At 50.2% G+C, this 133106-nt stretch overlaps 5 protein-coding genes and 3 long non-coding RNA genes across 34 annotated transcripts; 5 read left to right on the plus strand and 3 right to left on the minus strand.

Moving 5' to 3' along the window:
* The first annotated feature begins 2639 nt into the window (after positions 1-2639).
* Positions 2640-30748, plus strand: LOC140639683 (uncharacterized). 2 transcript variants are annotated; one of them, XR_012036310.1, is made up of 5 exons: positions 2640-3085; positions 4525-4687; positions 28146-28254; positions 28860-29910; positions 30018-30748. It is a non-coding gene; the product is annotated as an uncharacterized lncRNA (long non-coding RNA). The 2 variants fall into 2 exon arrangements; XR_012036311.1 differs by lacking the exon at positions 28146-28254.
* ZFHX2 (zinc finger homeobox 2) lies at positions 11205-44152 on the minus strand. Of its 6 annotated transcripts, XM_072837938.1 has the most exons (11): positions 40175-40515; positions 22916-25005; positions 22430-22742; positions 22225-22288; positions 21466-21706; positions 20078-20152; positions 19613-19671; positions 17812-18012; positions 17288-17414; positions 13643-17119; positions 11205-13385 (listed from the first exon to the last, which is right to left on the minus strand). In XM_072837938.1, exons 2-11 carry the CDS (start codon positions 24954-24956, stop codon positions 12406-12408), a joined length of 7578 nt encoding a protein of 2525 aa, XP_072694039.1. In that variant the 5' UTR covers positions 24957-25005; positions 40175-40515; the 3' UTR covers positions 11205-12405. The 6 variants fall into 6 exon arrangements, with proteins under 6 accessions (XP_072694039.1, XP_072694036.1, XP_072694034.1 ...); XM_072837935.1 differs by lacking the exon at positions 40175-40515 and adding an exon at positions 43460-44152 and having other exon boundaries at positions 22225-22742; XM_072837933.1 differs by lacking the exon at positions 40175-40515 and adding an exon at positions 42070-42970 and having other exon boundaries at positions 22225-22742.
* Positions 40763-42726, plus strand: LOC140639684 (uncharacterized). Its single transcript, XR_012036312.1, has 3 exons — positions 40763-40899; positions 41694-41816; positions 41954-42726. It is a non-coding gene; the product is annotated as an uncharacterized lncRNA (long non-coding RNA).
* THTPA (thiamine triphosphatase) lies at positions 42893-47893 on the plus strand. Of its 6 annotated transcripts, none has more exons than XM_072837950.1 (3): positions 42893-43028; positions 43679-44230; positions 45216-47893. In XM_072837950.1, exons 2-3 carry the CDS (start codon positions 43684-43686, stop codon positions 45359-45361), a joined length of 693 nt encoding a protein of 230 aa, XP_072694051.1. In that variant the 5' UTR covers positions 42893-43028; positions 43679-43683; the 3' UTR covers positions 45362-47893. The 6 variants fall into 6 exon arrangements, with proteins under 6 accessions (XP_072694051.1, XP_072694054.1, XP_072694053.1 ...); XM_072837953.1 differs by having other exon boundaries at positions 42919-43369; positions 43679-44149; XM_072837952.1 differs by having other exon boundaries at positions 42921-43277; positions 43679-44149.
* AP1G2 (adaptor related protein complex 1 subunit gamma 2) lies at positions 46052-54064 on the minus strand. 7 transcript variants are annotated; one of them, XM_072837940.1, is made up of 22 exons: positions 53913-54050; positions 53421-53625; positions 52871-52995; positions 52591-52732; positions 52173-52269; positions 51910-51986; positions 51695-51790; positions 51199-51279; positions 50825-50923; positions 50614-50669; positions 50328-50441; positions 50035-50175; positions 49896-49950; positions 49690-49812; positions 48872-48961; positions 48656-48783; positions 48328-48417; positions 47854-47971; positions 47624-47771; positions 46745-46908; positions 46451-46549; positions 46052-46349 (listed from the first exon to the last, which is right to left on the minus strand). In XM_072837940.1, the coding sequence occupies exons 1-22, from the start codon at positions 53921-53923 to the stop codon at positions 46248-46250; spliced, it is 2361 nt and encodes a 786-aa protein (XP_072694041.1). In that variant the 5' UTR covers positions 53924-54050; the 3' UTR covers positions 46052-46247. The 7 variants fall into 7 exon arrangements, with proteins under 7 accessions (XP_072694041.1, XP_072694040.1, XP_072694045.1 ...); XM_072837939.1 differs by having other exon boundaries at positions 48313-48417; XM_072837944.1 differs by lacking the exon at positions 51910-51986 and having other exon boundaries at positions 48313-48417; positions 53913-54064.
* Positions 54065-54378: 314 nt separating this feature from the next.
* Positions 54379-64720, minus strand: JPH4 (junctophilin 4). Of its 2 annotated transcripts, XM_072837946.1 has the most exons (6): positions 63761-64430; positions 62668-63217; positions 61189-61960; positions 57812-57930; positions 56966-57498; positions 54379-56062 (listed from the first exon to the last, which is right to left on the minus strand). In XM_072837946.1, the coding sequence occupies exons 2-6, from the start codon at positions 63044-63046 to the stop codon at positions 55979-55981; spliced, it is 1887 nt and encodes a 628-aa protein (XP_072694047.1). In that variant the 5' UTR covers positions 63047-63217; positions 63761-64430; the 3' UTR covers positions 54379-55978. The 2 variants fall into 2 exon arrangements, 1 of the variants encoding a protein (XP_072694047.1); XR_012036309.1 differs by lacking the exon at positions 54379-56062 and having other exon boundaries at positions 57361-57498; positions 61145-61960; positions 63761-64720.
* A 6387-nt stretch (positions 64721-71107) lies between these two features.
* DHRS2 (dehydrogenase/reductase 2) lies at positions 71108-108062 on the plus strand. Of its 9 annotated transcripts, XM_072837958.1 has the most exons (13): positions 81049-81117; positions 96739-96893; positions 97954-98063; positions 98496-98637; positions 98765-98963; positions 99284-99463; positions 99636-99813; positions 100325-100426; positions 103487-103557; positions 104839-104890; positions 105635-105769; positions 106035-106090; positions 106540-108062. In XM_072837958.1, the coding sequence occupies exons 6-13, from the start codon at positions 99324-99326 to the stop codon at positions 106649-106651; spliced, it is 846 nt and encodes a 281-aa protein (XP_072694059.1). In that variant the 5' UTR covers positions 81049-81117; positions 96739-96893; positions 97954-98063; positions 98496-98637; positions 98765-98963; positions 99284-99323; the 3' UTR covers positions 106652-108062. The 9 variants fall into 9 exon arrangements, 8 of the variants coding, with proteins under 8 accessions (XP_072694061.1, XP_072694057.1, XP_072694056.1 ...); XM_072837956.1 differs by lacking the exons at positions 81049-81117; positions 97954-98063; positions 98496-98637; positions 98765-98963 and adding exons at positions 71110-71815; positions 73138-73197 and having other exon boundaries at positions 96747-96893; XM_072837955.1 differs by lacking the exons at positions 81049-81117; positions 97954-98063; positions 98496-98637; positions 98765-98963 and adding an exon at positions 73633-73771.
* Positions 108063-116414: 8352 nt separating this feature from the next.
* LOC140639340 (uncharacterized) lies at positions 116415-122176 on the plus strand. The gene is made up of 3 exons (XR_012036081.1): positions 116415-116560; positions 121389-121532; positions 122065-122176. It is a non-coding gene; the product is annotated as an uncharacterized lncRNA (long non-coding RNA).
* Positions 122177-133106: the final 10930 nt, after the last annotated feature.

Here is a 133106-nt window from a genome sequence, read left to right on the forward strand (position 1 = left end):
CCCGGGATCGAATCCCACATCGGGCTCCCGGTGCATGGAGCCTGCTTCTCCCTCTGCCTGTGTCTCTGCCTCTCTCTCTTTCTCTCTGTGTGACTATCATAAATAAATAAAAAATAAATAAATAAATAAATAAATAAATAAATAAATAAATAAATGGGGTGGTGAGTTATGTTGTGAAGAGAGTAGTCATTCTTGTGAAGTTATCAGGGGTTACACAGGGGGAACGTGGGTATTAAGTGGGTCTGGCTCACACAATAGGACCCAGAAAGCAAAAACAATTCAGTAATGTTCTTCAACTTTGAAATAAGCTAAACTTCACCTTTCTCCATTGTTTCTAGTTCCCCAAATGGCCTTGTAAGAAAAGTGGGGTTCACAGTGTGGTGGAAAGATAGATGTTCAGAAGCTCAGAGAGATTGTGGGTCCTGGCAGGTCTCTGAAGCTGGCTCCAGAGCCTCCTCAGAAGTGAGTCAGGTGTCCCTCCAGCTTGAAGACAGCCTATCCTCTTGAGGACTCTGATGGAGAGGTTAAGGGACCTCAGGGACTCCAGACGCCAGTGAGGACAGGCAAAAGGAAGATTACTAGGAATACAGCAAGAGATGTCCCTGGAGACATTTTTGGTTTCTTGACCAAAATGAGATTAAGATCTTGAGGGGGTAGAAGCTTTGGTTTGAAACCAATTGTATATTGTGTAGGGCAGGAATGGGGGCACCCTAGAAGACAAGTTCTGGATCTAGGGTATCAGAAACACTTGGAGCTTTTGTAAAACATGAACTCCTGCTCCCATGCCCACTTCCACAGGAAGACAGAATAGACTCTCCAGAGGCAGGGAAAGGCTGCAGGATTTCAAAAGTGGAGGTCAAGACAGAGGACAGCGGTGGAAAAGAGCAGGCCCAGGCCTTAGTCCACAGAGGGAAGGGGTCTGTGTAAAGCTCTTTAAGAGCATAGGTAACTGATAAATCCCATGTCAGCCTGGTCCCAGACTTTAAGTCCTCGCCTATTCTAGGGGTCAGGAAATCCCGGTCCTGATGTCAGTGCTATCATGTAGTGGCTCTGTGACCTTGGTCAAATCACTTCACCTTTCTGAGTCTCAGTTGCTTCTACTGTAAAATCAAGGAATGGTTGCTAAGCTCTCTCTCCAGCTCTGAAATTATAGGTCTGTGGTTCTAAAGATTGTTATGGCTGGTTATTCCATTCAGAAGACCAGAGCCTGGGTGCTAGTCCTTTGTTTGTGGACTGTTAGGATTCAGCTGACCTGGGGCCAGCTAGCCTTTCTGCCAGCTTCCAGGCCAGAACCACACCTGATCACTTAAGAGAGTTTCCCCAAAGTGGAACACTGCTTCTGTGTGAATAAAATTAATGAAATTAGAAAATATAAAAATGAGGGTTCCATGGCCCAATGAGTTTGAGTATCTGTGGCTTAAACACATTCAACATTTTCTTTTTTTCACAGAACTTCTCAGAACCTTCACACATCCGTATGCATTTTGAATCTCTCAGAGGGAGAATAAACAGAATTTCACAAAAAAATCGGATCATGGGATCCATTTTTCTAAGGAGCAGCCCATCAGATTAGTGTTTCATAGAACACCCACAAAAAGAAGTTTCCCTATACTGGCTCTCTCTTTCTCTAAAACTAGTAACAATTGCCAGTTAAGTGGCCCTTACTCACTTTTTCCCAAAGTCTTGACTTTCAAGGTGGGTAGGAGTGTTTCCATTCTTCTACTCTGGAATCCTGAAGGCAGATGATCTTTTGTCACAGTCTCCCTAGCGTAGCCTTGCAGGCAGTGCCAATGATTTTTGTTAATTGCTATTGAATTCCCATTGAATTGACACCCCTCACAGTTCCCCATATGAGTCCCCCATGCCTCCCTGCAGCAGATGCTCACAGATTGCCCCTTCACCTTGATAGAGAGGTGGAGAAAGACAAGTCAACACGGGCTTCGGGCTTCTCTGAGCCCAGAGCTTCCTCTCGGGGACCTGGTCTAAGGATCACTGTGGCTGGATTGACAGATAACAGCTGTTGACTCTGGTTTGGGGTTAATTTTCTATAAGATATAGGAAAAAAGCTGCTGGAATCCCCCACCTAAGGAGTACATACTTCGTGGGATGGAAGGTAAGCTTGGGGATGTGGAATTGGCCATCTTATTTGGGCATTAAAGGCTGGGTTGCACTCCCTTGGACTCTGTTTTTACACCCCATTTTCCACACTCATGTCTTATCACTCTGCCCTCTTTATCCTTCATCCTTCTTTTGGGGTCTTTCCATCTCCTTCCTGCTCTTCTAAGCAGACAGGCTCTCCTTCCTCTTCCCCCATCCCAATCTCCCAGTCCCCTCTTCACACCCCCGCTGCCCTCCCAGCCTGGCAGCCTGCCCTGTAGGAATGTTAATTAGCATTCACGATTTAATTAATTCAGTAGCTAATTAATGATGGGGGGGTGGAGAGCTGGGGTGCAGAGGAGCGGGGGGGGGGGGCTGGAGGTGGCAAGGAGAAAGAGTGGAGGCTGCAGAAGGCATTGCAGATGGCTGTGTGGTGGCTGGCACCGTGCCCACCGCTATGGATGCAGACACGCGCACGCACACGTACACACACGCCAAAAAAAAGGAAAGGGTGATTGAGGAATAAAATCAAAAGCAGGGAGAGAAGGGCACAAGGGCCCTGGGAACTGGGGGTGGGGAAGGCTCTAGATCTATTTGAATCTGCTCCGGAAGTGGAAGAGGAGGAAAAAAAAGAAACCACTACAGGCAGCAGAGAGAAGAGAGCTCTCCGGATACCCCACTCCACCCCCACCCCACCCCAGCCACCCCTCCTCCTTGGCATGGGATTCATGGGCACCAGCTGAGGACAGGGTCCCCTCCCACTGCTTGCCATAAATATTGGCACTGAGGACCCAGACTTAGAAGGACAGGACATTCCCAAAGAAAATTGTGGGGTTTTTTTAAGTTGCTTTTTAAAATATATATGTATATATATATATATATATATTTAAAACATTGCACCCATTTTGGTATGAGGGCGAAGGCGAGTGAAAGAAGGTGACCGAGCCAGGAGGAGAGAGCACAGATGGCTTGGTGGTGGTATGGTGTGGTGAGTTGTGGGAAGGAGGAGAGGGGGTCTGGCAGAGGTTGGGGGTGGGCAGAATGAGGACCCTGTTTTCTTTTTGGTTTGCTGTGGATGAAGGAGAGAGAGAGAAAGAGAGGGAAAGGGGGTGGGGAGAGAAGCGAGACAGATGGCAGAGTGGAGAGGCGGCAGCCAGTGCCGGCACTGCCCAGCCTGGGCGGACCCAGCTCCCCCCACCCCCCCCACCCCCGCCTGCCAGCTTTCCAAATGCCACCCTTCCCCCATCCTCCCCTCTCCCCATCCCCCTAGCTTGGCACTGATCTCCGAGAGAGAGGGAGGGAGGCTGGGCAAAGAGCATCTGTTCCTTCCATTCTCCCAGTTCTATCGGCTGCCAACCTAAGGCCATCGTCTGCCTCCATCATCCCTCCACCCGCCTGCCCGCCCGCCTACCCACCCAATCCCAAACGGGTGCTGGATCAGGTGCCGAATCTGGCTGCCTCCTCGGGTAGACCCGTCACTATGCATTGCTGTGTGTCTGCCACCGCTGCCTGGCACTCATGGGGCCGTGTGTGTGTGTGTGTGGTGTGTGTGTGTGTGTGTGTGTGTGTGTGTGCGTGTACATGTACGCATAAGCGCATGCTGTATGTGAGCCTCCTGGGCATGGGTGGGGGTTGGCACTGCGGTTGCCAATCTAGTGTCCAACCAGAAGGACAGAGGGATAGAGTGGAAGAAGGAGGGGAGAGGTTTGGGGCCTGGGAGGGCAGAACAGGGCGCATGAGTTGCTTCATGCTGCCTGCTTACAGGCATTGGCACTGCAGCTGCCACCCTTGTGCCCGCGGAGATGGGAGGAGGCGATTGGGGAGGGGGGGTGGCAGTAGGAGTCCTAGTGCTCTGACAGGAAGGATTGCTACCCGGGGGCCATTGGCATCACACCCGTCAGGCTGGTGCCCTGAGCTGGGGCAGTGGGAGCAGGGGCCCCAGGAGGCAGAGAGGAGGGACAGGGGTATGTCAATGATTCCTTGTCCCTCTGGAGCTTAGCTCTGAGAAACGGTTGGACTATGAGATAGTTAGCCTTCTTCCAGTCTGGGAAAGTAAAGTGGTGGAAAGACTGGCCAGGGAAGTGCCAAGAAATTGTCTAAGAGCCAGGAGAAGGGATTGTGCCACTGCTCCCTGGGGAGAGCTCCTCAGGGCTGTCAGTCTGGCCCTTTGTGAAAAGCAAGGGGTGCCGGTGTGAGGCATGGATGCTGGCACTCCCTAAAGAGCCTGGCACAGGATGTGGCATTGTGTGGAATGGAGGAGGGTGGTAGTGCCTCTTGCCAATCTGGTTGAGAAGATTTCTGTGCCAGGGGTGAGAAGGACAGTAAGGTGTGTGTGTGTGTGTGTGTGTGTGTGTGTGTGTGTATGAGAGTGAGTTGTTTGAGAGGATAGACTTTTTCTGCCAGGACCTCCTTCCTGTTCCCTCTTAGACTGGAGAGTGGAACAACAGACGGAGAGAGGCGTGAGGACACAAAGGAGGAAGCGCGGCCATTGCCAAGACCCCAAGGAAGAAGGATGGAGAGCGCTGGCAGTCCTGTCTGGCCCCCGGCCAGTTTCCTGCTGAAGATGGCCAAATCCTCTTGCCTGGTCTGTGTATGTCACTGGGCCAGTGTGGTGGGGGTGGGGGTGGGGCTTGCTTGCTAAGCTGGGATCTGGAATGGGAAGGGCACTTTTCTATGGATCCCATTTGGACTTTCCACTCTAACAAGTGAGGTATCTGATTTTCTCCCTGGTGCCTTCCTCTCCTCCCTCCCTCTCCCCTCCACCCCTCTTTCATCTCTCTATCACCATCTGGGTCCTACTGCTTGGCACCCAACCAACTAGATGCTGCCACGCTTGGCAGTGCTGCACTGGCACGTGAACAGTGTCTCAGATCCTGGCACTGCGGCAAACCCAAAGCCGCCAAACATGCTCACGACCGCCACTTGGCGGCAGAGAGAGGGGGGGTGGTGCACATGGGCATGCCCGGCATCAGGCAGAGCTCTGTGCTGGGGAGTGGCATGAGAAGGAACCCCCAACAGCCTGCTGCATCGGTACTCTCCAGCCAACCCCAACTAGACACCCACCTCCCTCCTACCTCACTGTCCCCAAGAAAGGGATTTAGCTGCTACCATACTCAGTGCTTGAGCAGCTATCTCAAGGGAAGCTGGAACACAGAGGGACAAGGGCACAGGCAAGAAGCCAAGTCTGGGGCTCCAGGCCAGTGGTCTATAACACCTCCCTGGACAGTGAGGACAGAAAAAATACCAGCAGGGTGAATGAGAGCTGTAGAGAGGCCAGCCAGCTATGTTGTCACAAAACTGGTGTCAGAAGAGATTGGAAGAGAAATAGGAAGGAGGGACCCTCAGGCCTTGCTTTTGGGTATGGGGTGGTTTGTGCCTGTATGTATTTCATCTGCCTTGTGATTGGCTGAGCTATGGTTGAGATGAATCAGTTCTTTCTCCCTTGTTAAAAGGCCCATATTCAATAATAGTCCTAGAAAAATGAAGAGGTTGCTCTAGGCCTAGAGAGGTAGGCAGATACAAGAAAGATAAAGTCTTGTCCTTCCAAAAATACTATTTGGGGAGATTCAGTGTTTAGAAATTTCTCAGTGGTACCCCAGTTAGGTAGAATTTGGATAAATGTCCATGTCTTTGAAATCCATCCCTGGAAGGGAAACCACAGATCAGCAATGAGCCCTCATAAAGAGGAAGGCTTCTAGCAGGAGCGTCCCCAGCATCTGTGGTGACACAGACAACCCCTGTGACTCCAGAAGCAATGCCTCAAAACTGGGCCTTGGGCCTTCATCTGGAAGAACTTCTAGTAGGTTGGGCTTTCCTTGCTTTCTAGGTAGCTAGAAGCTGTGGATTAGTAACTAGGAAGAGATTCAGGTAGATTTGGCTGGGTGATGTTGAGGGAGGCTGGATGGCTCTGATGGAAGATAGGACCTGCCCAGAGGAAAGCCGAGCCATTGCCATGCTGGACTGAGCTGCTTAGGGTTGGGGCAGTTCTGGTTTCAGCCTTTATGGAAGTGGATGCCAGCTTCAGAAGAAGGGAGATGATCCCCACAGCAGAGGAAAAAGCAGGGAGACACTCAGTGAGATGGGTGAGTGGACAATGTTTCTTTTCTTCTGTTCAAGAATAGCCAACTTAAGCAGAAGACACAGTCAGATTTCCCAGATGTTGGAGGTGGGAGTGACAGCAGGGTAATCTGAGGTGATGCTAGGCCCTGGTGGTACCCCCTGGTGTAACAGGGTTGAGCCCTGGGTGCTGGAGAGTTAGGGGAAGGTCACAGATGTATAGGGGCTGAGTAGCCCAAATCGGGTTCTTCAACTCCAGAGAGCATGGAATCACTTCAGGAGTTTCTCATTCAGCTAATTGAAAGTGTGGTTCAGAAGTATGCATTTAAAAAAAAAAAGGAAGAAGAAGAAGAAGTGTGCATTTTTAGCCATCACTCAGGTGACTACAATGCAGGTAGACAGAACTTTGAGAAAATGTTCTAAGAGTCAGCTATAGGAGAGTTAACCTAGTCTAGATTTCTCAAGGCCTTTTCTATCTTCTTCCCCAACTACATGCATGTCTTTATGCTGCCATGCCTGTGATATGTGTGTTGTGGGACGTGTGTAAATGTGTTTTGAGTGGGAACAGCAGGAGGAATAGGACAGATTGTGAGGTCAAATCAGGCAGATTTATCTGGTTAGAACCATGCTTCTCATTGGCAGTAGTTATCACAGGAGAGTCCCTTGGGGAACACTTCTAAACTCTGATGGTTGGCTGCCCTATGTTTCTGAAACCACCCCTGAGACCCACTAGGTTAGGAGCATGGCCAGGAGATGGCTCTCTCTGGTCCAGTAAGATGTGTGTAAATTCTATGGCTCAGTACAGGATGAGTCCTAATTCTACTTCTTGGAAACAGGTCTGGGTCCTGGGTAGTGGAAGGAGAGGTCAGCAGAATACAGGGCATAGCCTACTGCAGATACCCAGCAAGATGCAAATGATGCTGCCGTTTGAGCACTTGGTGGGAATGAGCACAGTGTGTGCCGTTCAAATCCAGTTTAAAAGACATGGTACAATGTTGGATGTCGGGGCAGGATTGTCGATGTGGGGCATGGTAAGCTCCTACTAATTACCTGTTTCAGCCATTGTTTGTGTAAAAGCGTGTGTGGTGGTTGGGTAGGATTAAGAGTCAACCTCAGGGGGCTCCTGGCAGGCTCAGTGGTGGAGCATCCAACTTTTGAACTTGGGGTCATGAGTTTGAGCCCACGTTGAGTGTAGAGATTACTTAAAAAAAAAAAATGTCAGTCCCAGGTCACCTTCCCCCATCACCTTCCTTCTGGTTCACTTATAATCAGCCTGCTTCCCTGCTATATTCTAGCCAGACACCTCTCTATGGCTGAGAGCTGCAGGAAGCACCAGGCTCAAACTACTGACAGGAAATCATGGCCTTTACCCCTTGTTTATCCTTTGTATAGAAGGTCGTCTGGGTTGTCTGTATGATGGAGAATAACAGGGCCAGTCCTCACCCAATTTTATGTTCTCTCATAAAGTGTAGTCTCGCCCTGGCAGCTTTCCCTAGGGATTGCTTCCCATCTCTCCCCAGACTTGGTAAGCCATGGTCTAGATCTTCTATGAATGTTCTCTGTCTGGCTTTTCTTTCCTCTGCCCTTTTCACAGTGTTTCCAAGCTATACTCCTACAGACTGGGTCTGTAGCCCTTCTTGTTGTGGCAAGGGACTTCTTGGCATTCGAGCGTTTCTTCCTTAGTCCTCCAGGACATCCTCAGGGCTTGCAAGTTTCTCACTAGGTGCTTCCAGCTGGTGGTTAGAGCTTCCCATAGCAACCTAGAGAGAAAACAGCTCTTCCTCGGTGCCTACCCATCCTATAACAGAGTCTCAGCCCAGTTTATTTGTGCTTCTTGAAGTTTTCCCTACAGTTTCCTTCTGGTTTTTATTTTTATTTTTATTTTTTAGATTTTATTTACTCACGCGAGACACACACACACACACAGAGACAGAGAGAGACAGAGAGAGAGAGAGAGAGAGAGAGAGAGAGAGAGAGAGGGGCAGAGACACAGGCAGAGGGAGGAGCAGGCTCCATGCAGGGAGCCCGATGTGGGACTAGATCCCGGGTCTCCAGGATCATGCCCTGTGCCAAAGGCAGGCACTAAACCACTGAGCCACCCAGGGATCCCCTGGTTTCTCTTTTACCTCTCCTGCTGATAGTGTCACAATGCAGAGGAATGTAAGGTCCTTCCCCCATGGATTACAACATTAGGTCACCCTTCCTGACTGTGGTTACATTTCCCCTGTTTATCAGTTCTCCCCTACTATTGTATGTGGAGAAAATGAGGATGTTCTGGAGGCTGGTGGTACTTATGGGAAGTGTAGGTGACGGGACTGGGGGCCTGTCCCTTGTACTTCTGTGCAGACGGGACCCATCCTTGCTGGCATGTGTGTATCCCTATAGCTCACTCTGGGTGCTTCTGCTGCAGTTTCTGACACTGTGCATGCTTGTTTCATTGGTACAGTTATATTCACAGAACTCTGTGTTTCAGGTGTGAGTTTCTGTACAGAGATGAATGATTGGATGAGGAAATGTGCCTTAACACAACCAAGCTGCTGGAGGTTTGGGGAATTGATGATCTGATCTATAAGCCCTATGACTGGCTTAGGGACAGATAGAAGGAATTAAGCAGATGGGTGCTATTGGGCCTGGAATAGTTGGCTTTCTTGGTTCTTGGACATGCTTCTGCAAATTACACTCCCGAGACTAGAGGGTTGAGAGAAAAGGGTTTCTTTTGCTGGCCCTACTACAGACTCTACCCCATTCGGCTGCTGCAGCTTCAGATTTTCTCATATTCTTCCAGAAGACTGAGTTTTGTTCCTAGTTGAGAATGGGGTACCTGGAGCCATCCCCACACGGATTCTGGTTTGGAGCAAAAACAGCCAAACTCACCTCCACCTCCTGTCCCTTGGTACTGATCCTAGCAGTCAGTAGGCTAGACCAGAATTTGGGTGCCTTAGGGCATGTCAGAAACCCTAGGTCTTTACCCCAGGCTGTGGAAGACCAATCCTAGGGGCCATGGATACAAACTCACTTTAGGGTTGAGGTGGGGCCTGTACTACAAGATCGGTGTTGATGTGCCAGGCATTGAAGTTGGGTCTACTACTCCCCAGGGAAAGCAACACAGTTTATCCAGGGGGACCTGGTGTTCACCTCTAGTTAGCATTCTGCATAGAGGCTGATGACCTGGCCCTCCTTCCCACAGAACGTCCCACTGCACATCTCTGAAGCGGGAGCGTTGCTGCTGGGGACCTCTGGTCTGAAATGGGGTTAAGGAGGAAGACTTCCAGCCACTGGAAACATGGAATGGCAAACCTAACTTCACAATCAGCCAGACTCTTGTCTTTCAAATTACAGGGCTCCTATAATGACAGTGGCTTAGAGGCAGCTCCTGTCTCCATTTACGCAGTGTCTCTAGACCAGGGTGTCCTGCTGTAGGGGAATATGCTGGAGGGCAAGAGGAGGAGGAGGGATTTCTAACTATATTAACTCCAGGTAAAAATGTTCACAGTTCAAACTAAAGCCAACCTGTCCTGGTTGTGAACTCCTAAAAATGCACACCACCACACCTCTAATCATCCCATACCAGGTGTATGCCACGGTTTTCTTTAAAATGTTTCCTCTTCTTCTCCTCTCTTCTTTTCTAATTTTGTTTTCAACTTTTATATACAAAGTCACATTCCCTGAAAGCAGAGTGAAACGCTTCTTTCCCCTGACACATGCTGCTAAGAAAAATAGTTTTATACACAGAATTTCAATAGGAAAAGGATAGGAAAGGAGGGACACAGGAGATGCTGAGAGGCGGGAAGGGGGCAGCCAGAGCAAGACCGTGGTAGGGCCTGCATTTATAACAGGGTCACTGGAATGATTAATCTCACCCCACCTCAGTTTGCTCGAGTTGGGACTTGTAATTTTAGAAATGGATTGGATTGGAAGTGAGAATCACAGGACATGTGGGCACTAGGGACTTGGCCCCCTCTCCCCTCCCAGCTATTCGGCACATAAGCCACTGCTTTGGTATGAACTTGTTCACAGGGCAGAGTGACAGGCCAGGAAGTAGAAATCCCAAGGCTGACTGAACTTGTGTGCGTAAATTAAATGGATGCTGGTAGTGCAAGAAGCCCAAAGGGAGAAAGTTTACAGGGAGAATACCTCGAGGGGAGGTCCTGGGCCAGGGCAGTAGCAGGAACTATCTGGAGGACTGGAAGTTTTTGCAGGCTTTTCTTTGCTGAAATAAAACACCTGCTTTTCCACCGTGTACCACTTTAGCTGGACTCGGGTTAGCAGTTAATGCCTGATGCTGGCAGAAACAATGAGGTTAGAGGTGGGGGGACTCTCTTTTAGCTCATCCTTCTTGTTGGTTTCCCTTGGTGATAGCACCCTGTCAGAGATTCACCTTGTGCTTTGTGCTTCCATCATTGCCTTGCCTGCCCACCCCCTCAGCTGTCCTCAGCTCCAGAGTTCTGTGGGCCTCCTGGAAAGCCTGACTCCTTTTGGCAGTCCCCACAGCAGCTGCTGCTGGCCAGTGGGAAGAAGGGTGAGGGCAGAGGATGAGGAGGAAGAACACAGGTGGGGAACAAGGGTCCCGCAAAGGCAAGGATTTCAAGTGACAAAAAAATGTGAAGGGGCCCCTAGACACAGAAATAGAAGTAGGGGTTTGTGAAAGAAGCAAATGAGAGGACACAGCGGCTAGCTGCACTAAAGGGAAGCATCGCCAAGGTCCAGAAACCACACTGTACTGTCCACCCCTTTCTTCCTGGGACCACCAACATATTGGACAACACTGACTTTTCTAACTAGCGGCTGGGAACAAAGGGGTGTTCTGGTAAGTACTCAACTCAGGGGGCAAAGGGAGGTCTCTCCCCAGTCCCCAGGCTCTTCTCCCCATTACTAGCCTCTGACACTGGGCATGGCCAGGGCCAGACTTCATAGCTTTCTGTGTTGAGCATCACTGTACCCTTGCAAGGACTTAAAGCCATTTGGTCTTCCAAAGACTAGTGATTTAAAGAAACCCTTAATGCAGGGGTGGGGGGGGGGGGACACAAACAGGAAAGCAAAAACAAAAACACTTGTTTGATGGGAGAGTTTGCAGTTTTTTTTTCTGTATTTTCCAAGTTTATGTTTTACTTTAGTTCATTCCTCTGTCTCCATCTCTCTCCCATGCACATGTGCGCACGTACTTTCTCTCTCTCTCTCTCTCTCTCTCTCGCTTGTTTTTTTTCTCTTTTTCTTTTTCTTTTTTTTTTTTTTTTTTGGTTGTGTGTGTGTGTTTCAGTTTTTTTTAAGAACTTTGGATTTGCCGCTGGTGGGCAGCGCCGGTCCCAGAGGCTGGACCCTCCACATGGCAGGGCTGGGACAAGGGGCAGGCCCACGGCTGCTGAGAGGATCTCTGTGTTTAAAGCCTTTGAGAATAAGTTACTGCAGTTCCCAGGGTGCAGGGTGGGGGTTGGCAGAGGGGTTCCTGGCGGCGGCTTCCCCTAGAGTCCAGGCCGCAGGGGCTCATCAGGCGAGGAGAGGGTTAGGAGGGAGGAGTGTGGGGAGAGTGGGCTGTGAGCACTTCTCCCACCTGCCAACCTCCAGTTTGGTTAGTTTTGTGGGCTCCCTGCCCATCCCAGGCTCCAACCTTGGAAGCCAACTGGGTATTTGGAAAGTTTGGGAGCTGTGTGGTGCTCTAGACAAGGGGGTAGGGAGAGAAGGAGGAATAGCAAAGTTTGTTTTCCTTCCCCCTTCTTTGTCTTGGGTTTTCTTTTTCCTTTCTTTTCTTTCTTTCTTTCTTTTTCTTTTCTTTCTTTTTTTTTTTTTTTTTTTTTTTTTTTGTGTTTCCTCAGTCAGTGGAACAGCATGGGATAACATATACTTATGTGTTTGCAGGGGTTGACCATGTCGGGGGGTGACTGGGAATCCAGTGGGGATAAGGTTGTAGGAAGATGGACTCGAGGATAGATCTCATGTGTGGTGGGCAGGGCAGAGATGAGTGGACCATCAACATGACAAGATGGGTGTGTGTCTGTAAAGACGTAGGGCAAGGAGCCGCAGAGAATCAGTGTGTGTCTAGGGGCTGGGGTGGCGGGGTAAGGAAGGTGCAGGGAGGAGGCAGGACTCTGCTGGAGGTGGGGTATGTGAAGCCCACTGAGGGTGGGAGTTGAAAGATTCCTGTGAGGTGGGCGGAGCCGAGGTTGGGGTGAGGGATCTGAGCTCCCACCAAACACCCCTTGGGGTAAGGGAGGGAGCCCTGAGGCCCTCCTCTCTCCCCCATCTTGGTTTATCTGTTTATAAAGCTAGAAGTGTAGAGGTAGTAGTAGTTTTTGGGTTGGAGTCCGTGTGAGGTAATCTTGCTTCCTCTTTGGCAAAAGCCACAGCAGCCGTGGCAGCAGTGGTGGCATTGGTGACGGTGATGGGTGGGCCCCCTGGGGGTGGGGCCGCCTTGCGCCTGTGAGCCGAGGAGCGCAGGTGAGAGGCCAGGGCTTCATGCCCACTCAGCAGCACCTCACATGCCAGGCAATGGTAGGTGCAGATGGGCACCCGCAGTGGAGGAGGCACAGAACCTCCAGAGCCCCGCCCAAAGAAGCAAAAGGATCTCTGGTGAGCAGTGGCTGGGGCCTCCCCATCAAATGCCATCTTGCACTGGCGGCACAAATAGCGGTGGGTCACATCCACGGTGGAGATGCCAGTACTGCCTGACAGCAGCTCGTCAGCCTCCCCGGGCTCCCCCTCCCCTGGAGCAGCCAGTTCAGGAGGCTTTGGAGGCGCTGTGGCTGTGGGCTCATGGGGCTGGGGGGGTGGCTGGAGGAGGGCGTTGGGGAGCAGTCCGATGAGGGTCTGAGGTATCACAGGGTTCATGGGAAATAGCCCCTTCTTCATGCCATAGAGCTGCTGGAAGTAGGCCCCCTGCAACTGGGGGCCAAAGACAGCTGGTGGTGTGGCTCCCCCTGCAGGGGGCAATGGGAAGGGCAGGAATTGGCCCCCCAAGAGGGCTGGGACGGTAGCCTTCAGTGCTTTGAGGTTCTTGAGGGCATCAGTGGAGGAGTTGGTGGGGGCTGCGACTGGCTTGCGCTCACCGGAGACCTTGTCCCCAGAGGGCTCAGTAGGGGGACCTGGGGCAGGATCAATGGTGCCTGCTGTGGAGGTGTTAGTTTGCTCGGGCACAGGTCTCTGAGGTAAGGGGCAGCCTGGGCCAGCAGTCTGGACCACTGTAGAAGCAGGCAGAACTGATGTGGTGAGGCCGAGGAGGCCAGAGGAGGCTGCAGGGCCTAGGAAGATGGAAGGAGTGATGAAGGATTAGCTACCTCCTGGCCTGTCATCATTCCTGCTATAGGCCACATCCAGCCACACCCTCACCCACTCCCACCACCTAGATGCCATGCACCCTTCCCTCCCTTCTCTCCCCAGAGACTGGAACTAAGGAAGGCCATAGGAGGCTGGAGGTGGGAAGAGTCAAGGAGGAAAAAGAGGGGCACATCATTAGAGATGCTCTCTGAAGCCCAACCCCTCCCAACTTCCCACTCACCTGAACTGAAAGGAGCTAAGCTGCCCAGCGGGGCCTGGGCCAGAGCTGGGCCAGACAAGAGGACCGGGGCCAGGCGAGGCAGGGCCGGGGCAGCCCCGAGGGGCATAGAGGCAGATGTGGTGGCAGGTGGGGCCTTGGGAGCCGGGGGTGCCTCAGGTGCTGGGGCCAAGTCATAGCACTTGCTTTCACTCTTCAGCTGTGCTCGGACTGCCTCTTTGAGTTTGGCCAGGTGCTGGCGTGAAAAGAGGTGGCCTCGGCAGGAGACATAGAAATCATACTTGACATCACAGTAGGGACAGTCGGTGCGCTGGGCTCCCAAGGGGCCCTCACTGCCGCCCCCAGCCCCACCAACTGCTGCCCCCTGCAGTTTGGCCTTCTTTTCCTTGGCACGAGCATTCTGGAACCAGACTTGGATGACTCTCTTGGGCAGCCCAATCTCCTCCCCCAGCACCTCACATTCCTGCATCGTCGGGGTACGGTAGGCTTCATAGCAGGCTTTCATGATCTTCAACTGCAGGCTGCTCATCTGGGTCCGATAGCGCCGCTGCCCCATTCCGTCTGGAACCCCGGCCCCACTTCCCATTCCTCCACTGCTTCCTCCAGCCCCAGGGGACTCTGGTTCGGCCAGACTGGAAGCAGATGAATCGCTGAGATCTCCTGCAGATGGACTGCAAGCCTCGCTCTCTGGAGATGCTTTAGATGGTTCTTCTGCACCCTCTTCCTCACTGGGTGGAGGGGGAGGTGGGAGAGGTAGAGGTGGCTCTGGTGTTGGGGCAGTGGCCTCTTTCCCAGGTGGTAGAAAAGGCAGGGGACCAGCAGCAGGGGTGACAGGGGGGTAGGGAAAAGCAGGTGCTTCTCGCTTTGGGGCCTCCCTTCCAGTCCCATCATCTACCTTGCCCAACAAGAGGTTGAACTTGGGGAAGGCTGCAGGGGCAGATGTGATTGGGGGCTTGACTGCTGGATTGGGCACCACTGCCCCAGGGGTGCTTCGAAATTGGCCTTTCCTTTCCCGGGCCCTGGTGTTCTGGAACCAGACCTGCACCACTCGCTTTTTGAGGCCCACCTCCTCAGAGATGCAGTCGAGCATCTTGCGTGTCGGGTTGGAGTCTTGCATGTACCAACGGTACAGGATCTCCAGCTGCTCTGGCAAGATGGTGGTGCGCAAGCGCTTGTCCTTGGGGGGCTCCCCCTCCCCTCCACCCCCTGCTTCACTGCCTGTGGGGGACAGGCTGCCCTCCTCCTGCTTCCGTTTGAGTGGCGGCCCTGGCACTGGCAGAGTGCCTGCCACCAGGGGGCTTCGCTCTCCAAACACCAGCAAGGGCAGATCTAGGAGGTGAGGGGCAGTGCTGGGTTGCACAGATGGCAGGAAGTGTAGCCTCCGGTGACTGGCCAGGAGGTCTTGGTTAGGGAAAGACATGGCACACTGGTCACAAGTGTGGACTGGGGAAGGCGAGGGAGGGGCCCTCCCTTCAGGGTCTTTGCCTCCTGGCTTTGTTGCCTCTGCTTGGCTCAACTCTTCCCTGTCTGGGGGTCCTGGTGATGGACCCTCAGGCCCTGTCAGGGGTTCCAGGCTCTGTTCCTCCTCTGCATCCTCCTCCTCTACCTCTTCCTCCTCTTCCCCTCGCTCTGCCTCTTCCTCCTCCTCTTCAGGGGGCCGGTCATCATAGCATTTCTTGAGGTGCCGTACCAACTCGAAAACACAGGAGAATGTGGCATGGCAGCGCCTGCAGCCAGAGGCTCCCCCGTTGCCACCTCCGGTTGGCACAGGCCCACCCTCAATGGCATTTTTACGTGCTTTCTGGCGGGCATTCTGGAACCATACCACCACCACACGGCTGGCCAGGCCCAAGAGACTTGCGAGCCGCTCCACCTCTCCATCCTTGGGGTAGGCACTGGTCTCAAAGAAAGACTGCAGGGCTTGGGTCTGGAACTCTGTGAACTTGGTTCTGGAGAACCTGCGGCCTGCAGGCACTAGGGGAGGCAGATTCCCTCTGGAACTTTCTTCCTCCTCTGGGGGCCAGCGTCCTGCTCGGCTTCGCTCCTCAGAGGGACGGGTACTCCCGGTCTCAGGCTCTGGGACCAGGAAGGGAGGGCCCAGCTGGGGAGCTGGTGAATCCAGGGACCCATCAGGAGGTTTGGGGGGTTCTGCAGGGGGTGGGTATAGACTATCATAGCTCTTTCGAAACTGAGCAGCATAACGGCTCAGGGCCTCAAAGGGCAGAAATCGGCGGTGGACGTGCTCTTCATGTGTCTTGAGGATAAGCATATTGGAGAAGAGTTTCCCACAGGCCCCACAGGCCAGCTTGTCCCCACCCCCCAGGGCCTCTGGTGGGGGTGGGGTTGGAGGAGGGGGTACAGCCTGCTTTCCTTCGTTGTACTGGATCACCAGTTCAAAGCCAAAGTTTTCTAGAAGGGCTTTGGCAGCAGTGCGGGCTGCTTCGTTGGGCATTGAGTTGGGGGGGGAGGTGGGCCCTGTCTCATTCCCCTCCTCTGCCATGGGGGGCCGCTCCCATTCCTGCTCAGCCAGCTCAGTCTTGGGGGGTGGGGGAGGGGGAGGAGGCGTGGCAGCTGGCAGGGACAGCAGGGGTGCAGGCCCAGCCAGTGCCAGCTTAGGCCCCACCTTGAGGTCATGGAGGTAGAAGGGCAGGAGCAGCTGTTGCTGCTGGAGCTTAAGCAGTGATTCGGGCACCAGAGGGAAGGGGGGCAAGACTGGTGGGGTGAAGAGAGGGGCTGGGAATCGGTGCAGGTCCAAGGGGGGTGGAGGTGGTGACAGGAAGGGCAACCCAGATATGAAGCCACCAGGGTCAGGGCCCTTCTTCTCAGTGCCCACCTCCCCCTCAGTCTCGCCTTCTTTGGGCTCTTCTTGGCCACGCTCTGGCCCCTCGGCCTTGGTGTCAGTCTTGGTCCCCCGAGAGCGAGTCTGGTGCAGAACTGAACGCATGTGGATCTCCAGGGTGGAACTCTGGTTGTAGGACACTCGGCAGACCGTGCACTTAAAGGGCTTGTCTGTGGCAGCGGCGGCAGGAGGTGCAGCACCTGCCTCTCCTCGGGCAGGGCCGGACGGGTCAATGGCAGCCTTCTTCATCTTGTGCAGGTGGGAGACAGAGTTGTAATGGACCAGGAGGATATTCTTCTGCGTGAAGGACTCCTTACACACGGTGCATTTATAGGGCCGGGCAGGGTCAAGAAACTTGTCCAGGGCAAAGTTGGTGGTCTTCCGATAGGTCAGAGGGTGGCGAGAATCAGCTGGGGCTGGCTCCACAGGCCGGGGCTCTCCAACACCCCCCTCTTCCTCCTCAGCCACGGCAGGTGGAGGGGCCATTTCTTCTGCTGAGGCCTCAGGCCGAGGGGCTGGAGATGAGGCTGGAGATGGGGATTGATCAGGGCTTCCCAGGAGCTTATCTGTGGTCTCGGCTGACAGTGGGGGAGGCTCAGGAAGAGGATCAGGACTGGCTTCTGGGGTCAGGTGAGGGCCTTCTGAAGGAGAGACAAGGGTGCCCTGAGAAGGGAACTTTGAAGTCAGACCCCACCCACTCAATATCTAGGGCACTCAATCCTTGCCTCAGGTGTCTTCAGATCCTCCCACTCTGTGGAGCCCAAATGCCCTTTCCTGTCACTTGGCAGGTTTGCTGTCCCTCTTCTTACCTGTTCCCTGTTCTCTGCTGGACACAGGCTCTGGCTCAGGAGCAGGGGGCTCTGGGGCATCCCCCAGTGGGCACAGAGTGGGCCCAGGCAGCACTTTGGTCGTAAAGGTCATCTCTACCGTTGTGGCCTGTAAGGGAAGAAAGTCCTGTGACGTCCCTGCACTGCCCATGCCCAGCCCATTTCCAGGGCTCCAACCTCCTCCTGGACACCCCGTCCCCCAATTCTGCTTTTCTCGAGATGAGAGGGCCCCGGCTGTTGCTGAACAGCTCTTGTTAGGACCTTGTATAAATGCAGGAGATGCTCAGCTCCCTCTCTGGCAAGCAGAGGCAGCCAGGCAAGATCTGCTAAGGCTCCCCCCAACTCTAAAACCCCTTCAAACCTGGGAAGTGTGGTTTCCTCACCACTACCCTCCCTGTTTCCCCGCCCCCCCAAACACATACACACCTGGACACCTTCCCTCTTCTTCCCCTCCTACCTGACCCAAACGTGCCTCCTGGCTGGGTCCTCAGCCAACCATTACTCACCACAAGCAGCAGCTTCTCCACACACTCAGGCACCACGTTGTGAAGGTGGCTAAGGTGGAAGTGCAGGGCAGGCCGGCCCACCAGCTGCTCCTGGCACAGCGGACACCTGTACTTGGGCTGCACTGCATGCTGGGAGAATGCATGAGCCCTCACCTGGTCGGGCTCTGGGCTCAGGAAGCTGCAGTATGGACAGCAGAACACCTGGGGGTACATGAGTGGTGGAGGAAGTGTCAGGGCGGGGGGGACCCACCATCACCCAGCCCTGTGTTCTTGAACATATCACCACCCCCCACTCCCAATTTAGGGGGAGTGAGCCTCAAATGAAGGCATCAAGGCATCAGCATGGATCTAGCCAGAGGCAAGAAGCTGGCTCCTTCCTCATTTCCCTTAGTTTGGGGGCAAAGACCAGGGCTATACTTCCCTGTGCCTTCCTTCCTTCTGTGTCAGCCCTCTCCCTCCATTCTGGCCTCTGGCTTTCCTGTCTCTGCCTGGCTCACTTCTCCAGCTAACAGTATGGCCCCGTACCTACCTCCCCCCATTGAGTTTTCTTACCCACCCCCACTCTGTGAAATGGCTCCCCCAGCCCTCTGCACATCTGGATCCAGAGGCTCCATCCCTGCCCATTCTGCCTCTCTGATGTCTCTAACCTGAGGGTGTCCTAAAGAGGGGCCCTCCCTACCTGTCTGCTCAGAAGCCAGCTCATTCTCCCAGAGGTTTAGCAGCTTCCACTTTCTTTTCCTTGTCCCCTTCTTAATTTAAACAAACACCACAGCTCCCCCAGCAGCCCAGGAAAATTCTGGCCTGGCTCTGCCCAAGCAATCCTGCCCATACCTCCAGAGACGTGGGGCCAAGGGAAGGCCCTGTCTTCCAGCCTGCAGCTGGGCTCCCTGGCTCCCTTCCTCTCCTGCATCTGGTGCCCCTGGTCCAGGCCCCGTGTATTGGGGAGAGAATGGCCAGAAAGGAAAGGCATCCAGATGCTTACTTTAATGCTCTTACCCCAGGAGCAGACATCTGGACTTGATCTGCAGGAGGGAGCAGGAGTGAAGAGGGCCTGGCCAGCACTACTGTCTGTGGGAATGCAGTAATAGTACACACCAAGGTCCCATTTGGAGAGCTGTGAGAGGCAGCAGGGTGCCTCCAGACCCAGGCTGGGAGTTTACTCAGAATCAGCATTTTCAGGCCACAGAGCTAAACCATCCAGGAGGTGTCTGGACCAGGCAGAGGCCTGAGGCCGGGAGACTCAGAGAGCTACAGGGTTTGCTATCTGGGACAGTCATCTGGGCTGGGGCCTCTACCCTCAGGAAGGAGGAGCCTGATGCTTCCCTGCAAGAGATGAGAGATCTCCTTCTGTAGATGGCCATCCATGTCTAGTTGTCTTTCTGCTCCTGACAGGAACAGAGAGCTGGGCTAGCAGCTAGTCTTGTGGTTTGGGCTTTGTCTCTTCATTCCTTCATCTGTGTCTTTCCTCCTCCACCTGCTTTCAGCCTTTCCTACCTCCATATATCGTCCGTCTTGCCCTGTCCCTCGTCTGGCCCTCCCCTGTCTTCTCCCTCTGTGCTCCAGCCCTGGAGCCGGCTCCACATCCTGTGTGGTGCTGAACACATAACTGGCCCTAGGTGGCCTTTCTCAATGTGGTGTTCTGAGATAAGTCACAAGCCTGACAAAATTAGGTCTACCTTTAGTCCGAAATCTGTGTGCAAAGCTCTACCGATTAGAACTTTAGGCTTTAGAATGTGAACAGATCTCAGCAACACCAGACCCCACCACCACCCCAGCTTTCCCCAGTTATCCCAGTTCTGACCGTGGTCTGGCTGGCACTGTCTCCTGGCAGGCCAGGCTTGTTCTCTGCCTCTTCAGAAGCTGAAAGGAGAGAAGATTAAAGAGACTCTGACAGCCCTCCCTTGTACTTTGCAGACCCCTAGCCCTTAAGATGACCTGATTTGTAGCAGAGAGCTTCCAGGGTCGGGGTTGGGCTCTGAGGAAAGGGGAAAAGGCGGGAAAGGACAAAGCTGTACTCAGTACAGGGAGAGGAGGCCCAGCAGAGCTGACCCCAGGTTAGCAGGATGGCCAGATGTGAGCCTTCCGTGGCTTCCCCTCCTATCCCTCTGGTGAGCCCTTTCTTGCTGCAGTTTGGCTCCCTGCGCCCAGGAGGCCTTGCTGGCTGTCTGGATTATTGCTGCATCCCATGTGCATCTCAGAATGTATGAGGATGGGGCAGGGACAGGGAGCAAGGATGGAGAGAAAATGGACTAGAAGAGCAACTCACCCAATTGTTCTGTTTTGTTCTGAGCATCTTTTTCAGGGGTGGGCAGTTCAGCTAAGTGGGTGACAGGAACCTTCCCTGTTTAGGATGGAGGGAGAGTCAGCTTAAAAGAGTGAAGCATCAGGAAAGGGAGGACAGAGGGCAGAGGAAGCAGGACAAGAAGCCAGGAGGAGAAGATGGATGGATGAGCCAATAGGCTGGAGAGGACAAAAAGCTGCCAAAAATAAATAGAGGCTGATGGAGAAATGATAGGGCTTGAACTGGGCAGGCCAAAGAGGTCATCTTTGTGAGCCCAGCCCCCCATCATTTCAAGATGAGGAAACAAGTGTGGCTGTAGGGAGCAGAGACGGGGCCAACTCAGCTCCCCCTCTTGACTGGTCCTGGAAGCAGGGAGCCCAGAAACATAAAGGGAGGGGCACTGAAGAAGAAAGGTGAGGTGGAAGGGAAGCAGGTGTGGTGGGCAGGAGGTGGCAGGTCTAGCTGGAAGAGGAGATTACCACTCAAGTAAGAATTGACAGATGTGTAGGAATTTATTTTCGGTGGCAGCCTAATTAAAGTGTTAAAGTTCCTTAACTCCATTCAGCCCTGCGCCAGGATCATTAGCTATTGATCTGGGCCCCTCCGGCACTTAACTCCAGCCAGCATATTGGCAATTCAATTAGCACCAGTCAATGCTGCCTGTTCCTGGTTCCTGCTGCCCGCGCCCTCACCCTTGCCCACCGCCGGCCCCTACTAAGCCCGGATGCCCGTGCCCACCTCTGACAGCCCCTTCCAGGCTCTTCTCCTGCACCCTCTGGATCAATGGCGCCTGGCTGGCTGTTCCCGGTCTCTGCTGGTACGATGGTACAACCTCAGCTGCCTAAGGGGGACCCTAAGCCCAGCCTTTGGGCTGAAGACCTCCTAGGAGACAGGAAGAGGCTGGGGAGCTCGTCAAAGGCTTCCTCTCTTTACTGCCTTTGGGCCAGGCCCACAGCTTCCATCTCCTTCCCACACGCCCTGGCCCAGCAAGAAGTGGATTCCATTCTTCTGTTTTTCTATTTCTTCTCTTTCCTGACCCGCTCCTGCCATCCCTAACACCTAGTGTTGCTGGGACGGTGGTCACCATTCAGAATCACTGGGTGATTCCTCCTCACCTCCCTTCCTGTCCTCTGCTCGCCCCCCAGCAAAGCTCCTGCCCTTCTCTGCCTCCTCCCTCCAAAAGCCTCTTGCTTCCCCTTTCACTGGGCAGCCCTGCTGTTCCCCAAGTCCAGTTTTATCACCCTTCACAGCTGGCTCCTTTCCACTTGCACTCGACTGCCCACAGACCTGTTTCTCCTCACCGGTATCACCTTCTCACCAGCCCCAGCTCCCGCACCTGCTGCCCGCCCCTCGCCCCATCCCCTCTTCCTCACCGGGAGTCCGGAGCTGCCCATGGCTGAAGCTCAGGATGCTCTGCAGAGCCGAGAGCCCTTCCTCGGCTGCGGGGCCACTCTGCAGCAGCTGCAGACGCCGCTGGGCCTGGGCGTCGCGGTGGGCCGGTGCGCGCAGGTGCTGCAGCACAGCCAGGCGGGAGGGCGTCTCCCACGCACACAGCAGGCAGCGGAACAGCCCCAGCTGGGCCCCGGCCGCAGCCCCCTCCATCTCCAGCAGAAACTGGAAGTGTGGGAAGAGGCTGCTCAGGCCAGAAGGGACAGACCCCTCTAGATCTCAGGGGCCCCTTCTGCCCCCCCAAGGGAGCCTGACCAGCAGTACCCCCTCCCTACCCATCTCTTTTCCCTCCTCTGGCCACCTGAGTATTACTTTTTCTCTCCCATCTCCTTCTTTTCCTCCTACCAATTTTGGATTTGTCCCTAGTAGGTGAATGGAATCTGGTTCCATCCTCTTCAACACGTGACAAGGTGGCCTGAGCAGACACCACACTCCCCCCCCGACACCATTCAGTCCCAAACACCAGAAAAGCTGAATAAAGTCCTGGATCCACTCTTGTCTGTCTCCAAAAAGTTGATTATCCTGGTACATATGTGCCATTTTATCCAGTCCTGCCACCCTGGGTCTCCCCATCGCTCTCCCACTCGCTGTCTCGGTCCATGCCCATGCCCTTCTCTTCTCTTTGCCCAGGGACCCTGTGCTGTGCCCCCTCAAGTGCTAGGCTCTCCCTGCCCCACTCTCACCTTATAGATCTGGCTATTTTCTTCGTGGGCTGCACCCCGGGCATGCAGCTGCATCTTCTCCTTGCTGTTGGACTCAAAGTCACAGATGTTGCAGCGCAGGTGCAGTGGGGGGACAGAGCCGTAAGGAGCCCCATCTCCCAGGGGCACCGGGGAGGGAGAGCCCATGGCCCCACCCCCCTCCCTCAGGTGGGCTGCCAGCTGGTACTTTTGAGCATGTTTGTCAGTCTTGAGGTGAAGCTGAAAGTTGGCCTTGAGCTGGGTGCCATAGCAGCAGAGCTTGCAACGATGGGTGTCACCAGCCACCTCCTTCCATTCGGCCTCCGGGAGGCTTCGGCCCATGCTGCAGTGGTAGAGCAGCAGCTCCAGGTTGTCTGTGCTGAAGGCCTGGCACACTAGGCAGCGGAACACCTTCAGGGATGGGCTGTCATCTGGAGGCGGTGAGGTGGGTAGGCTGTCGGACAAGGAGCCCAGGAGCTGACTCTGAGGCAGGTGGGTGTCCGGGGAGAGGCTGCCAGGGGCTGGGGGACAGAGACAGATTAGTGGCCCAAGGGAGGGAAGGGGCAGGGGGGCAAATGAGGATAGTACTGAGGGAGCTGGGGTTACCAAGCTGGCCCTTGGGAAGCAGCAGGGACTCCAGTTTGGCCAGGGGGCAGGGAGGAGGGGAAACAGGTACAGAGCCCAGGCTGCTTACCGGGTGGGGGAAACTTGCGAGCAGGTGCTCCGAGGTGGTGGAAGCCGTTGAGGAGCAGCTGGGCATCCAGGGGCTTGTCTGGCCTTAGCCCGGGGCCAGGCAAGGGAGCCTGAGGCTGCCCTAGGGCCTGCGGCCCAAAGTACTGGAAGAGTTCAGGGGGTGGGGTGGCGGCAGCTCCTGCTTGGGGAGGGGGGCCTGGCCCCACCAGCCCAGGTGGCAGGCCCAGCGGCAGCCCCTGGTGCAGCATGAGGACGTTCTGCATGTGCTTCTCAGAGGTCATGTGGATGCGCAGGTTGCGGGAGATGTTGGTCTCATAGCTGCACACCTTGCACTGCCAGGACGATTTGGTTTTAGGCTCCTTGTCCCCGGCAGAGGGTGGGAGTGGTGCCTCTGGGGGACTACCCTGGCCTCCTGGGCCCGCCTGGAAGCCCTGTAGGTTGGCCAGGTGCTTGTCTGACTGCATGTGGATGCTGAGGTTGCCCTTGGTGGTGGTGGAGTAGTTGCAAACGTCGCAGCGGTAGGGCTTGTAACCGCAGTTGTAGCTCTCCCCCCGGGCCAGGCGTGGGTGGGCGCCCCCTGCACTGCAGTAGCTGCAGTGGCTGTTGCTCTCCGGGTGCTTTTCCCGCATGTGCACATCCAGGGTCTGCTGGTACTTGTAGTGCCAGTTGCACTTGGGACACTTGAGTGTCTTGCAGGAGTTGCGAGAGTGTAACAGAGACATGTGGCTGGACAGACTGAGGCTCTGGAAGGCTGCAGGGGCTGGGGTATAGTCTTCAGCTAGGCGGTAGGCCTGCGGTGGGTCGCTGGGGTCTTCCGGGGAGCCAACTGCAGCAGGGAGAGTGCTGCCCTCCTTGGAGGCAGGTGAGCTTTGGTTGAGTGGGGGACAGAGCCCTCCATCCTCTTCTTGCCCCTCGGGGAACCAATCTGGCCCTGCCTCACCTGCTGCCATTGGCGATTCTTTGGCTTCGGTTGGGCTGGGGTCCCAGGTGGTGGGGGTTGTGGGCGGGGAGGGTGGGCTAAGGGCCATGACTTCTTCTGTAGGCAGGACAAGAGTCTGGGCTTCTGACTCCAGGGGCCCATCCTCAGGCTGGGCTACATTTGCCTCTGTGTTCACTGTGTTGCCATTGTTGAGGGGGATTTCTAAAAGGGGCTGAGCAGGTGGTTTTGGTTCCAGAAAGCTTAAGAGGGCCAAGCAGCCCTCATCTCCTGCCTGGAGCACAGCTGGGTTATCGGGCAGGCCCAGGTGTTGAACAGGGGCTAGCTTCACCCCATGAGACTGTGTGTGACCCACAAAAGCCTGGGGCCTGCTGAAACCCAGGCGGCATAGGAGGCAGAGCCAGAAGAGTGCCCCGTGGTCTCCTCCCCTGCTCCCCATAGGGCCATCTTTGGGATCTCCGGGCGGGTTTGGAGCCAGCTGGTAACTCCAGAAGGCTCCATCCCTTCCCTCACAGGTGGCCGGAGATGGCGCTGAGGTATCATGGGACAGAATTTGGTCAGAAGTGCTAAAGCCTTGGATTGGGTCAAAGCCATGTTGGATGTGAAGGGCAGTGAGGAGTGCAGGGGGTGGGTGGGCAAGGACGGGCAAGCCGGGCTCTTCCTTGATTCCCACCTTGCCCCAGGGGAAGCCCTTTGGTAACAGCAGTTCACTGCCACCTGACAGGGACAGCTTGGCCACTAGGTAGGCCTCACCATCAGCTGTGAAGAACAAATGGTTGCTTAGGTCCACGGGAGGGAGCCCTCCTCCTTTTTCCTGCTCCTTGTCCTCTTGTACTCCTAGGTCCTTTGGTGAGAAGCCACCACAGCCAGGCTCTTCTCGGGGCTCCCCAATCTCCTTTGGTGGGACGAGGCCACAGCCTGACTCCAGGGCCTGTCCCCCTGGCTCTGAGGGCCTCATGCTCTCAGAGGTGGAGGGGGCAGCAGGGGGATCTTTGGTGACAGGATCAGCGGGGGTGCTGGGGAAGGTGTCCAGAGGCGGGGAGGGGGCATCGTGCCCAGGGGGAGTGGCAGTGCCAATGGTCGAGGATGAGTTAAGGGAAGCCATGGCAGACGGAGGAGTGCCGGGGGTTCATTTCAGCGTGACAGCCGGTACCCTGTGGGGGAAATGTGGAGAAAGCGGGGCTGTGAGGTTGCAGGAGAGACACCCAGCCAGGCAGTTGACTCTCCAGATACTCCGGCCCCACTCGTTTCTTCCCTGAGCACCAGACTCAGGTACCTGTTTGCCAACTTGAAGCTTCACTTTAGTGCTAACGGTCATCAAAATTAACACGTCCAAAATCAGAACTCTCAATTTCTCCCCTGAACTTGTTCCTCCCCTCTTTCCTATCTCAAAAACTGGTACCGCCATTAGGCTAAAAACCTAAGAGTTTCATCTTGCCCCCACCCATACGCAACTGGACAGCAATCTCTCAGATACCTGTCCTGTCCCTCCATGAGCCAGCATGGTCCAAGCCACTGACCTCCCCAAACCAGTGCGACAACTCTAGGTGACCTCTGCTTCCACCACTGCCCCTATAGCCCAGTCTCCTATTCAGCAGCCAGAATGAGCTTCCATTTAATTCTCAATTATGAGAAATGCCAGACCTATATAAAAGTAGACCAAATACTATAAGGAAACCCCTTTGTACCTATCGCTCAGCTTCAACAGCCACCACCACAGGCTGGCCTTGTTCCATCTATATCTTTACCCACTTTCCCTTTTCCTATATTGTTTTAAAGCACATTTCAGGGAGCGCCCAGGTGGCTCAGTAGGTTAAGTGTCTGCCTTTGGTTCAGGTCATGATCCCAGGGTCCTCCTGGGATCCTCCTGCTCAGCCGGGAGCCTGGTCCTCCCTCTCCTGCTCTCTATAGCTATCTGTCTCTCACAAATAAATAAATACAATCTTTTAAAAAATAAACCATATTACAAGTATCATAAAGAAGCATCTTTTAAAATATAAATTGCACTACATTCTGCTTAGAACCCATGCATAGTTTCTCACTGCACTGTGAATAAGATCCAAACTCATCCCTAATCTACAAAAGGATCTAACCCATCTGTCACCTGCCTACTTCTGACACAGCTTAATACCCTCCACCCTGCCTGGCTGGCTCCCTCCAGCCCATGGCTGTCTTTCTGTTCCTCAAACACACCAAGTTCATTCCCACCTTAGGGCCTTGTCTAAGCTGAACAGCTTACTCTATCTAACAGTAAGCCTCTTCCCTAAACCTCTGCATAGTGGCTCCTTCTCATTCAGGTCTCTGCTTAAATATCACCTCTCCCACAGGCCTTCCCTTCCTACTGAGGCTGACTTGCCCTGGGGGTTGTTACTTTCTTCAGAGATTTAGCACTACACCAGGTATTTCCTCATTTACTTATTTCTCCCTTCTAGAGGGTAAGTTCCAGGGGAGCAGGAACTTTGCTTTATTACCCTATCATTAGCACCAAGAAAGATGCCTGCCACATAGTCAATACATTATCTGTTGAATGAACTCTAGGAAAGACCCTCAGATTTTCCACTCGCTGAAGGAGTAATCAAGGTCTTCTAGCCAGAGAGGCAACAGTGAATTTCCACTGGTCTGCAGGCACTGTGCTGCTCTCACAGTGCCCTCCAGATCATCCATCTCTGGTCACAGCATGTGGAATAGGTGGGGGCTTCCCTGGCCAGCTGGAAGACAACAGCTTCTATGTGATTAGTCTCCTTCTCCCCAAAGAGATAAAAAAGAAAAAAAAAAAAAGTAATAGTAATAATATTATTAAAAGCTAGTCAGATACATATACCATGGTCCTGGCACAGTGCTAAATGTTTTCATTAATAATCTCATTTAACCTAACAACAACCTTATTTTACAGACGAGGCAGCCAAAGATAGGTTGAGTGAGCTGCTGACAGGTCCAAGGAGGTGAAACTGCAGAAAGATTGGTGGGACATAGGGACCTGGGCTCCTCCATCTACTTGGGTCGTCTTTCAGACCCAGTACAGACCAAATGAGCCACCAAAGGTCTAACAGTAAGGATTCCCCTGCTCCCTCTAGCTGACTAGAAGCACCGGGCCTCCCCCGCTGCTCCCAACCTTTTTACCTTGATTATTGCACCTCCCCGCCCTGCCCTCACCCAACTCACCAATTTCCCAGACTTCACCATCCCATACTTCTCCCAATGTCCCAAGTGGCCTGCATCCTCCCCAGTTCTTAATATCAGCCAATCTGTCATGTTTAAACCTTCAGCCCTCAGCCCAGTGCTTCCGGGAAGGGATAGGGCCACCTCTAACCCTCACTTTCAGATTCTTCCGTTAGGAATGGGTCTTCAGTCTGGCCCCACCTAGTGCCCACTTCCCCCCCTCCTCCTGGGGGGGCTAGCCAGGCGTGAAGTCGGAGCCATTAAGGAGCTCCTCGAGGGGCTGGATCAGCATGCTAATGAAATGCAAATCAGCACCTGGGCGAGAGGTGGGGGTCTGGGGTGGGGGGCGGTGGGAGAGGTAGTTGGAGAATCAAGAGGGAAGTAAAGGAATTATGATGGAGGGATTATCCTAGATAACCAGAAAGCAGAAGCCGGACACTGTCTGAGGATGGTGTGCCTCCTACGAATCCCTGGGGGTAGGGAACAGGCGCGCTGGCGCACGAGGGTCTGACAGTCCACTGTTATCTCCACGGTGAGGGCCCGCCATCCTTTCACTGCCCTACCTGGTGGGAAGAACTGAGGCTGGGCCAGAGGGGCTTCTCCCGGCCATGTAGGGCTGACCTGGGTGGTGCTCTGTTCCCCTGAGGCCACTGCGCCCACATCACATCAATCAACTACTTCCTCCTGGCTCCTGACTCACAACTCCAGATCAAACTTAACAGGAGGTGCTAGGAAGACCTAAGCCCCAAATCCTCTCTCGAAAGCTTTTACTTCCCAGGCCTGGAAAAAGCCCCTGCTGATTGCTAGCTGGAAACCAAAGGAGTTCAGCTTTGGGCTAGCTTGTGGGTGAGACCCAGACAGCCGAGGGGAGGTTGGCAGCTGTTTAAAATTGCAAATCTCCTCCCCACCTCCCCCTCCTCCTCTACAGGAAAGAATTTCAATTGCAAATTTGTCTCTGCCTCAGTGCACCCCCTCCCTACTCACGGCCCCCACTCCACGCTTCTCCCCTCCTATTTATTACAAACCTTTAACCACAGCAATTAGTTTTTCACCTCCCCCCCCCTCATTCTTTTCTTCCTTCCTTCTCTGGGTCGGTGTCCCTCTCCTTGCCCTTCCTATCTGGAACTGTTTGCAGCTCTTGCTGGAGATGATGCAGAACCAGATGACAGACCAAAAAGTCACCCTCCACCTACCATCCCGAGGCTAAGAGTCCTGTTCACCCTGATGCGACTGCCATTCCTCCTGTACGTCCAGGCTTTCCGTAAGGGCGTCTCCTCTCCCTTGGGGCACATCCTAGATGTGGGGAAGGGGACAAGGCGACCCTCAAGGGCCCTGGCATTCCGCCTCTGGGGAAGAGAGGGAGGGGGGGACGAGTGGGGGACAGTCACAGAAAAGGTGGCAGCAAGAGCTGGGGCCCAGGAGGAGAGGGGTTAGGGGAGACAGCAGGCAGTGGCGCTGGTGTGATTAGAGCGGAGATTGATGTGAAGGGGCGCCACAGACGGCAGAGAGAGTCAATAAAACGAGAGGATCACATTAGAGGCGACAGAGAGAGCTTTAAATTACAAGGCTGCTGCCACCGAGGGGGATGGGAGGAGGCAGGCCTGGAGCCAAGGGAGGGTGGAGAGTTCTGAGGGTGTAGTCATCCCCGGAGATGAATTTTCCAGCTCCAAAATGGCCCTCAGTCTCCAGAGCTCCCCTGCTGCCCCTTCATTCCCTTTTCCTCCCTAATGCTTCCTTTCCTCACAGGGGGAGGAGAGGAAGGGGAAGAGAAAGGGGAGAGAAAGCAAAGGATAAATAGAAGAGTTGCTTTTTTTTTTTTTTTTTCCTATTGCCCTCTTCCTCCTTCCAGGGCCGCGTGCCTCGTTACTGCTCAGGATGAGAAGGGAAGGCTGAAGTGCTACTTTCAAAGCTCAGCCAGGGAGGAGTTGCCCCACAAACGTCATCACTGAACGGCAAATATTCTTCCACGGGAGGGGGGCAGAAAGACTCCGTAAATAGCCGGCCAAGAACTCCTTCCGGATGTGCGCTCTCGTTTGGGTGAGGGGAGCAAACACACCGACAGTACTTAGAGCAGGAAGAGGCCAGGGAGCCAGGAGGCTCCAAGACAAGACAGCGGGACCGAGAGCCACCGAGAAAGATGTTCTGGGATGGACCAAAGGGCTTGGATGTGAAGTTATGCACATCGGGAAAGGTGGGCTCTGAGACCCCGCAAGACCGAGAACACAGTGAGACCTGGGACCAGAGAAGTACAGGAGCCAAAGGAGCAAGGGCAAAGAAAGGACCAGAGGAAAGAGGCCCGAGGGGGAGAGACTCTGCCCCTCACCGGGTAGGAATTAGGGCATGGGTTCAGGTTGGCCTGTGGGAGCCCGGGCAGACCAGGACCACTCTTGGGCAGCGCCCCCTCCCGGCCCCAGCCCGCGGCGAGAGGAGAAACACTACTGCTCCCTAGTGGTCACAGGAGGAACACCATCGAGGAGAAGAAAGGCCGGGCGCGGGTAGGGGTGGGATGACAGGCCGCCTTTCTCTTCCCGGGCTCCCTTCCTCGTACCAAAAAGCAAAACCCCACTCCCTTCTTTTCTCCAAACCTAAGGACGAGGCAAAGACTTTCCCAGGAAAGTCGGCCAGAGGGCATCAGCACAATCGCCTAAAACTTACATGCAATGATTTCCACATCAGAGCCCTCCAAACACTGTTGCCCTAAACTTTTCCAAATGTTGTATCTAACCTCTTTCCCTTATTAAAGTCAAATTTTAGGGTCTTTCCTCTCCCTGAAACTCCTGCTTACAACACTGCTGCTCTCTTCCACACTCTGCCCTGGCCTCTCTCCCCTTTTTGTCTCAACCTGTTGCCTTCAAGAGGCCATGGAAGAGAGGGTCTTGAAGAGGAAAAGGAAAGATGGAGTGAGTGCCCTGGCCGGGGGGTGGGGGGTGGGGGGTGGGGGTGGGGAACGGGACTGTTTGGTATAAACAGCAAATAAACTCTAACTTGATGAACTTGATTTTTTCAGGCAGTGGAAGAACATGGGCTTTGGGTTCATGCAGACCCAGGTTCGGTGCTGGTTCCCCCACTCCCCAGCTGTGCAACCTCAGTAAGTTACCTGCCGGTTTCCTCATCTGGAAAAATGGGGAGAATGATCCCTTCCTTCCTGTGGCCAGGGATGGTCAGCCAGGTTAGTTCTTTCCCTGATCTCTTGGCTAGCTCCACCCAGAACGGAGCAAGGTATTTGCAGAATATGAACCCTTCTTGATCAGGGTTCATCCTAATTTCTGCCTTTTCAAAAATTGAGGGCAGAGTCTTTTGTGGACAGGATTTAAAACTAAGTCTGCCCAGCAGCAGAGTTCATTTCTCACTCAGCCCTCTGGATTGCTAGGCCTAGAGACACCCCACCATCCCAGAGCAGAGAATGGAAGACTTGCCTAGGCCCCCACATGGCCTGGCTACAGAAGCAGCTAATGCTTGGATCAAAACGATATGGCCTCTCCCTGCATTTAAAAGTATCGTTTTCTCGTTCTCTAAGTCTTAACCTTCTTGTTTAAAAAGAAAACAAGGTACATCTGGGTGGCTTAGTGATTGAGCGTCTACCTTCAGCACAGGGCATGATCCTGGGTCCGGGGATCAAGTCCTGCATCAGGCTCCCTGTGAGGAGCCTGCTTCTCCCTCTGTCTATGTCTCTGCGTCTCTCATGAATAAATTAATAAAATCTTAAAAAAAAACTTCTAAAAAAAAAAAGAAAACAAAGTACTATTCCTCCATTTTATTTATTTTCAAATAAATATTTTAAAAATAATAAAAAATATTTTTCATATTTCAAGTTTTTATGTAAATTCTAGGGAGTAACATATAGTGTAATATCAGTTTTAGGAATACCTATTCCTGGGATCCCTGGGTGGCTCAGTGGTTTAGCACCTACCTCTGGCCCAAGGTATGATCCTGCGGTCCCAGAATCAAGTCCCACATCAGGCTCCCTGCATGGAGCCTGCTTCTCCCTCTGCCTCTCTCTCTCTCTTTCTCTGTGTCTCTCATGAATAAATAAATAAAATCTAAAAAAAAAAAGGGGGGGGGGAATACCTATTTCTCTATTTTAATCCTACCTACCTCACCTAGACTTCTCCATCTCTCCCTACCCCAAATCTTTGGGAGTGTTAACTCTGCTGCAATACACATTTTGTCCAAAAGACAGGGAATGGGACACTTGGGCAGGAGAAGGAGTGTCACAGGGGGTGAAGAGACAGCTAAGGCAGAGAGGAGCAGGGAGGAAGAGAGAAGGTAAGGGGGGGAAGAGGTAGGTAGTTGGGGGAAGGGGCTGGATCTTGATCCACACATGTGATTACTGAATCTCACTGAAGCCTCCAGCTTTGACATCAGATTGGGCAGGTGGCTTGTGCCCACTGGGAGGGATGGAGCCACAGGGGACTGTGTCTTACACCCTGCAAGATGCTTAAGGTGGGCATAAGGGAACTGACTGAGGTGTGACAAGAAAGGAGAAGATGGGGGTAGGCTGGGAGCAGACAGGGGTCAAAGGGAAATGGTGGACTAAACCCACAGCTAGCTAGTTGAACACCCATCCACATTTGCATGGCTTGTTGAGTGGACTGCAGGCTGCCTGCTGCTAGAGGGGTGGATGTCCCAGAGAGGAGTGAACCTTCTTGCCCATGCGTCTCCCTTAATGACACCTCAGGTGTTAGAACAGCAGTGTGGAGCTGTGGGATACTGTAGGTACACCTGGGAGACTCAGACTCAGACAAATCCACAAAGCCAGCTCTAAACCCTTCTATATGAGGGGCAGGGAGTGGTGCCCTTCAGTTCAGATACAAGATCCTATCAGATCCTGGCAGGGGGTAACTCTGGAGAAGACTGCTGATCTCCCTGCACTTGGAAGGAATCACAACAATTATTTCCAATTATTTGGAAGAATACCACTGTAAGTGACTGTGTATATAAAAAAAAACCCTTCTGATTCTCTGAATCTACACGAACCCTTGTGATGGTAATGACTTCATTTAAATGGTGTTACAAGAGCTAATAATAATATCTTTAAATGTTTACCATGTGCCAGCACTGCATCACCTAATTCTCCAATCTGATGAAACAGATACAGCCATTCATTCCCATTTGACAAACATGGAAACGGACTTGGATGGGGTAAGGAATTTTTCAGGTCTCAAACTTGGAAAGAAATAGAGTCCAGAGCAGACTCAGCCAGCCTGACCCCAGCACTCCACTTTTGGGTTCTTGGGTTAATTTGTAAGCTTCTGAACTCTGGTTGAGCATTTTGAACGAGGTCTTTGAGTTTTTTGTGTGTTACTCTGCCCTTATGTATGTCTTGCCTTGAGCATTAGATTTGAGCTGTCAGGCTCCTTTCAGCTTGAAGGTATTGGTCAGATGGCTGCTCTCAGTTTTTTTAGTAGAAGATGAGCCAGAACAAGACCACTGCTTTGTACAACTCCAGGGGGCGCTGTTCTCACTGCAGTCAATGAGGGGTCCTGGCCACTGCTTTTGTGTTTGTGTTGGGGGGGTTAGACATATGAAAAAGTTGAGTTGGGGATATCTGTATTCATTTGTGATAATGTCTTTTAAAGCTGGAAGTCTATACATATGCATTCATAATAACATATGAACTTCAAGACAAGCAGTATGGTATTATTTAAGAATGTGGCCTTTAGGGGATCCCTGGGTGGCTCAGCTGTTTAGCCCCTGCCTCCAGCCCAGGTCTTGATCCTGGAGTCCTGGGATCGAGTCCAGCATCAGGCTCCTTGCATGGAGCCTGCTTCTCCCTCTGCCTGTGTCTCTGCCTCTCTCTATGTACCTTATGAATAAATAAAACCTTAAAAAAAAATGCGGCCTTTAGAGTCAGACAGACTTGGCATCAAATTTTAGTTCTCAGGACACCTGGGTGGCTCAGTGGTTGAGCCTCTGCCTTTGGCTCAGGTAGTGATCCTGGGGTCCTGGGATCAGGTTCCACATCAACCTGCTTCTCCTTCTACCTATGTCTCTGCCTTTCTGTGTATCTCTCATGAATAAATAAAATCTTAAAAAAATTTTTTTTTAGTTCGTTCTAGTCTGTATTATGTAAATGACTCTGGGTGAGTTGCTTAAAAACTGTTTCTTCATATGCAGAATGAGGAATAGTTCCTCATGGAGTTGTGTTCATTGAGATGATCATTATCCAGACCAGCACTTTTTGTGATCAATAAGTGGAAACGATAATTATTCATTCACGTGCCTTATTTCCTGAGTTGGGGGTGTATCTGACTGTGTGTGTGTGTGTGTGTGTGTGTGTGTGTGTGTGAGAGAGAGAGAGAGAGAGAGAGAGGGCCTGGTTTTAGTGCTGCCTGTCCCAGCACCTCTTCGGGGTTAGTGAAGGTGCTGGCTCTCAAGCCTCCGGCTGGGTCTCTAAGAGGCCCCGGGTCTGCCCTCGGGGGCCCCGAGTGTCCGGTGCGGGTGTGTTGCCGCGTGCCTGTTTGTGCTCGGCGGCCCGGCTGGCGCGGGCGTGTTTGGGGTGGTGGTAATTACTGGGATGGCCCAGTCCTAATGAGTGTGATCCCGTTACACTCTCGCCGCCTCTAATGGAGCTAACCTCATTTCACAGCCATTAGAGATGGAGATGAGGCCCCGCCCACTGGCCCCGCCAGCTGCAGCTCCAGCAGCCCCGCCACGTTCTCTCCCTCCTGCTCGCCATTTCCGTGCCACCTCTCCTTCTCCCGCCCGGTCTTCTGCTCTTCCTTCCAGGCTTCCCTGCCCTGTTCCCCATTGTTCTTCCCCTTCCGTCTCCCCGCTCCCCTCGCCTCCCCCCTGCTCCTGGCGCGACCCGGTCCCTCGGCCTCCGCATCTTCACTTCCTCCGTGCCCTTCCCCGCCGCTGGCCCTCCCCTCCCCCACGTTGCCCCGTCTGGCCAAAGGACAAATCTCAAGGGGAAACCAGCAAAGACAAACAAGGAGCAGTGACTTCATTATCGTCGTTAATTTGCCACTTCGGTTCCTCCCACAAGGGTCAAAGCCAGCACGGCTTGAACTCAGGACTGCCGCGGAGGCTGAGCCGGAGCTGCCTTTTCCGCTCGAAGCCTGTCCCCAGCCACCCTCCCTCCCTCCCCCTCCCCCCTCCCTCCCTCCCCCCTCCCCGCAGCCTCCGTTTCCCGGCAGGGGGTCGGGCTCCGGTTCCGCTCCTCCATTTCTCTCCGCGGCCGCACAGCCTACCGCCCTCCTTCCTTTTTCATTTAAATTGTGGCCTTCACTCCGGCTCCAAGTCACATGGTTTCTACCTCGGACTCCCTCTCTCAGTCCTACTCCGCCGGTCGCTTCTCCCACCCACCCTGCCGGTACCCCTTCCTTCCTTGGCCTCCCCCGGTCTTCTCTCCTCCTAGCCTCAAGTGCACTCCTTTCCCCGAAGCACCAGGACTTATCTTCTGGGTTTTGGAAATCGGGTAGCCAGAAGCAGCTGGAGATGAGAGAAGGCATTCAGACCCACATAGGCCAGTGGCCCATAACTTGGAAAGAAAGGGCTGAACAGAAAGAAAGACAGCTGCCATGGGGGCGACAGGCCCATGAGTCAGAGGAAGCAGCAGAATCTAGACTCAGACATCCCAGACCTGAGACACATGGGGGCCCAGACAAACAATCTCCAAGACCAGAGAAAAAGGAGGACAGAGCCAAAGGGCCTCGGGCTTGAGATCGAGGAGGGGGGCTGGTCACCGACAAAGCCAGGACTGAAAGATTTGAGGATGGAAATGGCACGTATCCCCTCAGTTCCTCAGGGAAACCCAGTCTAACCCTCCTGTCCCACCCTCTGCCTTCCTTCACTGAGAAGCCAAATGACTGGCAATTGACTCTTAACCTTTCCTCCGATTCCAGCCCCACAGGGAGAGGCCCAGGGTAGCTGGCTGTGACTGGAGGAGGCACTAGGGAAATGTCCACATATGAAGTAAAAATTTCTGGCCCACACCCATCCTGCCCCCGCTGGCTGCACGTCAATGTGCTACACGGACGAGCCACCGCATACATTTACCTCTCAGAAGACAGCTCTTGCTACTAGGTCCTCCTAATTGCACAGGCCCCTGTGCCAGCATCATTCTGGTGGATGGCCCTGCTGCGATTCGGAGGCTCGAACCCTAGCTTTAGTGTAATCCCTATTCCTGCCCAAACCCAGATGCAACTCCTGTTCTCTCACTTAACTTTGAAAGAAAATTTTTGAGGGATACCCAGCTGTCTTGAGAGGAATTAGAAAAAGATGTCTCCCTCCAGGTATATGCAGCCTGCACTTTAGTGGTGTAGCTTTGTGACAGAACACGTGGATCTTAGCCCAGTCACCCCTTAAACTGGGCACCCTGAACAACCATCCAGAGGCTCTGGTCTCTGGACTAGCTCCTACATGGTGGGGAGGGGGTGGCTACTGGGAGCCAATGCCATTACCTCAGGTGCTGGAAGGCCCTCTAAATCTTTCACACACACCCTCCCCCAAGAGCCTGGGGTGGAGGAGGGGTGGGCAGGCAGTCCCCTGGGGCTTTCCCCAGAGAGGCAAGGGGCTCTGGGAAAGTGAGTGGTGGGATGACTGAGAAGCCAGAGAAGAAAGATGGAAAAATCAATGAAATGAGTTTCTAACGGTGAGGTAAAGGACCGCCGTGTCGACAGCCTGTCGCCTGCTGCAAAATATGAGCTGCCCAAGTCCATGGTGGTGGCTAACCGTGCATCCAGCTGCCACTGCCCTCCCTTCAGGGTACCCCCCTCCCTCCCAGCCCCTTCTCTAGTTGCCCTGGCCTTTCTTATAACAGCCAGACTTTCCCTTGGGGCTCCCAGCTTGCTTGCTCCCTCCCAGGTCTTCTCTCCTAGAGTCCTCAACCCATCTAGGGGCTTTCTGACTCTTCACCATAGAAACAGGACAGGTTACAATCCCTGAATAGTGCATTTTTCCCTAAGACCTCTCTCTCTGCAGACTTCACTCAGGGTTGTAGGGAGCTCTGCATATCTTGCCCTACCTCCCTACCTCATCCCTTTCTAGATACCTCTGGACTCCTTCAGCAATGGGCAGTCAGGCATCAGGGCCATCCCTCATAGGGTTCCTTACATCCTGCCCTGCTGGCCCACTTGGCTGATACTGACTTCCTTGTTCCTTGTTATTGCCTGGATTACAGGGTGTATAGGATGGGCCTGGTATTGATTTATGAATTCTTTATTTGTGACTTGGGGGGCAGGGCAGGAGTATGGCTGATTCAGTTGTGGTTTCATGATTGGGAAGGGGGTAGGGTGGAGATGCTACTGCTAAATCAAATCTGCCAACTCCGTCTTTGGAAACAACTCCCAACCTTTTCTGGAAACCACCTCCTTTCTCTACCCTCCTCCGCATCTTTCTTTCTCTTGGGCTCCTAAGACTGTTCATTCATGTTTTCTTCCCATTCTCTCTCCAAAGACTCCTCAGATCAGCCCCTAAAGTTAGCCCTCCAAGTGTGGCAGCCCTTCCTTGACTGAAACCAAGTGTGCCCCTAACTGGTCTGTCCTCCCTCCACCACCTCAGTGCTCACTGTGGCTCAGTGAGCTCCCTTCCAGCCCTTTCCTTCAGTTGCTGCCTTCTCAGCCTGACCATTTATGCAGACTTAGGGGTCTGAGGCTTGGGGTGAGAGGAAGGTGGGCAACTCTTTTCCCTAGCTTCTCCCTATTAATTCAACATTCAATCAACAGATATTTATTAAGCATCTTCTATATGGCAGACGCTGGGCGGGGTGCTGGACGGGGTGCCTGCTCCTAGGGCCATCATGACTAACCCTGGTTCTCTCACCTAACAGCTTCCTCCCATGACTCAGTCCTGCAATCTCATCACCCTCGGCAGCCAAATTCCACTGTGCCCTCTGGCATTTCAGAACCCTGCTCTTTTCTCTATTCCTGCATCAGGTTACTCTCGCTCACCCCTGGATCTCCTCTCATGCCCACTTCCAGCTTTGGTCTCCATTCCTAAACCCAGAGCTAGGTTCATCTTACATTTTCAACGACGCTCCTCCCTGCTCACAAAGCCCTTTTCCTTTCACAGTTCCTAACTGCCATTTCCAGTTTTCTTCCTTCTTTGCCTGCCTTTTGGTCTTACCACCCGGTCCTCAATGCCCTATCTCCCAAGGTCTCTTCCTCTGACTCCCGCAGGCTCTAGTGAATGTCAGGCACTCATATACAAGATCTCGCTCTGAGCTAACAACAGCTCTAGGGAGAGAAGAGCAAGCTACCGACCCAGACCCAGGAATCCTACAGATCAGACCCAGGCCCTGGCCTTGTACAGGTACAGCTCCCAGCAAAGCAGCAAGATGTTCCTCTATGGGTCTCAAGGTAACACCAGCTGCTCTGACATCATAGATGGAGGAACCCTGTCAAGTTGCCATAGCAACCCCTGCAATTTATGACATCAGAGGCTTGAGGTCTTTGGTTCTCAGGGGGCCAAAAAAATTCAAGTTCCTGTCAGCTAAAGTAAATGGGAATTCTACTTTTTCATCTCTTTGCTTGTGTCCCCCTGGCTTGGGAATGAAAAGCAAAGGCCTTTGGTGGGGTTGAGTGAGGGATGCGGCCAACGGAAGGAATGTGTGTGAGGTTCTTTCCCTCTCTCTTCACTAGTATCTCTGTGCGCTCTGCCTCTCCTTTGGCATCCCTCTCTTGCGGGCCTTCACCCAGTGGTATTCCTGCTCTGCCTTTTTCTGAATTGCCCCTCCTGCGGCGCTCTCTTTGCACCGGTCACGCTGTGTCCCTCACGCTGTGTCCCTCTCAGCACCAGAGGCATTTGTTTCCTTTGATACCTCATCCTCTCCTTTCTTCCCCCTCCCAAGCTCTGTGCGGCTCTGATCTGCTTCAGCACTCCTCCATTTGCCTTCCATTTACCTTCTTTGTACCATACTCTTTTCCCACCTCATCTTATTCTTCAATTCCTCCCTTCCCCCACTTTACCATTGTATTCACTGCATATTGCCTTTTCTGTTGACCTCCTCTTTAGGAATGAATACTCTATCATTTCTGTCCATAACTCATGTTTTATTTCATTCTCCCAATTTTCATTAATCACCCCTCGGTTCCTTCCCTGCCCCCATTCCACATGGATTTTCTTCCCTTCCTTTTGCACATTCCTCAAATCCTTTCTGAACACTGTTAACCTCGGAAATCTTCCATCTTATGCCCATATCTACCTCCATCTCCTGCGCTTCCAAGCTCAGAGGGTGGGAAGACAATGATGGGCTTAAAACAAGGTAAACTCTCCAGACTCTTTAATCCACCTTTCCCATTTTTTAGGCTGAATAACCCTGGCCTCTTGCATAAGATAGCTTCTGTCATATGATGAAAACAGCCTCCTAAAGGATCATGCTGAATTCAAATATGATAATAACAGGGGCCCAGGAAGATGATCTAGAAAGTGAAGAAAAAGCCACTGATATCTAGAATGAACTGAAGAATGAGAGGCAACCAAGCAGGGTGGAGCTCAGAGTCCTAGAGAATGTCCCCTTACAAAATCAAAGTTGACAGTTAATGGACATAATGGCCCTGACTGATGAAGGGGTTATATGCCCCTGGAAGCCCATTAAATTGATTTCTTGGCCTATTTATGTGCCTGCACAAACCATACTCCCCACCTCTCCCAGCGCCCTTGCTCTCTGGTACCTTCTGCTGCAGAGGTTAAAATGCTGGGTGAGAGGATAAAGGGATAAAAGGAAATTAGGGTGACCAAGGAGAAAAGGTAGGCAAAGGGCAGGTTATGGGAACAACGGTAAAGAATAGGCAAGGGAGATCACGGGAGACAAATGCAAAAACGGGGTGAAACAACATGGGGAAATGAAAAAATATACAATGGCAAAATGAGGGAAAGGAGGAAATCAAGTCAGCAAGGAAGGCGTTGGTGGTGGAAAGCTCCTGGAAAGGCAGATGATACACAGGAGACCAGAGGTCCTGATTGGGGAGACAGGCACATGGCAAAGGAGATAGTCAACAATGCTAGAAGTTCCAAATCTTCCCAGGTGGAGATAGAAGAGGATGCTGTCGTAGCTGTGCTGAAAGGGTACCTGAGTCCTTCGGGGAGACACATTTGTCCCATCCCTCAGACTCTTTCCAGGCCCCTGACTGGTGACTACTACAATCATGACTGATAAGCATGAAAAAAGTAGCCTGAAAAGGCCAGAGATATCATAAGGACTCTGAAGGAGAGGGCACGGAGTCCTAGACGGGCAGACCAGTCAGGCAGCCAAGGCGTGACACATAGTGACAGGGACACACAGGGAGAGGATCACTCGGATAGAAAGAGTCACATGCAGAGACAGTGACACACAGACCTAGAGATGGATGGATGGAGAGAATGAAGGAGGGGAAGAATGGCAAAATCAAGAGGCTGGGACACATGGACAGAGATCAGTGAGGCTACAGGCACCTCGAGGCCACTCATGGTCCAGTGCTCAAAAATGACAGGGCCACTCTGAGAGGGTGCCAGACAAGAGCAGAGCAGATGGAGAGTTGAGGGGCCAGGAGAGACACACTTCACCTTGAGTGGAGCAGTGGCCTCCCCTTACCTACTCGCACCTTTCCAAAAAAAAAAAAAAAAAAAAAAAAAAAAAGCTCAACTTCAGGCAAAAACGAAGATCGAAGATTGAGTATCCACGTCTCCTCCCACCCACCCGGGACCGCAGCATGCTAGCCCGTACATCAGCCCGCCCGCCTACCGCGGTTTCCGATCCCGCAGCCGGCGGGGGGCAGCCGAGACCCAGGCCCCTCCGGGCTGACAGCTCCGAGCTCGCACTCACCCGGCCTCCCCTTCCCTCCGGGACCCCCGCTCCCCGCACGGCTCGGCGCGGTCAGTCTAGGCTCTCGTTACCCTCCGTCCGTCCGGCTGGCTCTAGGTCCAGCCTCGATGCCTTTCCCTTCGCCGTCTCTCCCTCCACCCCTGCATCTCCCTCTCCCCCAACCATCCCCACTCGCACGCCCCCTCCCCCCCACCCCTGCCCCTCCTTCTCCTCAAGCTCTTGGTCTGTCCGTCCGTCCGTCCGTCCGTGTCCCCTCCCCCAACCCCTTCCCGTCCCTCTCCGTGCCCTCCAGCGGCAGTCTCCGAGCGCCTCCTCTCTCCTCCGTCTCCAGCTTCCAAAGAGCAAGGAAAGGAAGAACAGAGAGAGGGAGAGGAGAAAAAAAAAACCAACCCAGCAGCATCGGAAATCGATGCACTTACACCTCAGCTGGAAGCAGGGACGGGAGTCGAACCGCGGCCGCCGAGCAGCGCGAGGCGGGGAGGGGAGGGGGCGGCTCTTGGAAGGGACTTCTCCGATGTGTTGATTCCTTTTTTTTTCCCCTCCTCCTCCCTCCCTCCAGCGCTCACTCCGGGGCGTCAGGGACGGAGATGGAAAAAATAAATAAATAAATTCACGGCGGTGAGGGAAGTGAAGGAAAATAATCAATGCTATTTGGCTGCGGCTGAAGTGTTTTCCCGGCTTCGTGAGGGGGTTTCCATTGATTCACCCTGGGCACTCGCTCGCTCCCTGCCTCCTCCTCCTCGCCCTCCTCCTCCTCCTCCTCTTCGCCCTCCTCCTCCTCCTCCTCCTCCTCCTCGCCCTCACTCCTCCGCCTCATTCACTGGCTGGAGCCGAGGCGTCCCACACAATGGAATAATCAATACCCAGGCGCCCGGGGCGGCCCCACTGAGCAGGTGCAGCGTCCCGCCCGCCGCGGTGAGTGCCGGGAGTTGTAGTCGGTCGGTCCCTGCTCCCACCCGCCTGCCAGCAAGCGCCGCGTGCGCGCGCGCCGGACCCAAGGCCCCAGGGCTGGCGGCCCAGCGGGCAGGGCCGCCTCGCTCAGTTGCGGTGCCGGGTCCAAGCCAGTGCTTGCAAAGGTGGCAAGCGCCCTTAAACTCTTTCCTGTGTTCTCTTCCTCTCCCTCCTGCCTACGGAAACCGTACATGTATGTGTCTTGTTGTTTTAAGTCGGCTCTAGAATAAGCCTGGGCTTCTACCAGCTTCCTAGAGCTGCCCCAGGCCTATCTATCTTTCCCCCTCACACTCCCTCCTCCTTGCCTTATCAGTCCCCGTCCTTTCCAATTGGGTACTAGAACCTCTTGACAGCAGTTATTTTTAAGTCTCTGGGAGCTTCTGTCTCCTCCACTCAGAGTTGGGCTAGGAAAGGGAGATTTGGGCTCCTGGTCCTCATCTTTAGGTTATAAGCTCTCTTACATTCTAATAATAAGTGTAAAGATTTATTGAGTCCACAGAACAGTTCCAAGCACTTTTATGTACATTAACTTACTTAATCCTCACAACTAGTCCCATTTTACAATTGAGGAAACCAGGCCACAAACAAGTTAAATGGCCCAAGGTCACATGGCTAATAAATGACTAGGCCAGGTCTCAAACCTTGCTGCTCTGACTCCAGAACTCACAAGAGTTGCTACAGCCTACTTCTCTTAAAAAACAAAAAGAAAAGGAATGAAAGAAAGTAGAGAAGGGAAAAGAAAACAAACAAAAACAAACCTTGGAGTTCACAGGAAAGAGAAAGAAGAAAGAAACTACCAAATTGAATTTTTATGATGTGACCATTTATCCTTGAATCCTCACCTGTAACTGTGGCAGTCCACATTTTACCAGGAGATATGAGAGGTTTAGGGAAGTGGAGTTGCCTGCCTAAGACCAAACACCTAGAAATCAAAGCTGGAAGTTAACCCCAGGTCTGTCTGGTTCCTGGGTCTGCTCTTCCTTTCAGTTAAGCTGCTGCCTCTGCCCCACTGCATGGGACCTTATAACTCAGGGAAGAGGACCTTATAATTGAGAGGAAGAGGTCTTTTTCTCCAGTGAAGAAAATTGAAAATTGAAAGATGGATGAAAAGTAAGCCAGTGACTGGAGCTAGGGGCTGGAGGGCCGCCCCTCCCTGATTACTGGTGCCTGTTATGGGGTGGAGGAGGGATGCATCCAAGATATCCCAAGTTAAAGATGCCACATCTGTAAATCAGTGTCCTTCACAGTTCTTCCCACAGATCATGTTTCCAGAAACATACTGAGAAAATGACAGATGTTGAGAACCTGGCACTTCTCACCCATCATAGGAGTTGAAAAGAGCCACTGTTCCTCAGCAACCTACCTCACCCACAGGGGCAGACACACAGTCTCCAGGTAACCACAGTCCTCCAGAGTGAGTAAGGAGAAGGAGCTCCTCTGTTTTGTCTCCCAAAGCAGTCAAAGGGCCACTCTCACATCTTGCTGTATTTTAAGCAAACATGAGTGTTTCTCCTACTCCAGACAAAGCCTGGTCAGGGGCCACTGGCAAATCAGTGACAGATTCCTCAGTTTGGCACAATAAGCCCTTTCCAGCTGGCTCTTCAACTGTTTTCTAGCTTCAGCTCCTCCTTACACACTGGCCAAGTGCTCCTATCCAAAATACCATTCCTCATCTGATAGAAAGTTTTCCACCCTTACCCTAAACACTCAGGCCAGGATGTATTATTCCCTCTAAAACTCCAGAATGGTGGGACGCCTGGTGGCTCAGTGGTTGGGCATCTGCCTTCCACCCAGGTATGATCCTGGGATCCGGGATGGCGCCTGCTTCTCTGTCTGCCTGTGTTTCTCCCCCCATCCCCGTAATGAATAAATAAACAAATCTTTTTTAAAAATTAAGAAAATAAAACCCCAGAATAGTTAAACTGGTCTTAATTATCCCCTTTTTCAGCCCATTGCCACTAGCCTGTATTTTCAGGCCGCCATAATACCAGTCAATAAAAGATCTCTTGGACAGCATCTAAATGAGTGGTTTGGATTTCAGGCCCATTTGCGTAGGGAGTGAGGGGGCTGGAGACGGGACTAGGGCTCAGCTTCTTCCATCTGCACTGCCCCTGCTCAACTTTAGGTGGAATCCCTCGGGCACTAACAGCAGCTTTCCTTGTCACCATAGCGACGGGTGGGTCGAGAAAGCAAAATCTCCCTTCGGAACTACATCTCCCATCATGCACCCGGGCCCCGGGTGCCGGGCTCAGCCTGAGGTCTGAAACCCCAGCCCACCCCCGGGAACCGGGAGGGGTCGGACATGAGGAGCAGAGCGCAGGGGTACGTCTGCGCTCCTGGCCCACCGCGGAGGTCGCAGACCCACTATCATTTAGCAGGCCTCTCGCGCTTGTGCTTAACACCGCCACATCAGGCCTAATATGGCCGCTCGTGCCGGGGAGCGGCGTGGTGCGCAGAGAGCCGGGCCGAGGTCAGAGGCCAGGGACTGCTCCCGGCATTCCTCGTGGGCGTGGCGTAGGCTCCCCTCGCCCATCTCCACGTCTCGCGAAAAGGAGACCCTCGGGCTTTGAGGTGAGACCCGAGGCTCCGCGGGCCTGGCCCGGTGCTGTGGCGAAGGGCGGTGTCGCTGCCGGAAGTGAGCCACAGGCCACGGGGGTAGCAAGGTACAGAGGGCGAGTATTTTGAAAGGAGGACACCCACTGGTTTTCTGGGGAGACTTTTGGATTGAGGACATCAAAGTTGTAAGGGATTACCTGGAGATCTGTGACTTGCAGAACGTTAAGGCATCAGAGACAAACGGGGCCATCCATCACTGAGGCAGGTAGAGAGAGCTGTAGCCCCAACACAGAGCTCTGTGACAATGTGTGCCTCATAAATTCTTTGGGGGGGGGGGGCGGTTTGCTGCACTGTCACCCTGCAAGGCTGAGCACCCGTCGGAGCTCAGCAAATGTTTGTTGATTTACTGATTGCAGGTAGCATGGCCCAGGCCTTGATTGAAGTGGAGCGAAAATTCGTTCCTGGGCCTGACACAGAGGATCGGCTGCAGGAGTTGGGGGGCACCCTGGAGCACCGCGTCACCTTCCGCGACAGCTACTATGACACCCCTGAACTGAGCCTCATGCGGGCTGACTACTGGCTGCGACAGCGCGAGGGTAGTGGATGGGAGCTCAAATGTCCTGGCAGGCCAGGTGTCTCAGGACCCCACACTGAGTATGTGGAACTCATAGTTGAGTCTGACATTGTGGCCCAGCTCTGTGAGGTACTAGGCACTGAGGTCCTGGGGGCTGGAGGTGTGGCTGCTGTCCTGGGCCCACTGAAGCTGCAGGAAGTAGCTAGTTTTGTGACTAAGCGTGGTGCTTGGAAGCTGGTGCTATCTGGAGCTGAGGAAGAGGAGCCTCCACTCAGGGTGGACCTGGATACAGCCGACTTTGGCTACACAGTAGGTGAGATAGAGGCCCTGGTGCACGAGGAGGCTGAGATCCCAGCTGCCCTAGAGAAGATCCACAGCCTCAGCAGCATGCTTGGTGAGGGAGACAAACGCTTCTGTGCCTTCTTTCCTTCCGTATCCCTCTTCTGGATGTACCCCCTGAACACCAGTTAGAGGGGAGGGCCTTGGGGTTATTTCTGTAATGGGGATTGTCTGGGCAATGTTTTGGAGGTCCTAGTTTGCTTTTACAGAAGCTGCCTAACCTGTATCAGATCCTTTCTTGTCCCTCATTTCCCCTAGTCCTTGCCTCATTTAGTTCTCACATCTCCAGCCACTCCCAAGTTTGTGTCCATTCTCTGCTTGACTCTCCATCCCCCACACCCTGTCCTCTCATTTTTACAACTACCTAGATCCTCATTTAATGTGTCCTGTTGGCTTTAAATAAAAGGCAAGAACACTGCATTTATGTGACAGACCATAGCACAAGTCATGGCAGATTTTTCTGTAGACAGTTCATCCACAGAAGGATGGGGTTGCACATCCCATGAGGCCTTAAAGTCCTGGAATGTTGCTCTCACTTTCTCAGCAGACATACACTGAGCTGAGTTTTCTGCTATATGCCCAGTGTGCTTCCAGGCTCTAATGATAAGACACTGACTGATCATGGCTCATGTGGTACACATAGAGGCTAGAATTCTGTGTGATTCCCACGCCATGGCTATAGCTGCTTCTTCTTTCTATAGCCTTGTTTCTGTATGCATCTCTGCATGTGCTTCATTACCAACCTTAAGAGCTTTGGCCTGTCTTCATGGCACCTGAACTCTTCACCATTTCTCCTTGCTGGAGCAGAGGCTAATGCTTGGCTTCCCAGCCCAGCCCCTGCCTGAAGTGGCCCTTGTAGGCCCCACTTGCACAGGCCAATCAGGGTGTGCACTGATGGGTTACAGAAACTGGTTGGATGGCATTCAGAATCTCAGTGCTGCCTTGGAAACAACTTTGGGGTCTGGCTATGTGGGCAGGGAGCAGAGTCAAAGCATTTAAGGCTCTATCTGGTTCTCTCCTCATTCTCCTTTTGCCTGCAGGTGTGCCAGTACAGGAGAAAGCACCTGCCAAGCTGATTGTGTACCTACAGCGCTTCCGGCCTCAGGACTATCAGCACCTGCTAGAAGTACTCAGCCCCAGCAAGAAGCCACAGGGGACTAAAGCTCCTGACAGCAGCCTGGGCTAGGGTGTCACTTCCTCAGCAGGGAAGAGAACTCTGGGTTTAATAGGGTTCTTTTCTGGGCTCACTGTGCCTCCTTCCCTGGCCTTCTTCCCCAGTGGCTCCTCTCTCTTCAGCTCTGCCTGTTTTCACTTTACTCTCAGTTATCCTTCCTTGAGCCCTCCCTGGCTGCCTCCTCTCCCTCATCCGTCAGACACAATCTGTGGGCCGCCCCTCTCCCCTGGCCGCTAAGCAGCCTCCATTGATTTCCGCTCGTGTTTATAGGATTTCCACTTAGCCGTGATCAGTAGTTAAGCACAGGAAAATCCCTTGCCACCCCACCTCCCTTGGTCGATGCCATTGATTCTGCCAGCAGCTCCTAAACCGCCTTACAGCTGAGTTAGAGATGAGGGGAGGCAGCAGGGATTTCCCTGCCTTGGGGTGTGGGGAGTAGCAGCAGGTTGGGGAAGTGGGTGGGAATCCCTGTTAGAAATCTGTAAGTTCTGGTTTTACTTTGCTATTGTGCCCTACTCTGGTCCAAATGGTAGAGTGCCTCCTTTAGAGGTTTAGAGGCAAATTTGCTCCCCAACCTGGAGAGGGTAGAAATGACCCTCCTTTGTTGAAATAGGATCAAGGGAAAACACAGACTTCCAAGATAAAGAGACTCTTCCCTTGCTATGATTCATAAACATTTTCTATCTCAAATATACCCAAATATGGCTTTCCCCCTCAGGCTTTATTGGGCTTTCATTATTCGTGAGAGGTCCGGGGGGGGCCACCCCCCATGGATTTTGCAGAGGCAAGTGCAGGACCAGAGCGCCATCTGCTGGCAGCCTTCAGGTACAGGCTCCGAGTGGCTGGGACCTTGGAGAGTTTGGGACACAGGAGGATTTCAGACTGAGTGGAGGCTGAGTTATTGCCATGTTTCCATGGGCAAGTTGTTCACCTCAAAGATCTCCTGCACCGACTGGCCAAAGTGGTTGTAGGTAAGGCGCAACTTTAGCCTCAAGGGAGCCTAGGAATATGAGGGGAGACCAGGGTTAGCACCTGTGATTTCTCCTATCCCTGGCCCTTATCACCAGGCGGTGGGGTGTGGGTGGGCGCTCCTAAGCTCACCTTGTTAGGATTGAGGATTCTGAGCAGCTGGGTCACTGGAAGGCCACTGTGAGCTGGAACTGTGTCCCCACTAGGAGCCTGTAGCTGCAGCTGGAAACTCTGAACACAGGAGGTTGGGCAGAACACAGTAAGGCAGCTAGCTGGGCTCAGGCAACCCCTCCACACCCAACAGTTTCAAACCTTCTTCCCATAACTCCCCAAGTGCTTGTCTCATTTTCCCCCCCACCCACTTCCTCTGCTTGGCCTTTTCTCCTGGAGTGCCCAGGCCACTTTGAATCCTGGTCTTCTACAAACCTTGGGCACAGCAGCTTGGCAGATGAAATGGATGACATCAGCCTCTGAGGTGTTGATAGCAGTGATGGTGATTAAGAGCAAAGCAGGAGTTCCAGGGGGTCGAACAAAAGACAGATTCAGCTGTAGTCCTTCACGTTCAAACACTCTGAGATTTGGGATGGAAGCTGGAGTATGGGAGAGAGAAGCAGGTCAGCGTATGGGCAAAACTAACAAGCTTATTCATTCATTCAATAGAAATTAAGTGAGCATCCACTGGGTGCAGGGCAGTCCTTTAGATGCTAGTGACAAAGTGGACAAGAAGATGAAGTCCCTGTTTGGAGCTGAGAGTCTAGTGGGCAGAGAAAAACAGTAAAACAATGAACAAGAAAACCACAAGAATCACAGATTAATTGGTGCCATGAAGAAAATATACCATGTCAGAATAACTGGGAGTAATAACTTAAACAAGAGTGGCAGGAGCAGGCAATTGACATTTTAGCTGAGGCCTGGAGAATGAGAATGAGCCAGTCATTTAATGTGCTAGGCAAAAACATTCTGTGTAGAAGGAGCACAAATTGCAAAGGGCTTTGGTGAGAGGGCCCGAGGAGCTGAGAAGGGCCAGTGGAGCAGGAAAGCATAAAAGATGGGTTGGGATTCGGCACCTGGGCCCCACAGGACAGGGTAAGAAGTTTAGAACAAAGGGAAGGCACTGAGGGCTATCCAGGAGGGAACTGGCACAAGTTAATGAACCCTCTTACCTATCAAGATGGAGTTGTGATGGGGGGTTCACAGCACAGAAGAGGGCATGGGGACCTCGGTCCTTGGTAAAGAAGGAGGAACAGCACATTTCCACCCCTCCTTTTCTTAAGGTGTCTTCATCTGCCCTTTGCTGAGGCTTACCTGGGGGTGGAGATGCAGAGGGCAGGTCACAGGGCAGGTCGAGGAGGTGTACCAGAACATCTCCTGGGGAGGGTTCCAGAGGAGGTGGGGGCTGGGCAGCCCCAGAGGTGCCATCCAGGAGATCTAGCAGATCCAAGAGCTCAGAGGCCTGGGGGAAAGGGCAGAAGGAGCAGGGCTAGGTGTGAAAGCCGAACAAGTCCTCTTCCCCCTGGGGCTTCTGACCTTCTCACCTGTGGCTCTGTGGGAACAAGACTGGCTTCTGAAAGTTGAGCTTCTTTGCTTTCCTTTATCTCCTCATCCTGAGTGCCACCTCGCTCCACAAGAGGCATCTTTTCTAGGATGGCAGCCCTGAGAGGATGGAATACAGGTGTGTCCGTCTGGGCAGACCCTGGGCTTTTCATAAGCAGCATATGGGAGGAAGGGTAAGACCGTGCCCACCCGGGCACATGGTGGGTTGGAGTGCATTTCTGATTTCCTAAGATGGCACACTGTTGTTGCTGGTTTTCAGATGAGCAAGGAGGGTTGGAAGCCACTTGGCTTCAATGAACTATGGGTGGGAGGCCCTGACTGTAGAGGAGGAAGGACATGGGTGAGGATGAGACCCTTCCCACAAAGGGGCACTGGGGAGAGGTCATCTGGCAAGAGGGCAGCGGTTTGGGTCCTATGTTGCAGCACAGTAATGGTCACACCTCATGTGGTCGTACTTCCGGAAGAGCGTGTTATACTCCACGGCCCGCTGCTGCAGCTCCATGTCCAGGCAACTCCCATAGATGGACACCACCTGGCGGATGCGGCTGAGCCACAGGGTGATGTGTGAGTGGGAATGGCAGCCTGCCCTGCCCTTCCATCCCAGGATGTGGCACGGAAGGGAAAAGCCCCGCAGAGTGGGGGGCTACCTGCAATACTCAAAAGGCTCGGAAGGAAGAACCTAAGGGTTGGGGGAATTGGGGGTGTGTGCATAGACAGGGAGGGGCATCTGTCACTAGAAGCACCAAGACGATGGTCTGTGGAGGGGCTAGGACCATTTCTTACTTGTTGTCCCCACGGAGCCGGGTGCTGAGCTTCATGAGGGCAGTCAGGGCATATCCTCGGGTGGCTGGCAGGGACATATGGGACTGTAGCACCTTTTCCAACAGGTCCAGCACATCCTCTTCCTCCACCTTCGGTGAGGGACACAGGCAATAACCCTGGGGCATCCTGCCTTTCCTGCCAAGTCCCTCCACAGTGTGCATCCAATGTAGGCCTCACCTGAAGGGGCTCAGTCTCCTCACAGCTCCCCTCCAGCAGGAGGTCCCCGTATTCTCCAATGCACCAGGCTGCCACTTGCACCAGTGGTTGCTGTGCGTGGTAAGAAAAGATGCTAGGCGAGGTCCTGGGTCCCCTCCCCACTTCCGAGCCCGGGAACCTCCTTTTATGCAGTGCAGAGATTGTGGGGTTTGGAGAGCTGGGGAAAGGGAAGGGTCTTGCATAGGAAGTTTATAAAGAGTTTGTGTCCTCCCCCCTCCCCTTTCCTGGCTCTTGGATGTCTTCTGCCCTCTGGTGGCCAAGTATCAGAACTACATAGGCTCACCAAAAGGGGCTAAAGGAGAACGAAGCTAGAGGGTCTCTCTTGAGGAAGAGGGGAGGGAGGGGGTATGTGGTTTCTGCCCACCAGACTTAATACAGAAAATGGACTGTAGATAGATAGTGGCTGGCTCTTCTTAATCTACTCAGCACCCAAGGTAATAAAACCTGATACATGCAGAAAGAGCACTATCTCATTTGACCTCAAAAGACAGCTCTGAGAGGTAGGCAGGGTTGAGAGTTGAGTACACTCAGTGCAGAGACTTCAATTAGTCATCTGTGGTTACACAGCCAGTAGGTACTAGAGCCAGGACAGAAGTCCAGGTGTTCTAAATAAAAACAGGGCTAGATAGATAGATAGATAAATAACAGGGCTCTATCCTTGAGTGTCTCTAGTAAGTAGGTAGCTGTGATCCCCAGAGAAAAACAGCTGGGCATCGGGTATAGGGAGTAGGTGGCCCAGGAAGGGCAGGTGGCCCTGGTTCTGGTGGTGGGAACAGTACTTGGGAGATGTCCTCTGCCAGGGCACTGTAGAGGCGGCGCACAGAGTAGGCATGTAGCTCCTGGGCACCCCCAATCAGCTGTGTCAGGTTGGCCACCGCATCATCCCGTACATGGGTGCCTGCCTGGAAGGGGTGAATGTGGCCATGTCAGGGTGGTAAACCCTGTCCACTCCCTCCCAGTTCTCTTAGATCAGTCCCTGCCTCACCGTTGTCAGCACACGCAGGATGGTGTCTATGTGCCACCGCTTGGTTGGGGCAAACCTAGGGGACATATGCCTCTTCAGCCCTGGTGCTGACCCTCCCCAGACTCTATTGTCTTTGCCTCCTGGGCACCTGTCACCTCACCTCTCTGCTGCCAGCAGGATGCCTGAGGCGCAATCGGCCCGTAGATCAGGGGAGCAGGATTCCAGAAAGCTCTGTAGCTCTTGTGTCATGGCTCGCACATTGGAGCTATTCACCAGAGCCAGACTCAGCTCCAGGGCCCTCCTGGCAGGAGAAAGAGGTCTGTCTATCCCGGGTTGCCAGGTCACCCTGAGATATGCCTCAGGCCCTTCCTGTCCCCTTAATCCCTCTCCTTCAGCTGCTCTGAGCTGGCCTAGGTCTTAGCTACCAGATACGCGGCCCTCTGTCCTGCTCACCGGCTAAGGGAGGCATCGACTTCCCGTAGACATTCCACCACAGTGGGCCGGTGCCGCTGCACCGCGCTGTGATCAGACTGCACCATACGCAGCAATGACGTCAGGGCAACATACCTGGCCAGAGTGGGAGAGGACCTAGATCACACCATGGTCTTCTGCCCCCTCCCTGCCCCATCCTGCTCCGAGTACTGGGATAACAGGCAGGTAAATCAGGAGACTCTGGAAGAAGGAGGCTCAAGGGCCAGGGGCTCAGTGGCACAGCCCAGCCAGACCCCTGGACTATTACCTAATGTTCTTGTCACTGTTGAGCAGAAAGCGGCCAAGGATGTTGACAGCCAGAACCTATGGAAGGCAAAGGTTGAGGAAAGTCAGGGAAGGAGCAACCTGTTCTTTAAGGAGTGCTGACGGCAGGGCACAGGATGATGGGTGGGGAGGAAAGACCAGTGAATAGAACCTGTCTGCCTGGCTGGGGTTGGGAGAGACATATGGGATGATACCCGCAAGCCGGTGGCAGAACGGATGTCCATGATGGTCAGCACCGTCTCAAATAGGACTGCATTGCCCGCATTTCGGCTGGTGTCTGTGTTAGTGGCCACCTGAGTGGATGGGAGAGAAAATGCAACTAGAAGGGGCTCTGTCCTTGCCTCAGGTCTCTGGAAGGTATCCACCTCGTCACCCCTTCATCATCTGACAAAGTTCTCCAAGCCCCCATGATGTGCCAGGGGCTGCCACACTTGGTGATCACAGTCTAGAGGGTAGCAGGGAGGTGATTATATGGCCACCATGGGGTGGGTGGTCATGAGAGGGGTACCCAGGGCTGGTAGGATCTCAGAGCAACACACCTAACCAGTGCCACTCTCCAGCGCCCCACCTGAGCCAGCAAGTCATTCATGGTATCACTGCTTTCTTCATGGTTCCGGCCCAGAATCCGAAGCAGACGAAGTATCTGGACCTGAGATGGGTTAAAGATTGACAGGTAGAGGGGTTCAAAGATTGTAAGGAGTAGGGTTGAAGAGAAAAATCCAGGGTTGAAGAAAATATTATGAGGGGTCTGGCTGGTTTCCTCGAGCTTCTCTGCCCCTCTCCCTCTCCTGCACAGGTCCCTTGGGTCCTAGGAGAGCCAAGGCATGTGAGGCCAGGGGATTTAGAGACAGGCTTTATTGTTGTTGTTACCAAACTGGATTTCTGACCTTTAGGCATCACACCTTCCCGCATCAGTCTTGAGACGATCTGCGTGATCCTGTGCCTGCCACCCTTCTGCCTAAGACACTCACTGATCCCAAGTGTTCTCTGGGAGGTGGTCACTAGCCACGGACTTACTGCTAAGCTCTTTGCTCCAGGGATACAGCAGTAAAGGGTTAGCCCACCTGCAGGAAGGGGTCGCTGACTCCAGATATGCTGTGCTCTGTGGAATATCCTGTTGTCACCAGAGTCCGGAGAATCTGCACCAGCTGGGGGACCACCTGGGGGAGAGGGGCACAGCCTTACCGGGCATACTTCCTCATCCTCTCAACCTTCAGCCCCATTCCAACCCCAGTCCCCTCTTTTCCTGGCCCAGGGCCAGCCCCTTTCACCAGTCCACCTTTTGAAAGTGCTTGAGGGCTGCAGGGCTTCGTTCACAGAGCTCCGTGATCAGCGTGATGGTGCCCAGCAGGATGCCTGGTGTGGGGCCGGGGGTGGGGAAGTGAATGATGGGATAGGGGCACAGGAGAATCTACTGCGTGTGTGTGTTCTGGACATGCTACCCTCCTCTTATGGGCTGCTGTGCCCTTCCCATTTTTCACTTCTGTCCATAGCCAGGTGAGGCAGGGGACAGGCAGCGGACAGGCAGCCCTGTGGCCTTACCATGGTGGCGTTCGTGAAGCAGTTGGGCACAGGGTGGGAGGAAGATGTTGGAGAGCTCGGGGACCTTCCGGATCATGTGCACGGCAGTCAGAACAGCCTGTAGAGACCAGGGGAGGGGGCTCAGAAAGGGGCAGGGGTCTGCAAGGATGGACCTCCCACATTTATTTATTTTTTAAAGATTTTATATATTCATAGAGACACAGAGAGAGAGAGAGGCAGAGGCACAGGCAGAGGGAGAAGCAGGCTCCATGCAGAGAGCCCAACGTGGGACTCGATCCGGGGTCTCCAGGATCAAGCCCTGGGCTGCAGGCGGCGCTAAACCGCTGCGCCACCGGGGCTGCCCGGACCTCCCACCTTTAACACATGGCAAACAGGACAGTTTGCAGTGGGAAAAGTGCCTAGAGTCCTGCCATCTCACCTTCTTGCGCACATAGGAGCCAGGCTGCAGGAGCAGTTTTTCCACTTCAGTGGCCAGGTCCCGGCACATCTCCGCAGAGCCCACAGTGCTCAGAGTACACAGGGCCAGGCCTTGCACCACCTGAATCCCCTGGTTGAGGTCACTGCAGAGTTGGGAGGGTGGTCAGGCAGGCTCTGAGAAATCCATCCTTCCCAGTACCTGTATCAGGCAGCCCCTGGGATTTCCCAGCTCCCGACTCTCCCACCTCCCTGATTCCAAGTGCTTCCCAGAACCCTCTCACTTCTTGATGCTGTTGGTAATGAGCAGATGGGCATCCTGCCTCTCATCCAGTAGAAGCATGGCCCCCAGGTAGCCCACCCTCTTGTCTGTGAATCTGGGGGAGGCGATCAGTTTCAGGCACTCCATCTACAGGGAACGGGGCAGACCAGGAAGGGCAGGGGTGAAACTGGAGGCACTAACATCCCTTTTCTATCTTTACCACCGGATTAATTTGTAGTAGCACCGTTTCCCATCATCCTCCCTTCAATACAGGAAAGGCTTCGTACATTCAAAGCTAGTGGGTAGTCAGTTTCAAGGAACCAGGAGTCAAGGAAGATGGGAAAGAAAAAGAGGCGGCTTGAATGGGGCTGGCCAGAAAATGGAGGGTTCAGTCAGCTTCTGACCAATAGGGGTTGTATTGGAGAAGGAGGTCGGCGGTGTAGGCTGTGAAGGAGGGCTCAGAAACCTTGTAAGATAAAAAAAATCCGGGCGCAAGTAGGTGAGGGTGCTCAAGATCCTGCCCCATTAGCCTTCCTCCTCAAACTCAGAAGGGAGGCGTCCCTGCCCAGTACCTGTCCAAAGTGGGCGGGGTAGCCCAGCATGTGGACGTAGAGCAGTTTGGCCAGCTGGCGGTGCCTGTGCAGAGGGTCCCCATCGCGGAAGGAGGCGCGGATGTGGGCGCACTCCTTTTGAATCACCTCCCGCTCCTGGGCTTGGGTCTTGGCCCCACGGATCTCCTCGATTAGATCTTGAAGCTTCCGCGAAGGCACCACCATCCTGAAGGGGCAGAGCCCGGAAATGGGAGAGGGCTTTAACCCTCTCGGGCCGGGAGTGCCTGGCCTTCCGGCCCTGGCTCGCTCTGTGCCAAGATCCTGAAGGATCGGGTCCCGCAGCTACCCTGAAACAGCCTGCATTTACCTCTTCCCACTTGGGCTTCCGAGTTCCGCCCCCTGCCGCCCGCGGGAGGAGATCCCCACTACGCATGCGTCCCCGCCCTCCCTGCTCCTGCGGAGCCTGCGCCAGAGCCCCGCCTACTCCCCCGCCCCCGGGTCCTTCGGCCCCACCTGGTTCCCATCCCTAGCTCGGCCGTTCCTTTCCTTCCAGGCTCCGGCGCTACCGCTTCCGCGGGATTCCCCCCCAAGGTCACGCCTCAGGCGGCCTCAGCTTCACACCCGGACGCCAGCCCTAACGACAGCCTCACCTGGCCGGTCTCCACTCCGCTCCTCTCCCCCCGGGGCTTCCTGGTGCGCGGCCGCACGGGGGTTGGTACTTGGTCCGGCCCTTCCCTCTCTCCGCCCCGCCCGCCCGTCACGGGACCCCGCCCCCCCGGGCCGGCCCGCAGAGCGGCCTAGAATCCTCTGACCTCAGTCTTCAGGCTTCGGAGTTGAGGGCAAAGAGCTCTTCTGGCGGCAAGACTGCATAGCAGGCCTGGGGTTCCCCAAGAGGCCTCTTTGTACATTCTCACCACCCAGAGGCCCTCAGAGAGTTTGGATTTGAAGCCATCGCACCCCAAAGGAGATGACAATCCCCCCCCTTTTTTGAACTTTTTTATTAATATATTTTTTTTTGTTAAATTTCTTTGTATTTTTTTTTCCTGCAAGACTTGGTGTTGGCGGCACTGTTGTAGTTTAACTTCAATCCCAAATTCCATGAAATAGAAATCAGAAGTAAAGGTTTAGAGGGAAGGAAGGGAGGCAGGCCAAGGAGTAAACAGAGTTTGACTAGAAAAAAAGAAGAGGGTATATGTGGTGGGCATTCCCAGGCAAGGCCATTCCTTGAGGGAGGGGGTTGGCAGGCAGCTCGCATCTGCCTCATGCAGGGGAGGGAGGAAAGATCCCCTGGGGACCCTACAGAGGGGTCCCCCTCTTCCTAGGGCTTCCTGCCCCCAAGGGAAAGCTATTAACAGGGATCAGCCACAACCTCAAACAGGGCTCTCCACCCACCTCTCACCCTGGTTTGACTCCCACCTCTGCCCTGCCTGGAAAGTGTGTGAGAGATTGGCTTCCTTTGATCCCTCTTTCTGTTGTTTTCCCATTTCACAAGATTCTGATGTGAGGGGGAAGGGATATAACCCACTTAGAAACTACTAAACTCGTCACAGCTTCTGCTGCTCTGTGAGTTCCTGTTATCTAGGCTGGTTGTGTTCCCTGGAAATGCCTCCCCCCCACCCCCACGCCACAACTGCCAGAGCTGGGGAGTGGGGTCCTAGCTCAAGTGCCTTTAACCCTCTGCAGTAGAAATGTCTTCTTCAGGCCCCTTAGAAATCTAATCAAAGGCCACAAGTGAGTCCAGACCAATCAAATAAACTATTAGGGGGACAGAGGAGGGTGGGAGAGGTCAATGGGTAGACGTGACAGCATTGGACATTTTCTTTCCTTTACACATTGCTCTTGACAAGGCATGCCACCCCAGAGGGTCGGACGAGGGGCTGGCCGTTGAGGAAAGGAAGAGGGAGATCCTAGGGAGTCATTCTACTTTTCATCTCCCTTATCTCCTTCAGGGAAGGATGGAGTTAGGCAAGAACCTAGCTCAATGCTTAGAGCTGAGATAGGCTCCTCCAAGGTCAGAGATGGAGGCCGCTCCTCCTCTGCCTCTTTCACTAGGGCCACACAGGGACACCAGGCCCCTTGGGTCAGGGAGCCACAGCAGCTCAGCCAGTGCCTTGCCCAGTATACAGTCATCCCTTCTCTGTTTTCTTCTTCCTTTCTACTCAGCTTCCAGAAGACTCCTCAGGACCCCAAACACCCCACCCTCATCAAAGTTCAGGTCTAAAGAAAAGGCGGGGAAGACATGGGGCAATGGTCTGACTTAGATTTGTGTGTCTCAGAGAAGAGAGCAACTCTGAGCAAGAAAAGCCCTTCATATGTAAACAATCTAGAGAGAGAGGTGGGGGTGGGGTGGGGTGGGAAGGGAGTGAGGAAGACAGAGACAGATCCAGAGTAAATGAGAGAGTCTGAAAGGAGAGCTGGAAAGAAAAAGCAAAAGACAAAATCAAAGGGGGACAAGGAAGAAAGGGAAGGGAGAAGAGAAAGAAAGGAAAAAAAACAACCAGGAGGAGGAAAGGAGAAAAAGGCAGGTCAAAGAAGTGAAGAGGCAGCAACCAAAGCCAGAACTTGGCTGGGCAGGAGCCTCAGGTGAGGAGCTGGGAGAACAGGAACGCCAGGCTGAGGTCCAGGAGGGCCACGGCTCCCACCACCAGCGGGTTGGCAGCTCCCTAGAGAGATAGGGAGAAAGGCGGTCTCAGCCCCTGACAACTATGTCCAGCGACAGATCCCACCTTCTGCCTTGGCAGAAGCGGCAAACTGAGGGTAAGGTCAGAGCCAGGGGCATCTCCAACCTTTGTTCTGGATCGCAAAAACACCTGTCTCCTCCCAGGCAGGGCCCCTCCTTCCCTCTGGCTCCCTCAGTCAGGAACAGCCCTTCAACCCCTCCCCCCCCAACTCCCATCTCACTGGCAAGTCACGTGGCCCAGGCAGAAGGTGCCTGGCCTTAGTAGCAGACGTTGGCAGCAGCCCTCTTACTGCGGTAAAGCAGAGAGGGATGAAGGGGTGAGGATGTGGTTGCTAGGAAACCGGAGGAGACCTGACGTCCAATCAGAGTAGAGGGTTCTGGGAAACTCCACCCCTCCCAGTTTTCTGCCTCCTTTCCCATTTCCCTTCTTCCCAGGAGAGGGAGGGAGAGCCAGGGTAGGGAGGGAACAAGCTTTTCCTTTTTTATTTCTGGGCACCAAAGAGAGAAAGTGTGGAGGTGGGGGTGGGGGTGGAGTAGGAAGCCAGGAGCTGGAAATGATATGGAAAGAGAACAGAGAAAGATGTTTTGGCTCTACCGTTCCTTACTGGTAACCTTGGGCAAATTACTATAAGTGCTCTGGGCCTCAGTTCCCCCATCTGTCAAATGAAGGAGCTGGAGATGGTTTATAAGGCTGCTTGCAGCTCACAAGTTCCCTCTTTTTTTTTTTTTTTTTTTAAGGTGGGATATAGTCCAAGAACGGGCAGGCAGAAAGGAAGCTGAGTCCAAATCAGAGCCCCTGAAGGAATCAGAGAGAGGTCTGGACAGGATGAGAGGCAAGGCTTTGAGGTGGAAAGGGGCCACAACGCGGGGACGGAGGGCAGCTCACCGGCTGGGCAGGCCTCTCAGTTGCAGCAGGCTCCTCAACCTCTTCCGTCAGGCACCTGGCCTCAGGACCCCTCAGGGATGGGCCCTTCAGGACCGGTGTGGCCATGGGCTCAAGCTCCGAGCCCCCTGGGGCTCTCAGCTGGGGCAAGGGCTCTTCGTCCTCCCCTTCCTCCTCTCGAAGACTTCCAGAGCTGTCGCTGCAGCCTCCGAGGAGTGGGGAACCGTCTCTGGGCCCTGGCCCCTGCATCCCAGCCTCGTCCTCAGCCTCATAGCCAGCTAGTTCCTCTGCCTGTTCACTGGGCCCCCCCCACTCCTCAGGCCAAGCTTTGGGGCTGGAGAAGGGACCCCGGTCCCCTCCAGGAGGCAGTGGGCTCCGGCGGGCAGGGGGTCGCCAGGGTTGGCGGGAGGAGGCAGGACTGCTGGGCAGTTCAGGGGAGCCCTCTGAGGGGGTCAGTCCATTCTCGTATACCCCAGGGCTGTCCTCATCCAAGGGCTCTGTGTCAGAACCTTCTGAGTCCTGCCTGGGTCTGCGGCCTGTGGCAGGGATAGCTAAGAATCAGAGGGGCCTAACTGGCCTGGGGCAGCAAAAACTAGAGCTTTATCCTGTCTGGGCACCTCCCAGGATGTTGCCACCCTAGCCTCTTGGAACCAGACCGCAGACCCCTAGTCCTTATTACCCTGTTTTATAAATTCCCAGTTCCACTCCCCAAACAACTGGGTGTGGCTCCCACCCTCATCCCCTTAGAGCTTCATACCTTGGCTTTTCCCACCCCAGTCCTCTGCAGGGACTTCCTTCCCTTTCCCCACACTTGAGCCCCTCCAGCTCCCCGGGCTGCCCACGCCTCACCTGGGGCCTCTAACATGGGTTGCAGGTCCTGGGCTATCAGTTTGGCCATTCGAGCTGCCTCCACAGCCTTCTCAGCGACACTGCTGGCTGCCACTGCCTTTAGGAGGGCATCTGCCGCCCTGTCGGGTTCCAGGGACAGGGACTTAGCAGGTCTGCTCAGATGCTCCCGCCCCCTGGCCTGTGTCCCCATTACATCATGGTCTCTGGATCTGAGTTCACCTCTGGAGTCCTCAGTCTTGCTCACACACTGCCAGCTGCCCCCCTCCCTGGCCAGCCAGGGCAGCTGGCCTCTGGTTCCCACTCCTAGACCTGGAGTCTGTGCCTGCTCTCATCACACTCTCCTGTTCCTCTCACACCTGCCACCATCATGTCCTATAGTAACACTTCCCTTCTTCCAGCCACACCACCAGCCGCCTTCAACCCTGTTATACCAGTCCCATCCTGCTCCCTTCCCAGGGACATCTGAGACCTTATGCTCTTAGTACACCTCGGATATTGCACCTTTAGTACAACCACAGATGGTTGCACATGCTTAGTTCATCCCAGCAGCTTCCCCCTCCCTGCCCCTTGTTCTGGGCCACCTGCTCCCCATGGCTAGAGCCTTCACCTCCTTTTCCCTTAGCACTGCTAACCCTCCTAACGTAACCCTTCCTCTCACCTGCAGATTTCCTTTTTTTTTTTTTAAGATTTTATTTATTTATTCATGAGAGAGAGAGAGAGAGAGAGGCAGAGACCCAGGCAGAGGAAGAAGCAGGCTCCATGCAGGGAGCCTGACTGACGTAGGGCGTGATCCTGATCCCTGGGACACCAGGATCATGCCCTGGGCCAAAGGCAGGCGCCAAACCACTGAGCCACCCAGGGATCCCCCTCTGCAGATTTCCTAATGTGGCAATTTCACAGGCTGCTTTTCTTTAGCTGCTTCTATTACCATACTGTGCTCATCCCTAGGTCACTGCCCCTGCCTCCCTGATCCATCGTATCCTTTCTGAGCTCTGGAATTGGGGTAAGCATAGGTCCCCACCTTTTGCTCTTCCTACTCCCTCTCCCAGCCACCATGCATTTCTCACCATCGCGATTATACCTTCTGAATAAGCTCTTAGTTATCTTCCCTGCCACGTGTCCCTCCCCTTGTGCCCTGCTTCCTGGGTATGGGCAGCCTTTCCCCATGGTGGTTTCCCAGTTCTCCCTTTGGTGTCAGATGCTTCCTCAGTTTCCCTTCCTTTCCACCCTCTGCTGTTAACTGCAGATGCCCCGTGATCATTCAGTGAGTTCTGTAATCCTGACTGAAGGTGGGGTACAAAGGGGCAGAAGTAGAGGTAATCAGACATACTTAAATAGATCAAGCCTCTGCTGCTGGCCCCGGGTTTGTTTTATGTGGCTTGGGAAGGCAGTCTGGGTACCAGGGTAGGAAGAAGGGTGGTGGGGTTCACTGTAGTCTTAAGCCTACCCCCTTTCTATGTCCCTCAGGAGATATGGCCAGCTTCTTCCCCTCAAACCTGCTGGGTCAAGGACTTTTAGAACCTGTTTGGAGGGACCTCAGATAACCCTGTTCTTCTCTCTTTTGGCTGTCAGATTCTATATGACTAACCCTGCCCTGAAACTAAGCTGGTCTCAGGGTTTAGGGCAGGGGAGGATGATCACAGTCTCGGGTTGCATGGAGTTCTGTCGGCAGGCCGAAAAGCTTTAACACTGACAAGGGGCTGTGTTTTTGTTTGGAGGGTGTAGATGAGCAAGTCCTATTCAGTAGATCCAGTCATTAGGCCAGGCACAGGCTACCTGGCAGAGGCACCTGCTGCTGAGGCTCTGCTGTTTCCATGGCAGCTGGCAACCAATCAGATTTGCCAGGCCTGTTGCTGGGGAGACCAACCAGCCTCCTCCCACTGACAGATCTTTCAGCTACAGAGATCAGTTTTTCCTGTCCATGCCTGTTTCTCATCTAGGCTAAAGTGCTCCCTGGTGCCCTGCTCTCCCCCTTCCCTGGCTTAAGGCCCTGGACTCTAACGGCCTAGACATTGAGATGTAGCTACAGATAGACATCTCTGGGTCAGGCATCTACTTTGGGTATGACCTGTTTCTACATACACATCTTGGGCACCCCTTATACACACTCACTGGAGCATATTTGGACATATCTTGGCCTCTGATCCTTTGAAACAGGCTCAAATTTAAACAAATCCTTCAACCATACCCTCCCCTTTAAAGAATATCCAATACATAAAAATTCACACTTCTGAGTTGTATAAATCAGAGGTCTGTGAACCTCATTACAAATGGCTTCCTTTAGGTCTGTGCTATCTAATCCAGTACTTAGAATGTGACTAGTCTGATTTGAAATGATGCGCTATAAACATAAATATATACTAGATTTCAAGACACTTAGTAAAAAAAAAAAAAAGGGAATGTAAAGTCCCTCATTAGTAATTTTATGTTGATTATAGGTTGAAATGATCACATTTTGGATATATCGGTTTAAATAAAAATATACTATTTATGGGGCACCTGGCTAGCTCACTCAGTGGAGCATATGACTCTTGATCTTGGGGTTGCTTGAGTTCAAGCCCCATGTTAGGCCTAGAACTTACTTTTAAAAAATGTAATAATATCATTTATCTGTTACTTTTTATTTTTTTCACAGGGCTACTAGAAGATTTAAAAATCAAATATTTGGCTTACATTATATTCCTACTGCACAGTGCTGCTTTAGATAATAAGATAACGCATGGATCATAAGATAATCATGTAATCTGATTTAGGGAGAGAAAATTTCATTTATAGGCAAGCCTCTTCCCCTCAAATCTTTATCAGTTGGGTAAAGGGAGGCAGAGGAGGCAAAGCTGAGAGGAACTATCTTTCATGTGGCTAGGTCAGCTGTACAAACTAGATCTCCCCAAAGCCCAAGGCTGAAATAACATCAGTCTGTGGGCAGGCCGGGATGTGGCTAGGAATGCACATTCCCTGTCCCTCTGCCCAGGGCTGCTGCTTCCAGCTGCAGGAGGAACACTGAGGACATGTCTGAGTTCCAAGAGGTTTCTGAGCATGCACAAGCCAGCACTCCTTGCTACTCCCACACACAACAATGACACACATCCCCACAAAAGACACTAAGACACACTTATAGTCTAACACGGCTTCCCTCAAATACCCAGCCACCCACAGTTACACCCACATCCACCTGTGGCCTCAGATATAAACACTCCAAATACCCAGGGCTACAACTGCTTGGCCCTAGGCCTGCTCTTCCCCCACCTGGCCCTAGGCCTTGGGTCCTGGCCCTCCTTTCAAAGGGCATTACCTCCCCGCCCCCGCCCCCGCCCCCAACTGTCCCCAGGGTACCTTCTCCACTTAGCCCAGCTCTGGCCTCTGCAGCGGATGCCCACCTGGCAGCGGCGATCTCCTGGCGCTGGCGGGCAGCGCTCACGGCTCGACGGGCGCCTTCGACAGCCCTGTCCACCTTCTCCTTGACTTTGCCCCGGCGAAGGGCCAGAGGCAGGAGGCTGCGCACGCGGCCCCCGTGCACCAGCCGGTTGCGCTTGTACTTGCCCTCCTCGCGGGAGCCGTCCGGGCGGGTGGTGCGTCCGTAGCCGTGCCGCCGGTTGCCCAGCCACTCGCCCTCATAGCGCAGCCCGTTGGAGCGCTGGCTCACGCCGAAGCCGCTGCGCCGGTCGGCGCGCCATTCGCCCGCATACACCTCGGTGGCAGAGCCCTCGATGAGGGCGGGCGGAGCCGGGGCCGGGGGCCCGCTGGCCTCGGAGCCCGGGGGTCCTGTGCTGCCCACCTCGCTGCTCACCTCGCTGCGCAGGGAGCCCCGCTTGCTGCCCAAGGAGCTGCGGCGCCCGCCCGCCCGGAGCCCGCTGAGCAGCAGCGAGCGGCGGAAAAACCCGCCGGCCGCGGGGGTGCGCTTTCGGGAGGACGCGCCGTCGGCGTCCCCCGGCCCGGCCAGCACGAAGCCGCCCCGGGAGCCCGAGGCCGGGCTGCCTCCCTCGTCGCCCGGCAGGGGCAGGGGCGGGGGCGGTGTCGGGGGGTCGCTGTGGCCTGAGTCCAGGGAGGTGCGGCGGGGCGAGCGCAGCAGCGCCGCCTGATGGTAGGGCACACTCTGGCGCACCCCGTAGCCGTGGCGCTTCCCGGCCTGCCACTGGCCCTGGTAGGTGCCTGCGGGCGGGGTAGGACGGGGAGAAAGGGTCAGGAGCCGCTGCTTCCTGCACCCCAGGCCCCCAGCGCCCCTGGAGGCCTACGTGTCGGGAGGGAGAGGTGGGGACAGTCCGCGTGGAGATCGAGGACAAGCACGAGGAGCTGGGACGGGCCAGGCTGGGTCAGAAGGTGTGCAAGAGCAGAGTGAAGACGGACAGCAGGAGATCTTTGGATTTGGGGCGTGCAGGTAGATAAGGGCAAGGGGGAGGGACAGGCAGGCTGGGGGTGTGTGGAGGGCAGATAGTCCAGAGGGTGTGCGGGACAGGCTCGACGGGGTGTTTAAGATAGTCATGTGACAAGCAGACAGGACTGTGAGAGGACAGGCAGACCGGAGGTGTTAGGGACAGGCGGGTGGAGGGAGAGGGCAGGTGCGGGACCGGCAGGTGGGGGTGGGCGAGGGTCAGGCAGACAGGGAGGGGGTGAGGGCAAGCAGACTGCAGCCCCGGGAGAGGGAGAAGCAGGCAAGGGCCAGACAGCTGAGGAAGGCGTGTGCGGAGCGAGGAGAGGGCGTCACGATGCGCGCGGGGGTGGGGGGCGCATATGGCTGGGAGGGCGGGCGGGAGAACGCCGGGGCAGGAGGCAGATGGTGGGGAAGGCGTGCGCGGGACAGGCGGACGGGGAGGCGCACGCGGACGAGCAGACAGACAGTAGTGGGCCGGGCCCCGCACCTCCGTCGGAGTAGGTCTCGGTGCCGTAGCCGTCCTGGAAGCCGTCCTTCCAGAGCCCGGCGTAGCGCAGGCCCGACACGCTCTCCCACACGCCGCTGCGCCCCTTCAGCCCGCCCAGCCACTCGCCGCGGTACGTCCAGCGGCTCTTGCGCTCCACGCCCAGCCCTTCGCGCTTGCCCTGCTGCCAGTGGCCCTGGTAGCTGTGTCCGCCGGGCCCCGTGAAGACGCCCAGTGACTCGAAGCCGTGCGCCCAGCAGCCGCTGTACTCGCCCTGGGCGCCGGGCCCGGTGCACACGCCGTAGCCATGTGCCCGCCCCGCCTCCCAGCCCCCCACGTAGCAGCCCCCGTCGTCAAAGTCGAACTTGCCCCCGGGGGACATGCATGTAGTTGGCGCGGCCTCAGCCCCCCGGCGGCTCAGCGCATCCTGGGGCTGGAGAGCCGGCTGGGGGCCTGCAAGCCGGGCGAGGCCTGGGGGCGGGGGCAGTTAGACCGGGGCCGGGCGGGGGGGCCCCAGCGCGGGCAGGCAGGGCCGGACCCTCATCCTGAGTGGCTGCGGAGAAAGAGGGGGGAAGTGGCGAGCGAGGCCCCTCCTCTTTGCCCGCCGCTCCCTGGCCCAGTGGCTCTGGGGCATCAGCACCGCCCCCCAACCCCCCACCCTTTGACAGCGTCTTCCAGCAGCTCCTAAGCTTTGGAGGCATGGGGGCTCCCCCACCCGTCCCTCCCTGTAGAGGGCCCCTCCCAGGACCTGGGGCCCCAACCCCCAGCGGTAGTCCCCCCTTCTCCAGCCTAGAACCCCAAAAAGTCGAGCGCAGATGGCAGTAGCTGGCGAGGTGGGGTGGTGGTGGTGGTGGTCCCTAAGAGGGGGCTGGGCAGAGTCGTAGGCCACCCGCTCCTCTGGCTGCTGTCAGAAGCCTTCTGCCCCTGTTCCGTGGCTTCCCAGGCAAGGGACGGGGGTTGAAAATGTAGGGGAGGTTCGGAGCAAGGTGGGCAGTGGGTTTGGTGGGGGAAAGGATGGCGATGGAGGAGGCTCCGCAGGGAAAAGGCGAGGGTGGGGATGGGCAGACAGGCGGAAGGGAGGGGGCAGGTTACTCACCATGTGGGCTGGGGCTCAGGCTGCCTCCCAGGCACAGCATCCATGGCAGGATACCTCCACTCCCACCTCGTCCCGACAAGCCAAAGCCCCCTCCCCTTCCGGAGAGACTGCTCCTACCCAGAGAGCGAAGGTGGGGGAGCCGCAAGAGAGAGTCCCCTCTCTCCCCAGCTGGAGGAGCAGGCAGTGGGGGTGAGGGGCGAGGTAGTGGGGAGGGAATGAGAATAGTGGAGGGGGAAAAATCTGCCTTGGATGGAGATAGGGAAGAGGAGCTGGGAACTGGATGGGGAGAGGGGGCTATCAAAAGGGGGTGTTTTTTATTATTTTTTTCCTTCTTATGGTTGGGAGAGAAAAAAAAAAATCAAAATTCCGATTCCATCCCAGCACAAATCAATGTTTGCTCCATCCCAGCATCACGGGGGAGGCTGGGCCAGGCAGATTTAAAGGGGCAGGGAGAAGAGAGAAGAGGAGAGGGTGGGGAGAGGAGGAGAGGAAAAAGACACAGTGGCGATGTTAGCAGTTGGGGGGGGGTGCCCAGGCTGGAAAAGATGGGTGCCCGCTAAACCTAAGGAGAGGGAGGAGGCAGGTAGAGAGGAGAATGAGAGGCGCAGAGACCCCCAGGGTGGAAAGAAACTCTGGGATGCCAGCAGGGAGTGGGGTGAGACCGAGGGTGGGGGGGGGGAGAGGGGAGGGGAGCAGAGCCAGAGGGAGGAGACTGAGCTGAAGATGGGGAGGCTGGGGGAGGCCGAAGCCAGGCGGGGGAGGAGAGATGCAGGCGAGACCGGGAGAGGGCGAGAGGAATACAAAGAAAGAGGTGCAGGGGTGAGAGTTAAGGAGGGGGAGATGCTGCTGGAGGAGGGAGGGGGAAAGACCCATTCTGGGGCTGCTGAGGGTTGGCTAGCTGGAGAGAAGCTGGGGAGGAGGAGGAAGAGGGGGAAAGAAATAGGGAGAGTGAGAATGAATAAGGGTTGTAAGGGAGAGAGAAAGCTAAGCTCTGCACAGAGAAGGGCTGGCATGGGCATAGAAATCCAAGCAGGAAGAGCCAAAGCAGAGGCAGGAGGGCCGGAAGTGGTGTTTGCAGGGTTCCAGGGAGAAGGATGGACCTGCCAGCTGCTTGGATTAAAGCCAGGAAACCTTTGGGCATGGATGCCTGTGTCCACCAAGTCCACTGTCCTCCCTGGGTAACTGCTGCAGAGGGACCAGGAGGTTCCCTTACTTGCACTTTCTGAGGAAGCTTGAAATGGGGATCTGCAGGAAGCCTAGACCTCACTACCTTCCACCGCCCAGCAACTATTTCTCCCTGGGTTGTCCCTCGAAGGGAAAGGGGTGGCAAGAGGGGTGTATTGTTTTTCAAGGGGGAAGGGGGGGGGTCATGCTTGGTAGCGACATGAAGACTTTGGGGCTTCGGAGCATTTGCAAACCTAGAAGCTAAGACACAGAGACATATTAGGGGGCCTCTATTGTACCAAGGCCCCTCCAGCCCACCACCCTTCCAGCCATTCCCAAGAGGGGCAGCACACCCTGGGCCTCATTGTTTACAGACAGAAGCAGGCACATACTGTCTTCCCTGCCTCTCAGCTTATGGGTGAGATGCTGCATCCATCCCGCTCCTCGGCATTCAGGAGGGAAGACACCGTCCAAGTACACATGCCGCGATCAGTAGTCAGATGTACTCAATTGCTTTCATTTTCCTACAAAGTCTGATCCCCTCCATCATTGTACAAAGAGAACTGAGGCCCAGAGAGGAAAGCCACTCACTAGAGTCACACAGCAGAGATGGCAAAGCTAGGATTAGAACACTAGATGTTAGACCTCTGAGTCCTGTAACTCCTCCCAGGATTCCATACACTTGGGAACCTCCCTCAGACTCCGGAACTCTATTTTGAGTATATTAGCAAAATAAAGAGAGTGAGGTTTGGAATAAACAGCAACGTCCCTTGAAATTTATTTTCCTAAAGGTGGATCAAAATTAGAGAAATGTATGTTAAGTCTCTGGGGCAGGGACCACATCTTCAAAGTGCTTTGCACAGAACAAGGCAGCTGTGGGTCTACTTGGGCTAAGACTGAGGGTGGGGAAGTCCTCCCTCCTTTCGTCCCTCCCTCCCTTTAGCAAACATTTACATACTTTACTGTGTACCAGGCACACTGCAGGCGCTGGAGATACAGTCTCACCCTCATGGAGCTTCCTAGTGAAACAGACATGACTATCAGGCAACTCTAGCGTAGTTAGTCTGAGGGTAGAAATAGGGAGTAGGGATGAAAACTAACTTAGGCTGGCTCCCTAGGGAAAGAGACATTTGAGATGAATCCAGAAGGGATTCTGGAGCAGGCCGAGCTCTATCACATTGCTCCTGCTGAGATATTCAGGCCTGTGTTTTCTGTGGGGGGGTGGGGGGAGTGGTGGGTGGGGGAGTGGGGGAATGGGGTGGGGGGTGGGGGGTGGACAATAAAAGAAAAGCAATCTATAGGCTAGGTGAGACCTGTGCCCTATCTTTAGGGAGAAAGGATGGGAGGGGTAGGTGGAAGGTAGGGATGACTCTGTACTGAATTCTGGGCTGCAAACCCATGCGTAGAGCTGAAGAAATCACTAACAGAACTCCCCTGGAACTTGGGCGCACGGTCCCTGCCACCCCACTGGATGAGGCAGTCTTCCTTCCAGTCCCAATCTGGTCTGTCCCTATAGGTCCTGTCATCCCTTCTTTTAAGGCAGAGACACTTTTTTTTTTTTTTTGAGAGTGCACTGGTTTTGCCACAATTTACCATTATGCTGGGGTCATAGAAAAGGGAATCCAGAAGGAGTAGAGCATCTCTGTGCTTAGAACCAGAAGCTGTGTGTGGCACTGCGCCTGTGTTACTGCCTCAGTGCTCCAATGAAACTAAGCAGCCCAGGCTGGAGGCTGAGAACTGGGCTTTCAGAAATGGACAGACCTATGTCTGAATCCCGACCATACTGCTTATTAGCTAGAGGAACCCCTAACTTTCCTGAGCTGCAGTATGCAGAGCTCTAAGAGGGAAACACGCTAATCAGCTCTAGAGCTTGTTGTGAGGACTGAAATAATCATGTATGAATAGCGTTGGGATTATATATAAAGGAAGACCCACAGGGCATAGTGCCTAATGCATAGTAAATACCCAGTAAGTGGTGGCTTGAAAAATAGGTTGGCATTATAGGTGCCTATAGGTTTTATAGGTGAGGAGTCTGGGACCCAGATGTTAATTTACTCAATGTTGCATAGCTAACATATGGGAGTCCTTGGAGTTGAGTATAGCTCAAACTCCCAAGTTGGTATATATTCCAACAAAGGCAATTTGGGTGCCTGTTTATAAAAGTAAAACGTGCTTATTGTAAAACTAAGAAAATAAAGGACAATATCAAGAATAGAAATCACCCCTAGTCTCACTGTATAAGAAACATGTTAGTGTATTTTTATATTGTCTTCCTTGTATGCCCTGTTTATTTAACATAATTAAATACTGCACATGCAATTTTGTTTCCTACTTATTTGCTTTGCATTACAGCCTAAGCATTTTTCCATGGATTAAAGCATCCTGGAATTTTTAATGGCTGCATAATATTCCACTGTTTGGATGCAGTGTGTTCTGTTTAACCATCCCAGGATAGCACTTTTTATGCCATTTGTGCAGGTTTGTGATAAAAAATTAATATCTTTAAAAAAAATTAATATCTTTGATACAAATCTTTGTATCTCTGATGCTTTTTTTTTTTTTTAAGATTTTATTTATTCATGAGAGACACACAGAGAGAGGCAGAGACATAGGCAGAGAGAGAAGCAGGCTCCTTGCAGGGAGCCTGATGTGGGACTCCATCCCAGGAACCTGGGATCACGACCTGAGCCAAAGGTGGACGCTCAACCACTGAGCCACCCAGGTATTCCCCTGATTTTAAAAATGTTTATCATGGGAAATTTCAAATGTATACCAAAGTAGACCAAACACCCCAAAAACCAAAATAAAGGACTCTGATGTACTCATCATTTAGCCTCAGCAATTATCATGCTTGGCTCATCTTGTTTTTTCCTTTCCCATATATTTCAAATTCTGAGTATCATGTTATTTGAGTATTGATTTTTGGAAGTCAGATTCCTAACAGTAGACTCACTGAGCCAGAGAGTAGAAATACTTTGTAAGATTTTGGATTTCTTTTGCTTGAATCACTTGCATAAGGGTTGTACAAATTTGTACTCTCATCAATTGTGCACGAGAGTGCTGGTCTTATTGCACCCTGACCTGCACTGACCTTTAGTTACACACACACACACACACACACACACACACAACACACACCTTCTGTTAACACACCTTTTGCCAACATGACAGGTGCTTTCTTTATATACATTTGTTTGATCGGTTGCTGGACTTATACAAAGGAGGCACCTGGGGACTGCAGTGGGCTAAACCCTCCTGAGGGACCCCCAGGAAACATGCTGGTGCTTCCTGGGGACCCTAGCCACAAACTGTGGGGTGCGGGATTCATTTTTCCTGTTATTCTGCGACCAGGCAGGGTGGAGCTGGGGAAGAGTGCCCGCCTCATCCATGGGCAGCCACCAGGGGTCAGGATGGGGCCAGAGATCCTGATGGTGGGAGCTAGGGTACGAATGGCCTGCAGCCAGACCCTGCATTTCCTCTGCTGGCCACTGCTGGCTTCACACACAGCTCCCCTCTGCTCCTCAGATTGTGATTCCAGAATGTTCTGGATGGTTGTCCCCTCCCGCTTCTTGCAACTCCCAGGTTTGGCTTGCTGAAAAGGGAAAGAGATGTTTGAGAACACAGTTCTGCTTCTTTCTCTACACTCTCTGTGGGACCGAGGCCACTATGGAGCAGGGATTTTTAACCTGGGGTCCATGAACCAAGGGACCCCCCCAAAAATGGGCAAGTGGGGCATGGGTATCTGTTCCCTACCCCTCCCTTGGGGAGAGGACAGTATTTTTTTTTTGTGTGTGAGATTCTGAAAGGGGGATTCACATGCCTCCAAGTCCAGCATTTTGTAGTACCCTCTCATCCCTCCTCAGCCCATTTCATTTGGTTTCTGTGGGTATTGTGGGGGAGCAGCTTAGTGTGGTAAACATAGATGGTCCTGGGGGTTGTGCTAAGGAGCTGGACCCTCTGTATCATCCCCTGGAGCTGGGAGAAAGAGCTTGAGTTTTCCCTAGAGTGGTCTGGGATCAGGGAGGGAGGCTGGGCAGCCCTCTAACCACCTGAGCAGTCAGCAGGGCTGCACTAGATTTGGGTGCACACCGAGATACCCTGCCTCACACTGAGGTCTGCATGTTTGTGTGCTTTAAATGACTGGCATGGGAGCAGAGAATCAGGGGAAGGCAGGCTGGTCCCAGACCAGCAGGCTTGAAACCCATACCTCTGAGCCATGGGTAGTGGCAGGGGGAGGACACACAAGAGCTAGAGGAAACCAATTGTTTTCTGCCAGTGTGCCGCTCTGAGTCTTCCCTCACCACCACTTGCACTAAGCCATAGCCCCTGTGCATGTGCATCTGAGAGGTGAGGATTTTGGGATTTTGAAGCTGGGGGCTTGGAGAGGCGAAGAGTCAAGGCCACAGTCATCAGATAGGAAGGAAATATCAAGAGCATTCCTAAATCCCACATTAGTATTCCCTTTATCTCATGATAATGGTTTCTCCATTTGTACATGAAGATAGGGGTTTGGCAGCCAGGCGAAGGGAAGAAGGCAGCAGGGTTGAACCATAATGTTCCCACTTAGGTCTGCATGGGACGTTCTGCTTCAGGCTTCCTGGTTCCTGGTGTTCGCTCTGGACTCGTTAGTTAACTCGTCTTGTTTTTTGGATCAGATTTTCACCCCCTGAAGCTTCAACTGCTTCTTCGCAAAGAACTTCCTTATTAAATGGGAGGTGAGCACCTGGTAAAGGCACATTTGCACCTAGTTGACTCTCTCTGGTGAAAATAGAAAAATCAAAAAAATATTTTAGAAGTGACATCTTTGAAGAAAACTGGGAACGACTGTTCAAAATGCTGTGTGCTGAGAAGCAGCATGGGCGGATTTCCACACCTGTGAAATTCCTTTGCAGGTAAAGTGCTTCCTCCATCTGGCCCATGGAGCCTGCAGGGGCCCCACCCTTTCCTCCCTTGCCCTTGTGCTAGTCCTTCCCGGGCCTGGCAGCCACAGACCCAGTTCTGCTGGTTAGGCTCCAGGGCCTCCTGGGCAAGGCTGCTCTTGGGTGACCATAGAGATCAGAATGTGCTCTGGCACAAGTGTTAGGCGGAAAAACAAGGGCTTTCACACCATGAGGTCACCTCCACCCCACCCTAAAGAATCTCTGCTTATACAAGCACACTTACCTGTCCGGTCTGTTCTTTGCTTCATAGCTTTCCAGTGAGCCTGGAATAGGCAGCAAGCTGCAGCCTGGTCATCATGTGAGACATGGAGAAGGTGAAGTTGACTTCACCCTTTAGCGAGGACTGAGCAGCCCCGTGCAGTGGTGCGGGCCACTCTCCAAGCAGAACATGGGACTCTATGCCTAGGGCAGCTCTGGGGTTTCTTACATTGTGTTATTTGTGGTTCTGCTGCTCCCCCATTCCCCGACCCCTTGGCCTAGAGGGCAGGGATCCCAATTTGGTGCTAAGCAAAGCCTGAGGAACAATAAGAAACCAAAGATTATACTGGGCTACTGGGTTTTCTGGACTCGTTCTGAAACTCAAAGCTCAAGTTATTCCAGCCAAATTGGTGCCCTGGTGAGGAGGAGGCAACCAGGGAGAGGGGAGAGAGGTGTGGGGGCGCAGCAAAACTGTGTCGAATGGGGACTGTTCCTTATGCTAGGCTCCACCGGTGTGGGAATCTGCTGCAGAAAGAAGAGAGAGGGATGCCTGGGTGGCTCAGTAGTTGAGTGTCTGTCTTGGGCTCAGGGCGTGATCTGGATCTGGTGATCGATCTGCGAGGAGCCTGCTTCTCCCTCTGCCTATGTCTCTGCCTCTCTCTGTGTCTGTCATGAATAAATAAATTTTTAAAAATCTTGAAAAAAATACAAAGAAAGAAAGAAAAAAGAGAGAGTATTGGTGGGAGTGAGACAAAGAAAGAAGCCCAGTGCACTAGAGGAGTGAGCTTCTGGTCACTGTGGTAGCTCCAACTGGGCTGGACCCTCCTCTCTTTGGAATGCACTCATGCTAGTAAAACCCATTATCAGTTGGGTTTGGGATCTGGCCAGTTTAGGATGGGAAGGGCAGAAGGCCTGGGGCCCCTGGGGCAGGGGTGTGGGGTGCTGATGATGGTGGGGGTGGGGTATTGTGAAGTCACTTGACATTCAACTATCCAATAACTCTTCATGATAGACACGACTTAGATATTAGGTCTGAGTTTGTCCACAGGCTCCACACAGGTGGTTAGGGCCCTTGAAAAGGCTCCAGGGGGCTCTTCTCAGCAGCACAGGAGTCTGCACTGGCTCTGGAGTCTGTAGTGTGTGTCGTCTTTGGACAAGATATGGGACCAGTCTGAGACCCAGATTTCTTCTTATCTGTTCTGTTGGGCATAGTCATGCCTAACAAGTGTGAAGAGAATTAAGCTGCATAGCCAGGGAAGAGCCTGGCAGAGTGGGTGACACTTGTCTGGTCCAGCAGTCCTTGTTTCTGGCCTCCCCTTCTTCCCTGCCTCTAGCTCCTGCTAGTTAGAGGCCACGCAGCTCTTGGCCACAATTTCTGGGCTAGGGGCTTTGTCCCTAGCCCCTGTGGTCTCTCAGAGTCTTTGGCTGGTTGTGTCTAGCGCACAGGGCTCTGTCTGGAGCTCTAGAGCAGGAGGCTGGACACAGAGCCACAGACCCTTGGGAATCCTCAGGGCTGGGATCTCCAAGCTCTGGAGAAGGGACCTGTTCCTGCCTCTCTGCAGGGTAGAAACTGGCTCAAGTATTCTGGTGCGACTCAGCCACTCAATGTCCCTTGCTTCAAGGTTTCATTCTTTCTGGATCCAGGACTCTTCAGGGACTTCCTTCTCCATTACCTACAAGGAAAGGTGACAAGGACCGGCTGTGAGTCCCTTACACTTTGGCCTTGCTCCAACATGTAGCACCTGAGCCTGAGGTAAGAGGGGAGAAGGTAAAGACTCCTTGGTTCCCTGCACGATTCTGCCCACCCTGGGCCTGAATATCTTCACTTGTGTGCAGATTGAGACTAGGCTGTCGGGCCTGACCCAGATAGAATCCTGTGATTTTCAGCTGCAGGGGAGACCTTTGTCTGGCAGGGCATATGTCCCATGGGTGAGAGAAAAGCCCTCCATGAGAGGATGAACCAGAAGGGGGTAACGAGAGAGATTTGTACCCACAGCAGACACAGTTCTCGAGGTACAATTAATAAAAGATTCAAGCTTCAAGTTCTTATCAGAGACTCTCCCGTGGTGCTCCTCATTACATTTTACACATGGTAGTTGCTGAATGAATGACAGCGTTACAAGCCCAGCCAGGAGAGAGGGGAAAACACTGGGAGAAAGCACCTATGGAAGAAACAGGTCTGGGCTGCCGGGCAGGTGGGAAGCATTCAAACATAAGGCAACTGTGCGGTTCAGGGCCCTGTGTATTCCAGCCATGGCACAGAGTCAGCATCTTAGTCTTTATGGGTCAGATGTCACATATTCCGGGATTACCTGTTTGTTACATGGCATGACTACTAATTTATGTTTAGGGTGTAGCCAACTCTGACGTACAGCTTTTCTTCTATTATTTTTGGCACCCAGCCAGTTGAGCACCAGCCTGTGTTTGTGGGGGTTGCCTTTTTTTTTTTTTTTTTTGAGAGAGAGTGAGAGAGCGAGCAGAGCTAGAGGGCAGGGAGAGTAGGAGAGAATCTTAAGCAGGCTCGATGCCCAACAAGGAGCCCAATGTGGGCCTTAATCAACTGAGTCCCCAGGTGCTCCCTTTTGCTCTCTAATTTTTTATTCCTATTTTAGAAACATTGTTCTAAGAATGGAGGGATCATCCTGACCCCCTACAGTGTCTTCTCCACACTGTGGTCACAGGCAACCTTTTTCAGTGAATATCAGATGCATCACTACTCAGCTCCAAACCTCCACTCAGAGCAACAGCTGAAATCCTCATCATGGACTGGAAGCCTGGCCCTCCTTGACTTAATTTCTATCCTTCTTGTCAGTCTGTTCACTGTAGCTACAGAGTGGCTACTGGTAGCCACTGGTTTCCTTGCTGTTTCCTGAACTACACCAAACACCCTGTCTCCTGACTCTACCTTAATTTTCACTGCTCTCCAGAACATTCTGTACTCTCCACATTTCCTCCAGGCCTCTGCTCACTTTTTGCCTTGTCATCTTTTGCCCCACCTGGCCCAGTATGAAACAAGCACTCCATCCCACATTTCCTGCCTCACTCACCTTGCTGTATTTTTTTTTTTTTTTTCAGAGCACTTCTCGGGCCCTGCCCTTCGTGTTTCTTTGATTGCCTGTCTCCCTCCACAGGAATGTAAGCTCCTTAAAGGAATAGAGTTTTAGTTTAATTAACTAATTTTTATTAGTTTTTAAAAGTATTATATTTATTTGAAAGAGAGAGAGGGAGAAAGCATGAGCAGGGGAAAGGTGGGGTAGAGAGAGAAGTAGGCTCCCCGATGAGTAGGGAACCCTATGTGGGGTTCCATCCCAGGACTGTGGGATCATGATCTGAGCTGAAGGCAGATGCTTAACTGACTGAGCCACCCAGGCACCCTTAATTTGATTCTTTTAAAATTTTTATTTTTAAGAAATCTCTACACCCAACATGTGGCCTAAACTTACAACCCAAGATCAAGAGTTGTATGCTCTACTGACTGAGCCAGCCAGGTGCCCAAAGGAATAGATATCCTTTTTTTTTTTTTTTTTTTTTTTTTTTTTTACAGATTTTATTTATTTATTCATGGTAGAGAGAGAGAGAGAGAGGCAGAGAGAGAAGCAGGCTCCATGCAGGGAGCCCGACACGAGACTCGGTCCTGGGACTCCAGGATCACGCCCTGGGCCGAAGGCAGGCGCTTAAACTGATGAGCCACCCAGGCTGCCTGGAACAGGTATCTTTAAACTCACTGCACTCCCTAGCACCTACAGAAGTACCTGGCACATAAGAGGATCTGAATAAACAGTTGCTGGATTTCTAAGTCATGAAGACCTTGAAAACACCCCTAGCCCTGTGCACCTGCTATGACAGCTCTTGCAGGGTGTCCCTGGCTGTCATGCTGTAGTCAGCCCTCTGCAGGGCCTGAGAGGTGGCCAATAGTAATCTGCCCATGCTTGCCTACCCACAAGGGTGTTATTGGACAAGGAGCCATTGCTGGATGCTCAGTAAGCTGAACACTGACAGCGGTTTTGTGGCAGAGAGAAAGTTTTACTGCAGGGCACCAAGCAAGGAGTCAGGAGATAATTTCTCAAATCCACCTTCTTGAGGATAAGGGGAGCTGAGTATTTATGGGATTTTTTCCAAGACAGGGGTGATATGGGGGCGTGGAGCTCTTGAATGGATGTAGGTGATTGGAAGTTGGGAAAAGTGAGGTGCAAGGGAAGGTTATTGCTGATTCTGTGAAGGTGCCACCCAGTGACATAGTTGTACTTCTATCATGTGTATACAAGATGGCGCCAGCATGGCAAACAGGGGAGATCTTAGGGTATCATCACAGTGGTTCCCTTGACCCCTGGTCCCTTCTGTACAACTGCAAGAATTCTTCTCAGTTCCAATCTCAGCTCAGTCAATTTCTGCAAAGCAGGCTCATAAATCAATCAGGTCAACCAGAATTTCCTTAGAGTAGAATGGCCAAACATTTGTTAACTTGATGTGTCTGTTTCAAAGGAAGAGTTCATCAGGAGGCCATCTGCAGAAGCAAGGGACCCTTGGCCAGTTGCCCAGATGTGTTGTTGTCAGGGGAAGGGCTGGGGGCACAGCACGGGGTGGGTTATTGGAGGAGGGCAGGTGGCCACTCCATGGGTCCCATGTGTTTGCAGAGGTAACCAACAGTCCTGACATGGGCATCACTGTCTCTATTTTTATCTCCTGCGTGGGTAAGGGGCCCAGGTACCACATCAACTCCTCTCCTCAATCTTCCTGCCCTTCATACTCTCCCAAGATGGAGCTACCTCACTCCTACCTCTGCCACCCCCAGAAGATGCTTCTGGAAGGTTTGGCAGTTCTTCCTGGTCCTGTATTCATCAGCCTTTTCTCAAGCTTCCTCCTCTCTCAGCGGCTCACCATGCCCATCTTCCCAAACCTCTTTTCCCTTCAGTTTCAAAACATACCTACTTTGCCTCCTGCTTCTCTGGCTCCTTTTTTGGCTTTCTTCTCTTCTTCCCCCCCACCAAAACACAATGATTTCTGTGTCATTCTGGGCCTAGCCAAGAAAATGATTCTATGGAAGGCACTCCAAACAGGGGGTATGTACAGAGAATTGATAGTCCAGTGTTGGAGGATTGGGAGAGCAAACAGGCATTGTGGTGATTAGAGGTGGTAACTGCCAGAAGCATTATTAACCCTGAGCTGGAGGAACAGAGAGAAGAGGTAGTGTTGCCAGAACCTCTGGGCTGAGTGGAGCAGCCTCCTGGCTACTTCTCAGACCACAGAATGAGGATGCACTGTGACAGTTGTGTGGACCCCTGGGGGCAAGCACTCGTGGCTCTGCTAGTGTCTCCAAGGAGGTGTTCTTCAGCTGCTGCTAAAGCCGAAATCAGGAGGCCGCAGCAAGATGAGCTACAGCTCCTAGGCCAAGTCTGGCTGCCACCTATTTCTCTATGACCTAAGAATTTTGTTTTTACACTTTTATTTATTAAAAACATATTTTTAAAGTAAGCTCTACACCCAAAATCGGGCTTGAACTCAAGACCGAGAGATCAAAAGTTGCATGCTTTGCCAAGTGAGCCAGCCAGATGCACTCTGTCATCAATCCCCTCCCCCACCTTTTTTACATTTTTAAATAGTTGAAAAAAGAAAAAAATAACTCATTGCACATGAACTTTATAAAAAATTGAAACTTCAGTGTCCATAATTAAAGTTTTTATTGGAGGGGTGTCTGGGTGGCTCAGTGGTTAAGCATCTGCCTTTGGCTCAGGTCACGGAGTCCCGGGATCAAGTCCTGTATCAGGCTTCCTGTAGGGAGCCTGCTTCTCCCTCTGCCTGTGTCTCTCTCCTCTCTCTGTGTCTCTCATGAATAAATAAATAAAATCTTAAAAAAGAATAAAGACTCTTTTGGAACACAGTCATGCTTGTTCACTTATGTATTGTCTGTGGCCCAAATCCATAGCTGCCATGCAGGACTCTTCAGCCTTGAATTTCTATCTGCTGAGCAGCTCCAATTACAAGCTTCCCTTTCTCTCAAAACCACCATATCCAAAAGGAAGAATTCATATTTCCTCTCAAATTCCTTCCTTTTCCTCAGCTACCCATTTCTGTTGGTGACATCATCCTTCTCCCAGGGTGGTGTTTACATAGGCTGGAACCCAGGCCCGGCCTCATGCTTAGATCCTCTGTCCCCTGCTTCCCACATCAAAGCAATTAGAAAGACCGAGTCTTTATAAGGCTTTGCAATCATTTTTGCTCCTTTCCCTTCTCAGAACCATCACCTGGGCTTGAGTCACCTCTTGCCTGGACTACAAATATGACCGAATAATGGGCATTACACCACATGAGTCTCATTCCAGTTCATCCCACACATCATCACCAGATTCATTTTTTGAATCATCTTGTTCAAAGGTCCTCCTTGGCCAGGCATTTTAAGCCTTCCATAGTCCAAATGACTAAAATTTGGTTTCCCAACTTTGTTTTCTATTTCTTCCTTTCCTATACCTTGATATACACTCTTTTCCCCTAGGCTCAGTGCACTTTACACTCTCCCCTCTGCTGGAATGGCTTTGGTACTTGTGAGAATTAGGTTCAGCTACAAGTGATCAAAAACCCAGAGTAAGAGGCCTTTTGAGTTGGTATCAGATCCCCTTGGACTTGTTTATCATTTCCCATAGCTTCTGGACATGCAGAAGGCCTGGGGCAGGCTTTAGCTGAACTAGTAAAGAAGGACAAAAGTCCAGTCCGTCATCTCAAATTAGGACAAACTCTGAGGTGTAATTTGTGTATCAGAGCTCCCTTTCAGGATCAGCTTGAGGCTGGCACTTTGCTGAAAGGACACCCTTGTCTTCCTTTCCATCTCTGCTTTGCTTCCCCAAATCCCTTACTTATTCCTCCTGGAGGCATTTAATGGTTTGCTTGGGGGACGCCTGGGTGGCTCAGTGGTTGAGCGTCTGCCTTCGGCTCAGGGCATGATCCTGGGGTCCCGGGATCGAGTCCCGCATTGGGCTCCCTGTGGGGAGCCTGCTTCTGTCTCTGCCTGTGTCTCTGTCTCTCATGAATAAATAAATAAAATCTAAAAAAAAAAAATAGTTCACTTGAAGTGAAGCCTGGTCTCAGGATCTGTGGCAGGCAGCCCAACCTAAGACATAAATATAACAGTGGCTTAAACGAGATCACAGTGGGTCTCACATGGTCTTTATTTTTATTTTAATATTATTATTACTATTTTTAATGGAAAAGAAGTTTTTAAAATAAGATTTTATTTATATATTTTGAGAGGGAGAGAGAGCAAGGGGAGGGGTAGAGGTAGAGGGAGAGAGAGAATCTCCAGCAGACTCCTTGCTGAACACAGAACCCATTGATGGGCTTGATCCCACAACCCTGAAATCATGACCTGAGCTGAAATCAAGAGTCAGATGCTTAACGGACTGAGCCACCCAGGCGCCTCTATTTTATTATTATTATTATTATTATTTTTGAAAGAGAGAGAGAGAGAGCGCTTACATGTGTGCCAGTGGTGGGGGCAGGAGAGAAAGAATCTCAAGTAGTCTCCATATTCAGTGCAGAGACCCAGGCAGGGCTCCATCTCATGACCCTGAGATCACAACCTGAGCTGAAATCAAAAGTCAGATGCTTAGCTGACTCAGCTACCCAGGCACCCCTTGTATGATCTTTTTTTTTTTTTTAAGATTTTATTTATTTATTCATGAGAGACAGAGAGAGAGAGAGACAGAGGCAGAGACCCAGGCAGAGGGAGAAGCAGGCTCCATGCAGGGAGCTGGATGCGGGACTCGATCCTGGTCCTTGTGATCACCATGTGAGCTCAACCGCTGAGCCACCCAGGCATCCCACCTCTTGTATGATCTTGATGATCTTCATGGACTCAGACTGTTTCAACATAATAGTGCAATATTCTCATTGTGTAGCGTTCCCTTAGGTCAAAGATAGCTGCTTCAGCTTATATCATTAATTTCACATTGTAGCCAGCAGGAGGGAGAGAAAGAAAGGGAGGGGGTGCTCCCCGAATTGAAGAATACTTCCTGAAGGTTGAATGCCTCATGTCCGCTATATCCTTTTATCCAGAACTTGGTCAAGAGGCCATGCCTGGCTGAGAGGGAGGCTGGGAAATGTAATCCTTATTCTGAGTGTACAATGGCACAGCTGAAATGTTGGGGGCATGATTACTGAGGGAACAGATATTGGGGGACAGCAAATCATCTTAGTTGTTCTCTCCTTATCTCTGCCTGTTCAGTTTCTTTAAAACCCAGTAAAAATGCCACTTTCTCCATGGATCTTTCTGTTAAGAAACAAAATTCATGGGCAGCCCGGGTGGCTCAGCGGTTTATTATTTATTTATTTAAATAAATTTTATTTATTTATACGAGAGAGACAACAGAGAGAGGGGCAGACACACAGGCAGAGGGAGAAACAGGCTCCACGCAGGGAGCCCGACATGGGACTCGATCCCAGGTCTCCAGGATCAGGCCCTGGGCTGAAGGCGGCGCTATACCGCTGAGCCACCAGGGCTGCCTGGCTCAGTGGTTTAGTGCCGCCTTCAGCTCAGGGCCTGATCCTGGAGAACCTGGATCGAGTCTCACGTCGGGCTCCCTGCATGGAGCCTGCTTCTCCCTCTGCCTGGGTCTCTGCCCCGCCCCCCCTCTCTGTGTGTGTCTCTCATGGATAAATAAATAATAAAAAAAAAAAAAAAAAGAAAAGAAAATTCAACTGACTAAACTTGAAGATCGAATTGGCTTATTGAAGGATTCCTGAATCAGGCAGCATCTCATCTAGCAAGTGGAGGGGAGCTCCACTGAATGAAACAAATGAAGGGGTTTCTCTTTTTTTAATTTTTAAAAAGATTTTTATTTATTTGAGAGAGAGAGAGAGGGCACGCGAACAGAGGTGGAGGGAGTAGAGGGGGAAACAGAGGGACTAGCAGATTCCTTGCTAAGCAGAGAGTCTGACAATGAGGAGCTGGATCCCAGGACTCCCAAGATCATGACCTGAGCCCAAGGCAGACACTTAACCCACTGAACCACCCAGGCGCCCCAGAAACCTTAGTTTCAGTTGTGAACTGCCTATTATACCACATTCTTTAAATTTGCAAGTGTATAAGTACATTTCATAATTTTAGAAGCACATGTCTTTTTAAATTTTCTAATATAGCACCAACACATCTGAATATCTTTTAGTTTCTCTGTAAGAAGAACCCAAAAGTAGATAAATGTATATTCAGCAATTAATGATTTATTATTTCATCTTAGTGGGAGATGTACATATTCAATGAAGTTAATTTACCACCTAACTTTAGGTTTTAGGTTAGCAAAGGTTTTAGTTTCCTAAAAAGATTTGAGGAAACTACTTAAGTAGACATAAATATTGCTGCAAAATTCACTTATAAACTTTTATGTTAGCTTACATCTATTTAATTCAATTGTTTTTAAGAATTGCTTAGACTGGGATGCTTGAGTGGTTCAGTGGTTGAGCATCTGCCATTGGCTCAGGACATGATCCCAGGGTCCTGGGATCGAATCCCACGTCGGGCTCCTCATGGGGAGCCTGCCTCTTCCTCTGCCTATGTCTCTGCCTGTTTCTGTGTGTCTCTCATGAATAAATTCTTTAAAAAAAGAATTGCTTAGACTACCTACAAAAACTATTAAATATTAGACAAAATCAGTCATCCTAAGCTATTTATTTTTTGTCAGCAGATCTTATAAGAGATAAAATGAACTTACTTGGCTAGTAAACCCAGGTAGAATAAAAGTTTTATATTTAATGTTAACTCTAAAGACATTCCTGTGTCAATTAAACCAATGAACTTAAACTTTCAGTTACCGAAGATTATCCTGGATCATGTGACCTTGAAAAACATTTGGATTTATTTCTATTTTTCTGAGAATTTTAGAACCCTCAAATCTTACAAGTGCTCACCTTCAAACCAACTAGAGCTCTCTTACAAATTAATTTAGTAATGCCATCGGGGATAGAATAAGATCTCATATGTAAAATGTATACATATAAAGACATACACACAAGGTGCCTGGGTGACTCAGTGGTCACCCTGAGCATCTGCCTTTGGCTCAGGTTGTGATCCTGGGGTCCTGTGATTGAGGCCTGCATTGTGCTCCCTGCTTGAAGCCTGCTTCTTCCTCTGCTTGTGTCTCTACCTTTCTCCCTGTATCTCCCATGGACAATTAATCTTAAGGAGGCTGTGCTAGCATTTGGACACTATAGCCCATTTAGAAGTTTCTATTTTGAAAAGTACTCTTTCCGCCTTTTCTCCTTCAGTCTCTGGTAATTGTGAGCTGTGTTTACATTTCACAGACATAATTAAATGTATAACTTTAATGGACGCAGAAAGAAGAGCTCTTTCAAAAATGACTTTGGTTTCCTAAGACCAAGAATTTCCAAGTCTTTTGCAATAATCGAGAGAATTTTGGGATTTGTAAATAGGTGCATTTTGAATTGCCTCTAGAACTGATTTTTGTTTTACAAAATATTTGTAAGATTAGGATAGTTATTCTCAATTCCTCAAAGATTTGGGTTGTGGGACATCTGGGTGGCTCAGTGGTTGAGTGTCTGCCTTTGGCTTGGGGCGTGATCCCGGGGTCCCAAGATCGAGTCCCACATCGGGCTCCTTGCATGGAGCCTGCTTCTCTTGTCTCTGTCTCTCTTTCTGCCTCTCTCTGTGTCTCTCATGAATAAGTAAAATCTAAAAAAAGAAAAAAAATGGGGTTGTAATTCAAATGCTATCATATGTCGATCCTCTCCTCTCCCCTCCACCAATCCAACTACATTACCTTCAATTTGCTTTCTTTCTCTCTGGGTACATCATTTTCATTCTAAATGTTTCTGGCAATCTTGAATAAACCTGCTTGGATCCTGAAAGAGGGTGCAAAGAATATTAGCCAAAAGAAAGAACCAACAACCTACATATCCCAAGCAGGCAGGAAGCCAAACCCAGTGACGCAAATAGGAAGGCAATAAATTTTGTTGGTAGAGAAAGGATCAATAAATAGTGGATTTGGATTTGCAAAGGATTTCCACTCTGGACTGGGCACTACAGACAGAAATTCTGAAGAGCTGATTCTGGTAAGAATTTTTACCTTTTGCTGGCTTTTGCCAGTTTTCCAGGGACCCCCTCTACAGGCTCTGGTATCTACCAGCATTTCCCCTTGGCTGTTTAAAGGAATAATGTAGCAGTTTACCGGGAAATCCCTCAATTTGGATGACTCTGGAAGGGGCCCATGTGGGAATCTTCCCTTGAAGATAGATATAGGGGTGACTGTAGGGCCATTAACTTGGCAGATCTTTCTTCCTCCCTCCCTCTCTCCCTCCCTTCCTCCCTCCCTCCCTTCCTTCCTTCCTCCCTTTCTCTTTCTCTCCCTCTTTCTCTTTCTTTCTCTCTCTTTCTTTTCTCTCTTTCTTTTCTTTTCTTTTCTTTTTTCTTTTCTTTTCCTTCTCTTCTCTTCTCTTCTCTTCTCTTCTCTTCTCTTCTCTTCTCTTCTCTTCTCTTCTCTTCTCTTCTCTTCTCTTCTCTTCTCTTCTCTTCTTTCTTTTTTATGGTTGTGCCTGAATGGAAAAACAATTCAGACAAGGATGAGTAGAATGACTCCTCCACTGAGGGACGATGACAACAGTGGGAGTTTTGTCAGTCTTTAGAGTCTTTTGCCTTATGTACCTCTTATATCTTTAATTTTTCTTTAGCCTTGTGCAATGGATCTTTCAATGAAACTATTTTGTTATTTTTGACCTTTTGGAGGCTTCTGCTTACCAATTTCAAGAGGCATTCTCTTTAATTTGGGAACCTTTGCTTTCAAATGCACGTCTTAAATGATGTTGTCTAATTGAAACGGTCCCCATAATGGCCATGATAATTCCACATTGTTTTAATTCTATTTATTTATTTATTTATTCATTCATTCATTCATTCATTCATTCATTCATTCATTCATTTTAAAGATTCTATTTATTTATTCATGAGACACACACACACACACACACAGAGGCAGAGACACAGTTCCATCTTGCTCAACATCTGCAACTTCCAGGATGACCATTCTTAGCCATAAAATATGCAGGTGTGCCAGCAAGGACCTTGCCGGGGAGGTTGGTTCTACAGTGTGCCTCACTGCTCTCACGGAAGCTTTGTTGGGATTGGCAGGAGACTTAGTGTCCCTTTAACGTCTTCCATGACCAGCTTATCCTAATATGAAAGTCTGAGTTAGGTGATGAGTGCTCTAACAGCTCTTAATTACTCAATCCAGGCCCACCACTTTTTGTGGCTTTTAGCCTCCGAGATCCCCACTAGCAGTAGCCTTTATTTGCACAAAGCAAGACAAAAAATATGCAGACAAATCTTAACTCAGCTGCCATAACCAAAGCATGTCATTGAGGACTGGCCAAGAGAAGACTGGGGGCACTACCAGAGCATAGACTCCATTATTGTGACTACAGACTGGAAACGGGGAAAGGGCTAACCCAGCAAACCTCAGTAAGTGAGGGCTCTGGGCTGGAACAGGGACAGGATTCTAAAGTGGAATTATGGACTGGCATTCTGTTGGAGCCTCCTGTCAGTCTACACTGACCTGTTCACCAAGGGCTGGGAAGCCAATGAGAGCAGTAGCTCAAACACAGAGGAGCTGCAACCCAGGGTACTTACCAATGGCCCTCAGGATGAGAAAGACAATGAACTAGAGAGGGTTCCTGGGGTGCCACGCCTGTGTTTCTCATTGTCCTCAAATGCTGTCACAAGTTTGCTTCAGACTCCACTGCTGCCACCAATCTGTTAAAATACAAAATTCAGCTGAGTAAATTTGAAGACCTAATTCGTCTCATTAAATGGCTCATGAAAAAAAAAAATAAAAAAAATAAATGGCTCATGAATCAGGTAGTATCCCATCTAGCAAGTAGAAGGGGCTCTTAGGACACAGCGGCAGGTTTTTAGGGAATGAGAGTGGGGCCAGAATGTTATTAATAAATGAAAAAGATTGTTTCAGGCCAGGTAGCTTTCCCTTAGGGGGAAAGGTGATAGGTCTTATCAAGCAGGTTACCTCAATCTGGGGGCGGATGGAGAGAACCCAACCCATGTGTCAGATTCATTGATGCTGATCAGAAAATGCCTGACTGATCAGTTAAGACTATATTTCTGGGGGAGGTTGAAACTACAAGCAGGTCAGGTATTAAGCCCTGGTTTGGGCTTAAGTCATGCCTTTTGGGGGCCTGTGGTTTTCTTTTTAATAGTTCCTTAGATTTTTCTGCCTTGCATCCTAGTTATTTACATATGCATTTACCAGAACACTGTATGTATCTTTAAGGTAGCAGGCAAATCTCAATGAAGTTCTGGTTTGAACCTCATAATCCTCCAATTCCTATATTCTGAAGAGTGTGGATTTGGAGTCAGACCAATCTAGCTCAAAGGCAGGCTTATCTTTAAACTAGTTATGCAGTATTCATTTGTTTCTTCTACAGAGATTTATTGGTGCTCTACCAGGCATTGTTATGGGTGCTGTAGGCATGGCAGAGAATAATACAAATAAGGGCCCCACAGCAGGACATGTTGCACAGCCAGACTGCCTGGGCTTGTATTCCAGCTTCACTGCTTACAAGCTGTGTGACCCTGGCCAGGTTACTACTCTGCCTCTCTGTTCCTGAGTTTCATTCTTTCAAACGTGGAGATGCTCATAGTGCAACTTTTTAGGATTGTGGTGAGGATTCCATGAGTTTATATTCGTAAAGTGCTTAGAACTGTGCCTGACACAAAATAGGAGCTACATGGGTATTAAGTATCATTATTATTAGCTTGCAGAGCTTCTATCCTGTAAGGCAGTGAAAAGTGCTATGAAGGAAATAAAAGATTGGTGAGGATGTGGGGAAAAAGGAATCCTCATGTACTGTTGGTGGAAATGAAAATTGGTGCAACCACTGTGAAAAAGTGTGGAATTTCCTTAAAAAATTAAAGATAGGCCTACCCTATGATCAATAATTGCACTACTGGGTATTTACCCAAAGAAGATAAAAACACTAATTTGAAAAGATACATGAACCCTATGTTTATAGTAGCATTATTTACAATAGTCAGGATATGGAAGCAGCCTAAGTGTCCATTGATAGAATAATGGATAAAGAAGAAGAGGTATGTATATCTGTAATGGAATATTAGCCATCAAAAAGTATGAAATCTTGTCATTTGCAACAACATGGATGGAGCTAGAGAGTATAATGCTAAGTGAAAAAAGCCAGTCAGAAAAAGACAAATATCATATGATTTCACTTATGCGGAATTTAAGAAACAAAACAAGTGAACAACCAAAGGGAAAAAAGAGACAAAGAAAAAAACAGACCCTTAAGTACAGAGAACAAACTGGTGGTTGCCAAAGGAGAAGTGGGTGGGAGGTGAAATAGGTAAAGGGGATTAAGATTATACTCACTCATCATGAGGAACACTGGGTGATATATGGAGTTGTTGAGTCATTACATTGTACACCTGAAACTAATATAACATTGTTATTTATACCTCCAAAAAAAAAAAAAAAAAAGAATGAAAGGAGGAGAAGAGAATGGGTAAAAAACGTGCTTCTGGAGGCTCTACCTTGTACCAGATGCTTTGGGAAAGTCTCTATGAGGAAGTAACAGGGGTCATTAAATGTAGGTGGAAGAGTTTTCAAGGAACAGCTAGTGCAAAAGCTATGAAGATAGGCCTAACTGGCAGGTTTGGGCAGAAAGAAGCCTGTGGGCCAGAGCATGCAGGCCAAGGGGAGAGCATATGAAGTAGTCTGGGAGACACTTGGGAGCCAGATCCTGCAGGGCTTTGCAAGTTGGGGAAATAATTTAAGTTTTGATTCTAAGTGCAATGGGAAGACATTGGAGGGCTTTAAGCAGAGGAGATTTCTTTTTATTTTTTTAAAGATTTTATTTATTTACTTGAGAGAAAGAGAGAAAGCACTAGCAGGGGGAGAGGCAGAGAGACAAACAGAATCCCCACTGAGTGTAGAGCCTGACTAGGGCTCGATCCCAGGACCCTGAGATCATGACTTGAGCTGAAGTCAGAGGCTTAACTGACTGAGCCACCCAGCCACCCCAAGAACATATATTTTTAAGATTTTATTTATTTGAGAGAGAGAAAGAGCATGTGAGCATAAGCAGCGGGGAGGGGCAGAAGGAGAGGGAGAAGCAGATTCCCTGCTGAGCCGCTAGGACTTGATCCCGGATGCAGGGATCAGGACCTGAGCCCAAGCCCCCCAGGTACCTCCTGAGGAGATTTCTTTTTAAAAAGATTATTCTAGCTGCAGGATAGAGGGAAAATGGTTTATGAGGATTTAGGAGTGCAGTGAAGGAGGTCAGTTAGAAGGCTCCAGAGAGGACAGTTGAGATGGAAGGGAGGGGGGGAGACAGTTGGACACATGTTATGGAGGCAAAATCAACAGGATTTGCTGATGGATTGAATATGGGAGGTAAAGTGAAGAGAAAACTCCAGGGTAACTCTCAAAATTTTGGTTGGAACACCTTCCTGGGATGGGGAGATGTGAAAAGACAGGTGTTAGGGTGGACAGGAATCAAGAGTTCTACTTTGGCTATTTTCAATGGAGCAAATCACTTATGCTGTCTGTTCTTTTGTGATCTAGAGTATGAAAAGGATATTGATGTTAAGAGAACAGATACCTGTGTTGAATTCCCAACTTTGCCTGTGTGACCTCGTGTAAATTCCTTTATTTCTCTGTGCTTCAGTTTTATCACCTGTAAAATACGGATAATCATAGCGCTTACCTCAAATGGTAGTTGTATGAGGATTAAAATAATTATTATTATTAAAGATTTTATTTATTTATTCATGACACACACACACACACACGGAGACAGAGAGAGAGAGAGAGAGAGAGAGGCAGAGACACAAGCAGAGGGAGAAGCAGGCTCCATGCAGGGAGCCTGACGTGGGACTTGATCCTGGGTCTCCAGGATCATGCCCTGGGCTGAAGGTGGTGCTAAACCGCTGAGCCACCTGGGCTGCCCAGAATTAAAAGAATTAATGTTTACAAAATGATTAGAATAGTTTTTGGCACATAGTAAAAGTAATAACACTGTTATGGAAATATAAAAACAAATAGGGAAGAATTGAGCCTTATATGAGATAAGCGGCTCTCTTCCATAAGATAATCTTTAACCATGTGGAAGGAAGGAAGACAGACAGATGGACCTGATCCTCTGAAGTATGATATATAGATTTGACCAGTTCAACATAATAAAATTTTCATTTTAAATGAGAAACAAGGGAAAACTTCCACAACTCATTTCATGAAGTTAGTACGACCTTGATACTAAAACCAGAAATAAGTATTAAAAAAAGGAAAAAGAAAGTTACAACCCATATCCCTGAATATAGACACAAAAGTCTTTAGCCAATGTTACCAAATAGAATTCAACAATATATAAAAATCATTATATATCGTGACCAACCAAGGGTGCAAAGCTCAGGAAATATTAAACAATCAATCCATGTAATTTACCATATTAACAATCTAGGGAGATTCCTCTACATTTTCTTCTAAAATTTTTATAGTTTTATGTTTTATATTTGAATCTGTGCTCCATTTTGAGTTAACTGTTGTGTATACGCAAGGTTTAGGGGGAGGCTGACTTACTAGATGGACCTGGAGCTGAGAACCCAGGGGGGATGGGGAGCTTGGAGGGGGAGCAGAGTCTGGAACAGTCTCTGTATGTTGTATTGTGAAATGAACACCTCATGATTCCTAGAATAATTTATAACTCAGTAACAGTTTGTTGAGTCAATATTGAGGATTAATAAGGAGACTATAGGCTCAGGAAAGAGGAGGATGGGGATAAAGCCTCCTGAAGGCCTTTGGTATGTAGGAGGACACCCTTAATCATCCCATTAATGACCTGTAATCTCCAGGAGCCTGATCCATATTCACCTGGGGAGAGCTTGGGGGTGACTAGGGATTGACAGACCTTCCATTTGGGTAAAGTCTCCTAGAGGAGGAAGTTGGAGCCTCTTGTCTGTAGGGGATGGCAGGAAGGGGATGGCAGGAAGGGGTGGGTTTGTGAGAAGCCTGTTCTCTGAGTTACTTCCCTTGGACAGAGACTATCTGGGGGGGGGGTCTCTGCGGGGAGCTCTGTCAAGGGGTCTGCTGTCTTGCCAGATTACTGCTCTGCCCTTCAGGTTGCACTGTAGGTTTCTCGGATTTGAGAGTCTGAGGGTAAGAAGGCTGGTTGGGAGTGGCTTCAGGAAGTTTCAGGCACATACAGGCTGGGAAATAGTTAAAACCTGAGTGAAAATAGAAACCTCCCAAAATGGGCCTCAGGGAATCTAGGGTGATGGCACCAGATTCCCATCTCTGATCTTCTGTAGGGCGAGATACTGTATCTTCCTGTCATTACCTCCAGTCCAGCTGGTGAGTCTGGGACTGGGCCTTCTCTGTGCTCCAGCATGGGGTGTCCAGAAGTATTGAGGCAGGGCATATAATGAAGGGGAAAGAAGGGAGAAAGGTGGTTACCACCTGGTCAGTGCCTGGGATGTTCCTTGAGATCAAAACTCAGCCAAAATCAAGTCAGAGGCTTAACTGACAGAGCCACCCAGGAGCCTCAGACTTTTTTTTTAATTCCACATAGAAGTGATACCATTTAGTATTTGTCTTACTGTCTGGCTTATTTCACTTAGTGTAATATCCTGAAGATTCATCCATGTTGTTGCAAATGACATTTCCTTCATTTTTAAGGCTGAAATACTGTGTGCATATTGTACTATTCATTCAGTGAGGGACACTGTGGTTGTTGCCATACCTTCACTATAGTGAATAATATACTGCAAGGGACATAGAAGTATAGGTATCGCTTCAAGGTAATAATTTTATTTCCTTTGGATATTTATCCAGAATCATATGGTAGTTCTATTTTTAACTTCTCGAGGAAACTGCATATTGTTTTTCATTGTGGCTGGGATCAGTTTACATTCCTGTGTAAACATCATTTTAAATGAAAAATAAAATTAGCAAGAAGAGATTTAAAAAAATCTCTTTAATGTCTGGCAATCTCTTGCTTGAGTCTACATTTAATCTGTTACAATATGCTCTTTTGATGGAAGTATATAAAGAATATCTGGCTTTGCAGATACACAGTTGGAAGAGGGAGGATCTTAGCTTTTTCAGATAATCATTAACATCTTTCTTTGGTACCACACCTAAATTTGATAAATGGTATTTCTTAAAGATTAGTTGCACTGTGGAATCTGAAACTATATCAAGGAATTTTTGTTTTTTTTTTTTTTTTTTAATTTTTTTTTTTTTAACATTTTTTTTTTTTTTTTTTTATTTACGATAGTCACAGAGAGAGAGAGAGAGGCAGAGACACAGGCAGAGGGAGAAGCAGGCTCCATGCACTGGGAGCCCGACGTGGGATTCGATCCCGGGTCTCCAGGATCGTGCCCCGGGCCAAAGGCAGGCGCCAAACTGCTGCGCCACCCAGGGATCCCTAATTTTTGATACAATGTTACATTAAAATCCCTTTGGTATCTTGCACTTTGAATGGATCTTTTCTTAAAAAGAAAAGACGTGATTTTGTAACATCATGCATTGGTATCTGGAAAATTCTGGTTCACTGAGATATGCAGGTCCTCCAGATGTTGACATATTCTGTGGTACAATATCAAAAATCACATTTATTAACATCAACACTGATCTCATTGGGAAAAAGAGAGTCAGGCAGTTGTCAAACTCGGGATGGCAGATAGAAATTTTCTACAATTCTAACTTTTGCTGGAAAGTTCAAATTTTATCAATGGCAGCAAATGTTGGCAATTATTTCCCTTGAAGTGATAGTCTGCCTTGTTCATTTTTGAGAAAATATCTGCCAAATCCTGGAATCTGAATAATCATAGTTTGGCTGTCAGTCATTCTTTTCAGTAAAAATAGAATTACACGAAAAAGGCAGATGGTTCAGTTCACATCTTGAACGATAGCACAAGGGCTTGTTCTTGAGATAACCATCATTCTTCAGTATGAGGCAGAAACGTTTTCTGTACACTTCTCATTTCTTTCCCAAGAATGTTAAAAAGATGTGTTTTCAAGGATCAAGATCTAAGATGATGATCTTAAGTGCAACTGGCTTTCCTCGGACTTGAAGTATGTGGCAGTAAGGAGCGCAGTGGCTACCTGGACAGCTGGCTGCTGCTGCCTTATTTCGATGAGTGCCAGCACCTGTGTCCATCACTGCTCTGAGTCAGCAGCAGAAATGCCAAAACTGTTCTTTTGGGAGCAACCATGAGATTCAAGAGTTAGTCAGCACTGAACATTTTACCACCACTTGTGTTCGTGGCCAAATATTCACATAAAAGATCTCTTGGGACTAGTCTGTGCCTACATGGGATAAATAACAAGACAACATGTTGGTCCATCCATTTGTCAGGTAAAAGTACCATTCTTCAGGCAAGAGAGGAACTCTGTCTTCAGGTTTGTGACTAAATCTTTGATTTTGGGAGTGAGCAACTGTACTGTTGCAAAGTGAGCGCGCCCAGAATATCTTCCATGGAGCCCTTCCAGCAGACACTTGGTGTGTCAGTGCACACTGCTGGATCATCTCTCAGCTACAGTGTGCCCTTCTCCAGCTAACACAATGTGATAACTTACCCTGCAATATCCTTCAGTGACTTTCATTTCCACTCTGAAAAGCTCTTGGAAATTTTTTTTTTTTTTTTTTTTTTTTTGCTTTTAAAGAGCTCATCCCATCTACATTTGAAATAGGCAGTGCTGGGGCAGCCCCGGTGGCGCAGCGGTTTGGCGCCGCCTGCTGCCTGGGGTGTGATCCTGGAGACCCAGGATCCAGTCCCGCGTGGGGCTCTCTGCCTAGAGCCTGCTTCTCCCTCTGCCTGTGTCTGTCATGAATAAATAAAATCTTTAAAAAAAAAAAAGAAAAAAGGCAATTCCTTTTTCTGTCAACTGAGTGACTGGTCTCAAAATGATGCTGCATCTTACCTAGCCCTATAACACTATTTAAAATAGTGTCCGCTGCATCACATGTCCTAAGATAAACTAATATCCGCAGAGTGGAGGGAAATCTGGAATTTATCATATTCTTGTTGTTTACTTAGTTTTTCACAATTTCTTTGGAGTATGTCCTTTCCTTCCTCTAGTCAGAGAACTCTTGGATAGTCCACTTTCATCCTTTCCAGTATTTTTATTTATTTTTTTAAATTTTCTTTTTTTAAAAATTTTATTTATTTATTCATGAGAAACACACAGAGAAAGAGAGGGAGAGGCAGAGACAGGCAGAGGGAGAAGCAGGTTCCATGAAGGAAGCCCGACGTGAGACTCGAGTGGGGGTCTCCAGGATCAGGCCCTGGGCTGAAGGTGGCAATAAACCGCTGAGCCACCCGGGCTGCCCTTTCCAGTATTTTTAGATGTAGATGATGCAGCTGTGGGTTGACAAAGCAAGTCTTTTAATCTATCTTTCTTAAGCCAATGATGAATCCTTGAAGAGGACAAATATAATGTAAATGAATGATTTTATGTGGTAGAATAAAATACTACTGCATTTTAAAATAACAATTTCGGATAAAACTCAAAATTTAGAAAGGTTTTTAAAAAATATTTTATTTATTTATTTGAGAGTAGGAGAGACAGCATGCAGGCGAGAGGGCAGGGGCAGAGGGAGAGAATCTCAAGCCTGACACAAGGTTCAGGCTTATGACCCTGAGATCATGACCTGAGCTGAAGCCAAGAGTTGGATGCTTAACCGATTGAGCCACCCAGGAGCTCCTGAAAAATATCCTGGAAAATATTTTAAAATATTATTTCAAAACAAGGTAAAGTGTACTTGTTCCTTGTGTTTTCACACAAGTACAAGAAAATCCCAGAACTTTAAAATAACAATTTATTGGACAATAACAATGAAATTGTAGAATGTATAACTGGAGACAACTAGGAAGTCTGAAAACAAACTAAGTTCATCTCTTGAAAGTGTACATATTTATACCCTAAATCTACTTCTTTAGAAAATTTTATTTATTTATTTATTTATTTTTAAAGATTTTATTTATTTATTTATTCATGAAAGACACACAGAGAGAGAGAGAGGCAGAGACACAGGCAGAGGGAGAAGCAGGCTCCATGCAGGGAGCCTGATGTGGGACTTGATCCTGGGACTCCAGGATCATGCTCTGGGCCAAAGGCAGGCACTAAACCACTGAGCCACCCAGGGATTCCCAAGAAAATTTTAGAAAACATAAGAAGTATACACACATTCCATTAGCTGTCAGAGCAATGACATCATCACCCACATGTAGTCTCTGGAAAACTCCCCTGTACTCTTTGTGAGACTGAGGGTGCAAACGGCAAGTAATATCTTATTATTATTATGAAAATAATTTTGACCTCATAGACCCCCTAAAAGGATCCCTCAGGGGCTTTTCTAACCCTACTTTGCGAATTGCTGAACGAGGAGATAATGTTTATCCTGTGGAGTATTGTACAACTTTTAAAAATAAGGAGGTAGATCTATTTGTACTACCATGTAACCAGTTGCAGAACAGTGGAACAGCATTTACAATGTGATACACACTAACACACAAATCTACATATTCTATATGTATGCAAATAGCGGAAAAGTTTTAGAAGAATACACTGTTAATTGTGATTACTTTTGGGAAGTATAGGAATTTGGTGGCTTAATAATGGAGGACTTTTCCTTTATCCATATATTTAAAAAAAATGGATGCATAAGGATGCAAGGATACTGTACTTACGTGTTACAGGCATCATATATATATATATTTATATTTTATAAATAATAGTTGTTCTTCATTTTTCTCCTGGGTGAGGTGTTAAATTTATATTTTGATATTTTTTCAATTAATAAGCTGACAAAAAGAATAAAGAGTAAAGAAGCTGATGGCTGTCACTATTCTTTGGATAACAGTTACCACCACTGTAAAAGGGCATGGTTGCTAGATAAAACACAGGGTGCCCAGGTAAGTTTGAATTTCAAATAAACCAAGAATAGCTTTTTTAGTATAAGCATGTCCCATGCAATTTTGGGGATGTCCTTATACTACAACATTGCTTTTTGTTTATCTGAAATTCAAATTTAACTGGGCATTCTGGTTTGTTTGTTTTTTATTTGTTAAATCTGTCAATCTCATAAAAGGTACATAAAGGAGAACCCTCCAGTGCCAAGATGTGCAGTAGAACCCCGATCCATCGGCAGCTTGCTGATGCTCATTTGAGTGTGCTGTGTGACACCTCTGTGAGCCAGAGCTCACGGGAGGATAAGCTACGAAGCTCTGAGAGGAGGGTGTTGGCGGCAATCATATTGGCAAGCTGGTTTTCTCCTGACAAATGCTTTTGTAGCTTGTCAAGGTTTTGAGATGCTGTGGTGAAAGGGATGCACAGGGAATGAATTGGAGGGAGGTTATAGTTGCGATGGGAAGTTTTGTTTTTGAACACATATATGTCTTCCTGGAATTGTAGCCTTCGGAGTTTGGTTAGCATAACTCTCCTGCAGCCACCATGGCCCTGCCAGTGGTTCCTGTGCTTCTGAGCTCTAGCCTGCCCCTGTCTTTTTACATTACCCCATGACTACCAAAGGCTATGGATACTAAGGGGTTTCCTTGAGGTCATTGCCAGAACTTTCTTCTCTATCATCTCTTTTCTTCCTCCTCAAGGAAACACACATATAACTACTTTCCCCATTGTTTTCTCCACTTTTGTCTTATGAAATTCCACTGTGGGCAATATTTTCTTCTCCTTTTTTTTTCCTTCCTTATTGCAGATTTTTGCCCCTAGAGAAATAGCTCTTGCTTTTTCCATCTCCCTAGTCTGTGAATCAACCAATCTTCCAAACAACCAATCAGCCAATTACGAAACCAGCCAACTAAACTGTCTTAGTCTGCTTAGGCCACCATAGTGAAAAATGACAAAGACTGGATGGCTTAAACAACAAATACCTATTTCTCACAGTTCTGGAGGCTGGGATCAAGGCACCGGCAGACTCGGTGTCTGTTGAAGACCTGCTTCTCAGTTCATAAATGTCTTCTTGCCGTGTTTTCACCTGGTGGAGGGAATAAGGGACCTCTCAAGAGTTCCTTTGATAAGGGTACTAATCCCATTTATGAGGGCTCGACCCTCATGTCCCAATCACCTCCCAAAGACCCCACCTCCTAATACTATCACATGGGCTTCTACGTGAATTTTGGAGGGACACAAACATTCAGTCTAATTCCAGCACCATCCTAGAGGCCAAGATTAGAGGATACTTCAAATCAGTGTAGAAAACAAAGCAAAGTAATGCATGCTTTATATAGACCTCAACTCTGTCTCTACAGCATAAAATGCTGTAGGAATTCTGCTTTGAATCATTTATGCCTGGGAGAGGCTGGGGAAGGGTCACTCCCAGAGAAGAAAGGGATTGGAAGCACGTCAGGATTCAAGACTATCAATTTCTGTAGAGAAATTGTGTTTTTATAAAAGATCACACTTACTGGTGTTTGCCCTTTTACTTTTTCTTTTTAAAATCAACCCTATTGAAGTATGCTGCAGAGACAGTGAAATGTACACACCTTAATTGCACAGTTCCTGGAGCTTTGACAAACACATATATCTGTGCATCCACAGATGCACCGTTCCAATCAAGATACAGAAAATTTCCATCACCCTAGAATGTTCCCTCATGCCCCTCTACTCAGACAACCACAGATTTCTATCACTATATATTAGTTTTAGTCTGGCTAAATATATTAGTATTCTAAAACATTACATAAATTGTACTTTTCTTTTGGCTTTCTTAGGTAGTCTTTTTTCATGCAGAAGTAAAAGAAGTATTGTAGTGTTGTTGTTTTTAAAGATTTATTTATTTATGATAGAGAGAGAGAGAGAGAGAGAGAGGCAGAGACACAGGCAGAGGGAGAAGCAGGGTCCATGCCGGGAGCCTGACGTGGGACTCGATCCTGGGACTCCAGGATCGCGCCCTGGGCCAAAGGCAGGCGCCAAACCGCTGAACCACCCAGGGATCCCCTAGTGTTGTTGTTTTTAAGATTTTATTTACTTATTCATGAGACACACACACACACAGGTAGAGACACAGGCAGAGGGAGAAGAAGGCTCCATGCAGGGAGCCAGATGTGGGACTTGATCCTGGGACTCCAGGATCATGCCCTTAACTGAAGGCAGAGGCTTAACAGCTAAACCACCCAGGCATCCCTGTTTTGTTTTGTTTTGAGAGAGAAGGAGGGAGAGAGACAGAGAGAGTGCAAGTGGCAGGCAGAGGGATAGAGAATATCTTAAGCAGGCTCCACACCCAGTGCTGAGCCAGACATGGGGCTCAATCTCAGGACCCTGAGATCACGATCCCAAGATCATTGACCCTGAGATCACGACCCCAGCTGAAATCAAGGGTTGGATGCTTAAGTGACTGGGCCACTCAGGCGCCCCAAGAATTATTGCAGTTTTTAATGGTTTCATTTTTTTAAACATTTAAATTTTTGATTCGTCTGAAATTTATTTTGGTGTATGGTTTGAAAGGCACAGATCTAATTTAGTTTCTTTTCCCCCAGAGAGCTAGCCAGTTGTCTCAACATCATTTATTGATAAATCTTTTTTCTCACTGATTCAAAATGCCACCTTTATCACATGTGAAGTTCTCAAGTGTGTTTGTATTTATTTCTTTTGTGTGTGTGTGTGGTTTTTTTTTTTTTTTTTTTTGTATTTATTTCTGAACCTTCCCTTCTGCTCCTTTGGTTTATCTGTTCGTGAATCAATGCAACAGTGTTTTTTTTTTTTTTTTAAAGATTTTATTTATTTATGCATGAGACACACAGAGAGAGGCAGAGACATAGGCAGAGGGAGAAACAGGCTCCTTGCAGGGAGCCGGACGTGGGACTCCATCCCTGGACCCAGGATCATGCCCTAAGCTGAAGGCAAATGCTCAACCACTGAGGCACCCAGGGGTCCCTGCAACACTGTTTTAACTGGGGCTACCTTATTTTTGAAAATCTTATAGTTCAGCATTCTCTGCTCTGACTCTTCAATGAGCTATTTTTCTCCAAGAGTCCTGTACTAGTTATCTATTGCTGCATAACAAATCACCCTAACACTTAAGAGCTTGGAAATGTATTATCTCATAGTTTCCAAGAGTCAGGAATGAGAACAATGCAGTTGGTGGTTCTGGCTCAGGAGGTCTCATGAGGCTGAAGTGAAACTCTCAGCTGGCTCTGTAGTCTTCTCCAGACTTGACTGGGGCCAAGAGGTTTGCTTCTGAGCTTGCTCACATGGTGGTTGGCAGGGCTCAGTTCCTTGCCACATGAGTCAGTCCTACCATAGGAGTGCTCACAACATGGCAGAGGGGAACGATCCAAGGGAGAAGGAGAGAATCAGAGAGAGTCCAAGACAGAACACTCAATTTTATGTATCCTTATCTCAGAAGCCACCTACTGTGACTTTTCTGGTAACCCCACTCTGCTGCAGGAGGGGATCCCACAAGGCTGGGAATGCCAGCCTACAAGGATCATGGGGACCTTCTTAGAGGCCGGTTGCTACTCTTCCAGTTTTGACTTTTCCTCCTCATCACTTTCTCAGGCCTATCTCATCCATTTATGAGGCTGCTTCCACCCAAACCAATAGTTTGCAAAGTTTTCTTCTGATCTCTGGCTTGCCATCCTGAGTGCCAGGATGACTCATCTGACTGCCTCCTCTGAAATATCCACAGGCATCTCTATGTGACTTTTTCTGAGTTCTCCTTGGAGGTCTTCCTGAGCCTCAAATCTGCTTCTATTTTAAAATGTAGCACTCTCAAATTGAAATTTTTAAAAAGATTTTATTTATTTATTCATGAGAGACACAGAGAGGAGAGAAGAGAGAGGCAGAAACACAGTCAGAGGGAGAAGCAGGCTCCATGCAGGGAGCCCGACGTGGGACTCGATCCTGGGACTCCAGGATCATACCCTGAGCCGAAGGCAGGCACCAAACCATTGAGCCACCCGGGCTGCCCCTCAAATTGAATTTAAATTAAAAAAATTACCATCGATGGCACAGAATAATTATTAAAGAAAAAAAAAGAATCAGAGCAAAAAAATTTTTTTTTTAAATGTAGCACTCTGCACTACGTTTATTTGATTTCTCCATTAGACTTTAATCTTATTAAGGGTGGGAACTGTGCCTTCCTTATTTTGGTGTTCACAGCACTTAACACAGCACCTGGGAGGAAGGAGGCTCTCATTCAGATATTTGGACCCAGGTGATAGCCTGGGTGGTGGGTAGCCGCGCAGACGCAGAAGGATACCTGGGACTGTCCAGTCATGAGAGCTGTGTAGTGCCAGGGGCCTGATCCCTGGATCCAGCGGGGAGGGCCTGTTTCATTGGCTTTGGGACTGAGGTCTGTAGTCTCTTTTTGGTGCCTGTAGAAATATCTTGGTGGCTTTATACACAGCTCCCCAGCCAGCTAAGCCCATAGGCCCCATAGGGTGCCATCTGGAGCCCACTTTGACCCAGGGGTCTGTTTTTGTTGTGTGAGTTTCTAGGAACAGCTGGTCTGACAGGACGGGGCTCTGGCAAGTGGTACATTCAGCATTCTCTAGACTATTACTCAGACAAGAAACCTGTTCTTTCCCCCAGGCGACTCCCATCCCCCAGCTTCCTCCCCAGCTGTGGGGGAGGCCATTTGTCACCACCACCTTTCATAATTCTAGGACTATAAATTCCATGAATCTTTGAGTTTTTCAGATAGAATCACAGGGCCTGAAACCCAGCCTGTTGCCTACCCACATCCTCGCACTCAGCTGCCAGACTCCACAGCGGGAGGGCTCCTGACCTGGGCTCAGGACAAGAGCATAGCCAGGTCAGGCGGAGGCAACGTCAGTGTGGCCTGAGGTAAGGCTGTCCCGGTTGGGGGTTGGGGGTTGGGGTCCGTGACACTGGACCCACCCACTTTTGCTCTTTTGTATTTTTTTATGCTGCTGCTGCTTTCTGCCTGGCTCTATGTGCAGCTGTCTTTATTTCTCCTTCGATTCTCATAACAAAGATCTTGGAAGGGGGTGCTATCAGAACCCTTAGGGCTCCCCAACTCAGCCCCTCATCTTACCAAGGTGCAGTTGGAGCCAGAGTCACACGCCTTCTGTGGATAGCTCCCTAGTCTCTCTCTTCCCTGACTTTAATGTTTCTAACTGTTGCATATTTCTCCCCTAACCTCTGTTTTCTTGACTTTTCCCTTTTCTCTTTGATGAAGGCCATCCACCTCCAAGATGGGACTAGTTTGAGGGCATGTCCACTTGGCTTCCCCACCTCCTTTTCTGGGTGTCTGAACTGCTCAGCCTGGTAAGGGGAATCAGAGTGGGCAGTGCCAGGCTCAGAGGCCCCTCTCAGCTCCCGGGACCCCCAGTCGACTCTGGCCTCGCTGGCCCAGCTGACTACTCCAGAGAAAAGCAGAAGTGAGAACAAGGGCTGAGTGAGTGAGAGCCTGGGCCCTTGGAAGCTGCTCAGTCTCAGGCCCTGGGAAAGAGGGGCCTTGAATGGGAAGGGGAAGCAAGGGAGACAGATAAGGCTTGATTAGTCTCTCTGCACTCTACCTGCATTTAGGCCAGAGCTGCTTTTCCCTACAAGTAGGACATATTTCCTGCAAACCATCTTACGGCAAGTTTGGAAAGGAGCAGGGCTTGGTAAGAACTGTTGCAGACCACAGAGGGGACAGCCACAGACTAGCTGAGATGGGAGAGATGCCATAACTTGGTTCTTCCAGCAGGGGGCGGCCCATCCTGTCAAAAGGCGATTCCTCTTTTTCCACTGGCCCTCCCAGCCAAGGAGACAGACCAATTCCCTGACACTGAATGGGGTTAATCTGTGCTCACAACCCAGGGGAGAGAAGTCCCCCAGGGGTCATAAGTGTTTAGAATCTGGTATCCCGTTTAGGAAAGGTGTTATTCGGTTCTTTCAGGAGCCGAAATCCCTCATCCTTTCAAATCCAAAGGCTGTGAATATGACCTTGCAGAAAGGAGAGAGAGCATGAGAGAGAGTGAGCAGAGTGACGGCAGCTAGGACAAAAAGGTGAGGGGGTCTAGGATCTGTAAAGGGTAACTTTGGAAAAATGGTATCAGGAGAGACATAAATTTGAAACCAAGGCTGTCTCTTTTAAAGCGGAGCATTTGGTTACCTTCATCATGACATAGATACAGCCTGATATTTAATCTGAAATTTCTCCATAATTTCTGAGCAGCACCCATTTTCTGATCATTATAGATACCGACCCCTAAGTTGAGGGAACTGGGTTATGTAAGGGTTGGTTGCTAAGGAACAAGGGAGATGCAGTAGGTATGACAAGGGTTGCTTAGTAACAAGGAGTCCCTTGGTGTCGGAGTGGCCAAAGCAGGTCTGGAACTGATGGGGGTCTGCAGACAGTCAGCCCTCACCAGAGCCTCTTGAAAGTGAAGGTCTGCTGGCCCCTCCGTCCAGAGCTACCAGAGCCTGCATCTCTTTCAGCTTTCTGGCACTCTCCTGCTTTAAAAGTGCATCCCAAGTCCCTCGGTGTCCTTGACAACTCCTTGCTCCAACCATTCCTCCTCACCTGCCTCCGCAGGAAAAAGATCAGACTCCTAGATCCAGGACCCTGCAGGGCTCCTGAGTAAGCAAATGGGAATCTCACACTGGGGGAGGCAGGAGTCTCTGGGCTCACAGTGATGTGGAGCTGGGAAATTTGGGGTCTAGGCAAAAGAGGGTCCCCTACACAAGCATCTCTGATGTATTTCCAGTTCAGAGGAAAGTGTCTACATCTCTGAGTCTCTCCACGTCGGGTCCTCACATCGCTTTAACACTTGCGCACACCTACAGCAGCTCCTTCCTTCCAGAGGGTGTTGGGACAGTCTGCACCCTGCAGCCTGGTGTGGGGCTGCATTGGCTGGCTCGGCCTCCTCCCAGCCTCTACTCAGTCAGCTTCACTTCAGCAGCCTGGTGAGGACTGTATGCAGGCATTTAGAACCCGGGACTGCTCTCTCTGATGCGTTCCAAGCTCTCAGTGCTTGCACACGGACTGAATGGGAAAACAATCTTGTCTACTGAATGTTAGGTCTCAAATTCCCATTTGCCAGTTTTATAAATAGAGTTTTCCTAGCATTTTCCTGACCTGAGGCTCACGTGTTTGAAAATCACCCTGCCTGGCTCTGCTCTCTCTGGCTCTCTGCTGCTGGCCTTGGCTGTCTGGAGGAGCTGAGGGTAGATGGCCATCATTACTACGGCATCGGTGACAGGTGAAGTTGGTTTTTTTCCTCCAGGGCCAAGTTCAGCAGGAAGCAGAAAAAGGCACTGGCCAGCATGTTCCAAGCAGTGGCCTATGTCAGCAGGGGCCTGTTTCGTTCCTATGCTGGGCTCTCTGTGCGCATGAACAGCACTGGGATAGACCAAAAGGGGGTCCTGGCCAATCGGGTAGCTGTGGTCACCGGGGCCACTGATGGGTAAGTGCCCTGATTGCCCTATGGGTCTTGACCCCTCCCAAGGACTCTCGCTTCCACAGAGAGACCTTGGGGTTGCAGATCGGGACACAGCCTTGTTGGTTTCCAGGGCTGGGTTGAGCGACAATGGTGGCAGCGGGCTGAGGCTGTCCTGTTCCCTCCATCTCTGCCGCAGGATCGGCTTCGCTATCGCCCGGCGCCTGGCCCGGGACGGGGCGCACGTGGTGGTCAGCAGCCGGAAGCAGCACAACGTGGACCGGGCGGTGGCAGCGCTGCAGGGCGAGGGGCTGAGCGTGACCGGCACCGTGTGCCACGTGGGGAAGGCCGAGGACCGGGAGCGGCTGGTGGCCACGGTGAGGGGCAGGGTGGAAGGACACAGGGAGGAGAATGCACAGAGCCCTTCCCATGCTGCTCAGCCCTAGGTGGGGCCGGGACCGGGGGCTGCGGGAGGCCCTACAACGCGTCTTGAAACCAGAATTGCTCACCATCTACTTGGGCGGACCTCATCGTGCACATGGCTTTCTGGAGAGGGGCTTGTCCATGAGAGGACCCTTGCCCCCTTCCCACACCCTGGAGAACTGTGGTTGAGGACGAATCTAGAGGGATTCCCCATCCCAAGCCCATGGAGGGATTCCTGGAGGAGACAGACCCTCCCCTGATGCCCTCAGTGAGGCAGAACCTGTGCTTGGGCCTGTCGGGGCACCTGCCATCACCACAGCTTGGTTCTCACACCAGCTGGTCCGGACAGGATCTAATTAGCAAGGTTTGCCTCAGTGCCCTGTGCACCAGGCTGTGGTGCTGGAGGGTGAGGCCTCCTCAGGCCTTCTCCACACTTACACCCCTGTGTGTCACCCCTCCCCCCAGGTCCTGGAGCACTATGGGGGACTGGACTTTTTGGTGTGCAATGCAGCCGTCAACCCCCTGGTGAGAAGCACCCTGCAGGCCAGTGAGGAGGTGTGGGACAAGGTGAGAGGCTGCTGAGGAGAGCTGGCTCAGGGGTCTAACATGCTCTCCCACTGAGACTCGACTCTCCTTTCCTGAAGTGACTGTAAAAACAGGCACTGATCACTTGTCCCCTGGAATGTGCCACGATGCCACTTTTCAATTTGTGTGCTTTCAAAGTGGGTTCCTACATTCTTTCTGCTTTTATTTTTCTTCCTATCTGTATTTATTCATTCAGCAAATATTTATTGGGGGTTTGCTATATGCCAGGCTCTGGGGATATAGCTGTGGGAGTAAGTCTCTGCTCTTAGTAAGAGTAAAAAATAGTCAGGTCTCTACTCTTTGTCCACAGTAGATGTATTTTATATCCTTTGGTGATTTTGCTCCTCTTTGGGGATGCGTACCTGCCACTGAGATTCTTCACCCTTCCTGGATGAGAGTTCCTCACTGTCCCTCAGAGGAACCTGCTATACCTGGCAGGCCCAGGCCCAGCCATCAGCTTTCCATGAGCTCAGACATTCCAACCCACTGCATTCCAACTAATGATCCTGCCTCCTGGTCCACAGGGTCCAGAAGAGACTTGATAAAATGTCTTGAGGTCCACCTTGGCCTTCATTATTCTATGACTCCTATTCTACTCACTCCTGTGTTTGGTTCCTGAGTCCTCCTGACAGGATGGCCTGCAGTGAAATCCTCATCTTCCCGCCGTTGTTAGCATTCCCCTCCATCCCAGGCACTGGCCAGAACATTTCCTTCTGCCTTCCTTGGGTCTCTGTGCTCTATAGACATCGTTCTCAGGCCGCTCCCTCCTGTCTGTCTGCCTTGGCTGGATGCCCTTCCCTCCATCCTCACAGATGGCCTGAAACCTGAGCTCCCTGCAGCCACTGCTAGCAGCCTCCCCAAGCTCCTCAGCTTCCTTAATGCCTCCGAAGGATCATTCATGATTAGGTAGCTGGGATTTCATTGCTGACAGTGTCCTAACCCTCCTGAGTCATTTTCCCTTTTAGTGTCTTAGTTCATGGGATCATGAATCTCTTTTTCTCAGAACCCATTTGAAATCTTCCCTCCTGAAGCTGAGTGTGCTAGCCCACAGCCCGGCCTTACTTTCTCTGCTGCCACCCTATTCTCCAAGGCCTTACTGGTCTATGGGCAGTCCACACCACTGGGTAGGAGTCGTCCCCAAACACATCTGTCACCACCTCAGAGGGGAAATGGTCACAAAACCAGTTTGAAATTTACCTGAAGCTCTGCTTTATCTGAATGCAGTTTTTAGGAGGTGTCCTGGGGGGGTTCCTTCTTGCGCACTTTGTCACTGGGCCAGTTTGAGCACCTCCCCTGGGCAGACTCCCATTTTCTCCAGCTGGTTGTGAAGTTTCCCATCTCCTCTTCCACCATTTCTCCATCCTTCTCCTGCCTGAGGACTCTCCAGCATCCAATCTTCTCAGGCCCACAATCTCTACTCAGGACTTCATGGCACTGGGAGCTACTCTACCTGCTTCTCTAATAGGGCAGTTCTTTTAAGAAGAGGAGAAACTCGCACCTTTTCCTTGGCTCCTGTTTGGCTGCTGAGTCTAGGAGAGGCCTTGTCTGAGCCCATCATCTAGCCTGACACACGTGGAACCTAGAGCAGACATTGGTGGGATGGTGGGGCTTTGTTTTGAGCAGAAAATGGGCAGGAAGTCCTGTAGTCTAACCATCAATTCCTTCTTATTGGGGACCTCATGCTAGGCCCCCCTTTGGGCATCTGAACCACTTCTTACAATCCTCGGGGTCATCCCCAACACTGGCAACCCATCAACACATGGGCCTCAGCAGCTCTCCATTGAAGCCTTTCCCCTGTCCTCATCCAAAGGAATGGTTGGGTGTGGGATGAAGATGTGGGGAAATGCTGTAGATGTGCAGCCTCACTCCCTAGAGACACAGGACACATTGATCTTACACAAAATGCTGCCCCACAGGTGGGATCCTGGTACCACTCTAGCCCCAGCTGGCACTGTGTCCTAGCCCCCGGCTCAGTCTCTACATCTCTCCCAGCCAGTTCCCTCTTACCTTTCCTCTGTCCCAGTCCCACCAGACTGAGTCCCTGGACAGAGGATCAGGGACCCTCATGCCTGAGGCCAGATCCAGGTTTTAGTTGCAGGTGGGCCCAGCGTGGGCACTGAGCTCCCAGAATGGCCCTTCTCTGTTGTGTCTCCCTTTTAATGATGGCCCCAGGAAAGCTTAGAGACAAGTAGGTGATAAAAATAGGCATGCACATAGGCCTTCACAGCTGGCATTTTTGTGGACGAATAGGAGAGTGATGCTTAGTCCTTACCTCATGCTGTGAACCATGGGCATCAACCTTGCTCTGGCTTTTGCTTATCTTCCTACACTGTTTCTTCACATGTTATACCTATTTGATTTGTTTTATGCTGTTGCCCTGTGAGGATGCCTTCAATTCTACTGGGACAAGACAAGGACACAAATGAGTAAAAACACAGACAGACAAAGACAGCTCTTCCAGAAATCTCCTTTCCCTCTATCTGTTCTACTTTCAATCTTTTTCCAGGGGCCTCTGCTTATGACTTCTCTCTGCACAACCAGCTCATAATCTAGCTTCTTTAAAAGGCCTGAGCATGGGGCACCTGGGTGGCTCAGTGGTTGAGTGTCTGCCTTTGCCTCAGGGCATGATCCTGGGGTCTCGGCATCGAGTCCTGCATCGGGCTCCCTGCATGGAGCCTGCTTCTCCCTCTGCCTGTGTCTCTGCCTCTCTCTGTGTGTCTCTCATGAATAAATAAATAAATAAATAATAAAAAGAAAAAGAAAAAGAAAGTCCTGAACACTTCCCTCCTTCATCCTAGTCCTGACCAGTTCACGTTTTCAGGGCTCTGTTCACGGGCCTGCCACTTAGCCTGCCTGCCTGTTAACATTAGCAAGTGGGAAACCACTCTTGTCCTGATCAGAAGGGAAATGAACCTCAGATCTGCACCTTCCTGGGTTTGCCACACAAATGACTGGGCTCCAAGTGTCTTCTGAGAACGGACCCTGGGCCGAGGGCTGACTGTGTCTCTCTGCCCTCCATTCTGGCCTCTGCTCTGATTTCAGATCCTGGATGTGAATGTGAAGTCGCCAGCCCTGCTGCTGAGCCAGCTGCTGCCCCACATGGAGAACAGGGGGTAGGTTGCCGGGTGGCAGGGGCAGTGGGAACTGGTGGGGAATCAGTGCAAAAATGGAGTCTGGAGAACATAGGGGCCCAGCTGGGAAGGGGAACCAAAGAGGTGTCCTTGGAGTCTCCACATCCCTCTCCCTCTGCCCTGCCTCATCTTTTGCACAGCTACAGCTTCTAATTCTAGTGGCTATAGGATGAGGGTGCTGTTCCTGGGGCTCAGGCATGGTGTCATTGGCCTTGACATCACTGGGTTTGGGAAAGGGCTGTGCTTTAGCTCCTTTGCCTCGTAGGCAGGTCATTCCCACCCTCCTCTACTCTGCTTCTCGAACTGCTGGCCAGTGTCTTTTCACCAATTTATGATCTGTGACAGGGTCTGCCCCTTTGCTCCCCGTGGGGAGAAGCCCATCCTGGGCCCCTCCTTGCTCCCTGCTTTTTTTTTTTTTTAAGATTCTATTTATTTATCCATGAGAGACACATACAGAGAGAGAGAGAGAGAGAGAGAGTGGGAGAGACACAGGCAGAGGGAGAAGCAGGCTCCATGCAGGGAGCCCGACGTGGGACTCGATCCTGGGTCTCCAGGATCACACCCTGGGCTGAAGGTGGCACCAAACCGCTGAGCCACCCAGGCTGCCCTGCTCCCTGCTTCTCAGCCTCCAGAGAGACTGCCTGGATTCCAGATGATGCATGTTCGGCTGCACCCCATACATAGTCTCAGGGGTCTTGTGGCAGGGATGCAGGCTGCTCTCTCCCTTAGGACATAGCTGCTCCTCAGATTCCTCTGTGTAGATGTACCCTTTAGAAGCTGGCCCGGGACTGCGTAGGATAGAAGGAAAAGTTACTGACTCTCATTTCTTGTGTCCTCCTGCCTCATCTGCTTCTCAGAGGTGGTCCATTGATAGGTATTCACTTTTAGCACTGGGGGCCTCCTCACCACGCTCACTCTTCCCCTTCCACAAGCAGCTGGCTTTCTGCTCCTCACTTCCCCAGGGAAAGGCAGAAGAGTATAATGGCTTGGAGCATGGACACTGGGTCAGAGAGGTGAGGTTAGAGTCCTGGCTCTGCCATTTATGGCTCTGCTGCTAAGCCCTGCTGAGCCTTTGTTTGCTCAGCTCTGAAATGGGGATAATAACAGGAACTATATTGCTGTTCCGAGGATGGCATTATTCAATGACTATAATCATTAAAATGGTATTATTCAAATTTTTATGTCTTTTAAAAATCATAATAGCACCTCAATCCATGGTAAGTTATTGGTTTCCTGTCTCCTCTTGTGTCTGTCTCCTCTCAGGATGGGGGCAGTCATCCTGGTCTCCTCCATTGCAGCATATATACCACATGTGGTGAGTGCTTGCTCAGGGTGCACCTGGTTAGATTAGGGGAAGGAGTCCTCAGAATGCCACAGGGATAATGCCTGGGACAGACCCCCACTTCACTCCTGCTGCCGTAGGCTGAGTTGATGCCCATGTGCCTGCTGCACAGGCAGCTTCTGTTCTCAGACTAGGCTGGGGAGGGTTTTCTGAGCTCTGTGCTTGGGCCAGGGGTGGGATCATCTGTAGGTGAGAAATCCAACAGATACTTTCCTCTGCTTCCCTGTGTCTTTTCTTTTCTTTCTTTCTTTCTTTCTTTCTTTCTTTCTTTCTTTCTTTCTTTCTTTCTTTCAGATTTATGTATTTATTTGAGAGACAGTGTATGTGTGGGGAGGGGCAGATGGAAAGGGAAGGATTCCCAAGCAGACTCCCTGCTGAGTGCCAAGCCCAATGGGGGCTCAATGATGAGGCTCAATCTCATGACCCTGAGATGGTGACCTGCCCTGAAATCAAGAGTCAGATGCTTAACTGACTGAGCCACTCAGGCACCCCTTTTTTCTCACATCTTTTTTTTTTTTTTAAGATTTATTTATTTATTTGAGAGATAGACAGAGAGAATGAGCAGATGGAGACAGAGACAAGCAGACTCCCTGCTGAGCAGGGAGCCCAACGTGGGGCTCAATCTCACAACCCTGAGATCATGATGCTTAACCAACTGAGCCACTCAGGCACCCCTACTTCCCCATACTCTAATCATTGTCTTGATTCCCTTCCCAGGAGCTGGGTCCCTACAATGTCAGTAAGACGGCCCTGCTGGGTCTCACCAGGACGCTGTCATTGGAGCTGGCCCCCAAGGGCATCCGGGTGAACTGCCTGGTTCCAGGAATAATCAAGACTAACTTCAGCAAAGTGGTGAGGACCGGGGTGTGTCCCCCATTTCCCAGCTGGGCTCAGTAGAAACCTCTCCACCGACTAAGGGATAAAGGAATGACTGAAGCCTCAGGTTAGTGTCCCTAACGGCTGAGGTCCTCATTGTCCTTTGAAGTCAGCCATGACTCAGCCTATCACCCTCGAGAAAGGCAAATCTGCTAGGGGTGCTGTGCCCTGGGATCACCTGTGGCCCTGCCCATCTCCTTGTTTTAGCAGCACTGATTGTTTCTGTCTTCCCTTTGTCCAGTTACACATGAATGAAGTTTTCTGGAACAACTTCAAGGAGAAGTACCGCCTGCAAAGGTTTGGAGCCTTGGTAATCTGAGTACACCTGGAGAGGGGTGGCCCATCTGTCTCACAAGCCGGCCTCTCCCTATTTGTACTGACCATTCCTTTATATATATATATATATATTCTTAAAGATTTTATTTATTCATTTACAAGAGACAAAGAAAGAGAGGCAGAGACACAGCTAGAGGGAGGAGAAGCAGGATCCATGCAAGGAGCCCCATGTGGGACTTGATCCTGGGAATCTGGGATCACACCCTGAGCCAAAGGCAGACACTCAACCACTGAACCACCCAGACACCCCCTGGCCATTCCTGTAGCTGAAGTCTGGGTTCCACAGAGCCCTGCGGGGTGCAAGCAGTCCAGCTGAGTCTGCCCTGCTCCTCCTTGGAACCCAATCCCATCAGAGCAGCAGAACCAGAGTCTGAGGTCACTGACATGTGTTCTGTCCTCCTTCTATGCAGGTTAGGGCAGCCTGAGGACTGTGCGGGACTTGTGTCTTTCCTGTGCTCTCCAGATGCCTGCTACATCAACGGAGAAAACATCGTGGTGGCTGGCTTCTCCCCTCAGCTCTGATGGGGCTAAGGGGGCCCTGAGCTGTGGGTCTGGGCTCAGGAGCCTGGGGATGGGTGGGCTGGGAAATCATTAAGGTCAGGTGATTACGTCTGAAGCTCTACCAGATGAGCAATCTGGGGGGCTCATCCATGCCAGCTTTGAGGCAGGACCCCCAGAGTTCTCATTTGCTTGACTACTGCTGTACTTCTGATACAGCTGCTGTGATCTAACCAACATGTGGGTTCTTATTGTGGGGCTGTGGAGCCAAAGGAATTCATGGGGCTGACACTTTGGAGCACTTTGGAACATAAGGGGAAGGAGCAGACACTCAGGATGTTACCTCTTTCTCTCTGCCACTTGGACTTTGAACATTCCTTTCCTAAAATCAACTCTAATTTCTCCTCAAGCCTGGAACTCCTGGGAAGGGTAGAGCTAAGGGGAATGAGGCTGAACACGGGCCTCTCTTGTCTTCTGCCCTCTGCTGCCCTGAGCCCACTCACAGAGCCCAGGTAGTGACCAATGAGTGTTCATAGCAGGCTCTGCCCCGTTTTCTGAGCTGGCTGGGGGAGGCTGAGCAAGTGGGGCGTGGAGGGAGGATTCTGGGATTCCCCCTGGGGTCCTGTAGGCTAGTGATTCTCACTGTTTTCTGGGCCACACAGGCCTTTGAAAACCTAAAGAAAGAAGTCTCACCAAATCTTGCATACCATTCCAGGTTGCGACCTTATAATTTATACAAAAGAGAGAAGTCAGTGTGAACCTTCTTAAGACTGTCTCCCCTTGGTAAAGTCCCTTTCTATTCCTGAGGGATGCTCGTGGCACCCTCCTTCTGTGTGTGCCCGTCCAAGGCGCAACAGACTCAGGGAGGAGTAGTGGCGTGAGAACACCTGTCTTCCTCTCATGCCATCCGTAAGTCTTGTCCTGAATTGGTCCCAAGGGAAAACCTGAGACAAGGCTTCCAACTGAATGCTGGCTTTCACCTCACTGAAGTCCCTCACTGGTGTCCCCTCTCTGGACCTCTTGGGCATGGGTCTTTGTCTTGAAACTAATTCAATTATGAAAACATTTATTGGTCCCTGCTGCAAACCATGCATTGGGCCAGGCACCTTGGAGAACACAAATATAAAAAAAGAACCAACCTCTCTTAAGTTCCTTCATTGTGGTGGGAGAACAAGAGTTTAAAGCACTCATCAATAAATAAGGCAGAAATGGGGTGGCTGGGTGGCTCAGTTGATTGAGCACCTGACTCTTGATTTCAGCTCAGGTCATGGTCTTGGGGTCGTGAGATCAAGCCCCACGTATGGGTCCATGCTCAGCTCAGAATCTGCTTGTCCTTCTCCCTCTGCTCCTCCCCCTACTCTCTGTCTCTCAGTCTCTCTCAAATAAATAAGTAAATAAATACAATCTTTAAAAATAAATAAGTAAATAATGCAGACTGTATTCATTCATTCAATAAATGTAGTGAGTACATTTATGTCAGGCACTGTTCTAGGAACTCAGAGAGCAACCATGAACAAAACAAAGATTATTTCCCTGCAGAGTTTACACTCTTGTGGGGGAGATGTACAACAAACAACAAACATGTTAAAAAATAAATTATACAGTGTGCTAGTAGGCACACAGGTACAGGAAAAAAGAAAGAGTAGGTTAGGAGTATAGGAGTACAATTTTAGACCCAATTCTAGGGTGTGGGCTCTTTCCCCACACCATGCAGTTCTCTAATACCAGCTTAATTCTGACACCACCTACCTGGAGATAGGGTGAGACCTCACAGGTTAAGGGCTCAGTTCTACAAGACCAGTCCCTGCGTGGTCTGGAACCAGCCCTACTCCACTTGCCAGTCGCAAGTTCTTGTTATCACTTGTACTCTGACCATAGATCGGAGATTCCAACAACCTCTTCTTGAGTTCGATTAGTTTGCTGGAGTGGCTCACAGAGCTCAGAGAAACAGTCTTCTTACTAGATTATCAGTTTATTATAAAAGGTAATAACTCAGGAACAGCCAGATGGAAAAGTTACATTAGGCAAGATATGGGGAAAGGACATGGAGCTTCCATGCCTGCTCCGCATGTGACACTCTTCCCAAGTCTCCACGTGGTCACCAACCCAGAAGCTCTCTGAATCCTGTCCTTTAGGGTTTTATGGAGGCTTCATTACATAGGCATGACTGATGAAATCACAAGCATTGGCAATTGATTCAACCTCCAGCCCCTCTCCCCTCCCCAGAGACCAAGGGTAGAACTGAAAGTTTCAACCCTCCAGTCCTATGATTGGTTTCTCTGGCAACCAGCCCATCCTTTGGTGTTTTCCAAAAGTTACCTCATTAACATAGACTAAAGTGTAGCTGCAAGGGGTTTGTTGTGAATATCAGGACATAAGGTATCAAGACACCTTTATGGGGCACCTGGGTGGCTCGTTGGTTAAGCGCCTGTCCTTGGCTCAAGTCATGATGCTAGGGGTCCTGGATCAAGTCCCAGGTCAGGCTTCCTGCTCAGTGGGGAGTCTGCTTCTCTTTCTCCCTCTGCCCCTTCCCCTCATTTGTGCTCTCTCTCAAATAAATAAATAAAATGTTTTAAAAATTCTCTTAGGAAATTCCAATGGCAGAAATGGGGACATTGGGATCTTTCTAGGGTTGGGACTTGTCTGGACCACAGGTGCAGGGCTAGGATGCCACCAGAAGTGGCCTGGCTGAGGGGTCTGGGGTGAAGAATTAGAATACAACAGTAAACCAAGGGCATAAAGCTCAGGCTGAAGGCTTCAGCCTTGGGGAGTAGTTGGGACAGATGGGGGAGAGCAGAACAGGATTCTACAGGTAAGAAGACCAAGCCCAGGGAGGTGACATGCTGGGGGCTCCCACAGCCCTAGAATAGTCAAGGCTATAGGCAGAACCTTGTTATTATATCTCCAACCCCATGACCTCCTCCTACATTCTGCAGGGGCAAAGCGTAGGGAAAGACAGGGAAGTGGCCAGGCAAGCAGGAACAGTGCTCCTTAGGCCCACAAGGAGGACACCCAGAGTCGTGCAGAGGACAACAGGGACCCAGAGTGGAGAGAGCAGCCTGAGAGTGGGGCAGGGGCTGTGGAGTCCTCCCCCTCCCAGGATGAGAGCCCTTGGGGAAGGGTGAGGGCATGGTACTGGGAAGGAAGGCCCTGGTTCTGGACCCAGTGCTGGAGGCAGGGAGATGCTGCCAAAGGAGACGAGAACTTTGCATGCAATGGAGTGATGATGCTGAATGGGGTTCAGTGTCTCAGCAATACATGCTGTGTGTTTGTGGGAATGGGCATGTATCCCTGGTGTAGTGGAACTGATCTCAGGAAGGAGGAGGGGCTGGAAGAGAGAGCAAGTGAACATGGTGGGTTTGGAGAGATAGTTTGCACTCCATGTGTGGCCCTTGGCCCTTCCTCTGTGGAGAAGTGTCCAGAAAAGCCCACCCTGGGCCCATGTTGCCCAGGGCAAGCCCAGAACAGGAAGGATGCAAGGACAGAAAGAAGGACAGGCCTGTGTATTCTCCCTCCAGCCTCACAAGTGTACGAGGACTCCAGACCAGGTTGGGCTGATGCATGAAAAATGAAACCCCCCACGACTATCACCACCAAATTTGGCACATCAGAGTGTTTCTGTTGGTTTGGGGACTGGGGAGGAGGGGGAGGAGGAAATGGAGCCAGGTTAGTTGGGGGAGGCAGTGAGAGGGACCACTCAGCTACTAGCTCTGCCAGCTGTGGGAGGGAGATCCTCAGGATCACTTGGAATATCTGACTCTCCACCTGGGAATATTTTGTCTCTATTTATATATTTCAAGTTAAGCCCTTTATCTCTGATTCCTAAAGAAAGACCTGGAAGAAAGTATCAGGGCAATAGGGAATTCTAGGGTATCCAAGGATGGCTGTAGGTAAGGGCTATGATATACCCAGGTGCTGGCAATCCAGTGTGAGGGTTCTCTGTCTTAGGAGTCCTCAGGGCACCCAATCTTGTTTGGATGTTATGGCTCCATGGGAATTAAAAGTGGCACAAGCCACAATCCCTGGCCCAGTTTTTTCTTATTTATTTTCCAGACCACTCTGGAAGGGGGTCCCTTGCCTTACTGAGCATCTCTGGCTGTGTCTGCCCAGGCCTCACTGTGGGGCTGGGCTCGTGGGTGGGAGGGCAGCTTGAGTAGCAGTGCCATCAGAGGGTCCTGGTGCTGCATTGGGAAAAAAGGGGTGGTCCCAAGGTGGCCAGTGACAGTGTAGCAGGGTGGTTTTGTGGAGGCTGGGTGTTGTGGAGTGAACTGAGGACAAACATGGATGGATGCCCAGGGCTATGCTTGGCATAGCTGACTTCACCAGTGAAGATCTCGCACCAGATTTTACTAAGAAGATGAACTGTCCTTCCATCTAAAGCAAATGGTTCTCTTGGCAATTAGCGGGGTAAACATTTAGCCGCATACCAGAATAGGATGTAATGAAGGAAGAGAGTGATCAGGTGCCCGCGGGCATCCTCACACATGCGGTTAGGACACTGTGTGGGGGACTGAAGTTGCTGTGCAGGTCTGGGCTGTTGCGTGTGCCCTGGGTGACTGGACTCAAGTTGAGAGTTTTTGTCCCTTTCGCTCTTGAAGGCCAAAAGATGCTGCTCTCCACGCAGGAAGGGTCCTCATGAATCCCATGAGGTAAGATGCCTTCCTTTGTTGATCATTCTAATAGGGACTTTTGACGTTTCCTAATTGCTGCCTGCTCCAGAGAGGTTAATTTGTGTAGATGTGTGCAGCTTGTGTAGATATGCATAGGAAGGCAATGCTGAGATTTGAATCCAAGTCTGTCAGCCACTTTCCGTGACAAAGTGATGGCCAGGGCTCTGTCAACCTGATTATACTTGGCATGTCTGTCTTCGTTTGGTTTCTCTTATAAGTAGAGCCTAAGACAAGAGCTTTCAGACAGGAGATCTGAGGGAGCAGGAGCGAGGGGGTGAGCAGGAAAGGAAGGGTTAGTTAGGGAGAGTACCACTGCATGCTGCGGCTCTCCCTATCTCCCAAGGAGAGCATAGAGTGCCTCTCGGGTGGCGTGTCCACCATAAAGATGGCAGGTGGGGGATTTATCCATTATCCATTTATCTCATCTCCCAGCCACCAAGGGCTGCCCCTGGGGATTATTAACTGCCCACACTTCCAGTCAAAGATGAAGATGCTATCTATCCAAAGTGCAGTGAGTTAGACCCACCAGAAACAGCCCACCCCAGCCACATCAGAAGTCAAGTCAGATGATGGCAAGAGGGTGTGAGTCAGGGCACCCAAAATATCCAATACAAGGTCTCCAGGAAGTAACCATCCAAGGTCTCCAATTTTTTTAAGGGACAAAGCTCTCAATCCATTGTTCCTGTGAGGCCCCAGGAAGAAACACAATCTCTCCTCTTCCCCAAATAACAATTAATGTACTTCCCCCAAGGGACAGCCTTCAGAAATTTTCACTGGAGATTTTCAAGTTGCCAGATCTCAAATATCCAGTTACTGGTTTGAGTGGTTCACATGGCTGTCCTGCAGGGTTCCCGGAAGATTGAAGAGATAGGAAGGCAGGAAAGGAAGATCAGAGAAGAAACTCTTAATAAACTAATCACATACCTAAAAAGCTGCAGCCTCTCAACAACTGAATGTTCTACTTGTTAAAAAAATGAAAATTTACAAATTTATGGGCAGCCCTGGTGGCGCAGCAGTTTAGCGCCGCCTGCAGCCCGGGGTGTCATCCTGGAGACCCGAGATCGAGTCCCACGTCCGGCTCCCTGCATGGAGCCTGCTTCTCCCTCTGCCTCTCTCTCTCTCTCTCTCTCTCTCTGTGTCTCTATGAATAAATAAACAAAATCTTTAAAAAAAGGTGTTTGATGGGACAGTGAGTCCTCCACCTTTATTAAAAAAAAAAAAGAAAATTTAAAACGCAACACTCTATGCCATTAAATTTATATATTAACTATAAAATCCCCTTTACTTCTCCCTAAAAATAAGAATGATTTTAGAATGTGAGGTCCTGGGAGAGAAGGAATCCAGGGCCTCCTTTTGCCCCATTTCTGGTGACCCGGCTTCTGGAGATAATTGACAAAAGATGCAGGTTGGTAAGGATGGGATCTCGGTGACCTGAAGCATCGCAGGTGTGGGAATGAGACAGGGCTTTGGAGTTTAATGAATGGATACCTCAGCAGCCAGCCCAACTGGAACATCTGGGATTTGGGGTCTTGAATGTCCTGGGTCAGATTTTACCAAGAAGATGACTCTTCCATCCAAAGCAAAGGGCTCCCTTGGCCAATTAAACAGCTTACAGACAGCACAGCCCACATCTGGAGAGTTTCTTTCAATGGGCAGAAAGAGTGAGTATGGGATGCCAAGCAAAAGAAACCATCACCCCTGCCACCCAACTTTGAAACAGACCCAGGAACCCACATCAGATGGAGCCATTTCCAGAATTCTCTTCTACCTCCTTTCTTCTCTTCCCTGTCTTCCTGAAGTTTATTAACTAACTCCATGCCACATCTTTCAGAGAGGTTCAGTGCCCTTCCTGTCTTGCTTCATTTGCTAGGGTAAAGAACTGATGCAGGTGTGGGGAGGTGTAGCCCTCTGAGTGTCCATAAGATCTAAGCCCACTTGCTTGTCAGGGAGGCTGTGTTTTTCCTGCCAGATTTGTCTCTAGTGCACCCGGTCTCTTGCCTTTACCAGAAGAGATTGAAACTGGCATACCACCTGTCATGGGAGCAGTTGTGCTCAGAATCAAGGAAAGGATCATACAAAAGATCTGTTTTACTCCCACCTTCTCTCTCCTCTGCCATTTTACAGATGAAGACACCAAAGGCCATGGAGGGGAAGGGGCTTTACTGTGAGGTGGGTCCAGAAACTAGGTCTCCTGACCCTCAGTCTGGGCTTGTCATGAGAAAGTCCTGTGCCAGGTTCACTTGGCCTATTACCTGTCATATTGATGATCCCCAAAGAAGTGTTCTTTTCCAGGGCAGGAGTTTCTGGGTTTGAACAGGGAGTTCTGTGGATTGAAACTTATGTACCCCCAAAATTCATATATTGAAACCCTAATCCCTAATACAATGGCCTTTGGAGATAGGGCCTTTGCAATTTGAATTAGATGAGGTCATGAGAGTGGAACCTTCACGATGGAATGAGTGCTCTTATAAAAGAGACATGAGAGCTCTCTCTCTCCACCATATGAGGATACAGCAGGAAAATGGCCATCTGCAAACCAGGAAAAGTGCTCTCACCACGTGACAAGGCTGTCCCCATGGTCTAAGATACTGAGCCTCCAGAACTTTGAGACATAAATGTCTATTTTTTTTAAGATTTTATTTATTTATTCATGAGAACACACAGAGAGGATTGAAAGAGAGAGAGGCAGAGACACAGGCAGAGGGAGAAGCAGGTTCCATGCAGGGAGCCCGACGTGGGACTCCATCCCAGGTCTCCAGGATCACGACCTGGGCTGAAGGCGGCGCTAAACTGCTGAGCCACCCGGGCTGCCCATAAATGTCTATTGTTAAGCTACCCAGTCTATGGTATTTTGTTATAGCAGCCCAAGCAGGCTACATCTGTGGAACTGACACTAACCTCTGTCCGTGTGACTTTGCTATGGTGTTGATGGGTTGGAGAGCCTGGCCATCTATGCCAGCCACCAGTGGCACCATCCTCAGGGACAAGCTCAGGTTTTAGAATATATTCTATTAAAGCTTTCTGGTATCCCACAAAAAGTTGCTGAAGCGATCCTTACTTAGCATTGAATCTATATTAAGAAAAAAAAAAGCTCAATTTCTACACTACCCAGGCAGTAGAGCAAAGACAACTAATTGAATGAATATCTGTACTCTCCAGTTTGAAAGGTGCTGAGAAAGAGAGGAGCAGCCCCTGGCTGCCTGGAGCTGTCCTGGCATGATCAGCTCGCCCTTGGTGCTGATGGCCTGACCTCACAGCTAGGCGAGGGTGTTCGGTTAAACATAAACAAGGGAGAGATACTGACATCAGACAAGCCCACTCTGTTCACTTGATGGGTAAAGACAAAAGCAAGATCACTCTGTGATCATGTCTGAACACAGACAAATTATTATTCAAACCACAAAAATCTGAATATCCATCTTCTATCCTGAATAACGAGTTTCAGCACTTTGTCAACAGCCCCCATAACTTTGCCCTTTTCTTCTCTCATTCTACACACTTATGATTAAGATTCCAGTCATGGAATTACCCCAGTATCCAATCCAGAGCAAAGCCTTGCTTCCTTGAATCCTCCTCAAAATTGCCCGACACAGCCCGATCAGATAAGTCCTTTCTAATATTCTGTTCCTGAGATGTCCTACACTTCCCCATGGGGTGTGATCCTCCCTCTTTTGCTTAGAGTCAGTAAACCCAATTTTATTTGACTGCAGTCTTGCCCCTGGTGGCCTTCGGTGGGAGGGTATTGGCAGTCTATGCATTTATTTATTTTTTTCAAATATTTAAAATGAACACAAAAACAAACCGAAGTACTTCAAAAGGGTGAACTAAGTAGAAGTTAAGTCTCCTTTCTACACTTGAACCCTAGAATCTGCTTCCCTTCCTTGAGAGGCCGTTACTCTTGTCAAAGACAGTCTGTGTTTGTACAAGCAGATACATATATTTATTATTTTCAGTGCTAATCGCATTTATGATTACTACCACTGTTTGTCTTTCCTATTTTCCACCTGTCCACCCAATATTTATTGCATCTGGAACTCCCAGCAATGCTATGAACTTTCTCAGTGGAATTATAAAGGTGACTCAGAATACCCCGTGGACCATTTACCAATAAGTCAAAGCAGGGGAAGAAAGGGCTCCATGGCTAGTGGCTTTTTATGAAGCAACTCCAACTTTATTGACAGAGGGGTTTATTGGTTGCTTTTGATTCTCCCTTCACTTCCAGCATAGATGGAAATATCACTGTTGATGCAGAAGCTATAGTTTTTATAATGATGAGGGGATGGAGTAAGGGGTAAAGAATAAATCCTTTGGTAGAGATCGCTTTCTACCAGTTTCAGGATGAGGGCTAAATTCCTTTGTGTGAGGTACAGCTCCTCAGATCCTGACCTCTGCCTCCCTTGTCACTCTGTTTCTTAAACCACCACTTGTCCTCAGGAGCTTTACTCTTACTGGTTGAAGGACCCCAGGCCCCCCACTGTGGGCTGCAGGTCACAGCTCTTCCCATGGCACTTACTGCAGGGCATGGGGATCATCGTCAGAACATTCTGTTTTCTCCTTCAGCCCAGAGAGTCTTGCATATCTGAAGCCCCAGCCTCTAGCAGGAAGCTGGCCACATAGAAACTTCTCAATGAAGGTTTGCTGAATAACTGAATGAATGGTAATGAATGAATTCCTCTTCTGGAGGCTCAGTCTGGCGTGTCTAGCCCTTCCTGCTTCTGGGACCCCTTTCTAAAATCCCAAATTTCTGGAAGTGGCCGAGGCAAACCATATAAGGATAAGATTCCTTCCAGAGTGTGGCCATATCCCCTCAACCCACCTCAGATGTCAGCCACAGTGAAGGTGGACAGTTCCTACAGAGCTCAAACTCACCCCTGACACACCACGAATCATCTGCTTTCTGCCCAGGCATGTGTCCAGGGAGTCCCCAGTGCGGGGTGATTGCCAGGGGCAGGGAGCTGCTGCAAGACCGATGGGGAGCCCTGTCCAAGGAGGGACAGGAGGGGATCCTACTTCCTCAGTGAGTTTGTGTGGAGTCAATCCCCATGGCCCACAGCAGAGACTGCCCTGCATCTCTTTCTCTCCTCGCCTTCTTACTTCTGTGCTCCGTGATTACATCACAAAGGATTTACCGGTCTTGAGCTCTGCTTTTGCAGGAATTCACGCGAAGACAGTCACACAGTAGAATAAGTGGCAAAACTGGTACTTGAACTGACATGTGCCCAGGAGAACCCCAGGATCACTGCGTGGGGGAGGGGAAGAAGAGGTAAAGTGGGTTGCTGTTGCCCCCTGCAGGCGGCTCTGTAGGTGTGGTGGTGGATACCAGGCTGTGTTCTCAGGCTGCCGGGAAGGAGGCAGTGACATTGGCTAGGTGTGGTGACATCACACCTAGCTCGGGTGTAGCAGGATTTTTTTTTTTTTAAGATTTTATTTATTTATTCATGACAGACAGAGACATAGGCAGAGACACAGGCAGAGGGAGAAGCAGACTCCCTGTGGGGATCCCGATGTGGGACTTATCTGGAGACTCTGGGACCACGACTTGAGCCAAAGGCAGACACTCAACCACTGAGCCACCCAGGCATCCCTGGTGTAGCAGAATTTTATGAGAAATCACATTCCTTGGCTCTGGAAATAGAAGTTAAAACAAAACAAACCCTTTATTGTCTAAAGGAGTCAGCAAGTGCAAAGAAATGCTTGGGAAGAAAGAAGATCCACATGGCTTCTCTCTTTTCTTCTCCAAGAGTAAAGTCTAAACTCTACTCTTGTGCCACTTGTCCTTTGAACTGTTGCCTGAAATTCCACTTAGGAGCTCATTCCTTACAATTTAACTTCTGATCTCCCTGAGAGAATACACTTTCATCTGTCATTACTCACATTCAAGTGTGAACGGGTTTCTGATCCCTCTGTGAAAGCAAGTATTGATGGGGCAAGGGAAGGGGTCACTGGGTGCCTGAGGTAGGTGGGGAAGTGGTTCCTGCCTGGGAGGCAGAGGTAGTAAAGGCCACCTCTCCTAACCCAGCCCAACCTGATTCCAAGTGTGCAGGTGCTAGTTTAGAAAGAGACTAGGAGTTTCAAAGAACCCTAGTGTCCTCCCTGCTGTCTTGTGCGCTTGAACTGTGTAAAAGCTGAGATGCATGGTATGAAAAGCAAGAGAGAAAGACACCCGCGCAGGGCAGAAATGTCTCCCAAGGACTGTAGTGAGCCAGTAGAGCTCTGTTGGTCTCGTTATGGAAGGTGCTGTGATAACTCACACGTATCTTGGGGCAGGAGAGGCACTGTTTTTATCTGTATCAGCTCATAGCTTAGCAGGGAGGAGTGGGCCCAGGGTCCTGTCAGCCAGGAGAGAGACACTTCGAGGAGGAGCAGGGTGGGCAGGGGCACTGCTGTGCAGCACTACCGGGTCCCCATCTCAACCATGCTTTCCTGACTGCAGTTTTTATGAGTGCAGCCAGGGATCTGGAGTCGACATCCTCCGTGGCTGGAGAGTATGCAGAGATGGTGGCCCCCTGTTAGAAAGTTGGGCTTCCCAAGGCTGCTGAAATGGCTTAGGAACCTTGTTTCAGGGAGGGGCATCTCTCCTGATCTCCCAGGAAGAGCTGATTTCCCAGGAGGGTTTCTGGGAGTTAATTTCCAAGGCCAACATCCTTCCTCCACAGATTCTTTTTATTGCCATGGAGACAGGCTGCTGCTCAGTCCAGTGAGGAGTCTGAGCTGCAGATACCATGACAACCTGTGGGGGTTGGAAGCACAGCTCCAAAGTACCTCAGAGACCAGAGCAAGGACAGAGGTCCAGGGACATTATGATTGTCACAGGCTCAGCTGATGAAAGGGGGACAAGTTGATTTTTGACTGCCTTCCCTTCAGTGAGCAGTGAGGGAGGGATGGACATGATGGGCGGGCCTGGGGCTGGCAGGATTGAGGTCTTGGGCTGCCAAAGACAGTCAGCTTCATTCTTTTTCTGATTGCATGTTTTGCTTGTTCCGACCAGGCCAGCAGATACGTGCCTGGAGTCATGACAAAGCCAGAGCAGGGCAAATCTGTCTAGCCCTGGGTGGGGCTGGGGAGGACAAAGTAGCACATTTCGAGGAGGTGACCCACAGCTCAAGCAGTGCTTTTTTTGAAAATCACGCCACTCTTCCCAGGATGGTGGAGGCAAAGGATTTGCTGCCAAGTTGAAGTGAAGCAAATCCTGATTCCCAGGTTGGAACAGCCTGCGTAACCAGTGGGTGAGGTTTGTTTGTGGTATGAGGCCAGAGGCCTGCCACACCCTCCCAGCCTGTCTCCAGGGTTTTCCTGACTCCTGCTGGAGCCTGCCTGACACAGGCAGATCCAGTGACCTCTGTGTTCAGGGCATAGCTGCTTACCTAGCAGAGCGGGGTCAGGAGGCTTGTTCATCTCCTCCTTCCTCCGGGGCTCTTGCTCCATTCCATCGGTCCCCTAGCCCTGGGCTCCCTGACTCCTAGGCCAGTGCTCTTACTCCCACAATTCCATGGTTGGGGTAGTCAGAGAAGCAGCCCTCACCTGGAGGACGGGGAGGACCAGAGTGGTACTGAGGTCTGCCTGTTCCCGGATGGGTTTAGGGAAGTCACAGACACCACCTAAGGCTTCTGGGGGTGTCCTCATGCAGGCCACAGCTTAGAGGACGGCAGGTGATCTGTAAGTGCATCCCCTAGGGCTAAACTGATGACCAAATTTTGATATAGATTCAAGTTACATGACTTCAGTTCTGGAAGGTCAACCTCTGTGCTCTGAGAACGTGTATAAAATGGGGATAAATTTGCAAGGCTGTTAGGAGAATCAAATGAATTAACACCTGCCTGGGCCTGATTTATGGTAGATATTAGGTGTTATTATGATGTCTTATTCCCTAGTCCTCATACAGAGTATGGGAACACAGCTTACTGTTGAATTATTCCCTGTAGATGCCCCCACCCCTGCCCCCACCCCTGAGAGCATCTGCTCGTCCCAGCAACTCCCCCGCTGAGAAGCAGCCTCTGCCCCTCTTCCACCATGTACACTGATTATCTAGGGAGTGGCAATCCCACCCCAGAGCTCTTCATCCTCATCTCCCGGGGATCCCCAGCTGGTAGGGTTTGCACTGCAACCCACCTGGATAAGAGAGCATCATGTTCAGACAACTCTTAAAGTTGATGAATTTCTCAGCTCAACTTTCTTGTGGGATCCTCTAATTTCCATCTACCAGACACGGACATAAGCTTCCAACTGCCCACAATAGGCCCTTCATGTTCTCCTGTAACCAAAGGTCAATTCGGCATTCAGAGCTCTGGCCTGAGGGCTGCTGGCCTTGCCTCCTCCGACATCACCTCACCTAACATGAGAAATGCCTCCATTCCCTCCAGTGCTAGGCCAACCCAATTAGCCCACCTCCATTAACAGCGAGCGGTTCTTCTGAACCAGCCCACAGAGAATGTCTGTATCACCCACAGTTTGTCTTCAGAAGCTCCTCCACTTGGGGTCATCACTGTTTGGTCCATCCCATCACTATAATCATGTGATATTTTTCTCCCTTCCCCAGGTCAAAATATGCTCTTAGGAAGTTTTGCAAACTCATTCGTTCTGATGTGTAAGTGACTTTTAGGACTTAGACACCAAGGATTGAATAGACTTCCAGGTGGCCATCCTTAGTGCTGTGGACTAACTGCATGCACATAAACACATGATAGTGTGCTACAGTGGATGCTATCAGTTGTCACCATCACCACTGTCATTGGTAACATTTATAAGCACCTACTATGTGCCAGGTGAGATATTTGGCTGTTGTATAGTGGTCAACGTCTTTCCTGAATCCCTACCTCATTCATTATGCCAAAATTCCAGAAGGACCAAGGATTTGCATGGAATGCAATATAACTTATGTTGAGATTTGTGGGTAGGGGTACACTTTATAACCCCACGTTATAATACCAAAAGATAAGAAACCACCTAAATGCCCACCAACAGAGGATGAGTAAATACAGGAGAGTATATCCATTTATAGAATACTCTGGGTCTGTTAGGAAGGCATAGGCCTATAACTACTGATAATGGAACAATCTCCAAGAAATAAGTTAAACAGGGAGAGAAAAGCAAGGTGTAGAACAGCATGCAGAGTTTGCTACTGCGTGTGTAGTGAAAGCAAATCTATAGAGATGTATATGCACGTGGCCACGAGTAAGTTAGTTACCCTCTTTCACTCTCCTCTTCTGTAGGATGGGATGTAATGGTACTTACTCCCTGGGCTGTGGTGAGAACTAAGGGAGATAAGTGCCTGTGAAATTCTTAGCACAGTGCCTGGCACAGAGCCTGGCACAGAGCACCTCACATCAGTCGTGAGGCGCTTTACACAATCATCTCTAGTTATCACTCCGGGTTCAGTGTATTCAACTAAGTTAGGTGCTGTGCATCGGGCACCCAGTAACATCCAGAGATACAAACACAGTGGGAGAGTCAGGCGGTGGGTAACCGACTGTAACAACCAGGAAACGAAGTGCTATAGGACTTCAGAGGAGCACATGTCTCACTTTGCCAGAGGGATATAGGTTAGGGATCCAGGAAGTGTTCACTCAAGACTAGCATCTGACTTCTGATTTCACAGGATGGGGAGGAGCAGCTGCAGCAGAGGGATGTCACACAAAGGGTGGGGGCCCTCTGTCCCTGCCATTGGAGGGAGTGTGTGGAGGGAGGGGCAGACCTCTCAGTGTGGGGACAGAGGCAAAGGGCATCAGGTCCTTTCAACAGCAGAGCCTTGCTCCCCTTTACCCTGTGGCTACTTCCTCGGGACCCTAACCTGTTTTGAGTTGCTGCATTGGCGTCGGGGAAGAAGTACGGGGTGGGGCATAGTGCAGACGTGCTTCACACGTTGTAGCCACAGCCCCCAGGCCACGTTAGCTGGGGAAGTAGCCAGTGACCTGTGTCCTTTAGGGCAGGAGTGTTTCTATCCCATGTGCTTCTAATACCGCAGCCGGTTACCCCGAGACACTTCTCTCCCGCCTGACAGAATCACACAGGAGCTATACATGGCTCTTCTATTTTCTCTGTCAATTATGTGTCTATCCATAAAATCTAGATATGTCTCTCCCTCTCTATTTAAGAAGGAAAGGATCATGCTTCTGGAAGGACGAGGAGCCAGAACAACTGATGGGCTCTGGTGGTCACCCTCCAAGCAGAAGAGAGACACCTGACCCGCCAGTGTCTTGTCAGATGATGGATGAGCCACGTCTGCGGAAGACAGCTGAGTGTGTGGCACCCCCCACCCCCGCTGTCTCCAGGGCAACAAAGCCTCTAGATGACCCCCCCCCACCAACAATAATGAGATGGAAATGAAGAGCACTGCAGTATAATGAGCACGATAAAAATAGAGACATTGCTAAGTAATGGGCCAGCCATGGTTGAGGAGCAGCAGGAGGAAGACAGGGCCCCTCCTGTGTGGTCTCCTAGCTAGACTGCTGTGTTGCTGAGACTCAACCAGGCTCTGCAGTGGCAAGGATGTCAGAGAGGGATTCCAAAGTGGGCCTAGGTGAAGAGCCCGAGCAGACTCGGTCCTGGTTGCTGTGGGGGAGGGATGATGTGGGGCCAGCCCACCTGCTGATGGTGGGAGGGAGGTTGCTGCCATCTGCACGAACCCCTAGCCTGCCTGTGAGTACCAGCAAATGGTCTAAGAGTTAACGTGCCAGATTTTTTTCCCCCTAAAATGTTGCGCCTCTTGTCTGTAGTGTATAGTGGAAGAAGCCTTTTAATTTTACCTTTGTTTTTTCTTTCTTTGTTCAGTTAAAGGCTTGGGGAATATGCCAGGAAAGGTAGTTGCTCCCGGGGAAAGAAGGATCCACGTGATACAGAGACAGCTGTCTCTGAAGCCTTCTGGTGCCAAGACCCTCTGCAGTCTTTCTTTTTTTATTATTTCTTAAAACATTTTCAATTAAAATTATTTTTTGAATAAATAATACCTGTATATAGCACAAAATTCAAAAGGAACAAAAAGGTTTATGGTAAAACTAGATATTCCTTCTTCTTGCTCTCCACCCCTGGTCACCGTTTCATTCCTAGAAGCAGCCCCTGCTGGCGGTTTCTTGTGCAGCTTTCCAGAGATGCTAAGCACACATAAGGGCATGTGTCCCCCTCCTCAACACACTTTTTTTTTTTTTTAAATCTAAGTGCTAACATACCCTATCAGCCAGAGCCTTGATTAAAAAAAAAGATGGCCCACATAGAGTCAAGCCTAATGAATGGTGGTCTGCAATAGTGTGGACAGGACATAGGAAAAGCACAAAGGAGAGTGCGATGCCCAGGACCAGCAACAGTGTGGTGAGATGGCCCAGTGACTCCTGTGAGCAGCACAGCCAACAGGGCGTCCCAGGGAGGAGGCCAGGGGCATAATTACCCACGCCCCTTCTCCTCTCTCCCTCTGTCCTCTAGCTGCAATACTGAGAATCCAAAATGAGCCAGAGAACAAGACAGTCTATGGACATAGTTTACAGAGGTCACTTGGGCAGGAGAGATGGAGTGAGTGAGGAGGGCAAGCGGTGGCATGGCACCCACACATGCATTCAGCACCTAGATCCACATTTCATTGTTTCCCACTTAACCTATAGCCTCACTCTTCTGCTGGCCTAGAGCACTCTGTAGGATTCTTGCTGTGAAATGCTATATCACATAGATAGTATATATAATATACATACGTGAATGTAATATATACAAATATAAACATATATGTTCTTATATATATATAAAATGAATAAAAGTCCATGGGTGGACTTTTTGTTTTATTTTTAATTTTTAAAGATTTACTTACTAATTTTTTTTCTTTAAAGATTTTACTTGGGGGATCCTTGGGTGGCTCAGAGGTTTAGTACCTGCCTTTGGCCCAGAGCATGATCCTGGAGTCCTGGGACCAAGTCCTGCATCGGGCTCCTTGCATGGAGCCTGCTTCTCCCTCTGCCTGTGTCTCTGCCTCTCTCTCGTGTGTGTCTCTCATGAATGAATAAATAAAATCCTTAAAAAATAAAGATTTTACTTATTTATTTGAAAAGAGAGAGAAGGCACAAGCAGAGGGAGCAGCCGGCAAAGGGAGAGGGAGAAGCAAACCCCCTGTTGAGCAGGGAGCCTGATGCGGGACATGATCCCAGGATCATGACCTGAGCTGAAGGCAGATGCTTAGCTGACTGAACCACCCAGGCACCCCTATTTACTTATTTTAGAGAGAGAAAGAGTGTGCACATGCACCAGTGGGGGGGGGGGTGAAGGGAGAGAGAGAGAAGCAGACTCCCTGCTGAGCATGGAGCCCATCACAGGGCTTAATCTCACGATCTCACAACCCTGAGATCATGACCTGATCCGAAATCAAAAGTCATATGCTTAACCAACTGAGCCACCCAGGCACCCCACACCCATGGACTTTTATGATTGTTTCCAATCTTCTGCTATTACAAACAATGCTGTGAGGCATATCCTTCTAATTAGTCATTTCACAAGGCAAGGATATACACAGAATAAATTTCCGGGAAAGAGATTGCTGGGTCAAAGAGTGTATGCTTTTAAAATTTTAATAGACACTGCCACATGCCCCTGCATTGAGTTGGTACAAATTTATACGTACATCAGCAATAGATAAGATTTCTGTGCGGTGTTTAAACATCTGGGTTACAAAGATGTGAATAAACTTCTTAGAGCAGAGCATCTCTCTAGCGGTGTCTGTCACCTTCACAAAATATAAATCCCTCTTATGGGGGGAAATTATTTTCATAAATACACATTTCCTCCTTGTTTTCTGTCATTTCTTTCAGAATTATTCAGCAGGGATATAATTGAATGGAGTTCTGCTCATTCTTTGGGAGTAGTCTTGTGTCACTTTAGGTTACAAATAACAGCCTTGACTTAGAAGTTAAAAGTTTCCAGTTTACCTTCCTAGACATGAACAAATCAACTATAGTATTTTTTTTAAAGACATCTTAGAGACAGGTAAGGAAACTATATATGTGTTGGGCATCAGGGGACTCAAAACAAATCACCATTAATCCCACTATGTGTGACAGTGTTGCTGGAGCATACAAGAAAAGTTCCTGCTCTCTAAAAAGACAGTGTGGAATCCTCAGAAGCGTGAAATGCCAGATGTCTGCAATATACCCCAAAACACCTTAGGAAAAAAAGATGGAGCAAATATACAAACATTAACAATCATTAAATCTAGATGATAGACAGCTTCCCATATGCTTAGAAACTCTCACAATAAAAATCTTTTTTAAAGGATTTTATTTATTTATTTGAGAGAGAGAGAGAGAGAGAGAGAGAGAGCACAAGCAAGGGGAGAGGCAGATGGAGACCCACTGAGCAGGCTGCCCCACACGGGACTTGATCCCAGGCCCCTGGGATCATGACCTGAGTTGAAGGTAGAGGCTTAACTGACTGAGCTACCCAGGCTCCCCTTATAATAAAAAATCTTAAGGAAGAGTCCAACCAAGATAATAATCACCATTTTACCCTTTATCCAAAGGTAAGACTTCTTGTCCTTCCCCTTTGCGTCTTCCCTCTCCTCCTCCGGCTTCTGTGCCTCTGACTGCTGCCCCCACCTCACCCCAGCCCTCTTCCAGTGGTCCACAGCACACAGACAATCAGAGCCTCTTCACTCCGCACAAGGTCCTTTTGGGGAAGGGCATAAAATGGCTCCAGTCTGGCTTTCCCTCTGCTGATGGGCAAACACTTGTTCCATGGAAAACTCTCAACTCTCCTACCAACCCTGGAAATGTAGGTTCCCTGTTCTGTTCCACACACAGCTCCAGTCTCCTCAGGCCTGAGTTAGGCAGGCATCAAGGACTGCCTCCCACCCTCAACTGCAGAGAAGGCACACCAAGCTCACTAGGGTGCTGTGGTAGCCCCCTCTTAATATTTGTGGTTTACGTTGGAAAGTAGCTTCCTGTCCTCTCCCTAGAGACGGAGGATTGAGAAAGTATCAGGGTTCTCCAAAGAAATCTTATAAACCCTCCAATATATATCTTGGATAAGACAATTTCCTCTGCCATGATACTTACTACCCCCCCACCATCATATTGAACATATCTTAGTATTACTAAACTTTTACTTTCCATCATATGCATTTAGAGTTTTGTCCATATTTACATAGTAGGGTTTATGACATTAAATTCCATTTGTTTGTAACTGTGCTAGCGAATGTTATTTAATCTATTGCTATGGTGGCTTAAAACAACAAACACTTCTTATCTCAAACAGCTTCTTAGAGTCAGGAATCTAGGACTGGCTCAGGATCTCCTGTGAGGTGGCAATCAAGATGTTGGCCGGGACTGCAGTCATCTAAAGGCTTGACTGGGGCTGGGGGCTCCACTTTCAGGAGGGCTCACTTACCTGGCTGAGCCTCAGTTTCTCTCAGGTTGTTATCTGGAGACCTCCATTTCTCAACAAGTTGTCTTCTCCATAGGGCTGTTTGAAATCTGGCAGCTGGTTTTCCCCTGAGTGAGTGATTTGAGGGAGCAAGAAAGAAACCATGATATCTCTTATGACCTAGCCTTGGAAGTGACATGCTATGCTCCTGCCACATGCTATTGGTCACATGGATCAACCATGTTACACATGGAAGGAGACAAGGGTGTGAATACCAGGAGGCAGGGACAACCGGGTCTATCTTGGAGGCTGGCCACTTTACCTATTGACGTCATCCTACGTGTGCTCAGGAGTGTCAGTGTAAGCTGTGACATGTAGACCCATTCTCCATAGAGTCATATTCCATGCTGGGGAATTCCTCCAAGGTTTTTTTTTTTTTTTTAAGATTTTATTTATTTATTTATGAGAGACACACACACACAGAGAGATAAGAGACAGACAGACAGAGGTAGAGACACAGGCAGAGGGAGAAGCAGGCTCCATGCAGGGAGCCCTATGTGGGACTTGATCCTGGGACTCCAGAATCATACCCTGGGCTGAAGGCAGGCACTAAACCACTGAGCCACCTAGGGATCCCCCGTCCAAGGTTTTGAGTGTGGCCCTTGATCACCAGGTGCCAATACCTAGTAAAGTCTGTGTCTCTCAGAGGTCATAGTGATAACAGCACCATTGCTCTCTTTGTGGTGAGTCTGTGCCAGAGGATACATTTTCCAGACAGAACCTGTTCTGTGCTTCTAGTCTCCTGTGCAGTACACAGTGCTCTGTTGTGCCCTTACAATTGAATCTCTTACAAAAGGAGGCACTGGGGAGCCCAGCATGCAGACATAACTGAATTCCAGCAAGGATTAGACTCAAATCAGGGTGCTCCTACTTGCTCCCTCCCAACCCCAAAGCACAGGGATGAGGAGCTCTATCTGCAGAGCTCAGCATGAGAACTGGGGACAAGACGAGGGTGGAGGAGCTTTCCTCTAGTTGGTAAAGTCTATCGTCCTGTCACAGGAGAATTGAATCCTGGGACACCTAGGTGGTTCAGTGGTTGGGCGTCTGCCTTTGGCTCAGGGCGTGATCCCATGGTCCTGGGGTCGAGTCCCACATCAGGCTCCCTGCTTCTCCCTCTGCCTGTGTCTCTGCCTCTCTCTGTGTGTCTCTCATGAATAAGTAAATAAAATCTTAAAAAAAAATAGAAGTGAATCCTGGCACAGGAAGGCTTCGGGGGATGAGAAGAAGGCACCAAAAGTGAAGGTACAGAGGACACCTCTTCCTACAGAGGACCTTCAAGGAATCTGAATTCAGTGGTCCGGCCATATCAGGGACCCGATCTCCTAGGAGCAGAAAGGGCTGAAAGGACAATTTCTTTTTTTTTTTTTTAAGACTTATTTTTAAGTAATCTCAACATCCAACATGGGGCTTGAACCCACAACCCAGAGATCAAAAGTCACATGCTCTACTGACTGGACCAGCAGGCACCTCAAGGAAAATCACTTTTTGAGTCAAGGGAGAAACTCTCTACCTGGCACTTAGATGAACTTAAAACAAATAAATTCCGCTTGGGTTTGCACATCGGTTTCTTATAATTTTGGTTTGTACAAAGTAGCTTGGTGGGGGGGGGGTGTTTAAAAATGGGACCTGAGAACTAGTGACTGGGATGGTACCTCCTGCAGAGAGGGGCAATACTGCACAATGGCAGGCTTCATTACCAGTAGTAAGAGCAGCTCTCTGCCAAAGCCTCCCTGTGTCCAGGCTCTGGAATTGAATTTAGCTGGGCCCCAAGCTCAGAGAGATGGTATTGCTGTTCTTATTCTGTGGGTAAAGAAACAGGCCTGCAGACGATAAATAACTCCTTAAGTTTTTCTCAAAAGTCCAGAGGGGTCCATACCCAGACAGAACCCCCATCCTGTAGGCCTGCTAAATTATCTTCTATGCTGCTGGAGATGGACTTTCACCAGTGCTGTGGCCACTTCCTTACAGACCATTGTCAATTGTCCCTTCTCGGCAACGCCTTTCAAGTCACACTCTCTGGTCAGAAAAGAAAGCACGTGATCTGAACGGATTCACCCACTTTGTGGGTCATTCTCATTTCCTGTCCTGACCTCCACTGAGAGTGGGGTTCATTACCATTAACCTGTGACTGCAGGTCTGGCCACCCTCTAGTTTCCAGAACGTCCATTTCCCCGGTGGTCACGGGGGGAGGCCCAAAGCAGAAAGGAGATGCGCCTTCTCAAACGGCATTTAACTGAATTAAAAAAAAAAATGATTTGAAGTACCTCATTTTTAAGGTTTTTTTTCTTAAGATTTTATTTATTCGAGACAGAGATTGAGAGAGAAAGAGAGAGAGAGAGAGAGAGGGCGCACAAGCAGAGGGAGAGGGAGAAGCAGACGCCCCGCTGAGCAGGGATGAGCAGGGAGCCGATGTGGCCCTCACCCCCTCAATCCCAGGACCCCGGGATCCCAACCTCAGCAATGCTTAACCGACTGGGCCACCCATGCGCCCTTTTTTCTTTCCTCCTTCCTTCTTTCTTTCTTTCTGGACACTTCATTTTTTAAAAAGTGAGATTAGTTTGTATGATTTTTTTTTTTTTGCCATTCTGTTGTATTAGGACGTATTTCTTTTTTGCCAAGGTTTTCTTCCCCATTTTTTCTCTCTTTTCTTGACTTTTGTTGGATCAATGAAGATTCCTTGATTCCTTCATTGGTTAGAAGTAGTACATTGTATTTCTACATCATTTTTGTGGCTAGGTGGAATTTTTTGTTTAATATGCATAGCTAACTATATTTTTCTATAAAAGTTAAAAGTTCATTATGATCCTTCTCCTCTAAAGACATGGAATAAGGCATTCTATATCTATTATTCTATTATCCCTCTGCTATTTTTTTCTCCTACCTCCCATATTGTAGTTGTCTAGTATTTTAATTCCTTAATGCTTTTAACCTCTCAATAGTTATGATTTACCATCCACCAAGGATTAGATTTGCCAACATGTTTTATCACTCTTGGCTTACTACTGCTTCTCATAGCCCATTCTTCCTTTCCAGTTTTCTCTTTTGCTGAAGTAATACTTCTGAAGTGCTTTCAAGTTGTTCTTTTTCTTTGATGTTCTGTGATAAAACTTGGATGTCTCCAGCCATAGTGAGGATTGTCTTTAATTATGTTGCTTGATATTTGGTGTATCCCTTTCATTCTGGAAACCCTCGGTCATTATTTCTCAACAGGGCAATGTCATAGAAGTGTTGGGAGGTGGGGACAACATGACATAGGATGGTCAAGGAGAAGTCTCTGAGGATGTCGAGGTTGAGATCTAAACAATGAGAAAGAATCTCAAGTTAAGAGCTCGGTGGGATTTGGGAATTGAAGGAAGGCCTCTGAGTCTGGGGCATGGGGAATGAGGGTTGTGGCCGGAGATTAGATTATATCAGAGAGGGAGGCAGGACCCAGCTGCAAAAGGGTTCCTGAGCTCTTTGTGAGAGTTTGAGTAGAGAGATGGAGTTGGGTGTGAGCTTTTGTGGCAGAGACACTAGCTGTTCACCACAATCCACTGATTCTTTCTTTCCTAGCCTCCAAGTGGTATTATCTATCTTACAGTTAGATGTGACCAGACAGCTGCCTTCTAAACAATGGAATGAGAGCAGAAGCGATGTACGCTACTCTCAGTCCTGGCCTATGAAACACTTCCACAAATTCTCCTCTGTGCTCTTTTTGGTCTCTTGGGATGGAAGCAGCCATAACACTGATGAAAGCTACATGTTGAGGATGGCAGAGTTGCCACCAGTCACCTGAGTGACTTTTTGGGGCAGAGCTCCCATCCCCATTCTTGACCCAACCATCCGACCCAGAATGGCCCTGCACTGCTCCATGTGAAAGAAATCAACAGCTTGTTCTCCAAACCATGGAATGCGTGTTACTGCAGCAGAGCCTAATGATGGTCATCCAGAGGACCTTGGCAAAGAAACCTGAAGTCCCGTGGATCACAAGAGGAAAAGCCTGAATGTGCAGGGTAGTATTAGATTTTACAGATTAATATTGTCTGAGACAGAATGTCTTGCTGAGGAGGTGCTGCTGCTCTTTAACACATAAGCAATCATGAGCCAGAGAAATGAGCTGTTCTTCCCCAAAACACTTGATGATGAAGACCAGATCATAAACCAGAACTCCCAGTTTCTAGTCCAGGATCTGTTCTTGAGACAGTAGGAAGGAAGATGGAGAAAATTGGAGGAGAGAGGTGAGTCTGCACTTGAATTCATTGGCTACCTGAGGGCTATGCTCTTCACTGGTGCTTTAGGATATCTCAGCAAGAGATCACTTTAATTCACTGCCTCTTGAATTCTTTAGACAAGTCTGCTCTCCCTTCCCGTGGCTGAGGACACTTACATCTTGCAATGATGCTTTGGGCTCTCTATCAGTTTAGGTGCTCAGCAGGAAATGGATAACAGCTCAAACTGGGTAATTATAAATAGTCCTCTTATTAAACTTCTCTTGAAGGTACGGTCAGATTTGGAAGCCAAGTAGGATGGTGCAGTGTTCTGGGGCCTGTGATGGCGGAAATCACTGTCACCCCTAAGTCTGAAGAGGGAGGCATATTGATTTCCTATTGGTGCTATAACAAATTACCACAAATCTAGTAGTGGAAAGCAGCACAAATTTATTCTCTTACAGTTCTAAGGGGTCAGAAGTCTAAAATGGGTCTCACTGAACCAAACTCTAGTGCCATGTTTCTTTCTAGAGACCTTAAGGAAGAATAAGAAGAATAGTTTCCTTGCCTTTTGTGGTAGCTGCTTCTAGAAGCCACCTGTACTCTTTGGTTCATATCCCCCTTCCATCTTCAAAGCCAACGATGGCTAGTCAAGTCTTTCTAATGGTTCCATTTTTCCACTTCTGACTCTTCTGATTCCCTCCTCCACATTTAAAGGAGCCTTGTGATTACATTGGGCCAAACTGGATAATTCAGGATAATCTCCTTATTTGAAAGTCAGGTGAATGGAGATTTTAATTTCATTTGCAACCTTAATTCTCACCTTGTCATACAATTTAACATATTCACAGGTTCTGGGAATTAGGATGGGGACATCCTTGGGAGTTGTCATTCTGCCTACCATTAAGGAACAAGGACATGAAACAGTGACTGGAATCCAGAGGAGGTAGCAGTGTGAGGTCATGGGACAGGAGTATGACCTTTGGTAGAGAACTGAGTCCCCAAAATTGGGAGTGGCAGATATCATCTGGCCAGTTTTCTATCTGGCCACAGTGGGTTAGAAGCAAAGAAAAGATTTATTGCACTGGTTAGGTAATCAATCCTGATTAGCATGAGGAACTAGGGTTGCTTTTATTTTTTTAATTTTTATTTATTTATTTTTTTAGGGTTGCTTTTACACAAGAGGATAGTAAGAAGAATTTCCAGAACTCAGGGCATTTATTTGGGTGTCTTTTAGTACTTCTATATCCTATAATAACCAGGGGAATCACAGCAAGTGTAACCTACCAAAAGCAGGGAAAATAAAGAGTCTAAAGGACTGGGTTAATCTACCAGGCAATCAACTTGGGCCAGCCTAAATGCGGTAAAAGGATGAGGGAAATTTAGAATGGGTATAAGAGGAGAGATAGTGAATATCAGGTATGACCAGGGACCAACTACAACAGCAAGGACTCTTGTTTCTGAATTCTTCCAGGAGTTTGCAACTGGGCTGAATAGGCTCAACCACCTCGAGGGACTCTTTGACTAATTCGGGCCCAGATCTCCCTCCCTCCCTCTAGAGTAGGGCATCTTTTTTTTTTTTTTTGGAATAGGGCATCTTGTACTTACACACACACACACACACACACACACACACACACACGCAAAATCTCTACCATATAATACAGGAGGCAATATAATAGAGAGTGAGTGGACTGGAGTGGTAGGAGGGGTGGGTTGTATCTGATACAAATCTATGTTCATCCTTAGATTTCCTCAGTGCTGACAGCTTCTGGGACTCTGCTGACATTACCAGAGACTGACCATCACTCTCTGGGAATGTTCACTCCTTCACCTTGACCTCTACTGTGCAGCCAGGCTGAACATCCATGAAGCCAGAGTTTCTGTCTCCTTGCACAACTTCTAGTCTCTGGTAAAATGCCTTACTGATTCTCGCTATAGAAAAGACCACCTGACAACATGGGGAACTGTTGGGGAGTTAGCTTTCTGTGGACTGAGTCTCCACTAATGGAAAGCAGAAGATAGGAGAAAGATTGCAGATAAATTCCCTTTCCTCCTCCTTCCCATGGCCTACTCCAAAGTGCCATTTCTCTTTGCAGCCTGTTTGGAGTAGAACCATATGCCAACCAGACATGCTTGCTGAGTAACCTGCTGTGATCTTGGAGGCTTCTCATGAAGTGTCAGCCAGAATGACAACGTGCCATTTCACACTTCCTCACACCTTTCTTGCTTCTTTTCCCCTTTCCTCATCTTTACTGCTCTGATTATGATTCCCAAGAGAAATGGTTCATTTTATGTGTCAATTTGTCCGAGTCATGGTGCCCAGATCTGTGGCCAAACATTTTTCTGGATGTTTCTGTGAGGGTGTTTTTTTTGGATGAGATGAACATTTCAATCAGTGGACTTCGAGTAAAGCATATCGTCCTCCATATGTGGGTGGGCCTCGTCCAGTCAACTGAAGGCCTGAATAGAACAAAAGGCTGACTTCCTCCAAGCAAGAGAGAATTCTGCAGTACACAGCCTTCGGATGTCAAATGTACCATCAAACCTTCCCTGGCCTACAGCCTTCTGGCCCACCTTGCAGATTTTGGACTTGTCAGTCTCATAATTGCAGGAGCCAGTTCCTTAAAATAAATCACTTTCTATATAAATACACATCCTGCTGGTTCTGTTTCTCTAGAGAACCTTGGCTAATAACATTAAGTAAAACTCCACTTTTTCATCTTTGCTTCAGCCTCTGTTTTAGAGAGGATCAATCCAGCCAAGACAAGATCCCTGCCTTTCATGGACCTGAGATCTCGTGATCCCTGTGATTTTTAAAACCCCAAGCTCTAGACTCTTAGGGCCTAGCTCCAGGTCCATATTCCACTGACTACCCTGTTTTTTTATCTTTCTTACCACACTGGCTTTGGGGCTCTTATTTCTTCCTGGGACTTGAGAATTTCCCATTATTTATTATATTCCTATTATTTTGTAATAAAATGTCTTTTTATTAATCTCTTTTGTTTTATTCCTCAACTAATATTTTTAACATTATTATACACTATTCAGTATCTTTTTGTATTTATAGCAGGAGGGTAACCATGTCTCTATAAAGCACATTGACTAAACTTCCTCATGCAATTTGTCTTTGTACATATGAAATTGTTAAACAATAACAAACTATTCATATGTGTGTACATCTATGTCTCTGTGAGGCTCACCATTTCCATTGTATGGGGATTCCATTTTGCT

Source organism: Canis lupus, chromosome 9 (genome assembly GCF_048164855.1).
Source record: "Canis lupus baileyi chromosome 9, mCanLup2.hap1, whole genome shotgun sequence".
NCBI classification, from domain to species: domain Eukaryota; kingdom Metazoa; phylum Chordata; class Mammalia; order Carnivora; family Canidae; genus Canis; species Canis lupus.

What these genes read in the sequence shown, in the direction of transcription:
- JPH4 (XM_072837946.1), bottom strand. Translation starts at nt 63,046, where the DNA reads ATGTCCCCCGGGGGCAAGTTCGACTTTGACGACGGGGGCTGCTACGTG. An exon ending in CAGGAGATCGCCGCTGCCAG is followed by an intron (nt 57,931 to 61,188) that starts GTGGGCATCCGC and finishes GGAACCCGACAG; the next exon opens with GGCGGCAGATGCCCTCCTAA. An exon ending in ACCCATGTTAGAGGCCCCAG is followed by an intron (nt 57,499 to 57,811) that starts GTGAGGCGTGGG and finishes TCCCTGCCACAG; the next exon opens with GCCGCAGACCCAGGCAGGAC.
- ZFHX2 (XM_072837935.1), bottom strand. Translation starts at nt 24,956, where the DNA reads ATGGCTTCCCTTAACTCATCCTCGACCATTGGCACTGCCACTCCCCCT. An exon ending in TCGCAAGTTTCCCCCACCCG is followed by an intron (nt 22,743 to 22,915) that starts GTAAGCAGCCTG and finishes TCTGTCCCCCAG; the next exon opens with CCCCTGGCAGCCTCTCCCCG. An exon ending in TGGGCAGCTCCGGACTCCCG is followed by an intron (nt 20,153 to 21,465) that starts GTGAGGAAGAGG and finishes CATCCTAAACAG; the next exon opens with GGAAGGTTCCTGTCACCCAC.
- AP1G2 (XM_072837939.1), bottom strand. An exon ending in GTTCTGCCACCGGCTTGCGG is followed by an intron (nt 50,670 to 50,824) that starts GTATCATCCCAT and finishes TGCCTTCCATAG; the next exon opens with GTTCTGGCTGTCAACATCCT. An exon ending in AGGAGACTGAGCCCCTTCAG is followed by an intron (nt 48,784 to 48,871) that starts GTGAGGCCTACA and finishes CCCTCACCGAAG; the next exon opens with GTGGAGGAAGAGGATGTGCT.
- THTPA (XM_072837950.1), top strand. Translation starts at nt 43,684, where the DNA reads ATGGCCCAGGCCTTGATTGAAGTGGAGCGAAAATTCGTTCCTGGGCCT. An exon ending in CAGCCTCAGCAGCATGCTTG is followed by an intron (nt 44,231 to 45,215) that starts GTGAGGGAGACA and finishes TTTTGCCTGCAG; the next exon opens with GTGTGCCAGTACAGGAGAAA.
- DHRS2 (XM_072837960.1), top strand. Translation starts at nt 99,324, where the DNA reads ATGTTCCAAGCAGTGGCCTATGTCAGCAGGGGCCTGTTTCGTTCCTAT. An exon ending in GTGAGGAGGTGTGGGACAAG is followed by an intron (nt 100,427 to 103,486) that starts GTGAGAGGCTGC and finishes CTCTGATTTCAG; the next exon opens with ATCCTGGATGTGAATGTGAA. An exon ending in AGACTAACTTCAGCAAAGTG is followed by an intron (nt 105,770 to 106,034) that starts GTGAGGACCGGG and finishes CCCTTTGTCCAG; the next exon opens with TTACACATGAATGAAGTTTT.